This window comes from Pseudopipra pipra, chromosome W (assembly GCF_036250125.1).
Source record: "Pseudopipra pipra isolate bDixPip1 chromosome W, bDixPip1.hap1, whole genome shotgun sequence".
NCBI classification, from domain to species: Eukaryota; Metazoa; Chordata; class Aves; order Passeriformes; family Pipridae; genus Pseudopipra; species Pseudopipra pipra.
Window position 1 is genome coordinate 23,169,641 of NC_087580.1, and position 143,263 is coordinate 23,312,903.

The window sequence follows — 143,263 nt, forward strand, 5'->3', positions numbered from 1 at the left end:
CATGGACTCTGACATTCCATGGATTTTGACATTCCAGGGACTGTGGCATTCAAGGGACTGTGACATTTCATGGACTGTGACATTCCATGGATTTTGACATTCCATGGACTGTGACAACCACGGACTGTGACATTCCAGGGACTGTGACATTCCAGGGACTGTGACACCAACAGACTGTGACATTCCACAGGCTGTGACATTCCACGGACTGTGACATTCCACGGACTGTGACATTCCATGGAATGTTACATTTCAGGGACTGTGACACTCACGGACTGTGACATTCCAGGGACTGTGACATTCCACGGACTGTCAGATTCCAGGGACTGTGACATTCCAGAGACTATGACACCCACGGACTGTGACACCCACGGATTGTGACATTCCAGGGACGGTGACTTTCCACCGTCTGTGACATTGCAGGGACTGAGACATTCCACGGACTGTGACATTCCATGCATTGTGACATTCCAGTGACTGTGACATTCCACGGACTGTGACATTCCACGGATTGTGACATTCCAGTGACTGTTACACACACGGATCGTGGCACCAACGGACAGTGACATTCCATGGACAGTGACATTCCAGGGACTGTGACATTCCAGGGGCTGCGACATTCCAGGGACTGTGACATTCTAGGGATTGTGACACCCACGGACTCGTACATTCCAGGGACTGAGACATTCCACGGACTGTAACACCGACGGACTGTGTCACCCACGGACTGTGACATTCCTGGGACTGAGACATTCCACAGACTGTGACATTCCACGGACTGTGACATTCCAGAGACTGTGACATTCCAGGGACTGAGACATTACGAGGACTGTGACATTCCACGGAATGTGACATTCCAGGGACTGTGACATTCCACGGACTGTGACATTGCACGGACTGTGACATTCCAGGGATTGTGACATTCAGTGGATTGTGACTTTCCACGGACTGTGACATTCCAGGGACTGTGACATTCCACGGACTGTGACATACCAGGGATCAGACATTCCACGGACTGTGACTATTCAGGGACTGTTACATTCCACGGACTGTGATATTCCACAGACTGTGACATTCCACAGACTCTGAAAGTCCAGGGAATGTGACATTCCAGGGATTGTGACATTCCACGAACTGTGATGTTCCAGGGACTGTGACATTCCAGGGACTGTGACCTTCAATGTACTGTGACATTCCATGGACTGTGACACCCACGGACTGTGATATTCCAGGGACTGTGACATTTCACGGACTGTGACATTCCAAGGATTGTGACATTCCACAGACTGTGACATTCCACGGACTGTGACTCCCACGGGCTGTGACATTCCAGGGATTGTGACACTCCACGGACTGTGAAAGTCCAGGGATTGTGACTTTCCAGAGACTCTGACATTCCAAGGACAGTGGCATTCCACAGACTGTGACACCCACGGACTGTGACATTCCAAGGACTATGACATTCCAGGGACTTTGACATTCCACAGAGTGTGACATTCCACGAACTGTGACACCCACGGACTGTGACTTTCCACAGACTGTGACATTCCACGGATTGTGACATTCCGGGGACTGTGACATTCCTGGGACTGAGACATTCCAGCGACTGTGACATTAAACCGATGGTGATATTCCACGGACTGTGACATTCCAGGGACTATGATATTCCAGGGACTGTGACATTCCCCAGACTGTGACATTCCAGGGACTGTGATATTCCAGGGACTGTGACATTCCCGGGACTGTGACACCCATGGACTGTAACATTCCAGGAACTCTAACATTCCACGGACTGTGACATCCCAGGGACTGTGATATTCCACGGACTGTGACATTCCAGAGACTCTGACACCCACGAACTGTGACATTCCACAAATTGTGGCACCCACGGACTGTTACATTCCACGGACTGTGACATTCCAGAGACTGTCGCATTCCAGGGCCTCTGACACCAAAGGACTGTGACATTCCATGGACTGTGACGTTCCAGGAACTCTAACATTCTTCGGACTGTGACACCCACGGACCGTGACATTCCAGGGACTGTGACACCCACGGACTGTGACATTCCAAGGACTGTGACATTCCAAGGACTGTGACATTCCACAGACTGTGACATTCCACGGACTGTGACATCCCACAGACTCTGACATTCCAGGGACTGAGACATTCCACGGACTGTGACATCCCAGGGATTGTGGCACCCACGGACTGTGATATTCCAGGGACTGTGACATTCCAGGGACGGTGCCACCCAAGGAGTGTGACATTCCATGGACTGTGACATTCCACGGACTGTGACATTCCACGGACTGTGACATTCCAGGGACTGTGACATTCCACGGACTATGACATTCCTTGGACTGTGACATTCCAGGAACTCTTACATTCCACAGAGAGTGACATTCCGGGTACTGTGACACCCACGAAGTGTTACATTCCAGGAACGGAGACATTCCACCGACTGTGACATTCCATAGACTGTGACATTCCACGGACTGTGACATTCCATGGACTGTGACATCCACGGACTGTGACATTCCATGGACTGTGACATCCACGGACTGTGACATTCCATAGACTGTGACATTCCACGGACTGTGACATTCCATGGACTGTGACATCCACGGACTGTGACATTCCACGGACTATGACATTCCTTGGACTGTGACATTCCAGGAACTCTAACATTCCACAGAGAGTGACATTCCGGGGACTGTGACACCCACGGACTGTGACATTCCATGCACTGTGACATTCCACAGACTGTGACATTCCTCAGACTGTGACATTCCACGGACTGTGACACCCACGTACTGTGACTTTCCAGGGACTGTGACATTCCAGGGATTGTGACATTCCACGGACTGTGACATTTCATGGACTGTGACATTCCACGAATTGTCACACCCACATACTGTGACAATCCAGGGGCTGTGACATTCCAGGGACTGATACATTACAAGGATGGTGACATTCCAGGGACTGTTATGTTCCATAGACCGTGACATTCCACGCACTGTGACATTCCGGGGACTGTGACACCCACGGACTGTGACATTGCACGGACTGTGAATTTCTACGGACTGCGAAACCCACAGACTGTAACATTCCAGGAACTGTGACATTCCAGGGACTGTGACCTTCAATGTACTGTGACATTCCATGGACTGTGACATTCCAGGGACTGTGACATTCCAGGGACTGTGACACCAACAGACTGTGACATTCCACAGGCTGTGACATTCCACAGACTGTGACACCCACGGACTGTGACATTCCAGGAACTGAGACATTCCACGGACTGTGACATTCAACGGACTGTGACATTCCAGGGACTGAGACATTACAAGGACTGTGACATTCCACGGACTGTGACATTCCAGGGACTGTGACATTCCACAGACTGTGACATACCAGGGACTAGACATTCCACGAACTGTGACTATCCAGGGACTGTTACATTCCACGGACTGTGACATTGCGCGGACTGTGACATTCCACAGACTGAGACACCCAAGGACGATTACATTCCACGGACTGTGACATTCCAGGGACAGTAACACCCACGGACTGTTACATTCCACAGACTGTGACATTCCACGGACTGTGACACCCAAGAACTGTAACATTCCACGGACTGTGACTTTCCACGGACTGTGACATTCCAGGGATTGTGACATTCCACAGACTGTGACATTCCACGGACTCTGACATTCCAGGGATTGTGACATTCTACAGACTCTGACATTCCAGGGACTGTGACATTCCAGCGGCTGTGAGACCTACGGACTGTGACATTCCAGGGGATGTGACATTCCACGGAGTGGGACATTCCAGAGACTGTGAAATTGCAGGGAATGTGACATTCCACAGACTGTGACATTCCACAGACTCTGAAAGTCCAGGGAATGTGACATTCCAGGGATTGTGACATTCCACGAACTGTGACGTTCCAGGGACTGTGACGTTCCAGGGACTGTGACATTCCAGGGACTGTGACATTCAAGGGACTGTGACATTCCATGGACTGTGACACCCACGGACTGTGACATTCCAGGGACTGTGACTCCCACGGACTGTGACATTCCAGGAAATGTGACATTCCATGGACTGTGAAATTCCAGGTATTGTGACTTTCCAGGGACTCTGACATTCCAATGACTGTGACATTCCAGGGCCTGTGACACCAACAGGCTGTGACATTCCACAGATTGCAACATTCCAGGGAATGTGACATTCCAGGGACTTTGACATTACAGGGACTGTGACAACCATGGACATTGACATTCCACAGACTGTGACATTCCAGAGACTGTAACATTCCACGGACTGTGACACCCACGGACTGTGACATTCCACAGACTGTGACATTCCACGGATTGTGACATTCCATGGATTATGACATTCCAGAGTCCGTTACACCCACGGGCTGTGACATTCCAGGGATTGTGACACTCCACGGACTGTGAAAGTCCAGGGATTGTGACTTTCCAGAGACTCTGACATTCCAAGGACAGTGGCATTCCACAGACTGTGACACCCACGGACTGTGACATTCCAAGGACTATGACATTCCAGGGACTTTGACATTCCACAGAGTGTGACATTCCACGAACTGTGACACCCACGGACTGTGACTTTCCACAGACTGTGACATTCCACGGATTGTGACATTCCGGGGACTGTGACATTCCTGGGACTGAGACATTCCAGCGACTGTGACATTAAACCGATGGTGACATTCCACGGACTGTGACATTCCAGGGACTGTGATATTCCAGGGACTGTGACATTCCCGGGACTGTGACACCCATGGACTGTAACATTCCAGGAACTCTAACATTCCAGGACTGTGACATCCCAGGGACTGTGATATTCCACGGACTGTGACATTCCAGAGACTCTGACACCCACGAACTGTGACATTCCACAAATTGTGGCACCCACAGACTGTTACATTCCACGGACTGTGATATTCCAGAGACTGTCGCATTCCAGGGACTCTGACACCAAAGGACTGTGACATTCCATGGACTGTGACGTTCCAGGAACTCTAACATTCTTCGGACTGTGACACCCACGGACCGTGACATTCCAGGGACTGTGACACCCACGGACTGTGACATTCCAAGGACTGTGACATTCCAAGGACTGTGACATTCCACAGACTGTGACATTCCACGGACTGTGACATCCCACAGACTCTGACATTCCAGGGACTGAGACATTCCACGGACTGTGACATCCCAGGGATTGTGGCACCCACGGACTGTGATATTCCAGGGACTGTGACATTCCAGGGACGGTGACACCCAAGGAGTGTGACATTCCATGGACTGTGACATTCCACGGACTGTGACATTCCAGGGACTGTGACATTCCACGGACTATGACATTCCTTGGACTGTGACATTCCAGGAACTCTTACATTCCACAGAGAGTGACATTCCGGGTACTGTGACACCCACGAAGTGTTACATTCCAGGAACGGAGACATTCCACCGACTGTGACATTCCATAGACTGTGACATTCCACGGACTGTGACATTCCATGGACTGTGACATCCACGGACTGTGACATTCCACGGACTATGACATTCCTTGGACTGTGACATTCCAGGAACTCTAACGTTCCACAGAGAGTGACATTCCGGGGACTGTGACACCCACGGACTGTGACATTCCATGCACTGTGACATTCCACGGACTGTGACATTCCACAGACTGTGACATTCCACGGACTGTGACACCCACGTACTGTGACATTCCAGGGACTGTGACATTCCAGGGACTGTGACATTCCACGGACTGTGACATTTCATGGACTGTGACATTCCACGAATTGTCACACCCACGTACTGTGACAATCCAGGGGCTGTGACATTCCACGGACTGTGGCATTCCACGGACTGTGGCACTCATGGACTGTGACATTCCATAGACTGTGACATACCACGGACTGTGACATCCCAGGGATTGTGGCACCCACGGACTGTGATATTCCAGGGACTGTGACATTCCAGGGACTGTGACATTCCAGGGACTGTGACACCCAAGGAGTGTGACATTCCATGGACTGTGACATTCCATGGACTTTGACATTCCAGGGACTGTGATATTGCACGGACTGTAACACCCACGGACTGTGACATTCCCGGGACTGTGACACTCACTGACTGTGACATTCCACGGACTGTGACATTCCACAGACTGTGACACCCACGGACTGTGACATTCAACGGACTGTGACATTCCAGGGACTGTGACATTGCTGGGACTGTGACATTTCTGGGACTGTGACATTCCATGGACTGGGACGTTCCAGGAACTCTAACATTCCTCGGACTGTGACATTCCAGGGACAGTGACATTCCACAGACTGTGACATTCCACGGACTGTGACACCCATGGGCTTTGAGATTCAACAGACTGTGACATTCCAGGGACTGATACATTACAAGGACGGTGACATTCCAGGGACTGTTACGTTCCATAGACTGTGACATTCCACGGACTGTGACATTCCACAGACTCTGACATTCCGGGGACTGTGACACCCACGGACTGTGACATTCCAGGGACTGTGACATTCCAGGATCTGAGACATTCCACGGACTGAGACATTCAATGGACTGTGACATTCCAGGGACTGAGACATTACAAGGACTGTTACATTCCACGGATTCTGACATTGCACGGACTGTGACATTCCAGGGACTGTAACACCCACGGACTGTGACATTCCAGTGACTGTGACACCCACGGACTGTGACACCCAGGGACTGTGACACCCAGGGACTGGGACATTCAACGGAGAGCGACACCTACGGACTGTTACACCCATGGACTGTGACATTTCAGGGAATGTGACATTCCACTGACTGTGAAATACCAGAGACGAGACATTCCATGGACTGTGACATTCCACGGACTGTGACATTCCACGGACTGTGACATTCCAAGGCCTGAAACATTCCACTGACTGTTACATTCCACGGACTGTGACATCCACGGACTGTGACATTCCACGGACTGTGACATTCCAAGGCCTGAAACATTCCACAGACAGTGACATTCCGGGGACTGTGACACCCACAGACTGTGACATTCCATGCACTGTGACATTCCACGGACTGTGACATTCCATGCACTGTGACATTCCACGGACTGTGACACCCACGGACTGTGATATTCCAGGAACTGGGGCATTCCACGGACAGTGATATTCCGGGGACTGTGACACCCACGAAGTGAGACATTCCAGGGACTGAGACATTCCACGGACTGTGACATTCCAGGTGCTAGACATTCCACGGACTGTGACATTCCAGGGACTCTGACACCCACGGACTGTGACATTCCATGGACTTTGACATTCCACGAACTGTGATATTGCACGGACTGTGACACCCACGGACTGTGACATTGCAGGGACTGTGACATTCCACGGACTGTGACATTCCACAGACTCTGACATTCCGGGGACTGTGACACCCACAGACTGTGACATTCCACGGATTGTGACGACCACGGACTGTGACATTTCACGGAATGTGACATTCCAGGGGTTGTTGTGGCTGGAGAAGAGGAGGCTCAGGGGAGACCTCCTGACTCTCTGCAAGTCCCTGCCAGGAGGGTGTAGCCAGGTGAGTGTGGGGCTCTTCTGCCAGGCAGCAGCAGTAGGACAAGAGGGCTGGGTCTGGAGCTGTGCCAGGGGAGGTTTAGGTTGGATATTAGGAAGTAATTTTTTGCTGAGAGAGTAATCAGGTCTTGGAAGGGGCTGGGCAGGGAGGGGGTGGAGTCCCCGTCCCTGGAGGTGTTGAAGGTGAGAGTGGATGTGGCCTCAGTGCCATGGTCTGGGAAGCACAGCGGGGTTGGATCCAGGGTTGGACTTGATCTGGGAGGTCTTTTCCAACGTGGCTGATTCTGTGATTCTCTGATTGCCATTCCTGTGGCAGCACATGCTTGAGGCTCCATCCCCAGGGGGATAGAGATGTCTGTCCATATCTATCTGCAAGGTTAATCTGTAAATGTGTGGTGTTAGAAAAGCAGGCTGAGTTCTGGGCTGGTTGTAGAAGGAGAAAGAAGCCCCCAGCCCAGTGCAGGCAGGCAGCCCTCAGCTTGCACCTGATGTCCCCTCCCTGCAGGTTCCTGTCCTTGAGCCCAGGCCCTGAGGTGAGGCTGAGAAGTGGCGCGGAGGTGAGCCCAGAGCTGTCCCTGAGGTGAGGCTGAGAATAAGTGCAAGGCAGAGGTGCTGCTGAGGAAGGAGAGCCCCGTGGTGGGGAAGGCACAAAGCTGTGTGTGCCCATCCCCGAGCAGGTGCTGTGTCCATCCCCTGTGTGCCAGGTGAGCTGGGGCTTTGCTGCAGAGCTGCAGGCGCTGATTTGAGCGGCTGCAAGTGCTGAGATGGTGGGCACCCAGGAACACCACCTGTGCCTGGCCACGGAGCCTGCAAGGAGGAGCAGAGACAGCCCTGGCAGTGTGGGGGGCCAGGTTGTCCCTGTGCCTTCCCCTTCAGGCCCTGGCTGTCCCTGCTGGGCCCCTGTCCATAATCCCCTTAGGTCCCTGCACACCTGCTCTCCAGAGCTTGACTCACTGCAGACTTTGCAGGGAAATCTGTGCTGGCAGCTGCATCCTGAGCCCCAGGGCAGTTTGTATCCCCGAGTACTGATCCAACCTGGGGACCCAAGGGATCCTCTGCCATTCCATCCAGGCAGCAGGAGTCACCCTTCTGCCCTTGACTCCCTGCAGAGGAACAAGTGCCCTCTCTCTGTTTGGGAGAAGCCAGATGCTGCCCCTGGGCCATCAGAAGTGGTGCTGAAGCCTCTTTCAGCCCAGCCTCGGGTGCAGTTTTCTCATCCCCTCACCGAGTGCCCGCTGCCCCAGCCGGCACTGACCAAACAGGGTGTTTGGCACACTTGGATTGGTGGTTTGGAGAAACAGCCCCAGACTGGCAGGGGGCCATAGAACCTCGAGGAACAGCCCTGGAGAGTTTTAAGTGATACTGCATTAATACAGCTTTTGATTAATATATTGCAACTCAATCAAGTGCTCGTGAAGTGACCTCACTCTCCTCATCCTCCCAATTAAACCCCTTTTTTTGGGTTGAATCTTAATATTTTGTGTATTTTTTCACTTAAATTTAACTTTTTGTAGTTTGTGAGGAGGTTCATCTCGCTATTTCTAAGAGGTTTTTTACCTGAATCATGTTGATTTGGGATTTCTGGGCTGAATCTTGGTGTTTTGGAGGTTTTTATGGTCACAGGATGCCCGGTGAGTTCTAGAGATGGACTTGGGCAGGAGGAAACCCCAAGCCAACGTGCTCAGCCCTTGTTTTCTCCCCCATCAGGATTTGTCCTTCCCAAAGCTTGGGCAGATGAAGGAGGCTGTGAGGAAGAGGAAGATGCCTTGGGCCCCCCAGGCAGGTGAGGAGGCAGTCAGTGTCCCTTTGGGCGGGTGTTGTGCTGGCTCTGTCAGCCGAGCATGGCCCCGGCTGCAGGACAACCCCGCTGGCGCCGCCGTCCTGCCGGGGCCGGAGTTGGGGGGATGTCCTTGGCCTTCCCTGTGGGCCGGAGGCAAATCCCCTCCCTGTCCTTCTTGCTTCCTGCCCCAGGCCCCGAGCTGAGGACGGAGAGCCCGGAGGACAAATCCCCCCGGCAGAGCCTGGTGGGAGAGGCCGTTTTGAAGGGCTCCCCGGCGCAGGAAGGCAGCGGGGAGGAAAAGGGCCGGAGATCCCCCCGCAGGAGGGGCTCCAAAGCCAGCCCAGGGTGCTCTGAGGAGGAAAGAGCCAGCCTGTGCCAGGAAGGCAGCTGTAGCTTGAGCCAGGGCTGTGAGCTGGTGGTCCCTGAGCAGCCTCCCAGCAGGCAGAAGCCATTCCGGTGTTTGAAATGTGGGAAGAGTTTCAGGAAGAGAACCCACCTCCTCAGACATCAGCACATCCACAGTGGGGAACGGCCCTACACTTGTAGGGAATGTGGGAAGAGCTTCAGGCAGAGCTCCCACCTCCACACCCACCAGCGTGTCCACACTGGGGAACGGCCCTACACATGTAGGGAATGTGGGAAGGGCTTCAGTCACAGCTCCAACCTCCACACCCACCAGCTCATCCACACCGGGGAACGGCCCTACAAGAGTGGAGAATGTGGGAAGAGGTTTCAGACCAGCTCACATCTCCTCCTGCATGAGCAGACACACACGGATGAGAGGCCCTTCCTCTGCACCGACTGCGGGAAGGGCTTCAACCGGAACTCCACCCTTGTCAGGCACCGGCGCATCCACACCAGGGAGGGGCCCTACAAGTGTGGGGAGTGTGGGAAGAGCTTCACCCACAGCTCTAAGTTGACCAGACACCAACGGACCCACCGGTAAGGGAAGCCCTTCCAGTGCCCCGACTGCAGGAAGAGCTTCGACCGCTGCTTCCACCCCGAATGAAGCCCCTGATGGTGAGGTAACCCCTGGAGTCCAGTGACTGTCAGTCCATCCCTTTCGACCAAAAAGGGCCAGGTCCCTTTCCCAGGGGCAGATTCTTCCATCCATCTCTAATTCAGAATTATTGCTGTTGTGCCAGCTTGAGTAGAATTGCTTCAACAATTGCTTTAGTGTAGAGCACTGTCCTTTCTTCTCCTGTACTCCTGGTAGTTTTAGTGTTTCTATTGTGCAGTAAATAATTCTGTTGAAGATCTTTTGTCAAATCATTTGTAACCCTAAATAATTAATTTCTATCAATAGATCTGATTTGCCATCATTAAAACCTGGGGGACAAAAGTGGTTCAGTCACACCTCTGTAATTCCTCTAAACTGAAAGTGTTGGCATAATCCAAGGCTGAGATTGGATCCAGCAGCCCCCAGCACCCCACAGGAAGTTGGGAGCTCAGGGGGGCCAAAATCTGGTGCCCAAAGACCCCCATGGGACTGGTGGACCCTCCAGACCATCCCCCCTTTTCCACCCTTTTCCCTGTTCCTCCCACTTTTCCATTGTCCCCTCAATCCCCAGCCCACCCTGGATTACTGGGGGTCACAATCCTCATTTTCCCCACTCTCCCACCCTTCCACATCATCCCCCCACTCCCCAGCCCCTCATGCTCAGTTTGGGGGTCCCACCCTCCCCTCTCCCCACTCTTCTGACCTCTCCCACTCATTTCCCATCATCCCGAAACCTCAGTGCCCCTCCCCCTCCACTTTTGGGAGGTCCCACTCCCCTCCTACTCAGTTTGGGGCCCAACCACCCCTTTTGTCCCCTTTGACCCCCCTTTTCCCACTGACTGCCCCCTTCCCACCCCCCACTCACCCGAGAGCTCCTCACCTGCAGCCGGGGGGGCTCCCAGCACCACCAGTGCCCAGCAAAGTCCCCAAAAAAAGGGGTTGGATGGGGTCCTGGGTGGGCTTGAAGTATGTCTGGGGGTCCTTTGAGGGGCTGTGGTGAGGTTTTGGGCAAATGCCCAGCACCTTTTGGGGTGAGCTGGGTGCTTTATTGAGGGGCAGGTGCTCTCCCAAAGCCCCTCCGGAGTGGGTTGACACAAGGGGGACACAAGGGGGTCCCCATTCCCGATCCATCCCGGGGTCGGTTCTGCCCCCTCGAAACTCAGCTCCACTGCACAGAGACCCTCCAAACCCCTCCCCCACTGCCCCCAAATAACCGGGACTGGGGAGAACTGGGAAGCTTTACTGGGATCACTGGGAGCAGCTGGGTGATGTCAGAATAAACGCAGGGACAGGGGGGACACACGACCCCCCAAAATACTCATGGGGATGGGGAGGGGGTCCAGGCTGGGCCCGAGGCCCCGGGGAGGGGTTGCGGCCACCGGCGGCTCAGGAGCTCTGTGGGGAGAGAAAAGGGGGTGACACTGGGGTGGGGGGTCCCCGGGGGGGCACAGACGCTCTGGGGGGACACACGACCCCCTGGGACCCCCCTCACCTTCTGGCACAGGTAGAAGCCGAGCCCCAGCGCCAGGGAGACGAAGGCCAAGAGGAAGCCCCCGGCCCCTCCTTGGCAGCAATTGCTCAGGCTGATGGAGCCCGGCAGGGCCGGGGCCGCCGGCGGTGTCCGATCCCGGCAGGAAGCGGGGAGGGCCCGGCGGGGTCTGATAGAAATAAATCAAGGCAGATCTCTCTCTTTCTTTTCCCCCCTGGGCAGTGACCATCAAGAGCTGTCCCTGCTTCACAGCAGAAGCTGCACACACTTCAACAAAGTCTGTGGAAGAATCTGCTCTGTCAAAGTTGGCCCTGGGCTTTTATCCTTATCCAGTGATGGATGGCCAGTCACATATTCCCAGGCCAGTGAGCAGCTGATCTGTCAAACTCTGCTTCCAAAAGCAGGGTGTGTGTTGGAAGGTTGGGGAACCAGGCTGGGTTTGGCACAATTCAACACTAAACCAACCCTTTGGCACCAGCAGTAACTCACCACAGAGACCTTGCAGTGCTTGCATTCTCTGATGAGATTCTTTTCCAGGTAGAACATCCTGCTACAAGGGGTCTGTTACCACCCATCCCAGAAAGGGGGAGGTAACCAGGTTCTTATTAATAAATCCCTTGGGGTGGATTAGAGTGAAACGATACTGAATAATTGGTGTTTGAAAACATATATATGTAGGGTTTATTTTAGAACAATGTTGTTTCAAAGGTAAACAGGTATGTTGCCATTTTGGGTGTTATCATCTATATCTCTCATCTACAGTAATGTGGTATAAAGAGAACCTTTAGGGAAAATGCATAAGGGAGAGGAAGGATAAGGGTAAGGGAGTGTAAGAGAAAGCAAAGCTGAGAGTGGAAAGATGTCTATAGTCACCGCCCACGGGGTCCAGAGATGGAACTTGGGAGTTGTCAGTTGAAGTGGTGGCCTTGATCCGTTGGGGGTGGGGGAGGGAAGCCCCCACACCCAAGAAGTTATGAGTTATTATATCCATGGATGGTGTCCCGGGCCATGCCACGAACCCCCAACATCTCCTGGGCCTGCGCAGAGTTCCCGTGAGGGGCCTGGGAAAAGGGATTTTCCTGCCTTTCAGGATTGGCAGAGGGGGGGATGGGCTTTGATGGGCCATCAGGGGTCTAATGCAAAAGTCCTGCAGAAGCCTGCAAGAGTCCCTTGGCAATCCTAGAATGTATAAATCATGAACCATTTCAGTCTCTGACACCACCCCGTGATTTATGCACTCAATAATTTCTCTTCTTCGGTCATTCACTGTGAATCTTCTTTGTGGGTGGTGCCTTTCGTGTAGTGGACAGAAAGAGAGAAGAGTAAAGAAAAGGAAGAGAGAGCACAAATCTTTTCCCAATGCAATGCAATTCTCCAGAAAAACCGAAACCTTACAGTAAAATAGTAAGCATATGGGACATAATAGGATCTCAATAGCTACAATCAAATTTCCTAACATTAACAAAGTTACAAACATCAGGATTTAATACTGACACAAATCTAATTTTCATTAGCCACTGTCTCTAACTCATGAGTAGTAGTGATTCTATAATAATGAGTCTGTTAGAGGGGACAATGTGTCTTGAAATTGGACCTGAAATTACACATCAGTTCTTATGCAAATACATTGAGTTACTTGGGAGTTGGTACAAGGCTTTCTTATATTCTCTTCAGGTAACACTTTCTTTTCTTTTGTCTAGATTTAGTTTCATTTGTTAATATTTTAAGAAATTTAGCCAAATATAAAATTTGATGCCTTCCAAGGCAGAGCATCAATGCATATAATACATATTTGTATGATTCCAAAAATGCATAAATTCTTGTACCAACTCCCAGGCTAAATTTGGTGGAGTTTCTTGATTCTCAATTGATTGAGACAGAATTACACATATCTAAAAGCTTCTCCCAAGCCAATTTGTTTTTCAATAAAAAGACAAAATAGCCTTGGAAAAAATTAAACTAGCAATACATAAAATGGCTTTTCTTACACAATCTTACCAGTGAGTGGCTCATGATAAAAACACAAATAAGTCAACAATTATTAATAAACTGATCATACAAGCAATTTTGGGAGTAGAGGAGACACAAACACAATGTTTGTGGTAAACTTTTACATATTGCAAAACTACTGAGACAAAAATACACACAGACGTGCATATCACAAAGTTATTAAGATAAAAACACAAACACATGCAAACAACCAGCGCTGCAAAGAACAGTACAACTCTCCAGTCTTGTTGCTACTCCGTTTTCTCATGGGATACTTGTAAACTGAAAACAGAAGCAGTTGTGGGGGCAGTTCTCTCTTCTGCCCATTGCAGCAATTGAAAGCTTTATCTGTCTCACACAGTTTGATCTCATCTGCTGGCAGGTTCCTGCAAAAAGAGGAAATCTGGCCCACTACGGACCCATTATTAAAAAGAAGGAATGATCTATTTATCTGACTCCTTTTCTTATCTGGCATGATGCCACCAGGGCAGCAATAATGGAGAAGTCTGGAACATGTTTTCTCCAAAAAGCAAATAAACTCAGAGCCTGCTGGAGCTCCTTTTTACTCCTCAGCATCTTTATTTGCTCTAGGGTGGCCAAGGTGTCAGAGGGAATACACACTGCTACTTTTTCTGTGGGAATTTCAAGTCAATGTGTCAAACTGTGGGGTTTGTTAATTGAAACAGAGAAGCAGATATGTTTCTGAATGTTAGTTCTTTCTCTGTGTCCATTCAATCCCACACGCCTCAAGCCCTGCACTCCCACAATATATTGGGAAGGTTTTAAGATGGCTTTTAATTGAGCCAAAGGGAAAGAAAAAAATTAGTTTGAACCTTGCACCAAAGCCAAAAAGACATGTGCCCCAATTTCATTGAAATGCATCTACTCTAAGAGGCTTATATAAACTAATCCTTCAAATTATCTGTAAGAAGGTACATTCAAGAAACCTCCTTTGGGGGGGGCAAGGAGGGACAAAGCATTCACAAAAAAACCCCACCAAAACAAAGCCCAATCTAACACCCAACTTATCATCTCTTTATATATTTTATAAAAAACGTGTCACTGTAGTAAAAGCTGTAGAAACTGCATTCTTACATTTCCGAAGCTATCTTACACTATACACAGTGCACTGATCTATAAACCATATCTGAAAGGGGACCCTCCTCTGTTTATTTTCTGTTATTTACCCCGGAATATCACAGTGGGTTTTCCCTGTGCCCCCTTCCCAAACTGTGCTCCCCCCAGTCAGGTTGTTTGCTACTTCCCGTATCATTTCACCACTGTGCGATCACTGCCCTTCACTTTTCCTGCCTGGCTCAATTCCCCCCAGCCCTGCGCTGTGCAGGCAGTAAGGACAGCGAGTGGGCAGCTCCCAGGGGTGTGGGGGCTACAGGCAGAGGGTGGGGGTGGGGCAGTGACCTTGGAACAAAGCCTTGGAAATTTTTTATCCATACACGGGATGACTGGAACCATCACTTACATCAGGGTTATCTCTACCTGCTGTCTTTGTGTTGTCTGACATCTAATGCATGGTTTTTAAAACAATAGATTAAAGGGGTTGCACTTTTTAAAGGTGCAAGGAACACTCAATTCAACTCTCACAGTTAAATAACTAACACTTCAATAAAAACCCACATCAGAAAAGCATCGATTTTAAGTCCTGAAAACCAGAAAAAGGACTTTCCACATGGGTGTCCTGTCATCCAGAACTATTAGGGAAGAATTCAATAGAAGAGAAAGTCTATAAGTGTTCTGTCCAAGATCAAGGTGAGATTCTTGCTCTTCTAACATTTCACTGACCTAGGAAGCAAGAATTTCGCACAGAATTAATACCAGAGAAAAATGAGACAAGTAAAACCTCCTGAGCTCAGGAGAACCTGACTGTGCTGGGGAATCAGAGCTTTCCCCCTGGGAAATGAACTGCTCTGAAAGAGTGGGAAGAAACCAGGAACAAAGGCTGAGTTCAAATGCTCCAGAGTAAACAAGTCCTTCCTCACCAAAAGGTCTGAGCTCCCCTTAACTCATCTCTAGACATCCCTGGAAATAAAACAGCCTGACCTTGAACCCAAGGGAAACAAAGACAAATTCCACGGTTTTAGCTGGAGCAAGGTTGGGGGGGGGGATGTGTCATTCCTCTATGACATCACATGTTCCCTATGACATCACATCCTCCCTGTGACATCACACCTCCTCTGTGACATCACATTGCCCCTATGACGTCACATCCCTCATATGACATCACATCTCTCCTGTGATAGCATATCATCCCTGTGAGACCATATCGTCCCCTTGACATCACAACTCCCCTATGACATCATAGCTGACGTCACATCCATCATATGACATCACATCTCTCCTGTAATACCATATCATCCCTGTGACATTACACCTGCCCTGTGGCATCACATCCTCCATCTAACATCACATCCTTGATGTGACATCACCACTCCCCTATGATGTCACATCCATCATATTACATCAAATCTCTTCTGTGATATCATATCATCCCTGTGACATCACATCCTCCCCGTGACATCACAGCTCCCTTATGACATCACATCCTCCCTGTGAGATCACACCTCCCCATGACATCACAGCCCCCTGTGACATCACAGCTGACATCATGTCCATCATATGACATCACATCTCTTCTATGACATCACATCCATCATATGGCATCATACCTCTCACGTGATATCATATAATCCCTGTGACGTCACGTCCTGCCCTGTGACATCACATCGTCCCTGTAACATCACAGCTCTCCTATGACATCACATCCTTCATGTGACATCACACATCTCCTGTGACTTCACATCCTCCCCATGACATCACACCTCCCTATGACATTGCAGCTCCCCCATGACATCACATCCTTTCCTGTGACATCACATCTCTCCTATGACATCACATCTCTCCTCTGATATCATATCATCCCTGTGACATCACGTCCTCCTCTCTGACATCACGTCCTCTCCATGACATCACAGTTCCCTTATGACATCACATCCTCCCTGTGACATCACAATATGCCCTGTGACAACACATCCTTGTTGTGACATCAAGGCTCATCTATGACGTCACAACCATCATATCACATCACATCACATCACATCTCCCTTGTGATATCACATCCTTGTTTTGATATCAAGGCTCCTCTATGATGTCATATGACATCACATCCTTCCTGTGACATCACATCTCTTCTATGACATCACATCCATCATATGACATCAAAACTCTCCTGTAATATCATATCATTCTTCTTTCATTACGTCCTCTCCTGTGACATCACACCTCCCCTGTGACATCACAGCTGATGTCACATCCATCATAGGACATCACATGGCACGGCAGGACCTGCCTTTCCCAACCCCACACTGGCTGGGCCTGATCCCCTGGTTGTCCTGCCCGTGCCATGGGATGGCACTGAGGAGGATCTGCTGCATGGACTTCCCCGGTCCTGAGGTCAGTGGGACAGGCCAGGAGTTGCCCAGATCCTCCTTTTGGCCCTTCCTGGGGATGGGCATCCCATTTGCTTGTTGCCAGTCAGCTGAGACTTGTGCAGTTGTGCAGCACTGCTGGGCAATGAGTGAGAGTGGCTTGGCCAGCTCTTTCTCCAGCTCTCTCAGGACTCTTGGCTGCATCCCATGTGGGCCCAGGCACTTGGGGGGGTCTCACTGGCAGAGCAGGTCACTGACCATTTCCTCCTGCATTCTGGGGGCTTCACTCAGCTCCCCATCACCAACTGCCAGCCCTGGGAGCTGGGGATGCTGAGGACAACTGCTTTGGGTGTTAAAGACTGAGGCAAATAAAGCAATGAGTAACCTCATGGAACGATGGACCACTGTGACACTGCAGGGCCTTCTGGAGCCCTGGGACACTGGGCAATCTCATGGAATCAAGGCAGCACTGTCACCCTGGGAAAACTCCTGGAATTCAGGGCCCACTGTGACACTGCAGGTGTCACACATGGAACAAAAGGAACCCTGGGATGCTGCAGAAACTCCTGGAACCAAGGGACCATTGGGACGTTGAGGGGGCTGATGGAATCAGGAGTCCATTGGGACAATCCAGGGCCTCATGAAATCAAAGGAATTCTGGGACACTGTCAAACCTCCTGCAACCAAGGGTTCCTGCTGACATGTGTGTCCTCCTGGAACCAAGGGAGCCCTGAGATATTTCTGAACCTCCCAGAATCCAGAGGCCACTGTGACCCTGCAGAACCTCCTGCATTCAAGTGGTCCTTGTGAAACTGCAGGCTCTCCTGGAACCCAAGGATTCCTGGAACACTGCAGAGCTCACGGAACCAAGGGGCCACTGTCCCACTGCAGCTGCTTCTGAAGCACAAGGGACCCTGGGACAATGGGAAATCTCCTGGAATCCAAAGGGCATTTTGGGGACTGCAGGGCCTCATGGAACTACAGGAACCTTTGGAGACTCTGGAAGTTCATGGAATCCAGGGGCCATTGGGACATGTGGGGCCTCCTGGAAGCAAAGGAACCCTGAGAATTTCTGTGGGAACAAGTTAAGGCAGCAGCAGCTGCATTCAGTTAATCAGGATCAACCAGGAGTGTTTTGGCCTTGACTGGTGTTTTCCATCCAGAGAGGGCTGTTTGCCAAAGTGGAAACCACTTGGAACGCTCTGCAGGGCAGCCTGTGTTTTTCTCTGGTGGCTGAACACAGCCAGCACATGAGGGGAGGGGAATGTGTGGGATCAGGGCACTGCTTTGGGGCCATGCTGGGAATTCCAGTGGACTAAAAGACAAAGTCCAGGTGCTGTTTCCAAAGGAACCCCAATGAAAGGGGGACATTGGAAAGATGGGTGGACAAGTCCTGCAATGGAACTCTGTGTGTGCAGCCTCATTTTCTCCTTCAGCACCCACAGGAGAGGGGGCAAAAACTGGGGGTTGGGACCCCAAAACTTTTTTGAGGGGGAATTGGGGATTGAGGGGACAATGGGAAAGTGGGAGGAACAAGGAGAAGGGTGGAAAAGGGGGGTGGTCTGGCAGGTCCGACGGTCCCATGGGGGTCTTTGGGCACAGGGGGGCTGAGAAAAGGCGGTGGACCCCTGAGCTCCTAATTTCCTGTGGGGTGCTGGGGGCTGCTGGATCCAATCTCAGCCTTGAATCTTGCTAACACTTTCAGTTTAGAGGAATTACAGAGGTGTGACTGAACCACTTTTGTCCCCCAGGTCTTAATGATGGCAAATCAGATCTATTGATAGAAATTAATTATTTAGGGTTACAAATGATCAGACAAAAGATCTTCATCACAATTATTTACTGCACATTAGAAACACTAAAACTACCAGGAGTACAGGAGAAGAGAGGACAGTGCTCTACACTAAAGCAATTGTTGAAGCAATTCTACTCAAGCTGGCACAAAAGCAATAATTCTTAATTAGAGATGGATGGAACTCCCCCAGACCAACGCTCGTGGGGAGATCTCTGCTCTCAACCTCCAGCAGTGACCTTGGGGGGTCCCCAGCCAAGGCAGGAATCTCCACACACCACCCCAGGAAGGGTCCTGTTGGAAGAACCTGCCCCTGGGAAAGGGGACTGGTCCTTTGTGGTCAAAAGGGATGGACTGACAGTCACTGGACTCCAGGGGTTGCCTCCCCATCAGGGGGTTCATTCAGGGTGGAAGCAGCGGTCGAAGCTCTTCCTGCAGTCGGGGCACTCGAGGGCTTCCCTTACCAGTGGGTCCGTTGGTGTGAGGTCAAGTTAAAGCTCTGGGTGAAGCTCTTCCCACACTCCCCGGTGTGGATGCGCCGGTGCCTGACGAGGTGGGTGTTCCGCTTGAAGCTCTTCCCGCAGTCGGTGCAGCGGAAGGGCCTCTCATCTGTGTGTGTCTGCTCATGCCTGAGGAGATTCTCTCTGGTCCGAAACCTCTTCCCACAATCCAAGCACTTGTAGGGCCGTTCCCCAGTGTGGATACGATGGTGTTTGCGGAGGGTTGAGCTATGGCTGAAGCACTTCCCACATTCCCCACATTTGTAGGGTCGTTCTCCGGTGTGGGTGAGCTGGTGGGTGCAGAGGTTGGAGCTCTGGCTGAAGCTCTTCCCACATTGCCCACACGTGTAGGGACGTGCCCCAGTGTGCATGTGCTGGTGTCGGATGAGGCTGAAGCTCTTCCTGAACCTCTTCCCACACTCCAAGCACCTGAAGGGCTTCTCCCTGCTGGGAGGTTGCTCAGGCACCACCAGGTCAGAGCTCCGCCTCAAGCTCCGGCCGCCTTCCTGGCACAGGCTGGCTCTTTCCTCCTCAGAGCACCCTGGGCTGGCTTTGGAGCCCCTCCTGCGGGGGGATCTCCGGCCCTTTTCCTCCCCGCTGCCTTCCTGCGCCGGGGAGCCCTTCAAAACGGCCTCTCCCACCAGGCTCTGCCGGGGGGATTTGTCCTCCGGGCTCTCCGTCCTCAGCTCGGGGCCTGGGGCAGGAAGCAAGAAGGACAGGGAGGGGATTTGCCTCCGGCCCACAGGGAAGGCCAAGGACATCCCCCCAACTCTGGCCCCGGCAGGACGGCGGCGCCAGCGGGGTTGTCCTGCAGCCGGGGCCATGCTCGGCTGACAGAGCCAGCACAACACCCGCCCAAAGGGACACTGACTTCCTCCTCACCTGCCTGGGGGGCCCAAGGCATCTTCCTCTTCCTCGCAGCCTCCTCCTCCATCCGCCCAAGCTTTGGGAAGGACAAATCCTGATGGGGGGGAAAACAAGGGCTGAGTGTGTTGGCTTGGGGGTTCCTCCTGCCCAAGTCCATCTCTAGAACTCATCGGGCATCCTGTGTCCATAAAAACCTCCAAAACACCAAGATTCAGCCCAGAAAAACTGAAACTACTGAGAATCAGGCAAAAAAACCCCCAGAAAGAGCAAGAAGACCCCAGCCCACCCAAAGTGCAAAAAGTTGAGATTGAGCTAAAAAATACTCCAAAATACAAAATTAGCCCAAAACATCTCTCCCAGAAGTTCCCTCTCTGGTCTCTCCCCTCTGGGGTTTGGAGGGTCTCCCCTGTCTGCGATGCTGGGGGTCCCATTTAGGGATGCTGGGAGTGTTGGGGGTCCCAAGGGTCCCTTCTCCTCTGACTCTCACCTTCAGGGTGCCACATTCCCAGACATTCCCCTTCTCCAGGGTTTCCACTTTGTTGTCCCGGGGATCCCAGGGGTCACCACTGTCCTACTGTGCTGCTCTGAACTAGCAGAGTAGTTGGAGAACAGATGGTGATAAAGTGTGGTCTGTGCCAAGTGTTTTAGGGCTCTTTGGCCCAAAGAAATGTCTGTGCCCTGAGAACATTGGATCCAGCAGCCCCCAGCACTCCACAGTACGTTGGGAGCTCAGGGGGGCCACCTCCCTTTGCCAACCCCCCTGTGCCCAAAGACCCCTATGGAGCTGTTGGACCTGCCAGACCACCCCCCCTTTTTCCACCCTTTTCCCTGTTCCTTCCACTTTTCATGGTCCCCTCAATCCCCAGCCCACCCAGGATCACTTTTGGGGTCCCGACCCCCACTTTTTGCCCCCTTTCCCACCCCTTTCCACATCATCCCCCCACTCCCCAGCTCCCTCATGCTCTGTTTGGGGGTCCCACCCTCCCCTTTCCTCATTCTTCTGACCTCTCCATCCATTTTCCATTATCCCCCAAACCTCAGAGCCCCTCCCCCCTCCACTTTTGGGGGTCCCACTCCCCTCCCACTCAGTCTGGGGTCCCACCACTCCTTTATCCTCTCTGACCCCCCTTTTCTCACTGACCTCCCCCTTCCCACCCCCCACTCACCCGAGAGCTCCTCACCCGCAGCCGGGGGGGCTCCCAGCACCACCAGTGCCCAGAGAAGTCCCCCAGAAAAGGGGTTGGGTGGGGTCCTGGGTGGGTTCTGAATGTTTTTGGGGGTCCTCGGGGGGCTGTGGGTTAGGGTGTCCCGCTGCCACCTCCCCAGCCCCGCGGAGCGAGCAGTGCCACAAAATCACTCCAATTGACTGAGAAACCTCGACACAAGTTCTTTATCCCGTCACCTTCTCAGTTTATTCCTTCCCGCTCCCAGCCCTCTACGCTGGCTGACTCCCTCCTCCCTGTGCCCACCAGTCACAGCTGCAGTTCTTTCCTCCACTGCAGTCTGGGGGCCCTTCTGAGGAGGTGCTCAAGGAGTTGGTGGTGCCGATCTCCCCCTGCTGCAATTCCTTTCCCCAGGTATGGCTCAGAGTGCCTGACTTCCCTCCTGTGCCTCTGGGCCAGCCAGTTCCTTCCTCCTGGCATTGTCTTCTCTTCTCCGTCAGTGGGCAGGGAGGGGCCCTGGATGGTCCCTACGAACCCCCTGCCCTCAGTCCCTCCTGGGCTGGCACATCTCCCAGCCTGTGTCACGGCACCGGCTGCTGCCAAGGGACGGCCCTGCTGCAGTTTGCACTTAAACCCAACAAACTGGGGCGGGGGGGCAGCCCTGGAAACCAGGGCTTTGCTCCCACAGCTCTGCAGGGGCTTCCCATGGGCTCTTGGCCTCCTTTGGGCATCCCCTGGTCCGGTGTGGGCTCCTCCTGGGCTGCAGGGGGGTCTCTGCTCCATGCTGGACTCATCCACAGGTCACAGGCCCTTCAACTCAGGTTCACCCAGAGCTCCAGCCGGTTCCATGGAGCAGCAATCCCCTGGCCCCCTGCCAGTGCAGGCACCTCGCCAGAGTTCTTACTGGAGCTTATCTGGCCACCTGCCAGTCTGGGGCTGTTTCTCCAAACCACCAATCCAAGTGTGCCAAACGCCCTGGTTGGTCAGTGCTGGCTGGGGCAGCGGGCACTCGCTGAGGGGACGAGAAAACTGCACCCGGGGCTGGGCTGAAAGAGGCTTCAGCACCACTTCTGATGGCCCAGGGGCAGCATCTGGCTTCTCCCAGACAGAGAGAGGGCACTTGTTCCTCTGCAGGGAGTCAAGGGCAGGAGGGTGACTCCTGCTGCATGGATGGAATGGCAGAGGATCCCTTGGGTCCCCAGGATGGACCAGCACTCGGAGATACAAACTGCCCTGGGGCTCAGGATGCAGCTGCCAGCACAGATTTCCCTGCAAAGTCTGCAGTGAGTCAAGCTCTGCAGAGGAGATTGTGCCCCATGGATGGGATTGCAGAGGGGCCCTCATGTCTCCAGCAGGAATCAGCAACCAGGAAGACACAAAAGGGCCCCCCAAAGATTTTGGGGGGAGTGTCCTGTAGGGAGGGGACAGTGTCACCCCACCAGGGTGGGGCTGGGAAGTGGGAGGCTGCTCCAGGGCTCTGCAAGAGGCCTCGTGCTCTGCTCAGCCCCAGCACTGGCTGGTCCCAACATCCCCAGCTGCCCCCAGCCCTAGGCAGCTATGGTGGTTTGAAAAACCCTTTCTCTGAGGTAGTAATGGTTTGCCCCACTGATAATACTCTTACCGGACCAATCAATAGTCCACGTGCGCCCTACGGAAATTACATGCCCACAGAAACGGAAGAGAAGGTGGTGAAGATAGTTTAGAAGGGAGGTAGCCATGATCTGAGCCAGGAGAAAGCAGGGGGCCAGTGAGCCCCTCTGGGGGCCAGTGAGCCCCTCTGGGGCCAGTGAGCCCCTCTGGGGCCAGTGAGCCCCTCTGGGGGCCAGTGAGCCCCTCTGGGGGCCAGTGAGCCCCTCTGGGGGCCAGTGAGCCCCTCTGGGGGCCAAGGGCCCCCAGCCCCCAGTTGAGGCTACGAGAGACCCGGTGTAGTGTCAAAGCTGGACCGGGTCCCGTAATCAAGAGCTGGAAGAGTTTCCTTACTGTCAGCAGCAGCAGAAGACACTGAAAAGCAGCAGTGGAGCAGTCCTGAACAGAGACAGCGATGGTTGAAAGCCAAAAGGTAGCCAGTAGCAACGAGATAACATGAAGTCAGCTGAAAGACGCAGAGATGTTCCTGCAGGAGGGAGAGCTGGCAGCAAAACAGAGGAAAACTCAACAGAGCTGGTTTGGGGTAAGACTGTATTACTTTCCCAAAACCCAGAGACTTCCTGAAGAGGGTTGGACTTCCAAACCCTTAGGGAGTCCCGAAATGCAGCAGCAGCTAGAGAGAGAGAGGGAGAAAGGAGCTGAAAACCTGGAGTCGTCCTGAGAGTTGAGCCAGGACGGAATGCGGAGGAGGTGGCCGTGCCCTCTGCTGCTGCTGCTGCTTCTATCATGCTGGCGAGCTGAGACAGAGCAGAGGAGCTCTGGTAAGACTGAACTGAAAGCTGCCTTAAATGCTCTAACCCAAGAGAAGTGAAGGTCTCCAAGGAAAATCCCCCGAAGGCTCGGGCTCGGGGTTGGAACTTCCACAAAAGTAAGAACAAAAATCCGGACTGCCACACTTAAATCTGCTGCCTCAGGAAAACGAAGGACACTAACCAGTGCCACAAAAAACGGAAATGAAGGAACTGTGGCCTGAGGAGTGACAGAAAGACTTTTCTCTTTTCTTCTTGAATTTTATTGAAGGAAAAGAGGAATTTAATTCAATGTAAATATATATATGTGTGTGTAAATAAACCTTTGTACATATTTTCCCCTTCCCCCAATAACGAATGGTTGTGTTTTGTCTGAAAACTCTCCACATGAGGTGAAAAAAATATCAAGTCCATACCATCACTAAACCCTCTCACAGGGGCAAACTGTGGGAGGGGGACTGGAACTTAGAAATTAGGAATGGTAATCAGAGAATCATAGAATCAGCCACGTTGGAAAAGACCTCCGAGATCATCAAGTCCAACCCTGGATCCAACCCCGCCGTGCTTCCCAGACCATGGCACTGAGGCCACATCCACTCTCACCTTCAACACCTCCAGGGACGGGGACTCCACCCCCTCCCTGCCCAGCCCATTCCAAGGCCTCATTACTCTCTCAGCAAAAAATTGCTTCCTAATATCCAACCTAAACCTCCCCTGGCACAGCTCAAGACCCGGCCCTCTTGTCCTACTGCTGCTTCCTGCCAGAACAGCCCCACCCCCACCTGGCTACACCCTCCTGGCAGGGACTTGCAGAGAGTCAGGAGGTCTCCCCTGAGCCTCCTCTTCTCCAGCCTCAACACCCCCAGCTCCCTCAGCCTCTCCTCACACCACTTGTGCTCCAGTCCCTTCCCCAGCCTCGCTGCTCTTCTCTGCACCTGCTCCAGCCCCTCCAGGGCCTTCCTGAGCTGAGGGCCCAGAGCTGGACACAGCACTCCAGGGGTGGCCTCACCAGCACTCAGTCCAGCCCAACAATCACTTCCCTGCTCCTGCTGCCACACTCTTCCTCAGCCAGGCCACCATCCACTGGCCCTCTTGGCCACCTGGCCACACTCTGCCTCCTGTTCAGCTTCCTGTCCATCCACACTCCCAGCTCCCTTTCTGCCTGCCTGCTCTCCAGACACTCTGGCCCCAGCCCGGGGGGCTGCCGGGGCTTCTTGTGGCCAAAGGGCAGGACCCGGCCCTTGGCCTGCTTGACCCTCATCCCCTTGCAATCAGCCCATGGATCCAGCTGGGCCAGGTCCCTCTGCAGAGCCCTCCTGCCTTCCAGCACATCAACACACCCCCAGCTTGGTGTCAGCTGCACATTTGCTGATGAAATGCCTGGTTCTGCAGCAGCTGCAGATGCTCAAGGGGCAGCAGGACCAAGTCAGGGGCCTGGGGGGGCCTGGGGGACTTTGGGGTGAGGGAGGGTCCTGGGGGAGCTGGGGAGGGGCTTTGGGGATTGGGGGGAAAAACCAGCACAGACCAGGACAGACCAGTACAGACCAGTACCTCCTCACTGCTCTCCAGATCTCTCCTGGAGCTGGGCCACGTTGCTGTGGGACACTTGAGCCCCCCCCAGTGCCCTCCCAGTACAGCCCAGTGCCCCCAGTGCAGCCCACTGTTCTTGTCCCAGGCTCCCTCTTTTGGGGGAGGGGGTTTGAAAGGGATTTGAGGGGGGGCTGGGGGAGATTTGGGGGGATCTGGAGGGTGTTGGATAAGGATTTGGGGGGTTTTAGGTGCATTTTGGGGAGTTAAAAGGGGTTTTGGGGAGTCAAAAGGATCTGTGGGGGGAGGGGATTAAAGGGAAAACAGGGGTTAGGGGATATTTGGAGGGGTTATTAAGGCCTGAGGGGGGAGGGGAGGGGCTGCACCATGAGCAGGTGAGTCCTGAGACCCTCCTGGTGTTCCCAAGACTCTCTGGGTGTCCCCAATTTCCTCTTTGACACCCTGAGACCCCCCTGGTGTTTCCAGTGTCCCCAGGGCCTTCCCATGGCCCCAATCCCCCCCTGACACCCTGAATTCCACTGTCCCCAAACCCCATCCCTGATGTCCCCAACCCTCCATCTCACCCCAGGAGCCCCTCCTGGACCCTCTGACCACAAAAACACACCTCCATCCCCCCACACTCACAGAAAGGTCAAGGGCATCTGGGGACACGTTGGGGACAGTTGGGGGGCTTTGGGGGGCACTGGGTCATTACTGGGAGATACTGGGACACACTGGGGGGAACCAGGGGGCACTGGGAGGGACTGGGTGGGAACTGGGGCACACTGGGGGACACTGGCAGAGAACTGGGGAGTTACTGGGGGATTAACAAGACACACGGGGAGACACTGGGAGGTTACTGGGCCATACTGGGGGTTACTGGGTGCTCACTGGAGGATCACTGGCCCATACTGGGGGGCAATGGGAGGTCACTGGGACACACTGGGTGGTCGCTGAGGGGGTCACTGGGAAGTCACTGGGATATACGGGGGTCTAGGGATCCCTTTACTCAGATGTGGTACATCTCCTCCCGGATTTTGGGGGGCATCCCTAGGACCCCTCCCCTGGGGGCTGGGGGACTCCATGAACCCACTGCTGGGCTTTAGGGGACTCCACAAAATCCCCTCAAAAACCCTGAAATCCCCCCCTCGACCCGTCGAAACCTCCTCAAAGTCCCCTTAAATCCTCTCAGAGACCTCATCCCTCCCCAGCACCCCCTAAACCCTCCCAGTGACCCGCAAAACCCACCTGGGACCCCCCAAGCCCATTCAAGGTCCCCCCAGTCCCCCTCAGGGACCCGCAAAACCGTCTGGGACCCCTTAAACTCCGCTAGAGACCCCAAAACTGCCGAAAAGGTCCGCGCAAAGCCCCCCAGGAAACCCAAACCTTCTCAGAGGCCCCCAAAGCCCACCTGGGATCCCCCCAAATCTCCTCAGAAACAAAAACCCCCTCAGAGATCCCCGAACCCCTTCAGGGACCTTCAACCTCCCCCCTGAGTCCTTTCAGGGACCCCTCAAAACCTCCTCGGGAAGCCCCGAACTCCTCCGCTAAGCCTCCACGAGACCTCCAGCCCTTCCACCCACAGCCGCGCTCCCCGCAGCCCCCGAGGGGATCCCCAGAGCCCCGCTCTCACCGAAACCCCCGCCAGCTCACACAGCGAGCGCAGCGACCGCCACCCCCTCCACTGCCGCTCTCACGCGGCCAACATGGCGCCGGCTCTGCCCGCCCTCCGCCTTCAGAGACCCGCCCCGCGCGGGGTGGGGGCGTGGCAGAGGGCGGGCGGGGGCCGTGGCCGCGCGCTGATTGGCTGCAGGGCGGGTCAGTCCGGGCGGTGCGCGCGCAGAGCCAGCGCCATGTTGGGTGCCGGGACTCCGTGATGGCGGCGGGGTCTGTTTGTCGTTGTGAGTCTGGCGGGGGGGGGCGGCGAGAGCGGGGTCTGGGGATCCCCTCGGGGGCTGCGGGGAGCGCGGCTGTGGGTTGGAGAGCTCGGGAGGGTTTAACGGAGGAGTTCGGGGGTCCCGGGGACGTTTTGAGGGGTCCCTGAGGGGATTCGCTCTCCTGAGGGGACTCGGGGGGAAATTGAAGGTCCCTGAAGGGGTTTGGGGGCCTCCGAGGGGGTTTTGGTTTCTGAGGAGATTTGAGGTTTCCCAGGTGGGCTTTGAGGGTCTCTGAGGAGGTTTGAGGATCCTGAGGGGCTTTGCGGGGACCTTTTCGGCAGTTTTGGGGTCTCTGGGGAGTTTAAGGGGTCCTAGACGGTTTTGAGGGTCCTTGAGGGAGATTGGGGGATCCCTGAATGGGCCGGGGGGGTCCCAGGTGGGTTTTGCGGGTCACTGGGAGGGTTTAGGAGGTGCTGGGGAGGGATGAGGTCTCTGAGAGGATTTGAGGGGACCTTGAGGAGGTTTTGATGGATCGAGGGGGGGATTTCAGGGGTTTTGAGGGGATTTTGTGGAGTCCCCTAAAGCCCAGCAGTGGGGTTCATGGGGTCCCCAAGCCCCAAGGGGTCCTAGGGATGCCCCCCAAAATCCGGGGGGGAGATGTACCACATCTGAGTAAGGGGATCCCAGTGACCCCGGTATATCCCAATGACCTCTGAGTGACCCTCAGTATGGCCCAGTAACCCCCCAGTGACCAGCCAGTGTGTCCCAGTGACCTCCCACTGTTTTGAAGTATGGACCAGTGATCCTCCAGTGAGCACCCAGTAACCCCCAGTATGGCCCAGTAACCTCCCAGTGTCCCCCTGTGTGTCCTGGTAATGCCCCAGTAACTCCCCAGTTCTCTGCCAGTGACCCCAGTGTGCCCCAGTTCACCTCTAATCCCTCCCAGTGCCCTCCCAGCATCCCTCAGTAACCCCCCAGTCCCTCCCAGTGCCCCCTGGTTCCCCCAGTGTGTCCCAGTATCCCCCAGTAATCACCTAGTGCCCCACAAAGCCCCCCAGTGTGTCCCCAGATGCCCTTGGCCTTTCTGTGAGCGGGGGGAGGGGGTCGTTTTTGTGGTCAGAGGGTCCGGGGGGGCTCCTGGGGTGAGATGGAGGGTTGGGGACATCAGGGATGGGGTTTGGGGACAGTGGGGACAGTGGGGAGGGATTTGGGGACAGTGGAATTGGGGGTTCCAAGTGGAGAAATGGGGCTGTAGGAAGTCCCTTGGAACATTGGAGACACCAGGGGGGTCTTGGGGTGTCAAGGGCGGAACTGGGGACACCAAGTTGGTCTTGGGGACACCGGGGGGGGTCTCAGGACTCACCTGCTCGTGGTGCAGCCCCTTCTCCCCCCCAGGCCCCTTTAACCCCTCCAAGTGTCCCCTAACCCCCCTTTTCCCTTTAATCCCCTCCCTCCACTGATTCCTTTGATGCCCCAATGCCCCCAAAACCTGTTTTAACTCCGCCAAATACACCCAAAACCCCCCAAATCACCTTCCAACCCCACCCAGATCCCCTCAAATCTCCCCCAGCCCCCCCTCAAATCCCTTCCAACCCCCCCAAATAAGGATCACCCGGCACCCTGGGACAGGAGCACAGTGGGCTGTACTGGGGGCACTGGGCTGTACTGGGAGGGCACTGGGGGGAGCTCAGGTGTCCCACAACAACGTGGCCCAGCTCCAGGAGAGATCTGGGGAGCAGTGAGGAGGTACTGGTCTGTCCTGGTCTGTCCTGGTTTGTACCCCCAATCCCCAAAGTCCCTCCCCAGCTCCCCCAGGACCCTCCCTCACCCCAAAGCCCCCCAGGCCCCCCCAGGCCCCTGACTTGGTCCTGCTGCCCCTTGAGCATCTCCAGCTCCTGCAGAACCAGGCATTTCTTTCCTCCCCAGGGTTGTTCCCACACCCAGAATGGAATCTGGAGGCAGCAGGATGTGCACAGTGCTCCCATTTCCTACAGTGCAAAGGGGCTGCAGGGAATGATTCCCCTGCTCTTGCAAATCTGCCAAAACCTGCAGGGCACAGGAGGAGGAGCTTCAGGAATTTGCTGGCCTTGGGAGTGGAGCTCACAGGGTATTGAGAGGAACATATCCCTCAAATACAATCTCTGTGCATACACAAGATCTGTCTGGACAGGCAGGTAAAGCAATAATCAGATATATTCTGTATCATATCTATGGCACATATTCTATAGAATCCATCCTTAGCTATTGTATGATATATAGAATCATAGAATCATAGAATAGGCTGGGTTGGAAAAGACCTCCAAGATCATCAAGTCCAACCCCTGATCCAACTCCAGTTACTATATCATGGCACTAAGGGCCACGTCCAATCTCTTTTTAAAAACCTCCAGGGATGGTGAATCCACCACCTCTCTGGGTAGGCCGTTCCAATGCCTGATAACCCTCTCTGTAAAGAATTTCTTCCTAACATCCAACCTAAACCTCCCCTGGCAGAGCTTGAGCCCATGTCCCCTTGTCCTATTGCTGAGTGCCTGAGAGAAGAGACCAACCCCCCCCTGGCTATAACCTCCCTTCAGGTAGTTGAAGAGAGTGATGAGGTCGCCTCTAAGCCTTCTCTTCTCCAGACTAAACAACCCCAGCTCCCTCAGCCTCTCCTCATAGGACTTGTGCTCCAGTCCCTTCACCAGCCTCGTTGCTCTTCTCTGGACCCGCTCCAGCACCTCAATATCCTTTCTGAACTGAGGGGCCCAGAACTGAACACAATACTCAAGGTGTGGCCTCACCAATGCAGAGTACAGGGGAAGGATCACTTCCCTGCTCCTGCTGGCCACACCGTTCCTGATGCAGGCCAGGATGCCATTGGCCTTCTTGGCCACCTGGGCACACTGCTGGCTCATGTTCAGCCTCCTGTCGATCAGCACCCCCAGGTCCCTTTCCACCTGGCTGCTTTCCAACCACTCTGTGCCCAGCCTGTAGCGCTGCAGGGGGTTGTTGTGGCCAAAGTGCAGGACCCGGCACTTGGCCTTGTTGAACTTCATCCCATTGGAATCAGCCCATCTCTCCAGTCTATCCAGGTCCCTCTGCAGAGCCCTCCTGCCTTCCAGCAGGTCGACACTCCCTCCCAACTTGGTGTCATCTGCAAATTTGCTGATGATGGACTCAATCCCCTCATCTAAATCATCAATAAAGATGTTAAACAGGATTGGGCCCAGCACTGACCCCTGGGGAACACCACTGGTGACCAGCCGCCAGCTGGATGCAGCTCCATTCACCAGCACTCTCTGGGCCCGGCCCTCGAGCCAGTTCCTGACCCAGCACAGGGTGCCCCTGTCCAAGCCGTGGGCTGCCAGCTTTTCCAGGAGTATGCTATGGGAGACAGTGTCAAAGACCTTGCTGAAGTCCAGACAGACACAGCCACAGCCTTTCCCTCACCCACCAGGTGGGTCACTTGATTGTAAAAGGAGATCAGGTTGGTCAAACAGGATCTGCCCCTCCTAAACTCATGTTGGCTGGGTCTGCTCCCTTGTCCGTCCTGTAGCTGCCGTGTGATTTCTGCTCCATAACTCTGCCAGGCACCGAGGTCAGGCTGACAGGCCTGTAGTTATCCGGGTCAGCCTTGCAACCTTTTTTATGGATTGGGATGATATTTGCCAACTTAAATAAGATAATAATATCTATAAGATATTATAAGTAATAAGCAATAATAAGTCAAGTGTCCTCCTTAGGGACACACTTCAGAAGGGACCTTGCACTTGATCCCCCCCCTCTCTTCAACTTCGAGCCACCTGGTGCCACAGAGGGGGACAGAGCTCCTGTGGAACATTCTGTTCCACTGACACAGAGCAAGGAATAAACCCAAACTATTGCCTGGGTTTGTTCCCTGGGGGTCTCTGCAGCAGCAAGCACAGCCCCACACTGACTGCTCTGGGCTGTGCAGGCATTTGTGGTTCTGCCTGTCTCACACACACAAAACAGTCTGGTGTAGTGCTGCCATCAGGAAACCCCCCAATATTAAATTCACTCCCCATCACGTAGTCGTGAAAGAAGTTGTCAGTGAATTTTCCAGAAAGCATGAAAAATAGAAGAGCACACAGTTATACACAAATACAGGTAATTACTGGTCTGACCACACATTCCAGATTAATTTGGTGCAGTGATAATAAAAATCATAAACCCACGTAACGTTGTGCAAAAGAACACAGATTGACCAAGTGAAGTCAGACATTAACAGAGATAAATTTGAGAAGGTCAGCAGTTGTAAGGGGGTTACTTTTCAATTAGATGATCAATGGAGCATAGAGGCATGAGAACGAAATCCTATTAGGATGTGAAACCAGCTAGAGTATGGTACAATGTAACTTATGGCAGAAGCTAATTGTAAGGTCCATTGTGCTTTTTAGCAAGTCAGCTTGATATCCCCTATTATCAGAGCTGAGTTCTTCCTTGGTTTTGCTACATATTGCAAGATAGATACATCTACCCTTGAAACACAATGGTAGAGGTCATACATAGGGGTGAGAAAGATGATGATGGGAGGAAGATGATGTGGGCAGGGGTCGCTGGCCCCTTGCCCTACAAGTAGGGCATGCGCAGACTGTTGCCATGAGGTGATGATCAGGCGGGGTTTGGCTGCCATTCAGGCATCACCTTATACTGGGTACTGGCCCTACGTGGTGTAATGTGGAACTGATAAAATGGGGTGTCAGAGCTGCTGAGCTGAGCGATCCTCATCCTACCACCGAGACTGTGTCGCTCCGCGGGGACGCCCGCTAAGCACGGGCACCGACCAGCTGCTGCAGATCCTGACAGCCCTGGCCTGTCTGTGTGGGTAAGCACAGGTTATTGATAGGAAGCAACTGAGAGAACAAACTTTTTAATATCCTTTTAGTGTTCCTTTAACTCCCCTTTTATGTTTATAGTATTTTTCCTTTAGTCTCCCTTTTTACTAACCAATATCGTGTTATCCATAATATTGTGTCAAGATCCTTTTTTGGTATCCCTTTTCACTAGTTAATACTATATGAAATGCTGTTCGTAGTATTTGTTTTAATGCCACCCGATAACATAGTTAGTTTGTATCCTTTTTAGTTTTTAATTCCTCTTGCTAAGTTTATTACTATTATTATTATTCTCACTGTAATAAAAGATATTTTGTGTGCTTGAGTATTTTTTGGCACTTGTCTTTATTCCGGACATGTATCCGAACGTACTGCTACATAAATTGGCGTAGTCGGCAGGATACATGGAGGAATAAGCAGTGCCCCAGGGAATTCGTTGGTGGAGTGCTCAGCTGACGTTTCTCTGTGTATTGGTGGGAGATCTTCAGGTGGAGTGCACAGCCTGGAGAGCCGCGTCCCCGTGTGTGTTGTGTAAAAGGGAGATTCTCAGGTGGGGAGCATAGCCTGGGAAGCCGCGTCCCTGTGTGTGAGGTGAACTCTGTGTGGGTGCCGTGGGTGCCAGTGTCTGGGTTCATATCTTCTGCTAGTTTTACTTTGTTTTAAACTGGTTTTTGTTGTTCTTATTGATTAAGTTACTATATGGGTGGCAGTGCTTGTGTTTTATATGCTTTGTTTGTTTTTTGCATATGGGAGGTAGTTCTGAGCAATTAATTGTGATCACACTTCTTGAGTCCTAGAATTAAGATTTGTCCTTTTTGTAGCTGTTGTTTATATGTACGACTTTGTTGTATTAATTGTAATAAATATATCCTGGGACCTAGAGGCAGCCAGGAGATAAGGCTAGATCGGACTTTAAATTTTTATTGTATTCGGTGTGGAGCAAATCAAAGCTTAAGAGATACTCAGTGGATTGGGTTTTATTGTTGTTTCACTCACAGATGTGTCTTTCTGAGGATTCATTCAGAGTTACTGTAGTGTGTGCATTTTGTGGTTAGTATATAGAGATTTTAGATTTGATGTGTATGTGTAGTTAGGCTTGTTTGTGATGTAAGAGCCATAGTTTGTGGATTGGTGTGTCTCATTTTGTTTAGCTTGAAAATTGAGAATCTGTTGTTAGTGTTTTGTTAGTGAGAACACTAGTAGATTAAGATGAAAAAGTGGTTAGGAGGGTCAGCCGCAGGCGGCAATGAACCCAAGAAAGCTCCTCCCCGTGAATTAATAGAATTGGGGCAGGAGCCATGGATTACTTTGTAGAACAAGTGGGAAGTGTGTACAAAGATTCCTTTTGAGTATTGGGGGCAGCAGACCCCGATGGAGGTATTGCAATACCGGGAGCAGTTTACCCCTACTAGTAAATCAAGCAGTCGTCTGGAACAGGCTGGACGAATGGGGGGTGCACTGCTTACTGCATACAAGTTAACTGTGGAAAAATGCACAAAACTGCAGGAGCAGCTGAATGCCGTAAGAGCCACTCAGTTGGTACAACGCCAGACTTTACTTGACCTTCAGGCTGAAAAGAACAGGGTAGAAGATAAACGTGTTACTTTAGCTGAGAAATATGCTGTGAGAACTGTTCGGCACAGACAAAGGAAAATAGACCGAAATGATCGGGGGCCACGGGTGCGAGCTATAGTCACTTCCCCTGATTGGGATCCAGAGAAGTGGGATGGTAACATATGAAGTAGTAGTGATGATTCTGATGAGGACGATTTTATAGAAAATTTAGAGAAGTTATCAACAGCAGATGAGTTGGCACACAGAGCAAGGGGCTGACTCTGTGATAATAGACAAAGTTGATGCCACGAAGTTTTTAGGGTTAACTAATGATGTATATGTACAAAATGCCCTTCGGTGTTTAAGACAAACACCGGGAGTTGATAGAACTTTAGCTTCAGTTATTGCTGAAGGTCTTAGTGACCGTTTTACTAATGATGGATCATGGCAGGATGGAAGTCCATCCTGGGTAACTCTTCATCAAGCAATCAAGATATTAAAGGGGGAAGGGATGAAAGTAGCTATTGAGCTGCAGAGCCCTGAATTTTACATGCAACAGCCTTTAATTCCAGTAATGTGAAACAAACTGTTAGAAGGCTGTCCTGTACCCTGGAAACCATACATTAGTCCACTGCTAGTGTCTAACTCGGGGGCACCCATAGAAGAGATCATAGAGAGGTTGCAGCAACTTGGTGACCTTCCAGGCCTCCCACCCACAGAACAAAACCTTAACTTGATGCAATTATACTGTTGTAACCAGGAGGGGTAATATGACACCTCAAGTAAATATTAAGTTGTTAGTATTGGGAAGGGGGGAGTTGTTTGTGTTTTGTCTCCCACAGGACCCTGCTGGCTTCCAGCATGTTTGACGAAACCTTATCATGAGTAGCAAGAATTCTGGACAGAGATCAGTGAATGCTGAGCAGCACAAGACCAGCCCGAATATCACATGGAAGAAAAACATATCCTAAATATAATTAATTGTGTCTACTAACTTTTGCTAACTGGTGTAATGACTCAGTTATCGTGTACCTGTCTCTTGTGTGTCTTGTTCACACCTGATGTTGGGATTCATGTAATGAACAATGTCCTGGCCAGAGGCTGGGGGGATATAGCTACCACAGCCATGACTACTCTTACATTAGCCTATTCAGTGCAGGTCATGTATCTTGAGTAACAAGATGGATTGGTTATTCTTTTCTGCATAGCAGGTCTCATGTCCCAATGGATGCCTGGATCTACTGTTCCAGAGATAAGAAGGTCTATATTTCTTAGATGAGTTGCACCAACAATCTGTATGCTTTGTTTTGTATTACTAGTAAGCAACAGAATTGGAATATTATTCCTGAACTGTGTGCTGCCAAGTTGTTCTTGCAGCAGTGTTAAAGGTAAAGGCTAAAGCTAAGCCCTGGCTTCAAGAAATGAAGGACATATGTGATGCTGTGTGCAGAGGGACTGCAATTGTGCTTGATTTTGTCTCCTGGGATGGGGCAGACATGCCACTAAGGGGGGAAAGAAGACAATGGAAAACTATAAAACTTGTAACATCCTGAAGCCTAATGGTCATCACTGTATAGAACGATCCATTTCTGTGCTATTCATGTCACACCAGTGATGTTTGTGAAGATCAGGCAGAATGGTGTGGTTTGGGAATTCTAAATCAGACACTGACTGTTTTGCAGTGCTCATATTTGTATGTGTTTCATCCCGGTAGTGTCACAGCAGGTGGCAAGAATTATTTGGAATCAACAAATGACAGGAACCTTTTGGCTTACGAGTCTATACAAGAATATATGTGATTGTGAAATAACCATGTGTGAGGTGCTGGGCCTCACAGAAGAAAAGCTTATGTTGAAAAGCTGGTTGGCAAGACTGCAAATGAAGGACTGATGTTTGTGGACCTCCCTATGGGCTCTGGCTCGCATCATGTTTACAATTTTCTTATGATGAACTGGTAATATTCTAGTTAAGTGCAGAAATGATTTCACACTCAATGGTGTAGTTAATGTGAAAGTGGATAAAATTCTTTTATAGCATGGAGGCAAGAGATAACCTGTACTATCACTCCATGAGGTGAAGAGGGATTGACTGCAGTCAGGGGTAAACTGGGGCAGGACGGTTTGCTCCCGATGAGGCCTGGAATCTGTACAGAGAGTGCAAGCTTTCTGTGGGAGCGGTTGGTGAAATCAGGATGTTGTCTGGTGTTGCACCAAACTCCAGATATACATTGCCTGTGATGACTCCTAACAGGCCTATAAATGTGTGACTGGCAGTCAACCACTTCATACTATAAAAGATGAATCCAGACTATAAAATTCTGAAATGAGAAGTTCTGTTGTACTAGACTTTATATTTTGCAGAAATTCCTGAGCCCATATGATTGGACACACCTGTCCAAACTTGGAAACTAGGTCTGCCAACCAGGAAAAGATTATCTCAAGTACTGTTGACTCCAAGTAAATGACCACTGTAATCCACTTAGATCTCCTCACTGGGGATGGACATGATTATATTATTGTCTGTATTTTCGCTGTTACTCAGTTGTTGTTCACGTTTTTAGAAATGACACTTCATCAATGTGCTGTTCGAGTCATTCACCAGTGTCATGGTCCAACCATGGACCACGCGGTGGGATGGAATCCAACAGCCCCCAGGAACTGGTCTCTCCTCTGAGGATGCAGAGCAGCAGGGCCTCTTCCAGACCCAACTGTACCTTCCAGAAAGATATCAGCTGTACTTTGCTTCTTTGCTAACTTCTGTTTTAAATGTCAATGTGTGGACCACCCTGGCCAACGTGACGAAGACGGACGTGATATGTGTGTCCATGGTAACTCCCACGAGTCCTTTTCGCACCTGTCCGGTTGGAGTACCTATTGATAACTACCGGTGGGGAACTCTGTATGATGAGACCATGTTAGCAAACTGCAACTCGATGCTTCTACCTAAACTATACGTCAAGTACCAAAGTTAATGAAGGAAGAGTTGACATTTTTCCTAGAGATATATACCAGAACGCATCAGCTGGGTGCAATGAGACTCTGCAAAAATGATTTATTCCTAGATCTGATGCGATAAGTCTCCCAAATGATCTGTTTCTCATTTGTGGACAAAGAGCATGGAAAAGTATTCCAAGAAAAGCTGTAGTAAGCCCTTGTACCTTTGGACAATTAACCTTTTTCCATCCTCGCAGCGTAACCTTGCCTAAACTAAGAAGACGCAGACGTGGCACACGGCGATTTACTCCGGACTGTAACTCTGATGTAGAGTTTTGGAATAAGGCTGAAAGAATAACTGCTAGTATAATATCTCAGATAAGGACTGCTCATGCTTTGGCTTCTTTAAATAGACTAGGGTGCTGGTTGGCTAAAGAAGCTAATGCTACTTCTGCTGCTTTGAGTGCATTGCTCACAGATGTAGACTCTGTTAGACATGCAAGTTTACAAAATAGAGCTGCTATTGATTTTTTGTTGTTAGCCCAGGGACATGGCTGCCAAGATTTTGAGGGCATGTGCTGCATGAATTTAAGTGATCATTCTGAATCTGTTCATGCTAGCATTCAGAAATTAAAAGCCCTTACTCAACAATAACATGTTCGTGATGAATGGAACCTCTTTGGTGATTGGCAATGGGGATGGCCCTGGTTACGAAAAGCGTTAATAGGCTTGTCAATAGTTGGAGGTATAATAACATGCATATTGTGTATGATTCCCTGTATACTAACATGTGTACGTTGAATGATAGACACCAGGCTAAATGCATTACAATCCCGAGTAGGTCGTTATCATCCTCTTGCTACCATTGATCACGCGGTGGTATGTAAGGGGGGTACTTTTGAATTAGATGATCAATGGAGCATAGAGGCGTGAGAACAGAATCATATTAGGATGTGAAACCAGCTAGAGTATGGTACAATGTAACTTCATGGCACAAGCGAATTGTAAGGTCCATTGTGCTTTTTAGCAAGTCAGCCTGATATCCCCTATTATCAGAGCTGAGTTCTTCCTTGGTTTTGCTACATATTGCAAGATAGATACATCTACCCTTGAAACGCAATGGTAGAGGTCATCCATAGGGGTGAGAAAGATGATGATGGGAGGAAGATGATGTGGGCAGGGGTCGCTGGCCCCTTGCCCTACAAGTGGGGCAGGCACAGACTGTTGCCATGAGGTGATGATCAGGGGGGGTTTGGCTGCCATTCAGGCATCACCTTATACTGTGCCCTGGCCCTACGTGGTGTAATGTGGAACTGATAAAATGGGGTGTCAGAGCTGCTGAGCTGAGCGATCCTCATCCTACCACCGAGACTGTGTTGCTCCGCGGGGACGCCCGCTAAGCACGGGCACCGACCAGCTGCTGCAGATCCTGACAGCCCTGGCCTGTCTGTGTGGGTAAGCACAGTTTTTTGATAGGAAGCAACTGAGAGAACAAACTTTTTAATATCCTTTTAGTGTTCCTTTAACTCCCCTTTTATGTTTATAGTATTTTTCCTTTAGTCTCCCTTTTTACTAACCAATATCGTGTTATCCATAATATTGTGTTAAGATCCTTTTTTGGTATCCCTTTTCACTAGTTAATACTGTATTAAATGCTGTTTGTAGTATTTGTTTTAATGCCACCCGATAACATAGTTAGTTTGTATCCTTTTTAGTTTTTAATTCCTCTTGCTAAGTTTATTACTATTATTATTATTCTCACTGTAATAAAAGATATTTTGTGTGCTTGAGTATTTTTTGGCACTTGTCTTTATTCCGGACGTGTATCCGAACGTACTGCTACAGCAGTGCACTGTTTTACTCCTGCTAACACTTGTGGACAGTCTGACTGACTTCATGTACAGGATGGACGTACCTGTGCCCCTGGGGCTGCCAGTGCCATGGTGGGCAGCAGGAACCACAGAGGATGGTGCCAGTGAGACCAAGAGCCACAGCCAGATATTGGCTTCTGTGTCTGGGCCAGCAGAATGGATTCTGTCTTTCCATTTGCATGGCCCGTTGCAGCTCAACAATTTCAGTGTCTGATTGCCCAGGATTCTCTCACACTGAACTTCACAGAGCAGCCTTTGACACTGGTAGGCAAAAGTAGCCTTTAATCCTTGCAAACATGGAAACTGCACATCCCAGGATATTGGCACAGCACAGCAGAGGAGTCCAGTTGTCAGAAAGGATGGCAGGGGAGAAGTGGAAGGAGAAAGCATTTGCACACCAAAGCACAGGGGTAATGATCCAGGCCTGCAGTCCAGTGAATTCATATTTATTCTCTACACTGAAACTAGGAAGAAAAATTGAGTTTTAAGTGACACTACGTGAATTCAGTTTTTGATTAATATATAGAAAATCAATCAGGTGCTCATGAAGTGACCTCACTCCCCTCATCCTCCCAATTAAACACCTTTTTATTGGCTGAATCTTCATATTCTGGAGTATATTTTGGCTGAATCTTAACATTTTGCAGTTTGGGGAGGGGTTCATCTTGCTATTTCTGAGGGGCTTTTTGCGTGAATCTTGTTAGTGGTTTGGGTTTTTCTGGGCTCAATCTTGGTGTTTTGGAGGTTTTTATGGACACAGGATGCCCGGTGAGTTCTAGAGATGGACTTGGGCAGGAGGAACCCCCAAGCCAACACACTCAGCCCTTGTTTTCCCCCCCATCAGGATTTTTCCTTCCCAAAGCTTGGGCAGATGAAGGAGACTGAGAGGAAGAGGAAGATGCCTTGGGCCCCCCAGGCAGGTGAGGAGGCAGTCAGTGTCCCTTTGGGCGGGTGTTGTGCTGGCTCTGTCAGCCGAGCATGGCCCCGGCTGCAGGACAACCCCGCTGGCGCCGCCGTCCTGCCGGGGCCGGAGTTGGGGGGATGTCCTTGGCCTTCCCTGTGGGCCAGAGGCAAATCCCCTCCCTGTCCTTCTTGCTTCCTGCCCCAGGCCCCGAGCTGAGGACGGAGAGCCCGGAGGACAAATCCCCCCGGCAGAGCCTGGTGGGAGAGGCCGTTTTGAAGGGCTCCCTGGCGCAGGAAGGCAGCGGGGAGGAAAAGGGCCGGAGATCCCCCCGCAGGAGTGACTCCAAAGCCAGCCCAGGGTGCTCTGAGGAGGAAAGAGCCAGCCTGTGCCAGGAAGGCGGCCGGAGCTTGAGGGGGAGCTCTGAGCTGGTGGTACCTGAGCAGCCTCCCAGCAGGGAGAAGCCCTTCAGGTGCTTGGAGTGTGGGAAGAGGTTCAAGGCCAGCACCAAACTCCTCATCCACCAACACATCCACACTGGGGAACGGCCCTACACATGTGGGGAGTGTGGGAAGAGCTTCAACTGCAACCCCAACCTGATCCGACATCAGCGCATCCACACTGGGGAACGGCCCTAAACGTGTGGGGAATGTGGGAAGAGCTTTAGGCAGAGCTCCGCAATGATCCTACACCAGCGCATCCACACTGGGCAGAAGCCATACAAGTGTGGGGAATGTGGGAAGAGCTTCAGGCAGAGCTCCTTCCTCCTCATCCACCAACGCATCCACACCGGGGAACGACCCTACAAGTGCTTGGAATGTGGGAAGAGATTTCAGACCAGCTCACATCTCCTCCAGCACCAGCGGACGCACACAGATGAGAGGCCCTTCCACTGCACCGACTGCGGGAAGGGCTTCAGCCAGAATTCCTCCCTTGTCACCCACCGACGCATCCACACCAGGGAAGAGCTTTGCCCAGAGCTCTACCTTGACCAAACACCAACAGACCCACCGGTAAGAGAAGCGCCTCGAGTGCCCCGACTGCAGGAAGAGCTTCGACTGCTGCTGCTGCTGCAACTCCATCAACCATTGAAGGACCCACGTTGGATACAGACCTGGTGACCCTTGTTCCAGGTGATCCATGCTGGGCACACACCTGGTGACCCCTGTGTCCAGCCCCTGTCCTGACCCCTCTGACAGTGAGGGTGACCCAGGGTCTTGTTAACTGATCCCTTGGGGAAGATTAGAGTTAGTTTATCTATCTATCTCTCTATCTATCTATCTATCTATACGTAGGGTTCAGTTTAGATCAGTTTTGTTTCCCTGTAGAGTAGGTTTGGGGCAGTTTTGGCTCCTGTCTATAGTGATCTAAAAGCATAAAAATAACACTTCCTCTCTCTGGCTCCAAGCCCAGCCTGTCCCTTCCAGGGGTGGATGTTCCCCCCCCTTCCCCGGGTGGTTCCTTTGCCCCTGGGCAGCAAAGCCCCCGCTGCTTCTGCAACGGGAGAGTGTTGGAGCCATGGACCATTAACATTCCAGTCTCTCCCAGCTCTGCACCCCAAAAGTCGAGCGGGATCAATGTGTCCCCTCAAAGTGGCTCAATCCCGTAGCAGTTCATATTCCAGGCAGAATGCCAAAGGGCATCCTGGGACTCAGAGTCCTTCTGTCTCTGTCGCACGTGCGCAGTGAAGTGCTCGGATGGGAGTGCTTGAGGAGGTCCCATGTCACCGTTTGAAGTGTCTGTATAAGCTTGTGTTGATCTTAATAAAGCTAATTGGGTTACTGCACCCCCGTGTCGACTGGGTTCGTGCAAGACAAATGCTCTAAATGGCCGCCCCAATCGGGACATTCAACAGGCGTCGGTAACCAGAGGCCAAAGGCCTTGGGACATCTTGCCATAGCATCCGTCCTGATGGAATTCCAAGGAAAAAGGAAGAGCTCTTCGACAAATTGTGTGCATCAGTCACCTCTGCAGAAACAGGACAAAAAGGGAAAAAGGACAAAAAAAGACAAAAGAAGAAAAATCCGGCTTCAGCAAACAAGAGGTGACCTATTAGGATGGGAGGGATGTATTCCCACAGGGGGAAGGTGTTCCCCAAAAACTAAAGCAAAAGCTGAAGCCGTCAGCCAATTTTTAAAAACACTGGACAAAGACGTAGCAGAAAATAAACCGTTGGTGCTCTTAAATTGGATCGTCACAAATGAACTGGGACTTCCATTGATGCCTTATGACCCTTTTAGTTTCTTATTTTTCTAATTTTATAAGCTTTATAAGTAATTATAAGTAGTAGAAGTAGATTTTAGAAGTAGCTTTATTATATCCCTCACTCTTTGGCACAATAGTTTACACATTCCCTACCCTATCACCTCATTTTATGTTCCCCATATCAATCCTACCCCTGAATTCCAGTAGAAAATGTTTAGTCTCTTGTCAAGGCAAGGTCTATGCTGTTTAGAGAGCACTCATATCTTAGCCTGAACCACAGAACACAGTCAGAATCTAGGTGTACCCTTTGTGCTTTGAAGAAGATTAAGATGATGAAGAAAAGCCCCCAGACCCAATTCCCAGGGGGTGGGCCAGGGGGTGGACCAGGGCTAAAGTTATGGGATGGACAAAACTTGGATTGGTCGGGCAGTATTATAAATTGTAACACCTGAACACGGCCTGCGCGCGTGTCCTGTGATCTTTATGCCTAGGCACTAATTAAACCCTTTTCTTATCTCATCCTCAATTAACTGCTCCGGAGTTGTTTTCCTCAGCACCCTTAGGCATCAGCTGGTGGCCCATACGGGGAAATCAGAGACCTGAGGCTACTCCAGATCGGAAACTTTCATCCTGCAGGAATTCTTCATCAGCCGGCATTTTTTAGAATTCCCGCAGTGATCTAGGGAAGCCCCAGCTCCACAGAACCAAGCACGGAGCACAGAGGTGAGTTAAGAAAAGGGTGAATAAGGGAAAAGTTTTTTTTTTTGTTAGCAGCTGCGGAAGAGTTTTTGTGTTTCCCAGGAGACAGGGAACACGGTGGTACTGGAAAGGCTTGGACTTGGGCCCAAAAGTCACGAGAGTCAATTTCCAGTAGGCAAAAAGGGTTTCGCAAGTGCAGGTCAGAGTGGATTTGTGTCAGCCTGGGGCTGGGTTTTGTTTCTGTCGGAGGGGGACACCCTTCCAGGGTGCTCTGTTGCTGCAAGGAGCTGGGGGGGCTCTGTAGTTAAGTGGTTAAAGTAACAACTTTGTAACCCTAGAGCTGCAGGTTTGAGTCCCGCAGTGAAAAGTTTTTCTGTGTCTGTTAATCAGTATGGGCAGTACGCAATCCAAGGGGAAAGTTACAGAGGACTCCCTTTAGTCCTAATTTTACACCACTGGGACAATCCAACTAAACCTGAAACACCTTTAAAGAAGCAAGAACTGTGTTGGTTAGCTATGAATGTGTGGCCTTCATACGGAAACCAAAGGAGGGTAGTGTGGCCAAAACTTGGAACGTTCGAATTAGATACTGTAATGCAACTTATTATGATGCTACATGGAGAGGAAAAATGGGAAGAAATCCGGTGTGCAGAATTGTTTCTATTTCTTTTACACAGCCCGAGTGGAAAAAGTAGTACAAGAGAGCCCCGATAGGGAAAAGGAAGCCCGAGAAAGTGTCGGGAGCGAGTCCCGCTGGCGTGGACGATAGAACAGAGGCTGTCGGTTTGGCCGGAGCGGGCACAGCAGCACAGATAAGATCTATAAGGTCGGCTTTTGTTGGAACTGCTTTCGGCGCGGCAGAGCCGGGCGGGGGTAATACAGACGCTGCAGGGCTGACTAGCTCGGAAGTAATGTCTAGTTTGATCACAACAGGGATAACAGCAGGAGCGACTCCTGGCCCCACAGGGGCAATGGAAGCGGGACCCTCCCCGCCTGTTCCAATGAGCGTGGGGAGAGCAGCCCGTTCCCTTGCAGCTGCAGGTGGCTTTGCCGGAGCAGACGGGGTTGTCATGGTAACAGCAGAGGAAAGCACAGGCATAGCAGAGCAAGTGAGAGCTGAAGTTGTGAGTTCTACCAATGACGTGACAAGAACTGTGAGGTCTAAAAAGTCAGCTTTTACTGGGGTTGCTTTTGGCGTGGTGACACCAGAAAAAGTTACTATAGATGCGGCATCTGTTGTAGAGGGAAGGGAGACTTTAGAAATCGCGGCGAGAGATGCGCCAAGACCAGCCAGTGTAGTGACGGCGACTGGCGTAGGGGTCGCTGGCTCTGACGGTGGCAGTGAAGGTGTCAGCCCCGGGGTGTTTGTGGAACCGAGCAGCCCAGCACCGCAGACAAGCACTGGAGCTGTTGATTGTCAGTGGCGATAGCGGTGTGAGAGCTGTAAAAACGGGGCTGCCCCGATTGCAAGGGGGACCCCAGAGTTGAGTGCTGCGAACACAGCAGACTGTGCTACTGTAGTAGCAAATACAAAGGCAATAAACTGGTCTAAGATGTATGAAGTTAGACAGGATACGAATGAGTCACCCACAGATTTTTCTGAATAAGCTGAAAGATGTCATAAGAAAATACACTGATATTGATATAGAGTCAGACCTGGGGAAAAAACACCTAGTGTATTTGTAGGACAGTCTACAGATGATATAAGGAAAAAACTGCAAAAGGCAGGTGGTGATAAAAAGAATATTGGTGACTTATTGGATATAGCTTGGACATTATATCAGAATAGAAAACAGAAGATGAGAATGAGCAGTGGAGCAATTTTAAGAACAGATGTTGCCGCAGGAACGGAACTCCCAGCTCTGAGCACAGGGGAGGTTTCTGGACAGTCGTTACCACAGTGACAGAGCCAGCTGGTGGGGGAAAAGAAAGTGGCTGCCTGTTCCTAGTGCTGTAGGAGTGCGCAGAACCGGACAAAACCAAGCAAAGTTTGTCCCAACTATACAAGCAAGCGAGAAGGGAGGAGAAGACCTGGAGACGGAGAGAGTGAGGCTCGAGCAGGGAGCGGTCCCAAGCCTGCTTAAGACCGTGCCGAGCACAGTGGGGCGGGGACAGGCAGAGCTGGTCCCAGTTGTTGCTTTGGCTGACAAGGAGGCTTTGGTCCCTGCTAGTGTGACCCAAGCAAAGGTGGCAGATGCAAGTGCTGTGAAAGCTCTAAGACCATTAGACGCGGTGGCACAAGGGGGTGCTGGGGCCACTGACTTTGCGGAGGTGACAGGACCCAGCCCTGCCCCTGCTGTTCTGAGGACTGCTCCAGGCATAACAAGCACAACTGTAGATCGAGTAGTATCAAAGGCACCGAAAGCTGCGAGAAAAGCAGGGACAAGGAGAATGAATAAGCGTGTAAAAGTTCCCCCGCCTGTACTAACGTGGAGAGGGCAGCCCTTTCACCTGTAGCTGCTGATCCCACACAAGCAGCTGCCACGGGTGCAAGTGTGGTGAAAATTTTGAAACCAGCTGACAACTTTACGGTTGTCATGACAATAGGAATGCCTGCTCCGATAACAAGCGGAGCAGGACCGAGGCCGAGGGCAGCCAGAGTCCAGCCTATCCCAACGTGTAGGAGAGGAAGGGGAAGATCACGTGACAGTCGCAGGCGCCGCCGCCGCTCTGTGAGCACAGGGGCAGCGCTGACCACGGCACGGCGAGAGTAAATCCAGCCGTGGGACAGTCAGAGTCTGGGTTTGGTACAGGAGCTGCTGCTGCTTCTGCAGACAGAGCGGGGACCGCAGCGAGCAAAAGAAGAAAAAATCTCCGTTTCTGAGATGAGTAGAGCAACAAAGACTATTATAAGGACTGTTAAAATAAGGTTCAAGGTTTTTTTCTCTCTTGTTTGTATCAGTAACTATGAATTGAGTTTAGAACCTAAATTTACATTTGGCTTTAACAAAATGCACCAAACATTCTTCATAAAGGTGAGTGCTGAATTTGCACTATGGCTTTGGCAACGAGTTTAAATTATATATTGGATAATTCTTAGAAATGTTTCATTAAGTTTACTTCCACAAACTTACTTAATAGTTACCAAGCTGAATCTGGATAGAGCAGCCATTAATGTTAGTGTGAAATCTGCACAATAGCTTGTTATATGATTAGTGTTAAGTATAAGTAGTAGAGATTGAACAAGTTCTTTGAGTCTTGTTTAATCTCTAAAGAGGGGACTGATGCCTTAAGACCCTTTTAGTTTCTTATTTTTCAAATTTTGTAAGCTTAATAAGTTTTATAAGTAGTAGAAGTAGATTTTAGAAGCAGCAGTCCTTATCTCTCACCCTGTAGCACAAGTAGTTTACACATTCCTCAACCCTCCTACCCCATTCCATGCTCCCTATATCAATCCTACTCCCGAATTCAGTAGAAATGTTTAGTCTTTTGTCAAGGCAAGGCCTATGCTGTTTAGAGAACACTCATATCTTGGCCTGAACAACAAAACACAGTCAAGAACTGGTGACCGTGTACCCTTTGTGCTCTGAGGATGGTGATGGTGATGAAGAGAGGGTCCCAAAAGCCCCCAGACCCAATTCCCAGGGGACAGGCCAGGGGGTGGACCAGAGCAAAAGCAATGGGGTGGAAACACTTGTGGTTGGACAGGTAGTATTATAAAATGTAACATTTCAGGCACAGCCGGTGTGTGTCCTGTAACATCTATGCCTTGGCACAAATTAAACCCTTTCCTTATCTCACACTCAATTAACTGCTTCTGAGCTTTTTTTCCTTAGCATCAGCTGCACAGGCATCAGCTGTTATGCTTGTTCCTCCAGTGACCACTGTGATTCTCACCTTGTGGTTCTTCACTAGACATCCCATGACAAGTCTTGCCCAGTCCCCAAATCCCCTTTCTGGCTGCCCATCATGAGTCTCAGAGCCCGAGGCTGAATCCCCCATCCTCAGCTGCAAGGTCACCCAGAGAGGTTCTGCCATTGACCCAGTTGCCTAAAGTTTCCTACAGATACCTTGGAACTTCCTTGGAATTAATTTGTTATCTTTTGGGCTTAGAATGGCTTCTTCAAAAACATGGTAATTCATATCCTAGGAATAGAAATTCTTTGGAGAAGGAGCTTGGGACTTTAGACTCAAAGAATCCCAGAATGGTTTGGCTTGGAAGGGAGATAAAAGGTCATCTGGTCCAAACTCGTGGACATGGAGAGTGACATCTTCACTAATTGAGGCTGCTCAAAGTTCCTGACTTTAGACAAATGCAGGGATGGGAAATCCACTTCTCTGGGAACCTGTTGGAGTTCTTGCCAGCCCCATTGGTAAATATTCCTTCATTTTATCCAATATAAAGCTCCTCTATTTCAGTTTAAAGACATTACCCCTTGTTCTGCCACTCCAGGCCTTGGTAAATTGTACCCCTCTGACTGTCTTAGACTATGAGCACAATGTTTTCATCTGCAAACACCTTGGAGAGTGCTCGGAGATGTCCTTACAAGAAGTTTGTCCCCATCTTTCTTAGAAGCCTCTGTGGTGGTGCATCCTCCCCCCATTCTCCTCAGGCCTGGTCGATGATCTCAGGAGCTCCTGACAAGCCTTGACCAAACCAGCTGAGCAATGAAGAGCCCTGGACTGGACCAGGGGTGTGGGGAAGTGTCCCTGGACTGGACCAGGTGCTCCTGGATGATACAGGTGGGAACAATCCGGAGTGGAACAGTTTGGGAACACAAGATAATCAGTCATCCCATGAAAGTCTTGGAACATTCCTTGCCTGAATCACAGCCCAAATGGAACAGTTTGGATACAATTCCCAAATAGTTTGGAAACTCCAGTCATTCCTGACACCAGGATGGAAATTCAGCAGATAACTAAAGCCAGTCCCCTTGTGAGCCCACACCCAGTGGGGCTGAGGGAGGCCCTGGCAGCTCCCCAGCACCTCCCTCTCAGTGGGACACCTCTGGCAGCCTCTCCCAGCTCGGGAACCCTCCAGTTTGCAACACTCCAAAGAGCGGCGCTGATGCCCAGGACAATTCTGATCCCCCTCCACAAACACTCCTCCAGCTGGGACCCTTGTCTGTTGGAAACACAAAGGGATTTGGGGGAGTGTTTCCCTGACAACAGGAGACTTTTGGAGAGGGACCTTTCCACACCCAGCTATGATGTGTCCACACATCTCTGCCTGGGTGTGGGTGTGAATTGACTGTGTTGTAAATGTTGTTCTTGTGAATCTCTAATTCAGTCACTGTTAAAATTGTGGCAAATGCTGTTGAACCACTTGATAATTGTTCACTTGGTCAATGATTAAGTGCTACTAATCTCTTTTGCCCCCTTGTCTTTGGATCCAAATCCTTTACACCCTGACCCTCTTACATCCCAAGGCTCTGTGTAAAGAATTCCCTTTCATCAAAAAAATATATATTTTTCTTGACTTCCACTTTAAAATCTTTCTCCTTAGCTAAACTACAAAACAACTCCAATTAGCTGTAGAAGACTTTAAGACTTGAAGACAATCAGAGGAAGGGAAATAATTTGTTTTTCAGTATTTTAAAATAATTTGTTTTTCAGTATTTTAATGGGTCCCACAGTGTGTTTGGAGCTGCATCAGCTGTCAGTCCAAGGTGGACCATGTCAGAACTGGTGAGGTTGGGGATGAGGAGCAAGGTTGATCATACGAGGTCAGTCTGGATCTCCTGAGGAGACACTCAGCATCAAGATAACTTGGAGAACACCTCTATCATCTCTCCTCTGAACAGAAAAGTATCCATCATTGAATTAAAACAAAAAAAGTACAAATTTTGTAGACTTGTTTTGAAATTGCCTTGAAGACAATTAAAGGAAGACAAAGAGATCCTGAGGGATTTCTGCATTTTAATGAGCCCCACGGTGTGTTTGCAGCCCAGCCCATGATCCTGAGGTACTGACAGAAGATTGAAGCAGCTGCTGAAGAAGTCAGAAGCCAAACTGCAAGTGCCTTGAAGCATTGCTGGGCCCCACTGAGGGCAGGCACTGCCAAAGCCTCCCCAGGGACTCCTTGGAGCAGCTCCTTGGAGGCCAGGAGTGCAGGCAGACAAAGGCTCTGGGCAGGCCCCTGCAATGCTGAGCAAAGCCTGCCTTGGTTTTGTGGAGCACAAAGGCCAAGGCCTGAGCCCCAGGCCCTGGCCCAGCAGATCCTGTCCCTCCCGGCTGGCTCAGGGCTGTTTGGGGGCACTGGGATGGGAGGGGGAGGAACAACAAAGGCCCAAAACTGGGCAACCCCTGCCAGGCTGCTGAGGGAGGGGCGAGGCAGAACCCAAGTGCAGAACCTGCCAGGAAAGTGGCTTGTGGTGGCCTGAGTGGCAGAGGCAGCTGCCAGAGGCAAGGGGACAAAGGCCTGGGTGCCTTTGGGCCTTGCAGCCCTGCCAGAGCCCTTGGCCATCTCTCCTGCAGGCTGTCCTGCCCTGGCCCTGCTGCTGCTCTGGCCTTGCAGGCTGCACACACCCCTCCTGCTTTCCCACCCCCTCCCAGCAGCATTTCCAGACCCTCCCTGATGTCTCTGCACCAGCTCTGGCTGTTGCCATGTGCACTTGGCCTTCTTACCTTGGATCCTGAGCCCCTGTGCCACAGGACATCCCTGCCAGAGCCCAGGCCCTTCTCCTGGGGGTCACTGCAGAGCTGAGCAGATCCAGGTCACCTCCCATTCCTCTGCCAACCCCCTGGGCCTGCTCTGGGCCCTCCAGGTCCTTGCCCTGCTCCCAAGGGCTGTGGGGGTGCTTAATGGTCAGGGCTTGGGGTTTAGAGCTCAGGGTGGGGATTAGGCAGAACTTTGGGAGGTTTGTTGTTCTGCTGGCAGTGTCTGGTTCATGATTAGGGGAAGAGCTTTTTGGGCTGAGTCAGGATTAAAGCTTGGCTTTTCATACTGGTAATACTGGTTTGGGAATGGGGTGGGCATTAGAGTATAAGTAAGAGTTTGGAATTCTGGGTTTGGGCTTTGCCTTCGAGGTCCAGTTGAGGTTGGGATTAGAGCAGTGGATTCCTCTCAGTGAGAGGAGCAGTGATTTTAGGTAGTATTGGGACTTGAGGTTACAAGTTCCCAGGGCCTGTCCCTGCCTGTGCTCCAAGGGCTTCCACCCCCCAGGACTGTGCTCAGAGAGCACTCAGGCCTTACAGCGAGAAAGGGGCTCAGGAGGACAGTGTGGGAGTGGCAAGAGAGCAGCTCTGCAAAGACCAAGCACTGCTGCTCCCTGGCAGTGCTGCTGGGCTGGGATTATTGTCCCCTTCCCCTTTGCAAATACACCCTGTCCTGCAGTGTGCTGTCCTTTAGGAACATCTGAGAAGAAGGGTCTTGGACAAAGAAGGCACTGCAGGGTCCTTTATTTTGTTTAAATACTTAGAGAGAACAATTCATCATTTATACATCTCTGGGTAAAATTCAATGGGTAGACACTAAATTAGAAGGCAGATGCATAATAAAATTTAATTGCAGAGAACATTATTGCAAGAAGTAGCCGATGACCTGCAAGAAAAACCTGAGCAGGAAGGCTGGGCCATTAAGGAGTCCCCTTCTGAATGCTACACACCAGAAACTGACACTTTATTGCTCCTGAAAAGCATCCAGTCATCATTTTTCTTATGGAATCCTTGAGCTCCTGGTTCCTGAGGCTGTAGATGAAGGGGTTCACTGCTTGAGGCACCACTGAGTACAGAACTGACAGGGCCAGATCCAGGGATGGGGAGGAGATGGAGGGGGGCTTCAGGTAGGAAAATGTGCCAGTGCTGACAAACAGGGAGACCACGACCAGGTGAGGGAGGCACGTGGAAAAGGCTTTGTGCCGTCCCTGCTGAGAGGGGATCCTCAGCACAGCCCTGAAGATCTGCACATAGGAGAAAACAATGAAAATGAAACAACCAAACACTAAACAGGCAGTAACCCCAATGAGCCCAGTTTCCCTGAGGTAGCCTGAGTGTGAGCAGGAGAGCTTGAGGATGGGGGGAATTTCACAGAAGAACTGGCCCAGGGCATTGCCCTGGCACAGGGGCAGGGAAAATGTATTGGCTGTGTGCAGCAGAGCAGTGAGAAAGCCAGTGGCCCAGGCAGCTGCTGCCATGTGGGCACAAGCTCTGCTGCCCAGGAGGGTCCCATAGTGCAGGGGTTTGCAGATGGCAACGTAGCGGTCGTAGCACATGATGGTGAGGAGGGAAAACTCTGCTAAGATGAAGAACAGAAAGAAAAAACCCTGTGCAGCACATCCCATGTAGGAGATGGTTGTGGTGTCCCAGAGGGAACTGTGCATGGCTTTGGGGACAGTGGTGCAGATGCAGCCCAGGTCTGTGAGGGAGAGGTTGAGCAGGAAGAAGCCCATGGGGGTGTGCAGGTGGTGGTCGCAGGCTACGGCGCTGAGGATGAGGCCGTTGGCCAGGAGGGCAGCCAGGGAGATGCCCAGGAAGAGCCAGAAGTGCAGGAGCTGCAGCTCCCGCCTGTCTGCCAATGCCAGGAGGAGGAACTGGGTGAGGGAGCTGCTGTTGCACATTTGCTGCCTCTGGGTATTTGTTTCCAACACAGGAGAAGAAGACAGTAAGAGGCCAGTTAGCGTGGACTTATCTAAACAAAGTCAAAGCCGTATCCCACAGACACTCCCCATGTCACACACAGACAGCCTTTTGATGTGCTCAGAGTTCTTCCTTCAGCTCCAGTGCTGGGTCCCTACTCAACAGCATTTTCACTGTCATAGCATCACTGTGCTTCTATACAGGGGTTTCACATCACAAGGAGATGTTAAGGGACGTTTCCATCCTGGAGCGGAATTCACAGCTTGGAAGGAAACCTCAGGGAGACAGCCAAGGGTCCTTATGATGGCATTTGATTTAAGGGGACTCAGCTCCTTCCCCAGCACCACAGGCTGTACTGGTAGGAGTCATAATTCCGTTTGCAGGTGCAAAAAGGACAGCTCAGACTAGTCCTGATGGGTCCAGCAGAGGTGATGCTGGTGCTGTCCACAGGCAGAGCAGTGGCTGAAAGCACATTAGGAAGCTCAGACAGACCTACTGAGCACTCCCAGTTCAGATGTCTCAGGGACTTGGCAAAATTAATACTTTCTTAATGATTTCTTCTTCCCATTCCTCAAGAGTAGGAAACTGGAAACAGTCTCAGGAAATTTCTTTAACCTTATAAAAATCTTTGTCTTGGAAATATTCTGGGAAGGAGCTGAAACTCTGAGCATGTCCTCCTCCTCTACACTCCAGATGCTCTCAGAGTTGCACTTACAGAATCTGTAGTTGGTGGGCAGTGCCAGTTTTACCAGATGACTCCAAAACCTGCAGTCCCATTGCCCTGCATGAACAGACTTCCTGTGCAAAGGTCTGTTAAAAATTCTCCCCCAGTGAGGTCGCAGCATCTTTCTACGTCTGACAGCCTTTAACTTCTCTCTGCCTCACTCCCCTGCCCTGGGTGCTGCAGGCAGTGCCCTCAGCCCTGCTGGGCTGTGCAGAGGAGCTGCTCCTGGGCAGAGCTGTCTCTTTGAAGCTCTTCTTGCTTGCCAGGAGCTCCCTGTGTGCCAGGAGCCCGGCCCAGCTCAGCAGCACAGCAACAGCCCCAGGCATTTCATGACCCTCGGGGGGTTTGGTCTTGTTTATGTGAGACTCAGTCCCTGAGAGGAAGTTCAAACAACTTTTCAGCAAGTCAAAGTGAGATTGAAACACTGAAGTTTCTTGTAGTGCTAATGAGTCTCACTGAGGGACACAACTGAGAACGTGTCCCCAGGTTCCAGTTAGAGAAGAAATCTGCAGACAGTGATGCCAAGGATGGACAAGCAAGGGAAAGGTGGCTCTGATGCTGAAGAAACCTTGACTTGTTTCCTTATTCCAGTAGGCCAATCCCTGACCCCCAGCCCCTGGCAAGGCAGATCCTGTCCCTGCCTCATTCCTCAGGGCTCTTCCTGGGGCACTGGGATGTGGGATGTGCAATGGCAAGGGCAGGACCATGGGGTGGCACTTGACAGGCTGCTGAGCAGCTGCCAGCTCCCTTGTCCCACAGAGTCTTCGGAAATGGAGGGATTAAGGACACAGGACAGGCTGTGGGGACCAGCTGCAGGGCATGGGCAGGGATTTGGGGTGGTTGTGACCCCAGGGCAGGACCCGGCACTTGGCCTTGTTGAACCTCCTCCAAGTGGCCTGGGTCCATGGATCCAGCCTGTCCAGATCCCTGTGCAGAGCCTTCCTGCCCTCCAGCACATCAACACTCCCCCCAGCTTGGTGTCCCCTGGGAACTGCCTGAGGCTGCACTCGATGCCCTTGTGCAGATCCTTGAGAAAGAGATTGAAGTGCCCTGAGCCCAGTGCTGAGCCCTGGGAACACCCCTGGATGGAACTCCATTGCCCACCACTCCTTGGGCCTGGCCATCCACACAGATGTTTGCCCAGTGAACAGATGCTGCAGAAGGTGTTTGATAAAGGTCCTGTAAGCCCAGAATATTGGAATGAGAGCAGATTTAGCTCTGTACAACAGACCATTTAATTAATTTTCTCTCTTTTCCTCCCTCTGTGGACGGAGGAAGGACTCACACAATCTGTGATTTACTGTGTGCAAAGGGCAAATATGGACAGAATCCGGGGCAGGGAGTGTTTGGAGGATCTTGGGATGTGTGCTTGACACAGAAGGGGTTTGCCATTGGTCTGAGACTATCTACTGTGCAAAGTGGACTTCAGTGCAGGCCATGTGGACTTAATATACAGCAGGGGAAGGATTTCTGGGTTTTTATTGAGCTGTGCCTTCCTCTGGTTTTGTTTGCTGGCAATAAATGAACATCCCTCTGTGTCTCAGGCAGCTCTTTCTCCAAGCCAAGCAGGTGGGAGTTGGTGCCAAGGAGCTGAAACCTGCAGGTCCAGCCTTGAGTGGAGGGAGCTCCGATTTGCCCAAGGCTGCTTTGAGTGCCAGGGGTTTGATGAGGGAATGGTGGGGTGGGGATAGGGATAAAGTCTGATGGATTCTCAGACATAGAGGGTGTTGATTTTCTTATCTATTCAGACAATTAAGAATTGCCCAGGATCAATATCGACTGGGGATTGCTGATATTAATGTTTAAGCAGGAAAAAAAGTAAACGGGACATAAAAAAGGAAATGTTTTCTCATTGTTTCTTTAATACAATATATTCACTTGGAATGCGCTTCTGAGATCTGTCTAATTAACCAAAAAGGAAATGAAGACTTAGAAGTAAATTATTCGCAGGGGTTTGTCTGGTTAAGATGCCATCACTGAAAAGAGAGCATGGAGGAATGAGCAGACAAGGAGACCATCCCTGGGGCTGGGGCAGCAGGAACTCAGAGTCACTGGTTCCAGGTGGCAAATGGACTGTGGGATGTTTCTGGGAGAGCCCCTAAAGGGTGTGATGATTTCAGGGGGAGTACAGTTAAATTTCTTCCCCGTGGCTGGTGCAGGTCTGTGTTTCGGCTTTGTACTGAACACAGGGTTGATAATCACAGAATGACAGAATAGGATGAGTTGGAAGGGACCCACAAGGATCATCCAGTCCAACCCTTAGCCCTGCACAGGACCATCCCCAAGGGTGACACCATGAGCCTGAGAGGATCATCCAAACACTTTTTGAGCTCTGTCAGCCTTGGTGCTGTGCCCACTGCCCTGGGGAGCCTGGTCAGTGCCCAAACACCCTCTGGGGGAAGAATCTTTGTCTAAGACCCAACCTGACCCTGCCCTGACACAACTCCAGGCCATTCCCTCAGTCCTGTCCCTGGTCCCCCCAGAGCAGAGCTCACGGCCTGCCCCTCCTCTGCCCCTCCCCAAGAAGTTGGACCTGCAGTGAGGTCTCCCCTCAGTCTCCTCTTCTCCAGCTGAACACACCAAGTGACCTCAGTGTCCTCACACACCTTCCCCCCAAGGCCCTTCCCCCTCTTCCTTGCCCTCCTTTGGACACTCTCCAATGGCTCAATCTCTCCCTTCCATTGTGTCCCCCCAAACTGCCCCAATGGTGCAGGTGAGGCCGCCCCAGGGCAGAGCAGAGCGGGACAATCCCCTCCCTGGCCCGGCCGGCCATGCTGGGCCTGATGCCCCCAGGACAGGCTTGGCCCTCCTGGCTGCCAGGGCACTGCTGACTCAGGGCCAACTGGCCACCCACCAGCACCCCCAGGGCCCTTTCCCGGCACTGCTTTCCAGCCTCTCCTTCCCAGTCTGTCCGTCCATGCGGGGTTGCCCCATCCCAGGGCAGAATCCGGCACTTCCCCCTGTTGAAGTTCTCAGGGCTCCTAAAGAGCCGGGAGGTCACGGGATGTCAAAGAGCCCCACGGAGCTAAAGGGACCCTTGGGACACTGTGGAACCTCCTGGAATCAAGGGATCTTTGTGACATGTGAGGCCTAATGGAATCAGAGGAACCCTGTGGAATATCATGGAATCAAGGGGCACCTGTGACACTGCAGGGTCTCCTGCTCCAGAAGGAACCCTGGGACACTGTAGGATCTCATGGAACCAAGGTGCCATTGTGACACAGCATGGGTGCATGGAATCAGGGCTCCATAGTAAAAGTCCACGGCCTCATGGGAAAAATGAATTCTGGGACACTGTGGAACCTCATGGAAACAAGAGGCCATTGTGGCACTACAGGGCCTCATGGAGCCAAAGGAACCCTGGGACTTTTTGGATCCTTATGGAGTCAAGGGCCAGTTGTGACACTGCAGAGCCTCATGGAACTAAAGGAATTGTGGAGAATGTCCCAGTAACCAGGGAACACTGGGACATGCAGCTCCCCGTGGAACCAAAGGAGCTCCAAGACATTCTGGAATTCATGGAACCAAGGGCTCATTGTGACACTCCAGGGCCTCATGGAAGCAAAGGAAAACTGGGACACTGTGGATACTCGTGGAACCAAGGGGCCATTTGACACACACGCCCTCATGAAAGCACAGGAACCCAGAAACATTTTGGAAGCTCAGGGAACCAAGGGGCCATTGTTACACTGTGGAACCTCAGAGAATCAAGGGCCCAGTCTGACAGTGCAGGGCCTCATGGAGCCAAAGGAATCCAGGGACACTGTGGAACCTCATGGAATGAAGGGGCCAGTGTGACACTGCAGAACCTCATGGAACAGTGGGAACAAGGAGACACTGCAGAACCTTGTGGAAACAAGGGGCCTTGGTGACACTGAGCAACCACCTGGAATCAAGTGGCCCTTGGGACAATGCAGGGCCTCATGGAACAAAAATGCCCTTGGAGACTGTGGAACCTCACGGTGTCAAGGGTCCATTGTGACATGTCAGGGCCACATGGAACTGAAGGAAACCTGGAACAGGGCAGAACCTCATGGAATCAAAGGGCCATTGTGACATGTGAGGCCTCATGGAACAAAAGGAATCCTGGGCAACTGCAGAAACACATAGAAGCAAGTGGCCACTGGGACACGTGGGGCCTCATGGAATCAAGAGGCCATTGTGACACTGCAGGGCCTCTTTGAACCAAAGGGGCTTGTGCTGGGCTGTCACAGGCCAGGGCAGGGGCAGCTGGAGAGCCCCTGGCCCAGCCATGAGTCACGGGCTGAGCCATCAGCTCCTGCTGAGAGAAGGGACCTGACAGGCAACATTGGGGCAGTTTGGGGGGACACAATGGAAGGGAGAGATTGAGCCATTAGAGAGTGTCCAAAGGAGGGCAAGGAAGATGGGGAAGGGCCTTGGGGGGAAGGTGTGTGAGGACACTGAGGGCACTTGGTGTGTTCAGCTGGAGGAGACTGAGGGGAGACCTTTGGAGGGGCAGAGGAGGGGCAGGCCCTGAGCTCTGCTCTGGGGGGACCAGGGACTGAACCTCAGGGAATGGCCTGAAGTTGTGTTAGGTTGGATTTTAGACAAAGATTCTTCCCCCAGAGGGTGGTTGGGCACTGACCAGGCTCCCCAGGGCAGTGGGCACAGCACCAAGGCTGACAGAGCTCAAGAAGTGTTTGGATGATCCTCTCAGGCTCATGCTGTGACCCTTGGGGATGGTCCTGTGCAGGGTAGGAATTGGACTGGAGGATCCTTGTGGGTTGTGGTAGTTTTGGTCTAGGCCTTTCTTGGTGACCAGTTTGTAACCAAGGAAGTGCCCAGATTTACCCAGTATTCCCTACGATTTTTACATAAGCCAGGCTATAAGAAGAAAGGAGGAGAGGCCTTTGCTCTCTTTCCTTCTGGTGGCTTTGGAGGTGCAGGTTCCCTGCTGTTGTGTCTGTCGTGCTGGGGATTGAGGCCTGGTAAGGCCTTGCTGACCTTGGGAGGTGGAGGTTGCCGGCAGTCGCTCCAGCGTGACTCTCCATTGTCCCAAGGAGAGTAGTAAGGTATTCTTTGCTAATTCTTTTAGTTGCTAGATCTTGGGCTTTTGATTGGGATATACATATTTTATTTTGGTTTTGTTCCTTTTTTCCCTACCCCTTCCCTTTCCCTTTTCCTTGTGAAATTCTATATATATATTTCAGTTGTATATAACTGTAACAGTTCATTTGTATACATGTCCGGAATAAAGACGAGGGCCAGAAATATTCAAACACACAAAATATCTTTTATTACGGTGAGAATAATAATAATAATAAACTTAACAAAGTGAATCAAGAACTAAAAAGGATACAAAATAACCATCTTATTGTGTGGCCTTAAAAACAAATACTACGAACAGCATTAATATTGTATTAACTAGTGAAAAGGAGGGATAGTAAAGGGATACCAAACAAGGGATCTTAACACAATATTATGGATAACTATTAACATGATATTAGTTAGTGAAAAGGGAAATTAAAGGGAAACACTATGACAATATTCAATAATGAAAGGGGAATTAAAGTGACACTAAAGGGATATTAAAAAGTATGATCTCTCAGTTGCTTCCTATCAATAACCTGTGCTTACCCACACAGACAGGCCAGGGCTGTCAGGATCTGCAGCAGCTGGTCGGTGCCCGTGCTTAGCGGGCGTCCCCGCGGAGCAACAGTCTCGGTGGCAGGATGAGGATCGCTCAACTCAGCAGCTCTGACACCCCATTTTATCAGTTCCACATTACACCACGTAGGGCCAGTACCCAGTATAAGGTGATGCCTGAGTGGCAGCCAAACCCCCCCGATCATCACCTCATGGCAACAGTCTGCGCATGCCCTACTTGTAGGGCAAGGGGCCAGCGACCCCTGCCCACATCATCTTCCTCCCATCATCATCTTTCTCACCCCTATGGATGACCTCTACCACTGTGTTTCAAGGGTAGATGTATCTATCTTGCAATATGTAGCAGAACCAAGGAAGAACTCAGCTCTGATAATAGGGGATATCAAGCTGACTTGCTAAAAAGCACAATGGACCTTACAATTAGCCTGTGCCATGAAGTTACATTGTACCATACTCTGGCTGGTTTTGCATCCTAATATGATCCCGTTCTCCCGCCTCTATGCTCCATTGATCATCTAATTCAAAAGTACCCCCCTTACAGCAGGGGCTGCAGGAGGGACAGGGGAAGCAGGGCCCGTTGCTGCGGTTGGATTTGCTCCCCCGTAGCGAGCATATAAGGCCATCGTTATTTCCTTCCATGCAGCCCAGTTTTTAAATGCCTCCAACGCCTCCAGAACTCACTTTTTTGATGAGTCCATTTCCAATTCCTCCTCAAGATCGTATCTGATGGGTTCCGGTTGATGGAAGTCCCGGTTCATTTGTGATGATCCAATTTAAGAGCGCCAACGGTTTATTTTCTGCTACGTCTTTGTCCAGCGTTTTTAAGAATTGGTTGACGGCTTCAGCTTCTTCTTTAATTTCTGGGGAACACCTCCCCTCGTGGGTGGGAATACATCCCTCCCATCCTAATAGGTCACCTCTTGTTTGCTGAAGCCGGATTTTTCTTCTTTTGTCTTTTTTTGTCCTTTTTCCCTTTTTGTCCTGTTTCTGCAGAGGTGACTGATGCACACAATTTGTCGAAGAGCTCTTCCTTTTTCCTTGGAATTCCATCAGGACAGATGCTATGGCAAGATGTCCCAAGGCCTTTGGCCTCTGGTTACCGACGCCTGTTGAATGTCCCGATTGGGGCGGCCATTTAGAGCATTTGTCTTGCACGAACCCAGTCGACACGGGGGTGCAGTAACCCAATTAGCTTTATTAAGATCAACACAAGCTTATACAGACACTTCAAACGGTGACATGGGACCTCCTCAAGCACTCCCATCCGAGCACTTCACTGCGCACGTGCGACAGAGACAGAAGGACTACGAGTCCCAGGATGCCCTTCGGCATTCTGCCTGGAATATGAACTGCTACGGGATTGAGTCACTTTGAGGGGACACATTGATCCCGCTCGACTTTTGGGGTGCAGAGCTGGGAGAGACTGGAATGTTAATGGTCCATGGCTCCAACACTCTCCCGTTGCAGAAGCAGCGGGGGCTTTGCTGCCCAGGGGCAAAGGAACCGCCCGGGGAAGGGGGGAGAACATCCACCCCTGGAAGGGACAGGTTGGGCTTGGAGCCAGAGAGAGGAAGTGTTATTTTTATGGTTTTAGATCACTATAGACAGGAGCCAAAACTGCCCCAAACCTACTCTACAGGGAAACAAAACTGATCTAAACTGAACCCTACATATAGATAGATAGATAGAGAGATAGATAGATAAACTAACTCTAATCTTCCCCAAGGGATCAGTTAACAAGACCCTGGGTCACCCTCACTGTCAGAGGGGTCGGGACAGGGGCTGGACACGGGTCACCAGGTGTGTGCCCAGCATGGATCACCTGGAACAAGGGTCACCAGGTCTGTATCCAATGTGGGTCCCTGTGGATCACCCAACGGGGGTCCTTCAATGGCTGATGGAGTTGCAGCAGCAGCAGCAATCGAAGCTCTTCCTGCAGTCGGGGCACTCGAGGCGCTTCTCTTACCGGTGGGTCTGTTGGTGTCTGGTCAAGGTACCACTCTGGGCAAAGCTCTTCCCACACTCCCCACACTTGTAGGGCCTCTCCCCGGTGTGGATGCGTCGGTGGGTGACAAGGGAGGAGTTCTGGCAGAAGCTCTTCCCGCAGTCGGTGCAGCGGAAGGGCCTCTCATCTGTGTGTGTCTGCTCATGCCTGAGGAGATTTGAGCTGGTCTGAAACCTCTTCCCACATTCCAAGCACTTGTGGGGCCGCTCCCCGGTGTGAATGCGCCGGTGGGTGACAAGGGTGGAGCTCTGCTTGAAGCCCTTCCCACAGTCAGTGCAGCGGAAGGGCATCTCATCCGTGTGCGTCCGCTGGTGCTGGAGGAGATTTGAGCTGGTCTGAAATCTCTTCCCACATTCCAAGCATTTGTAGGGCCGTTCTCCGGTGTGGATGCGTTGGTGGACGAGGAGGCTAGAGCTCGTCCTGAAGCTCTTCCCACACTCCTCACACGTGTAGGGCTGCTCTCTGGTGTGGATGCGCTGGTGGGTGCGGAGGGTGGAGATGTCACTGAAGCTCTTCCCACATTCCCCACATGTGTAGGGCCGTTCCCCAGTGTGGACACGACAGTGGTTGCGTAGGTTGGAGCTGCAGTTGAAGCTCTTCCCACATTCCCCACACGTGTAGGGCCGTTCCCCGGTGTGGATGTGCTGGTGGGTGAGAAGGGTGGAGCTGTCCCTGAATCTCTTCCCACATTCCCCACACGTGTAGGACCGTTCCCCAGTGTGGATGCGCTTGTGTCGGATCAGGTGGGAACTGCAGTTGAAGCTCTTCCCACATTCCCCACATGTGTAGGGCCGTTCCCCAGTGTGGATGTGTTTGTGGATGAGGAGGTGGGTGCTGGCCTTGAAGCTCTTCCCACATTCCAGGCACCTGAAGGCCTTCTCCCTGCTGGGAGGCTGCTCAGGGACCACCAGCTCAGAGCTCCCCCTCAAGCTCCGGCCGCCTTCCCGGCACAGGCTGGCTCTTTCCTCCTCAGAGCACCCTGGGCTGGCTTTGGAGCCCTTCCTGCGGGGGGATCTCCGGCCCTTTTCCTCCCCGCTGCCTTCCTGCGCCGGGGAGCCCTTCAAAACGGCCTCTCCCACCAGGCTCTCACGGGGGGATTTGTCCTCCGGGCTCTCCGTCCTCAGCTCGGGGCCTGGGGCAGGAAGCAAGAAGGACAGGCAGGGGATTTGCCTCCGGCCCACAGGGAAGGCCAAGGACATCCCCCCAACTCCGGCCCCGGCAGGACGGCGGCGCCAGCGGGGTTGTCCTGCAGCCGGGGCCATGCTCGGCTGACAGAGCCAGCACAACACCCGCCCAAAGGGACACTGACTGCCTCCTCACCTGCCTGGGGGGCCCAAGGCATCTTCCTCTTCCTCACAGCCTCCTTCATCTGCCCAAGCTTTGGGAAGGACAAATCCTGATGGGGGGGAAAACAAGGGCTGAGTGCATTGGTTTGGGGGTTCCTCCTGCCCAAGTCCATCTCTAGAACTCATCGGGCATCCTGTGTCCATAAAAACCTCCAAAACACCAGGATTCAGCCCAGAAAAACCCAAACAATCAAAATTCAGGCAAAAGCTCCTCAGAAATAGTGAGAAAACTCCTGCCTGTCCAAACTGCAAAAAGTTGAGATTCAGCTAAAAAGTACCCTAAAATATGAAGATTAGCCCAAAAATCTCTCCCAGGAGTTCCCCCTCTCTGGTCTCTCCCTTCTGGGGTTCAGAGAGTCTCCCCTGTCTGCGATGCTGGGGGTCCCATTTAGGGATGCTGGGAGTGTTGGGGGTCCCAAGGGTCCCTTCTCCTCTGACTCTCGCCTTCAGGGTGCCACGTTCCCAGACATTCCCCCTCTCCAGGTTCTCCACCTTGCTGTCCTGGGGATCCCAGGGGTCCCCACTGTCCTACTGTGCTGCTCTGAACCAGCAGAGTAGTTGGAGAACAGCTGGTGGTAAAGTGTGGTCTGTGCCAAGTGTTTTAGGGCTCTTTGGCCCAAAGAAATGTCTGTGCCCTGAGAACATTGGATCCAGCAGCCCCAGTACCCCAGAGGAAGTTGGGAGCTCAGGGGGGCCACCCCCCTTTGCCAACCCCCCTGTGCCCAAAGACTCCCATGGGACTGTCAGACTGTCCAGACCACCTCCCCTTTTCCACCCTTCTCCCTATTCCTTCCACTTTTCCATGGTCCCCTCAACTCCCAGCCCGCCCAGGATCACTTCTGGGGTCCCAACCCCCACTTTTTTCCTCCCTCTCTCACATCATTCCGCCCACTCCCCAGCCCCCTCATGCTCAGTTTGGGGGTCCCACCCTCCCCTTTTCCCCACTCTTCTGACCTCTCCCACCCATTTCCCATCATCGCCCAAACTTCAGTGCCCCTCCCCCTCCACTTTTGGTGGGTACCCTCCTCTCCCACTCAGTTTGGGGTCCCACCACCCCTTCTGTCCCCTCTGACCCCCCTTTTCCCATCAACCTCCCCCTTCCCATCCCCTGCTCACCCGAGAGCTCCTCACCCACAGCCGGGGGGGCTCCCAGCACCACCAGTGCCCAGACAAGTCTGCTGACCCATCCCTGTCCAGTTCCAGCAACTGCTCGGCTCCAAGAGGCGCTGGGAGCAGAAGGCAGCCCCCCCGTGTCCGTGCGGCTCCGCCTTCGCCGCCTCTTTGTGCCGGGAATTCCGCCGCGCTCCAGCCGCGGCAGCACCGGGCAGGGAAGGCGCAGGGGCCGGGCGGGGCCCCCGGTTCCCCCGGGCGGTCCCTCGGGCCTTTCCCTGCCCGGGAGGGCGAGCGGCCCCGCAGCCCCCGCTCCCTTGGGCCGTTCCAGCCCTCGTGGGCAGCGAGGGGCCCTGGATGGTCCCTACGAACCCCCTGCCCTCAGTCCCTCCTGGGCTGGCACATCTCCCAGCCTGTGTCACGGACCCGGCTGCTGCCAAGGGACGGCCCTGCTGCAGTTTGCACTTAAACCCAACAAACTGGGGCGGGGGGGCAGCCCTGGAAACCAGGGCTTTGCTCCCACAGCTCTGCAGGGGCTTCCCATGGGCTCTCGGCCTCCTCTGGGCGTCCCCTGGTCCGGTGTGGGCTCCTCCTGGGCTGCAGGGGGGTCTCTGCTCCATGCTGGACTCATCCACAGGTCACAGGCCCTTCAACTCAGGTTCACCCAGAGCTCCAGCTGGTTCCATGGAGCAGCAATCCCCTGGCCCCCTGCCAGTGCAGGCACCTCGCCAGAGTTGTTACTGGAGCTTATCTGGCCCCCTGCCAGCCTGGGACTCCTTCTCCAAACCACCAATCCAAGTGTGCCTAACGCCCTGGTTGGTCAGTGCCGGCTGGGGCACCAGGCACTCGCTGAGGGGACGAGAAAACTGCACCCGGGGCTGGGCTGAAAGAGGCTTCAGCACCACTTCTGATGGCCCAGGGGCAGCATCTGGCTTCTCCCAAACAGAGAGAGGGCACTTGTTCCTCTGCAGGGAGTCAAGGGCAGGAGGGTGACTCCTGCTGTATGGATGGAATGGCAGAGGATCCCTTGGGTCCCCAGGTTGGATCAGTACTCGGGGATACAAACTGCCCTGGGGCTCAGGATGCAGCTGCCAGCACAGATTTCCCTGCAAAGTCTGCAGTGAGTCAAGCTCTGGAGAGCAGGTGTGCAGGGACCTAAGGGGATTATGGACAGGGGCCCAGCAGGGACAGCCAGGGCCTGCAGGGGAAGGCACAGGGACAACCTGGCCCCCCACACTGCCAGGGCTGTCTCTGCTCCTCCTTGCAGGCTCCGTGGCCAGGCACAGTTGGTGTTCCTGGGTGCCCACCATCTCAGCACTTGCAGCCGCTCAAATCAGCGCCCGCAGCTCTGCAGCAAAGCCCCAGCTCACCTGGCACACAGGGGATGGACACAGCACCTGCTCGGGGATGGGCACACACAGCTTTGTGCCTTCCCCACCACGGGGCTCTCCTTCCTCAACAGCACCTCTGCCTTGCACTTATTCTCAGCCTCACCTCAGGGACAGCTCTGGGCTCACCTCCGCGCCACTTCTCAGCCTCACCTCAGGGCCTGGGCTCAAGGACAGGAACCTGCAGGGAGGGGACATCATGTGCAAGCTCAGGGCTGCCTGCCTGCACTGGGCTGGGGGCTTCTTTCTCCTTCTACAACCAGCCCAGAACTCAGCCTGCTTTTCTAACACCACACATGTACAGACTAACCTTGCAGATAGATATGGACAGACATCTCTATCCCCCTGGGGATGGAGCCTCAAGCATGTGCTGCCACAGGAATGGCAATCAGAGAATCACAGAATCAGCCACGTTGGAAAAGACCTCTGAGATCATCAAGTCCAACCCTGGATCCAACCCCGCCGTGCTTCCCAGACCATGGCACTGAGGCCACATCCACTCTCACCTTCAACAGCTCCAGGGACGGGGACTCCACCCCCTCCCTGCCCAGCCCATTCCAAGGCCTCATTACTCTCTCAGCAAAAAATTGCTTCCCAATATCCAACCTAAACCTCCCCTGGCACAGCTCCAGACCCAGCCCTCTTGTCCTACTGCTGCTTCCTGGCAGAACAGCCCCACCCCCACCTGGCTCCAACCTCCTGGCAGGGACTTGCAGAGAGTCAGGAGGTCTCCCCTGAGCCTCCTCTTCTCCAGCCTCAGCACCCCCAGCTCCCTCAGCCTCTCCTCACACACTTGTGCTCCAGAGCTCTCCTGCCTTACAGCACATCAACACACCCCCAGCTTGGTGTCACCTGCACATTTGCTGATGAAATGCCTGGTTCTCCAGCAGCTGCAGATGCTCAAGGGGCAGCAGGACCAAGTCAGGGGCCTGGGGGGCTTTGGGGGCTTTGGGGTCTGGGAGGGTCCTGGGGGAGCTGGGGAGGGGCTTTGGGGATTGGGGGTACAAACCAGGACAGACCAGTACAGACCAGCACAGACCAGGACAGACCAGTACCTCCTCACTGCTCCCCAGATCTCTCCTGGAGCTGGGCCACGTTGCTGGGGGACACTTGAGCCCCCCCCAGTGCCCTCCCAGTACAGCCCAGTGCCCGCAGTACAGCCCACTGTTCTTGTCCCAGGCTCCATCTTTTGGGGGGGGGTGGGGGTGTTTAAAGGGATTTGAGGGGGGGGAGATTTGGGGGGATCTGGAGGGTGTTGGATAAGGATTTGGGGGGTTTTGGGTGCATTTTGGGGAGATAAAAGGGGTTTTGGGGAGTCAAAAGGATCTGTGGGGGGAGGGGATTAAAGGGAAAACAGGAGTTAGGGACATTTGGAAGGGTTATTAAGGCCAGAGGGTGGAGGGGAGGGCAGGGGATGCACCATGAGCAGGTGAGTCCTGAGACCCCCCTCGTGTCCCCAAGACCCTTTCAGTGTCCCCAATTTCCCCTTTGACACCCCTGAGACCCCCCTGGTGTTTCCAGTGTCCCCAGGGCCTCCCCATGGCCCCAATCTCCCCCTGACACCCCCAATTCCACTGTCCACAAAGCCCTCCCCACTGTCCTCACACCCCATCCCTGATGTCCCCAACCCTCCATCTCCCCCAAGGAGCACTGCCTGGACCCTCTGACTGCAAAAACACACCCCCCCCCACGCTCACAGAAAGGCCAAGGGCATCTGGGGACACACTGGGGACAGTTGGGGAGCTTTGTGGGGCACTGGGGGATTACTGGGGGATACTGGGACACACTGGGGGGAAGCAGGGGGCACTGGGAGGGAAGCAGGGGGGTTACTGAGGGACACTGGGAGGGCACTGGGAGGGACTGGAGAGTTACTGGGGGATTACCAGGACACACGGGGGGACAATGGCAGGTTACTGAGCCATACTGGGGGTTACCGGGTGCACACTGGAGCATTACTGGGCCATACTGGGGCGCAGTGGGAGGTCACTGGGACACACTGGGTGGTCACTGAGGGAGTTACTGGGCTGTACTGAGGATCACTGGGAGGTCACTGGGATATACTGGGGGCATTGGGATCCCCTTACCCGGGTGTGCTACATCTCCCCCCCGCACTTTGGGAGGCACCCCCAGGACCCCTCCTCTCGGGGCTGGGAGATCCCCTGAACCCCACTACTGAGCTTTAGGGGGCCCCCGGACCCCCCTCCCTGTGGGGTCTCTGTGTGCTGAGTGTTGGGGGTCTCTGGGGTTCGGGGGGGTCACTGGGATCCCCTTTCCCTGGGGTCGGTTCGCCAGCCCGGCCGGAGCGCTGTGGCGGGAAAAGTAATGGCGGACCGCGCAGAGCCTCATGGGAGTTGCAGTTCCCTCTTGAGGACTCTGCCGGCGCGCCTGCGCAGTGCAGCCAGGGCGTTGGCAGAGCCCCCCCTCGCGCGGGTTCCAGGCCCCGCGCTCTGCCCCTCGGGAACCCCCGAACCCCTCGGCTAAACCGTCCCGAGCCCTCCAGCCTTTCCACCCACAGCCGCGCTCCCCGCAGCCCCCGAGGGGATCCCCAGAGCCCCGCTCTCCCGCAGGCCCCGCCAGCTCACAGTGCAGCACGGAGCCAGCGCCATCTTTGCTTCCCGGAAGCAACCACGGCGCTCTGCGCGCGCACCGCCTTCACAGAGCACCCCCCCCTTTTCCGCCGCGGCCCCGCCCTCCGCCCGCCCGCCCTCAGGAGTGTTCGCACGGGCGGGGCCGCAGCGCCCTCAGCCCGAACGGAACCTGCTTTTACCTCATGGAATCTTTGATCTCTGTTAGCCAAGCCCCTCTTTCCTTCCCCAGTTGTCTTGTCCCTTTGGGGAGGGGGGATCATAGCGGCCCTTTGCACTTGAGCGAACTGAGGTTTCTACCACAAAGGGCCAGTCCCCTTTCCCAGGGGCAGCTTCTTCCAACAGAACCCTTCCTGGGGGGTGTGTGGAGATTCCTGCCTTGGCTGGGGACCCCCCAAGGTCCCTCCTGGAGGTTGAGAGCAGAGATCTCCCCACCAGCGTTGGTCTGGGGGAGTTCCATCCATCTCTAATTAAGAATTCTTGCTTTTGTGCCAGCTTGAGTAGAATTACTTCAACAATTGCTTTAGTGTAGAGCACTGTCCTATCTTATCCTGTACTCCTGGTAGTTTTAGTGTTTGTATTGTGCAGTAAATAATTCTGATGAAGATATTTTGTCTGATTATTTATGTCCCTAAATGACTCATTTGTATCAATAGATCTGATTTGCCATCATTAAAACCTGAGAGACAAAAGTGGTTCAGTCACAGCTCTGTAATTCCTCTAAACTGAAACTGTTGGCAGGATCCAAGGCTGAGATTGGATCCAGCAGCCCCCAGCACCCCACAGGAAGTTGGAAGCTCAGGGGGCCACCCCCCTTTCCCAGCCCCCCCTGTGCCCAAAGACCCCCATGGGACCATCTGACCCACCAGACCACCCTCCCTTTTCCACGCTTCTCCCTGTTCCTCCCACTTTTCCATGGTCCTCTCAATCCCCACCCCACCTCCAGATTACTCTGGGGGTCCCAACCCCCATTTTTCCCTCCTCTCACATCTTCCACATCATCCCCCCAATCCCCAGCTCCCTCCAACTCAGTTTGAGGTCCCAGCACCCCAAAAAAAAGGGGTTAGGTGGGATCCTGGGTGGGCTCTGACTATGTTTGGGGGGTTCTCCAGGGCCTGTGGGGAGATTTAGGGGGGTCCCAGCACCTTTTGGGGTGAGCTGAGTGCCTTTTAAGGGGCAGGTGCCCCACCAAGACCCTCCCAGAGGGGTTGACACAGGGGGAACAAAGGGAGGTCCCCATTCCCGATCCATCCTGGGGCCGATTCTGCCCCCCCAAACTCAGCTCCACTCCTTGGGATCCCCCCAAGCCCCTCCCCCACTGCCCCCCAAATAACCAGGACTGGAGAGAACTGGGAAGCTGTACTGGGATCACTGGGAGCAGCCGGGCGGAGGCAGAGTGACAGCAGGGGAGGGGGGACACACGACCCCCCCAAAATCCTCACGGGGACGGGGGGGGGGTCCAGGCTGGGCCCGAGGCCCCGGGGAGGGGCTGCAGCCGCCGGCGGCTCAGGAGCTCTGTGGGGAGAGAAAAGGGGGTGACACCGGGGTGGGGGGACAGGGGGGACACCGGGATACACCGAGACCCCAACTGGATCCAGTGGGACCAGAACTGGGGCAACGGGGATCATACTGGGAGCACCTGGCAGCATGTTGGAGGCAACTGGGATATACTGGGAGTGACTGGAACCATGGTAGGGGTGAATGGGAGCAACTGGAATCACACTGGGGGCAACTGGGATCCTACTGGGAGCAGCTGGGCTCTTGCTGGGGTCATGCTGGGATCATACTGGGAGTGACTGCAATAATCCTGGGAGTGTGTGAGAGGGACTGCAGCCATACTGGGGATGAGTGGGATCAAACTGGCTTTGTACTGGAAGGGTCTGGAAGTCACTGGGATCATACTGGTGGCAACTGTGATTGTACTGGGATCATACTGGATCAGACTAGGATCATACTGGGAGCAACTGGTTCTATGCTGGGGACAACTGGGAGCTACTAGGATCCCACTGAGAGGAACTGGGAGCAACTGGGATCATGCTGGGCACAACTGGGATCATATTGGGAGCAACTGGGCCCACAGTGAAGGTGGCTGGAGTCATACTGGGAGTGACTGGGAGCATTCTGAGGGCAGTTGGGACCATGCTGGCACAACCCATCACTGGTTGCCAAAGTCATCCCATACCTAAAATAAACCTGAAACTCTGCTTTTCAGTTAACCTGCTGCCTTGCAGTCAAATTTTCAGACAATGCAATTACAAACAACAAGAAGAGGATCAAACTGCATTCAGCAGGTGTTTTTTGGAAAAAATCCTAAAATTTCCTGGTGTTGCCCATCAAAACAGCTGTTTAAATGACACTTTTATGAATCTCAAAAATCCAGTGGGATTGAACAAGCTCTTGGGAGAAGACAACCTGCGGGCATATCTAAATTGTCTTTGGATTTGCTGCAACATTAGAAAACAGACATTAACATGGAACTGGCAAAATCAGCATGAAAAATCCAATAGACTAATATGGGAGTTGGTTGTTTTGAGGAGAACAAAGTTTCTCGGTCTTCAGCTGATATTGCCAAAATGACAAATTTAAGTATCAACAACAGTATCTCAGATGTATTTTGGAGCTCAAGCCACCCATCAAAGTGTTTACTGGCAACAAAGGGAATGCTAATCCTGATTTTCAATCAGAGAGTTTATTCATTGTTCTAACTAAACATACTTGGAGTTATGATTGGGCTTAATACTGCTAAAAAGCAATACAGATCCTCTGCCAGTAAAATAAGGGACTGGGAAAAACACTGTGACCACTTCTCTCCCCACAGCACCCAGTGGCAAACACAAGAGACCCATGTGTGGGCTTTGTAGGTTGCACTGACAAATATTAATTAGGTATTTTACTCAGAGAGTCTCTTCACTGGGTAGCAAAATAAATCTTCTGGGAGGAAAATTGTGATTTTCCACAGAAATTATTGTTGTCAGGTTCCAGTGACAATGCCTAATTAACATCCATTTATATCCCAACCATTACTGACCTTTCACTGGACTTTGTTAACTATTGAGACAAATACTCAAGACCTTTGTGTTCTTTTTTCACCTTTTAAAATTAGTTTACAACAGAAGGAGCTGCAAAAACATCCTACAGTTTTCTTCAAAAACTTTAAAGTCAAAAAAACCCTATGAAATTACAAGACAAAAATCTTAAAACTTTTTCTTCATCCTCTTTTCAGGCAGGCCAAGATCACAACAGTTGTAAAGTGTTCTGTCGTGTGCTCCCTCATCATTTCTTACTTGGTCATCTTGACCTTGTTTCTCTGTCCATCTGCACACACCTTTGGCAGCAACCCTGCAGCAACCCCACAGCCCAAGAGACAGAACACTCTTCATCAGCAGAATCCATCCCCAGAGGGAATTGCCCTCCCACCCTCCCACCTTCTGTATTGGACACAGAGACTGGTTTTCTTGCTCCTGCCCCTGCCTTGCCACAACTTGGCACGGCAGGAGTTAGCTGGTGAAATCAGAGCAGGGAAGTCCTCAGATGGCAACACTGAAACTGCCCAGGAGGATGTCAGCAGAGCCTGCCTTACATGACATTGTGTGCAACCACTTATGGGATGAGCTTCTACACACGGAAACAACCACAGGAGTCATGGTAGGAGTGACTGGGAGCAACTGGAACCACGCTGGGGAAGTGAGATCATACTGGGAACAGGTGGGCCTGTGCTGGGGTCATCCTGGGATCATACTGGGGGTGACTGAACTCATCCTGGGATCATACTGGGAGCAACTGGGAGCATAAAGGGTGCAACTGGGAGTGACTGGAAGTGAAATGGGGCAACTGGGATTGACTGGGACCATGCTGGGGGAAGACTGGGATCATACTTGGATTGACAGGGTCTATGCTGGAGGCAACTGGGAGCAACTGGGACCATGCAGGGGGAACTGTGATCATACTGGGATCATACTGGGATCCCCACAGCCCCCCAAGCATGCCCTAAACCCACTCAAAGCCCACCCAGGACCCCACCCAACCCCTTTTCTGGGGGACTTCTCTGGGCACTGGTGGTGCTGGGAGCCCCCCCGGCTGCGGGCGAGGAGCTCTCGGGTGAGTGGGGGGTGGGAAGGGGGAGGTCGGTGGGAAAAGGGGGGTCAGAGGGGATAAAGGGGTGGTGGGACCCCAGACTGAGTGGGAGGGGAGTGGGACTCCCCAAAAGTGGAGGGGGAGGGATCTGAGGTTTGGGAGATGATGGGAAAGGGGTGGGAGAGGTCAGAAGAGTGGGGAGAAACGAGGGTGGGACCCCCAAACTGAGCATGAGGGGGCTGGGGAGTGGGGGATGATGGGGAAGGGGTGGGAGAGTGTGGGACCAAGTGGAGTCACTTTGCACCTGCACTGAGTTAATGGGAATCCAAAGGGAGGATCTAGAGTTGTTCTGGTTCCCAAAGCTTTTACACTTCCTCACAATAATGATTTAATGGGATCGACTCCCAAAGCAGAAATTAAAACTGTATCCTTGACTGTCTTTGGTGTTGTTCTTCCGGCCCTCAGTGACTCCTGTCTGTGCCAGTGTGCCAACCTGCCAGGGGGGAAGATGCTGCGCTCCAACGCAGAGGGAGCGTCCCTGAAAGGCTGCAACTCTGAGGACCCCTCAGGCCTTCAAGCTAATCTGGAAGGTGAGAAGCTTTTGCCTTGTCAATCTGTGCCAACTGAAGCCTGTGTTTGTCCATTTCCATGGCCCAGAAAAGGTCCAGCTGTGGTTTGTCCAACCCTGAGAAGGGCCCACAAGGGCTGCACTGAGTCTGTGACCATCTCAGCCCCAAATCCCCTTGTCCTCCTCCAATTCACACAGCTCTGAGGCAGCACCAGTGTGGAGCTGCTGTGTTTCTGTTTTTCCTCACAGAACTCCTTTCTGTGTGTGTTCCAGGTGCCAACCTGAAAGGAGTGGCCATGGAGGGCAGTCAGATGACAGGAATTAACCTCCGAGTTGCAACGCTGAGAAACACCAAACTAAAGAACTGTAACCTCAGGGGAGCAACGTTGGCAGGAACTGATTTGGAAGTGAGTTGGGATTCATTTTCCATCCTATTCCTTTCTCTCCTATAGTCAGCTGGGAATTTGGGGGATTGGTGGCTTTTGATTGATCTCTCCAGCTTCAGAGTACAATGGAGTTCAGGTAAATGGACTTCCAGTAAAGCTTTGAACAGAGTTCTGGGTGCATTCCATTGACACTTCTTTTTCTTTTCCCCTTCCAAATTGTGACCTATCAGGTTGTGACCTCCAGGAAGCCAATTTGAGGGGCTCTGATGTGAAAGGAGCCATCTTTGAAGAGATGCTGACCCCCTTGCACACGTCCCAGAGCATCAGATAGGGAAGAGAACACGTCAAAGAGGAAGGAATCCAAACATTTGTTGTGACTTTCTTCACCTCCTCCCCTTCCTGAGTTAGAAGGAATGCTTATTAGACAACTTCCATTTGCAGTAGTGCCTAAGTAGACTCTTTCTGATCACTTTTGGGGAGGGAATTTTTGTTTCAGAGGTGGAGAGAGAGAGTTTCTCCCTTTGTGAAGAGAGTGAGGAAGTGGGCTGGTTCTGAAACCAGAAAGTGGGGCTGGTTTGGGGGGGAGAGTTTAAGACTTTCATTGTTTAGCATTGCCTGACTTTGGAATGCATTTTAATGTCTAAAGCACAATATATGCAATTCTATTTGTTAAGTCTGTAGCTGCAATATGAATAGAAAATGTTATTGCTGTATAGTAGCAAACAAAGTGGAGGTTTCCAGGTAGACAAGTGTCTTTACAGTCAGTGTCTTCATCCCTGCAGGGTGTTAATGCCAGGGGTGGTCACACAGTGCCCACAGGATGTGTTCAGGTCTCTGCTGGGGTGGAAACAGTGGGGAACTGTCCTCAGAGGTCCTAAATTGCTGTGGAGTGGTTGGAGTGCAGGGTTAGAGCAGCTTTATCCCCTCAAATGTGCAGAGGAAGCTGCTGCCCCTGCAGGGACCTGCCCAGAGCCCGGATTGAGTTCCCCCTGGAAGATCCCTGGGCAGAAATGGGCTGTCTTAGTTAATGCTCTCCAAAGGAGTGTGAAATTGCACTCTCAATCCCAGCTGGGAAGAAAAATTCCCCTGCTTCCACATGTCCTGGCCACTCCAGACTGGAGTTCCTGTAGCTTTTTGATTCTTTGTTGGGAATTCAATGGACAGAGGAAAACACAGAAGTGTCCCCAAAGCAGAGAGAAGCTCTGGGGCCACAGCACCTGCTCCCCCTCTTCTCATCCCTTGAAGAAATGGCCCTCAATGTTTCCCCTCAATGTACTGTGGAAATCCTCCTTGAAAGCATGGGCATAATCCCATTTCCCAGCCAGATCCACTTTGGGCTGGTCAAAGTGGCTGTAAAAGCATCTTGCCTGGGGCCAGGTGCCCCTTCCACGCTTGCTTTACCTGTGGAAAAAAGCAGGAAAAGCTGTTTTTTTGTGTGAGCACCTTTGTATCTCAGTGTTTGTGATCCTGGGAACCCTCCTGGACCTGGAACAATGGCAGATTATCTGTTGTTGTAAGACATGTACGTGGAGATTGTTTTGATATGTGTTTACATCTTCCTTGAAAATACAACTGATAGAAAACAATGTAAAAAAAAAAAGGAAAAGGAAAAAACATGGAAAAAAAGAAAAAAGAAAAAAAGGAAGAAAAAAGAGAAAAAAAGACAGAAAAACTAAGAAAAATGAGACAAATAATAAAAAAGAAAGAAAAAAGGAAAAAAGGAAAAAAGAAAAAGAGACAGAAAAAAGAAAAAAGGGAAAAAATAAAGCAAAAAGAAAAAAGAACAAAAATGAAGGAATAAAGAACAAAAGCCTTATTATCCTCCCTCCGCACGTGCAAATGGCCGCTGTGACCCGCCGCAAGGACTACAACTCCCGTGGTGCCCCGCGCAGAGCGCAGGCGCGGCGGTGGTCGTGCGGGGGCGTGGCCGCGCGCTGATTGGCTGCGGCGGTGTTCTCTAAGCGCGGTGCGCGCGCAGAGCGCCGTGTCGACTTCCGGGAATCGTTGATGGCGGCGGGGCCCGCATTGTGCTGTGAGAGCTGGGGGGGTGCGGGAGAGCGGGGTCTGGGGATCCCCTCGGGGGCTGCGGGGAGGCGCGGCTGTGGGTGGAAAGGCTGGAGGGCTCGGGAGGGTTTGGCGGGGGGGCTCGGGGGTTCCCGAGGGTCAGAGCGCGGTGCCTTGGAACCCTCTCGGGGGCTGCGGGGCCCGGGGGCCTCCCAAGAACCCGGATGTTCGATTCGATTCCGAGAAAGTCCCTCGGGAAAAAAAAATCAAAACCAGCCCAACAAAAAAATAACCCTAAAAAAGGGGAAAAGTGAGAGAAAGGTGAAGGAAAAAACTGCAAGGGCCAGGATGATTTTATTGCTTTGCTTCAGTTTTTCCTTGGTCTCCTCCTTCTCAGATTCTTTGCTCCCTTCCTTTACAGAAAGCTCTTCTGCTGTTGTGTGGTTTTGGGGTCCCTTAGGGGCTTTTAGGGGTCGCTGAGGAGGTTTTGGGGGGTCTGTGAGGGGGTTTGTTGTCCTGAGGGGACTTAGGGTGGAGGTTGAAGGTCCCTGAAGGGGTTTGGGAATCCCTGAGGGAGTTTTGGAGTCTCCAAGGGAATTGGGAGGTCCTGGGGGTCTTTGAAGCAGTTTTCAGAGTTTCTAGGGGGATTTCGGAAGTCCAAGAGGGTTTTGAGGGCCCTTGAAGAGGTTTATGGGGTCCCTGAAAGGGCTTGGGGGGTCCCAGGTGGGTTTTGCAGGTCACTGAGAGGGTTTGGGGGTCCGGGGGGGGAAGTTGATGTCTCTGAGGAGATTTGGGGTGTCCTTGATGAGGTTTTGATGAGTTCAGGGATGGATTTCTGAGGGGCTTTCAGGAGTTTTGAGTCTCAGGACTCACCTGTTTGTGGTGCTGCCTCTCCTCTTTCCCCCCAGACATCATTAACCCCCTCAAATGTCTCCTAACCCCCCTTTTCCCTTTAATCCCCTTCCCTCACAGATCTCTTTTAACCCCCCAAGACCTCTTTTAACTCCCCTAAATGTAACCAAAGCCCCCCCAAAACCCCCAAATCCCCATCCAACCCCCCCAGATCTCCCCAAATCTCCCCCAGCCCTCCCTCAAATCCCTTCCAATGCCCCCAAAGAGGGATCCCCCACACCCTGGGACAGGAACACAGTGGGCTGTACTGGGGGCACTGGGCTGTACTGGGAGGGCACTGGGGGGGGCTCAGGTGTCCCCCAACAACGTGGCCCAGCTCCAGGAGAGATCTGGGGAGCAGTGAGGGGGTACTGGACTGTCCAGGTCTGTCCTGGTCTGTCCTGGTCTGTCCTGGTTTGTACCCCCAATCCCCAAAGCCCCTCCCCAGCTCCCCCAGGACCCTCCCAGACCCCAAAGCCCCCCAGGCCCCTGACTTGGTCCTGCTGCCCCTTGAGCATCTGCAGCTGCTGGAGAACCAGGCATTTCATCAGCAAATGTGCAGGTGACACCAAGCTGGGGGTGTGTTGATGTGCTGGAAGGCAGGAGGGCTCTGGAGCACAAGTGCTGTGAGGAGAGGCTGAGGGAGCTGGGGGTGTTGAGGCTGGAGAAGAGGAGGCTCAGGGGAGACCTCCTGACTCTCTGCAAGTCCCTGCCAGGAGGGTGTAGCCAGGTGGGGGTGGGGCTGTTCTGCCAGGCAGGAGCAGTAGGACAAGAGGGCTGGGTCTGGATCTGTGCCAGGGGAGGTTTAGGTTGGATATTGGGAAGCAATTTTTTGCTGAGAGAGTAATGAGGCCTTGGAATGGGCTGGGCAGGGAGGGGGTGGAGTCCCCGTCCCTGGAGCTGTTGAAGGTGAGAGTGGATGTGGCCTCAGTGCCATGGTCTGGGAAGCACGGCGGGGTTGGATCCAGGGTTGGACTTGATGATCTCAGAGGTCTTTTCCAACGTGGCTGATTCTGTGATTCTCTGATTGCCATTCCTGTGGCAGCACATGCTTGAGGCTCCATCCCCAGGGGGATAGAGATGTCTGTCCATATCTATCTGCAAGGTTAGTCTGTACATGTGTGGTGTTAGAAAAGCAGGCTGAGTTCTGGGCTGGTTGTAGAAGGAGAAAGAAGCCCCCAGCCCAGTGCAGGCAGGCAGCCCTCAGCTTGCACCTGATGTCCCCTCCCTGCAGGTTCCTGTCCTTGAGCCCAGGCCCTGAGGTGAGGCTGAGAAGTGGCGCGGAGGTGAGCCCAGAGCTGTCCCTGAGGTGAGGCTGAGAATAAGTGCAAGGCAGAGGTGCTGCTGAGGAAGGAGAGCCCTGTGGTGGGGAAGGCACAAAGCTGTGTGTGCCCATCCCCGAGCAGGTGCTGTGTCCATCCCCTGTGTGCCAGGTGAGCTGGGGCTTTGCTGCAGAGCTGCGGGCGCTGATTTGAGCGGCTGCAAGTGCTGAGATGGTGGGCACCCAGGAACACCAACTGTACCTGGCCACGGAGCCTGCAAGGAGGAGCAGAGACAGCCCTGGCAGTGTGGGGGGCCAGGTTGTCCCTGTGCCTTCCCCTGCAGGCCCTGGCTGTCCCTGCTGGGCCCCTGTCCATCCCCATCAGGTCCCTGCCCGTCCCCCCGGGCTGAGCTCCCCCCAGGAAGTGCCGTGGAGCTGAAGCTGCTGCCATCCCCCCCCTGCAGCCGCTGCCCCAGGCAAGGGAGCAGCAAAGGCAGGGCCAGGAGCAGAGGCAGCAGCAGGGGAGCCCTGGGGGGGCCGGGAAGCTCTTGTGTGGGGCAGGAAAGAGGCGCTGGGCACGAGGCCGGGGCTGTGCTGAGCAGGCCCAGCCCTCACATCCCCCCAGCCAACACCGGCTGCCCGGGGGGCTTGGGAGGGACCCCCAACCCGTGTGCCCCACACTGAGCTGGCAGAGAGAGAGCCAAGGGACAGGGATGTGGGCAGGGCCCCGGGTGAGGGACAGGCAGGGCCATTGCAGGGCCACGGTGAGGGCACAGCCTGTGGCAGCAGAGCTGCCCAGGGCCGGGGGCAGCCGGGGGTGTTGGGACCAGCCAGTGCTGGGGCCGAGCAGAGCACGAGGCCTCTTGCAGAGCCCTGGAGCAGCCTCCCACTTGCCAGCCCTGCCCTGGTGGGGTGACACTGTCCCCTCCCTACAGGACACTGCCCTAGAAATCTTTGTGGTGACCTTTTGTGTATATTCCTGTTTTCTGATCCAGCCTGGGGACCCAAGGGATCCTCTGCCATTCCATCCATGCAGCAGGAGTCACCCTCCTGCCCTTGACTCCCTGCAGAGGAACAAGTGCCATCTCTCTGTTTGGGAGAAGCCAGATGCTGCCCCTGGGCCATCAGAAGTGGTGCTGAAGCCTCTTTCAGCCCAGCCCCGGGTGCAGTTTTCTCATCCCCTCAGCGAGTGCCCGCTGCCCCAGCCAGCACTGACCAACCAGGGCGTTTGGCACACTTGGATTGGTGGTTTGGAGAAACAGCCCTGGACTGGCAGGTGGCCAGATAAGCTCCAGTAACAGCCCTGGTGAGTTTTAAATGAAACTACATTAATACAGCTTTTGATTAATATACAGCAACTCAATCAAGTGCTCATGAAATGATCTCATTCCCCTCATTCTCCTAATTAAACACTTTTCTTTGGGCTGAATAGTCATATTCTGGAGTACTTTTTGGCTGAATCCTAACTTTTTGCAGTTTGGGAGGGTTCATCTTGCTATTTCTGAAGGGTTTTTTGCCTGAGTATCGATGGTTTGGGATTTCTGGGCTGAATCTTGGTGTTTTAGAGGTTTTTATGGTCACAAGATGCCCGATGTGTTCTAGAGATGGACTTGGGCAGGAGGAACCCCCAAGCCAACACGCTCAGCCCTTGTTTTCCCCCCCATCAGGATTTCTCCTTCCCAAAGCTTGGCCAGATGAAGGAGGCTGCGAGGAAGAGGAAGATGCCTTGGGCCCCCCAGGCAGGTGAGGAGGCAGTCAGTGTCCCTTTGGGCGGGTGTTGTGCTGGCTCTGTCAGCCGAGCATGGCCCCGGCTGCAGGACAACCCCGCTGGCGCCGCCGTCCTGCCGGGGCCGGAGTTGGGGGGATGTCCTTGGCCTTCCCTGTGGGCCGGAGGCAAATCCCCTCCCTGTCCTTCTTGCTTCCTGCCCCAGGCCCCGAGCTGAGGACGGAGAGCCCGGAGGACAGATCCCCCCGTGAGAGCCTGGTGGGAGAGGCCGTTTTGAAGGGCTCCCCGGCGCAGGAAGGCAGCGGGGAGGAAAAGGGCCGGAGATCCCCCCGCAGGAGGGGCTCCAAAGCCATCCCAGGGTGCTCTGAGGAGGAAAGAGCCAGCCTGTGCCGGGAAGGCAGCCGGAGCTTGAGGGGGAGCTCTGAGCTGGTGGTCCTTGAGCAGCCTCCCAGCAGGGAGAAGCCCTTCAGGTGCTTGGAGTGTGGGAAGAGCTTCAGCCTGAGCTCCAGCCTCTTCACTCACCAGCACATCCACACTGGTGTAGGGCCCTACACATGTGGGGAATGTGGGAAGAGCTTCAACTGCAACTCCATCCTGATCCAACATCAGCGCATCCACACTGGGGAACGGCCCTACACGTGTGGGGAATGTGGGAAGAGATTCAGGCACAGCTCACATCTCCTCAGGCATGAGCAGACACAGCACTCACCTTTCGTCAGCAGAAATGGCTCTAGGTTCTCATTCAGGCTCTCCTCATTATCCAGCACAAATTTGAGGATTGATGCCAGCTCAACCTGTGTCAGAGGAGCCATGGGGTCAGCAGCTCTGCTGCAGCTCACAGGAAGCAACCACAGCAGACTTGGGGCAGCAGGCAGCTCCCTTGCCTACCCATGCTGGTGCCCACACTTGCTGCCACAAGCCTTTGAAAGACCAAAAACACCGGTGAGCACTGCAGTACCCACTCCACACTGTCTTTTAAGGGGACCCAGAATAGGAGGGCAGGTCTCAGAGCACCCCCTGAAAGCCACCGCTGCTCCTGCTGCACCCCAAGGGAGGGAACCCCAGAGGGATTACCTGGGTCTTGTAGTCAAACTCATTCCAGTCACCAGGGCTCTTGCAGCTCACAGAGGTGTGATACAGGAGCAGCACAGCCACCTGAGCAAGGCAGGGAAAGTGTCACTGACCCCACGCCAGTCATCAGCACCTTGGTGCCAGCCAGGACTAAAGCATGGCACACAGTAACCTTGGCCAGAGCCAAATCCTCTCCATCCACCAGCTTCTGTGCAGAGACCAGGTTCTCTGCAGCCAATTTGTGCCTGCAGTGCTCTGCAACAAGAAGCAGGATTCCCTCTGCACCGAGTGCGGGAAGAGCTTCATCCAGAACTCCTACCTCATCAGGCAGGAAGAGCTTCGGCCGCTGCTTCCACCCCAAATGAACCCCCTGATGGGGAGGCAACCCCTGGAGTCCAGTGACTGTCAGTCCATCCCTTTTGACCACAAAGGGCCAGTCCCCTTTCCCAGGGGCAGGTTCTTCCAACAGAACCCTTCCTGGGGGGTGTGTGGAGATTCCTGCCTTGGCTGGGGACCCCCCAAGGTCACTGCTGGAGGTTGAGAGCAGAGATCTCCCCACGAGCGTTGGTCTGGGGGAGTTCCATCCATCTCTAATTAAGAATTATTGCTTTGGTGCCAGCTTGAGTAGAATTGCTTCAACAATTGCTTTAGTGTAGAGCACTGTCCTCTCTTCTCCTGTACTCCTGGTAGTTTTAGTGTTTCTATTGTGCAGTAATTAATTGTGATGAAGATCTTTTGTCTGATCATTTGTAACCCTAAATAATTAATTTCTATCAACTGATCTGATCTACCATCCTTTAAACGTGGGGGACAGAAGTGTTTCAGTCACAGCTCTGTAATTCCCGTAAACTGAAAGTGTTGGCAGGATCCAAGGCTGAGATTGGATCCAGCAGCCCCCAGCACCCCACAGGAAGTTGGGAGCTCCGGGGGGCCACCCCCCTTTGCGAACCCCACTGTGTCCAAAGACCCCCATGGGACTGTTTGACCTGCCAGACCACCCCCCCTTTTCCACCCTTCTCCCTGTTCTTCCCAATTTCCCACTGTCCCCTCAATCCCCAATATCCCCCCCAATCAGTTTTGGGGTCCCAACCCCCAGTTTTTACCCCCTCTCCTGTGGGTGCTGAAGGAGAAAATGAGGCTGCACACACAGAGTTCCATTGCAGGACTTGTCCACCCATCTTTCCAATGTCCCCCTTTCATTGGGGTTCCTTTGGAAACAGCACCTGGACTTTGTCTTTTAGTCCACTGGAATTCCCAGCATGGCCCCAAAGCAGTGCCCTGATCCCACACATTCCCCTCCCCTCATGTGCTGGCTGTGTTCAACCACCAGAGAAAAACCCAGGCTGCCCTGCAGAGCGTTCCAAGTGGTTTCCACTTTGGCAAACAGCCCTCTCTGGATGGAAAACACCAGTCAAGGCCAAAACACTCCTGGTTGATCCTGATTAACTGAATGCAGCTGCTGCTGCCTTAACTTGTTCCCATAGAAATTCTCAGGGTTCCTTTGCTTCCAGGAGGCCCCACATGTCCCAATGGCCCCTGGATTCCATGAACTTCCACAGTTTCCAAAGGTTCCTTTAGTTCCATGAGGCACTGCAGTCCCCAAATGCCCTTTGGATTCCAGGAGATTTCCCATTGTCCCAGGGTCCCTTGTGCTTCAGAAGCAGCTGCAGTGGGACAGTGGCCCCTTGGTTCCGTGAGCTCTGCAGTGTTCCAGGAATCCTTGGGTTCCAGGAGAGCCTGCAGTTTCACAAGGAACCACTTGAATGCAGGAGGTTCTGCAGGGTCCCAATGGCCCCTGGATTCTGGGAGGTTCAGAAATATCTCAGGGCTCCCTTGGTTCCAGGAGGACACACATGTCAGCAGGAATCCTTGGTTGCAGGAGGTTTGACAGTGTCCCAGAATTCCTTTGATTTCATGAGGCCCTGGATTGTCCCAATGGACTCCTGATTCCATCAGCCCCCTCAATGTCACAATGCTCCCTTGGTTCCAGGAGTTTCTGCAGCATCCCAGGGTTCCTTTTGTTCCATGTGTGACACCTGCAGTGTCACAATGGGCCCTGAATTCCAGGAGTTTTCCCAGGGTGACAGTGCTGCCTTGATTCCATGAGATTGCCCAGTGTCCCAGGGCTCCAGAAGGCCCTGCAGTGTCACAGTGGTCCATCGTTCCATGAGGTTACTCATTGCTTTATTTACCTCAGTCTTTAACACCCAAAGCAGTTGTCCTCAGCATCCCCAGCTCCCAGGGCTGGCAGTTGGTGGTGGGGAGCTGAGTGAAGCCCCCAGAATGCAGGAGGAAATGGTCAGTGACCTGCTCTGCCAGTGAGACCCCCCCAAGTGCCTGGGCCCACATGGGATGCAGCCAAGAGTCCTGAGGGAGCTGGAGAAAGAACTGGCCAAACCACTCTCACTCATTGCCCAGCAGTGCTGCTCAACTGCACAAGTCCCAGCTGACTGGCAACAAGCACATGGGATGCCCATCCCCAGGAAGGGCCAAAAGGAGCATCTGGGCAACTCCTGGCCTGTTCCATTGACCTCAGGACCGGGGAAGTCCATGCAGCAGATCCTCCTCAGTGCCATCCCATGGCACGGGCAGGACAACCAGGGGATCAGGCCCAGCCAGCGTGGGGTTGGGAAAGGCAGGTCCTGCCTGACCAACCTCATCTGCTTCTCTGACAAAGGACCCGCTCAGCAGCTGAGGGAAAGGCTGGGATGTGTCTCTCTGGAATTCCAGAAAGCCTTTGGCACCATCTCCCCCAGCATCTCCTGCACAAACTGGCTGCTCATGGCTTGCCCAGGGACCTGTTTGCTGGGTGACAAAGTGTCTGATGGGCCAGGGAGTGGTGGGGAATGGAAGGAAATCCAGGTGGGGCCGGTCACTAGTGGGGTTCCCAAGGGCTCAGGGCTGGGGCTGCTCCAGTTTAACATCGTTCTTGATGATCTGGGCCAGGGGATTGAGAGCCCCCTCAGTAAAGTCGTGGACAACACCAGGTTGGGTGTGAGTGTGGATGTGCTGGAGGGCAGGAAGGCTCTGCAGAGGGATCTGGACAGGCTGAATCAATAAGGCCAAGTGTCAGGGCCTGCCCTTGGCTCCCAACAACCCCCTGGAACATTCTAGGCTGGGGGCAGAGGGGCTGGAGAGCTGCTCAGCAGGAAGGGACTTGGGGGTGCTGCTTGACAGAGACTGGATATGAGGCAGAGTGTGCCCAGGGGGGCAAGAAGGCCAAGGGCATCGTGGCCTTTGTGGAGAAGAGTGTGGCCAGCAGGAGCAGAGAACTGATTGCCCCTCTGTGCTGGGCACTGGGGAGGCCCCACCTGGAGTGCTGTGTCCAGTTCTGGCCCCTCAGTGCCAAAAGGCCCTTGAGGGGCTGGAGCGTGTCCAGAGAAGGGAACGGAGCTGGGGAAGGCTCTGGAAAACATGTCTGCTGAGGGACGGCTGAGGGAACTGGGCTGGTTGAGTCTGGATAAGGGGAGGCTCAGGGGGGACCTCATTGCTCTCTGCAATGACCTGAAAGGAGGTTTTAGTGGGATTGGGTTGGTCTCTTCTGCAAAGTCTTTAGTGAAAGGAAGAGAGGAAATGGCCTTCAGTTGCATCAAGTGAGGCTCAGACTAGATGTTAAAAAAACCCCTTTTTCCACTGAGAGAGGGTTCAGGCATTGGAACAAGTAGCCCAGGGAGGTGGTGGAGTCTCTGGAAGTGTTCAGGTGTGTGGTGGGTTGACCTTGGCTGGACACCAGGTGCCCTCCCAGCCGCTCTATCACTCCCCTTCCCAGCAGGACAGGGGAGAGAGCAAGGTGGAAAAAAATATAGTGGATTGAGATAAGGCAGTTTTTTTAAAGCAAAAAGCAAAGCAAAGCTTGTGCACACAGAAGCCAAAGACAGCAGGGTTTGTTCTCTACTCCCCATGAGCAGCCATGGTCGGCCACTCCCGAGGAGCAGGGCTTGGGTACCTGTGAGGGTTCCTCAGCAGGCAGCCATTAGACAATGAATGCCCCCCTCCTGCTCCGGGCCTCAGCTTTAGAGCTGGGCTGACCTCCCATGGTCTGCAATGTCCCTTGGGTCAGTTGGGCTCAGCTGGCCTACTTGGGTCCCCTGCCAGGCTCTTGCCCTCAGCTAAGGAAGGAATGTCCCAGTGTTGGTGCTGTGCTCAGCAGTGGCCAAAACACTGGGGTGTTCTCAACCCCCTTCCAGCTGCCATGCCAAGCCCAGCCCTGGGAGGGCTGCTGTGGGGAACTGAACTGCAGCTCAGCCAGACCCAACCCAAATATCTCTGGCACATATTCTACAGAATCCATCCTTAGCTGTTGTGTGATAGATCTATAAGATATTACAAATAATAAGCAATAATAAGGCAAGTGTCCTCCTTAGGGACACCCCCCCAAACTCCTGCCTGGGTTTGTTCCCTGGGGGTCTCTGCAGCAGCAAGCACAGCCCCACACTGACTGCTCTGGGCTGTGCAGGCATTTGTGGTTCTGCATATCTCACACACCCCCAACCTTGGGATGGATCTGGATGTCACTGGATGTGATGTCACAGGGGAGATGTGATGTCATATGATGGATGTGACGTCATAGAGGAGCCTTGATGTCCCAACAAGGATGTGATATCACAAGGGAGATGTGATGTCACAGGGAGAATGTGATGTCACAGGCAAGCCCAGGATGTCACAGGGATATGATATCACAAGAGAGATGTGATGTCATATGATGGATGTGGCATCATAGGGGAGATGTGATGTCACAGGAAGGATGTGATGTCACGGTGGAGGATGTGATGCTGCGGGGAGGACATGATGTCACAAGGGAGATGTGATGTCACAAGAGAGATGTGATGTCACATGATGGATGTGACATCATAGGGGAGATGTGATGACGCAATGAAGATGTGATGTCATAGGGGAGATGTGATGTCACAGGAAGCATACGATGTCACAAGGGAGGTGTGATGTCAGAGGGGAGGATGTGATGTCATAGGTGAGCACGGGATGTCACAGGCATGATATGATATCACAGGAGAAATGTGATGTCACAGAAAGGATGTGATGTCATAGGGATTATATGATATCACAGGAGAGGTGTGATGTCACGGGGGATGATGGATGTGATGTCATCGAGCAGCCTTGATGTCATGACAAGGATGTAATGTCATAGGGGACCTGTGATGTCATAGGGGAGCTGTGATGTCATGTGGTGGTGGGATGTCGTAGGGGAGATGTGATGTCACAGGGCAGGTGTGATGTCACAGGGGAGCTGTCATGTTATGAGGTGGTGTGATGTCATAGGGGAAATGTCATGTCACAGGAAGGATGTGGTGTCATAGACGAGATGTGATGTCCTGGGGACATTGGGATGTCCCGGGGAGGACATGACGTCACAGGGATGATATGATATCACAGGAGAGGTGTGATGTCATATGATAAATGTGACATCATAGGGGAGATGTGATGTCATGGAGGATGTGATGTCACAGGGACTATATGATATCACAGGAGAGATGTGAAGTCATATGATGGATGTGACATCAGATGTGATGTCACAGGGGAGAACGTGACCTCACAGGGATTATATGGCATCATTGGAGAGATGTGATGTCATATGATGATGTCATAGGGAGATGTGATGTCACAAGGGGAGGTGTGATGTCACAGGAAGGATGTGATGTCATGAGGAACACGTGATGTCAGAGAGGACTGGCACATCCCCCCCCAGCCTTGCTCCAGCTAAAGCCATGGAATTTGTCTTTGTTTCCCTTGGGTTCAAGGTCAGGCTGTTTTATTTCCAGGGATGTCTAGAGATGAGTTAAGGGGAGCTCAGACCTTTTGGTGAGGAACGAGTTGTTTACTCTGGAGCATTTGAACTCAGCCTTTGTTCCTGGTTTCTTCCCCCTGTGTCAGAGCAGTTCATTTCCCAGGGGGAAAGCTCTGATTCCCCAGCACAGTCAGGTTCTCCTGAGCTCAGGAGGTTTCACTGGTCTCAGTTTTCTCCAGTATTAATTCTGTGCCAAATTCTTGCTTCCTAGGTCAGTGAAATATTAGAAGAGAGAGAATCTCACCTTGATCTTGGACAGAACACTTATAGTTTTCTTTATTGTCGCGACGGAAAGCTCTAGACACCTCAATGTGAGAATCCAGGAACTTCGTTTATTGTAGATTGATAACAGCTTAATATACACTCTATAATAGGTTCATGAATATTACAGAAATTAGGCTCATTATTGGTGCTCAGTTAGGTGGTGATATCATCTTAACTGTCTTTCATTGTTTACACAGGTGGCTCGTTAAGTGTCTCTGTTTTGGTAATGCCTAGCTCCTGTTCTTCAGCTCAATTTAGAATACCCAAGGACGCTGCTGCTTTCTCATGGCCCTGCTATCTCAGATTTTCTCATGGGCCTAGTCAGACTGCGTCTTATACTTTAGCAGCTCATCTATAGCCTTAGCCATGTTCATATGTCCTCGCATTTCTAACCAATCCTCTACAATTTCCCCCGTTTTTATTTTGTGCCAACAATGCTTTCTTTGTCGTAGTATTTACACGTCTAGTAATACAAGAAAAGGCAACACGAGCTATTACTAAGATTACAATAACTGTCAATATCTATCGTAGGCCTTCCTTAATATAACTTAGAGCCCATTCAGAATAAGGAATCACTATGGTTCAACAGAATCACGTTACACATCTCTAAAATCTTGACACCGGCAGAAAGTATTTTTAAGTTTACACATTCACACATTCATGTAGCTTTTTTCTTTCACACAACATTCAGGTGGCCACCTCAGACACGCTCCTCAATCACACACACATTTTCAAGTGGTCATTGGCTGTGCACTTCTTGTCAGTTTCATAATTCAAAGGAAATTTATGGCATAACTGCCATCAGCAATCTGCAAATCCTGCATAACTCTCCATGTAAAAGACAAATACAGCAAGAAAGAACAGAATATTATCTTGGAAATCTTCAACCCTTCTTATAGAGCAATGCTATTTTATCATAAAGGCAATAAAGCTACTTTTGCAGGGGGCAAGACTATATCCCCTTCTGTCTCATCGTTCCGTCTCCAAATCTTCTACCTGCACCCTGCCCCTGGGGAAAACAGCCAAATTTCATGTAAGAGAAGCAAAATGGCAAACTATAGGAAATTCTTAACAACCTTCTGCAATATGCAAAAGCTAAGCACGGATGTCGCGTTATTTCTAATCTTACTTCAAAGGATTTTTCGTCAGTCTCCCCTTCTGTTTTTGAAGAAAACATTTGAGAATGCCATGAGCACACTGCATGCTTAACACCTATTGCTGTAAAAACAATGCAATCTTATTTGATTTATAAGTTGGGATATTGTTAATTTTAAGTTGTTTTTTCTCTTTTCCCTTTTTTCCGTGTTTTACCGTCTTTGCCTCCCCCCACGCTCCTCATTGCCGAAGGAAGAAGGAGGGGAAGGAGCGACTGGGCTCACCCAGAGAGATCAGCAGAAGGAACTTAATCACAGGGTCTGCGTAAGAAAAGACAAAAACATAGGAGAGGGAGAGAACAGCTGCAAACAGGTACGTTTCAGAGAAGGGGTGATTGGTGTAACGGGGAAAAAGAGAAACAGCTTTCCCCCTCCCCCGACTGCACCCCCCAATGTTTTTGCTACCGTCATTAACTCTAGGAAGAGGAGCAGCACCAGGGAAAAACCACTCGCTGCAAAGAAGGGAAGGGGAACGCACACCCCCTGGGACCATGGCTGTCAGCAGTGCGGGGGAAACAGAGCCCCCCCGCCGCCCGCCGCGCCCGGGGCCGCCGGCGTGCACGCACGCGGGCGCACCACTCCGAGCCGGGGCCACGCAGGCGGCGCGACCACCGCCACTGCCCCGCTGCTCGGCGCCGCCCCGTAGGCACCCGGCACAGGCGCACAGACCCGGCGCCGGCACGGGTTCACTCAACACGGCGGCATAAGCACACAGCGCCGTGAACACAGCCACAAATGCGCAGCGCAGTCCCGCTGCACAGTTCAGATGAAAAGCTGGAAATGTCTTAAGGTGGAACTCAGTCATAGTGTTCGTAAAGTTTATCTCTGGTCTATCAGCAGTACTTTCACACTGCAGCCGTCGTCTCCGATCGTCCTGGATACGCACTGCCGAGGTGCTAGCACCGCGTTCATGTTGGTAGGGCCTCTCGGTTGTCCCCGGCCCCGCTCCGCGATCTCTGGTCCCGCTCCGGCTCCCTTCAACTCCGCTTGACTCCCTTTTTACACGATTTCTCCGTATGATGGTATCCAGTAGCATCCTAATGTCCTCAGACTGTGCTTTAATGCCTTTTACTGTTCCAGATAACAATCGCCAAATTGTAAGGAGGGAAGCAGCAACTTTTTCTCCCTTATAGGCAGCAGTAAAGAGTTTATCACTAAGTTCTTTCCAAGTAGAGATAGTAAAGGCAGTTACAGTGTTCGCTTCATATCCCTGGCCCTTACATGAAAGCAGCATCTGCCGCAAAGCCAGTTCGTCTTAACTCCCCGCTTTCCCAGAAAGCATTGGAGCAATGATAGTGCCGTCTGTCCCTCAATTACCTAAAAAACGTGTTACCACGCTTTGTGCAGCCCTTTCCACGAGACTTTGCGGCTTTGTCGGCGGGCCTCCTTCTTCAGGAGTCGTCCCGGGCGCCGGGCCCTGGAAGCACGGAACTTAACTCTTTCGCCGTCCGAAATCCCCGGAAGGGAGGCGTCCGGCGGCGGCAAGTTGAGCTCTTTTTCATCCAGCCCTTTCGCCTTCTTGTGCTGCACGGCAAGACCGACCGAAACTCCTACGTCCGACCACGGCTGCGAGAACCCGACTTGGCTCTCGGGAGTCCGACTTGACTCCGAGTCTGACTTGACTCCGACCCAGGAGATCCGACTTGATCCCCTAGGGACCCCCCACTGGTCCCTGTTCGGGCGCCAATTTGTCGCGACGGAAAGCTCTAGACACCTCAATGTGAGAATCCAGGAACTTCGTTTATTGTAGATTGACAACAGCTTAATATACACTCTATAATAGGTTCATGAATATTACAGAAATTAGGCTCATTATTGGTGCTCAGTTAGGTGGTGATATCATCTTAACTGTCTTTCATTGTTTACACAGGTGGCTCGTTAAGTGTCTCTGTTTTGGTAATGCCTAGCTCCTGTTCTTCAGCTCAATTTAGAATACCCAAGGACGCTGCTGCTTTCTCATGGCCCTGCTATCTCAGATTTTCTCATGGGCCTAGTCAGACTGCGTCTTATACTTTAGCAGCTCATCCATAGCCTTAGCCATGTTCATATGTCCTCGCATTTCTAACCAATCCTCTGCACTTTATGAAATTGAATTCTTCCCTAATAGTTCTGGATGACAGGACACCCATGTGGAAAGTCCCTTTTCTGGTTTTCAGGACTTAAAAGAGATGCTTTTCTGATGTGGGTATTTATTGGAGTGTTATTGATTCAACTGTGAGGGTTGAATTTGGTGTTCCTTGCACCTTTAAAAAGTGCAACCCCTTTAATCTATTGTTTTAAAACCCACGCATTGGATGTCAGATGACACAAAGACAGCAGGTAGAGATAACCCTGATGTAAGTGATGGTTCCAGTCATCCCGTGGATGGATCAAAGATTTCCAAGGCTTTGTTCCAAGGCCGCTGCCCCGCCCCCACCCTCTGCCCCTGGCGCCTGATTGGCCGCCGCCCCACCAATGGGCCGTCCCGGGGGATGCAAATGTCCCACCCTGCTGCATATTCATGAGCTCGGGGCGGGGCTTTGAGCCCTCGATCAGGGCCCGGGCGAGCTTTTGGTCCCCGCCCGTGCCGAGTGTGCGGGGTCGGCCACGGGAACTTTGCTGTTCCCCGCGGGGCGCACGGAGGGTTTGTCGCCGGGCGCACATGGACTGGGGAGAACTCTGCCCGCCGGAGCCGCTCTCAGTGGATGTTTAGGATTGTGCGGAGGCAGCGTTGATGGAAGCGTTCCAGGAGTCGCAGGAGGTGGCGGTAGATGACCCATGATTCAGACCCATATAAGAGAGTAGACAGCACTATGGCTCTGTAAACACGGATCTTTGTACTTTTCTTCAGGTGTTTATTTCGCCAAACTCTTTTGTGGAGTTTTCCAAAAGCTCTCTATGCCTTTGCTAACCTGTTGTCTGTCTCTCTGTCAATCTTACCGTTCAAGGAGATGATGCTTCCCAGATAATTAAACTGCTGGACTGATTTGAGCTCTGATTGGCCAATGGTGATGTGGGGATGATGGAAGACTTCCTGAAGTGCAGGTTGATAGAAAACTTCAGTCTTCTTTAAGCTGACTTCCAGTCCAAAGAGCTCCATCTGTCCCTGCACATGTTGGGTCCAATTCTCATCCCCCACTTAGGGACAAAGTCAGGCTACAGTGGGTGTTTAGCTTTGCATTTGCTTCACTCTTTTGTGCTTCCAACACACACACCCCCCCCAGTCTGGGCAGAGTCTGGCCCCCCAAAGAACACAAGACCTGACTATTTGTGGCTCCCGCTGCAGTGACTGGAACTTGGGCCACAATCTGTGCCAGGAGCAGAGAGGTCCCTCCCCACAGAGACTTCTTGGCAATGGAGTTCTTAAGAAAACGGGACAGGCTGTGGGGATCACTGGCAGGGCACAGCCAGGGACGTGTCTTGACCAGCCTCCTGTTTAACATGACCAGCTTTTTCAGCCTCTTTGCTCTCTCTTTTCTCATGCTTGTTCCTCCAGTGACCACTGTGATCCTACCCTTGCTTTGGTTCTTTCCTAGACATCCCATGACAAGTCTTGCCCAGTGCCCAAATCCCCTTTCTGGCTGCCCATCATGAGTCTCAGACCCTGAGGCCGATTCCCCCATCCTCAGTTGCAAGGTCACCCTGAGAGGTTCTGCCACTGACCCACTTGCTTCAAGTTTCCTACAGATACCTTGGAACTTCCCTGGAATTGATTCTTTACCTTTCGGGCTTAGAAGGGTTTCTCCATAAACATGGCAATTCATGTCCTCAACATGGAAATTCTTTGGAGAAGGAGTTTGGGACTTCAGACTCAAAAGAATCTCAGAATGATTTGGCTTGCAAGAGAGCTAAAAGGTCATCTGGTCCAAGTCCCTGGACATAGACAGTGACATCTTTTATTAATTGAGGTTACTCACAGTCCTTGACTTTGGACAAATGCAGGGATGGGACATCCACTTCTCTGGAAACCTCTTCCAGTTCTTGCCACTCTGGTTGTTAAATCTTTCCTCCTATTATCCAATAAAAAACTTTTTCAGTTCAAAGCACTGCCAGGTGTTCTGTCACTACAGGCCTTGGTTAAAAGTATTCTCTGTGATTTACTTAGACTATGAGCACGACATTTTCATCTGCAAAAACATCTGTGAGTGCCCAGAGATCTCCCAAGATGGGCTTGAAAGGTCTCAAGCACATGAGCACTAGAGAGGGGCTAAGGAGCTGTGGCCTCACTGGTGTGGAGACTGAGGACAGGACAGGACAGTCCTCAGGGGGCTTGAAGGGAGGATTTAGAGCTGGTGGATCCTTTTGTCAGAGCAGAAAAGAACATGAGAAAGAAAGAAATAATGCCAAGTGCAGCTGGGGAGGTCCAGCACGGACATGAGGAAAAAGGAATTTCACTCAATGGAAAACGCTGTTCTGGAACACATCAGCCAGGAGGAGTCTGGATGAGGCCAAGGCTTTGTGTGTGCAGGAAGAGCCAGGGAGGACGCAGAGATGTCAGTGCAGGAAGGTGCCAGCCAGGTGGGGCAGCCGGGGGGATGACGACAGCCTGCAGGGAAAGGGGCAGGGCATGGACACCGTAGGACAGCCTGGGCTGGAGAAGAGACAGGGAGGGGGAGAAGCTGAAAGGCCCTGCCAGAGCCACCTTCTGCAGGCCTTTGGCCATGGCTGCTGTCTGTGCCCCTGAGGCCAGGAGGAGGGGAGTGCCCCTTGCAGCCCTGGGGCCTCATGGCCTCCTTGTCCCTGCTCAGCAGCCTGGCAGGTGCCACCCCATGGACCTGCCCTTGGCACTGCACATCCCACATCCCAGTGCCCCAGGAAGAGCCCTGAGGAATGAGGCAGGACAGGATCTGCCTTCCCAGGGGCTGAGGGTCAGGGCTTGGCCTGTTGGAATAAGGAAACAAGTCAAGGTTTGTTCAGCATCAGAGCCACCTTTCCCTTGCTTGTCCATCCTTGTCATCACTGTCTGCAGATTTCTGCTCTAACTGGAACCTGAGGACATGTTCTCAGTTGTGTCCCTCAGTGAGACTCATTAGCACTACAAGAAACTTTCGTGTTCCAATCTCACTTTGACTTCTTGAAAAGTTGTTTGAACTTCCTCTCAGGGACTGAGTTTCATGTAAACAACCCCAAACCCCCCGAGGTTCATGAAATGCCTGGGGCTGTTGCTGTGCTGCTGAGCTGGGCCGGGCTCCTGGCACACGGGGAGCTCCTGGCAAGCAAGAAGAGCTTCAAATAGACAGCTGTGCCCAGGAGCAGCTCCTCTGCACAGCCCAGCAGGGCTGAGGGCACTGCCTGCAGCACCCAGGGCACAGGAGAGAAGGCAGAGAGATGAGAGGCAGCCTGGGCTGGGAGGTGACTGAGCTCTCACCACAGGAGAGACCTCCCCAGGATTTGAAGGAAGAATTCTCTGGCTGTAGGAAAGTTTAACTTGCCTTCCTGGAGGCACCTCCTCAAGCTGGCACATCCCACAGCTTCCAGGATCTTTCAGCAGGACTCTCCCAGTTGCTGCAGTGCAGGGGAAGTGGCCATATGGCAGAGCAGGGCAGGAGCTGCAGGCAGCAAGGGCAGAGAGGAGAAGGGAGCAGGAGGTTCCAGGGATCCTGGGGTGGGAGGACAGGGCAGAGCTGCTCAGGGCAGGAACCTTGCCAGCCCTTTGCCATGGTCAGGCTGTGGCTGCAGAGCAGTGCAGGTGAGTTCCTGCAAGTGCCTCTGCCAGCTGCCAAATGGCAGCAGTGGCAGGAGCTGTCAGGATGGCTCTGCTGGATTTGCTGGGGTGCAGCAGGAGAAGCTGCTGCAGAGCAGGACTTGCTGCTGCCCCCTCAGAGGCCCAGGGCAAGAAGGTTCCCTGTGCCAGGGCTGGCTGTGGGGTAGGAAGGTGGGGGTGCATCCAGGGGTGCCCAGGGCTGTGGTGCAGAGCAGGGTCCTGCCCCCAGGGCTCTGTGTGCTGGGGCAGGGACTCTGCTGCCTGCCAGGGGCAGCTCTCAGCCCGGCCAAGGAGCTGCCACGGCCCTGCAGGGAGAAGAGGTGGGGGGAAGGAGTGACCCCTCAGGGCAGGGCAGGGCTGGGCAGGGCCCTTCAGCTGCAGGCTCAGGGCTCCTCACAGCTTCAGCTCCACCTCCTCCATTTCCAGGGGCCCTTCTCAGGAAGCACATCCCCCCAGAACACCTCCCCCTTCCCAGCCACCGCAGGGGGTCTGGGATCTGCTCTGCAGCCCCTGCCCAGGCAGAGCTGCCCCTGGGCACTGGGCTGGGGATGGCTCTGGCAGCACTGGCAGGGAGCTGAGCTGGGCACAGGCAGGGGCTGCTGGCAGGAACAGCTCCTCACCCAGAGACAGGCAGGCAGGGAGAGGCAGCTGCTGCCACAAATGCTGGGCAGGGGGATGGGGGCCCCTCCCTGCTGTCCCTGTGGCACAGACCCCTTCCCTGAGCAGCTCCTGCCTGGGCTCCTTTCCCAGCCTAAGCAGAGCCTGTGCCCTCAGGCCCACGGGGGCTGGGCTGTGCATTGCCCTGCAGCAGCCAGAGCCCAGGCAAGGACAGGGCCCTGATTTCCAGCTGTCTCTCTGTGTCCCTCCTCCCTTGGCAGCAGCACTGTGGCATTTCACTGCCATCCCCTGCTGCCTGGGCTCTCCTTGTTTTTACCAGTGGGTTTTCTGAGCCAGTGTGGGGTTTGGGGGGGCAGATTCCTGTGCAGACACAAACCCTTTGGGTGCTGCTGTGGGGATGTGTCTGGGGGAGCCAAGTGCCCAAGTGCCCTCCAGGCACCCTCCGGGGATTCAGCTGTTTGCCTGGGTGTCCTGCAGGGCTGCAGGTGCCCTCCAGAAGGGCACAGCTCTGCCATAGGATCTCTGTGCTGCACAGGATCCCCATGGAGAAAACTCCTCAGTGCTAAATCCATGGAAATGCTCTGGGCAGCTGCAAGGAGCATTTTGTGTCTCACTCTGGGAGGGGAGAGATGAAAAGGTGAGGAGTGTGTCAGTCTGATCTTTGGACATGCATTCCTGGATCTCTGGGCAGTTTCTCTGGAGGGGAACAGTTGAGTGTGATGCTCCTCCAGCTCCAAGCTGCCAGCACAGGGCAGTTGAGCCCAGGACTGATGGGCAGAGCAGCTCTTCTCTCTGCACTGAGGGACTGTCCCTGTGCCCCTCAGAACCCACAAGACTTGACCTGCAGTGCAATAGGAATGTCAGGGACTTCAAAATTCCACAACCACTCCTAAGTGTGGCAGGTGCAAGTGGGTGAACAAATCCAAAGAATTCCCTCAGCTCAGTCCTTCATTTGGGCAAATTGCAAACAGCAAAGCTGAGAAGCTCTTTGATGTATCAGGAGTACATTTAATTTGAGATCACCCTGCATTCCAAGGTCCCTCTCCCAGCAAAGAAAGGAGGCCTTTGGAGCCCATCAGAGAGTTCCTGCTTCCAATGGTCCCCTCAGGCAGCAAAAGCCAGAACTCAGGGGAGGGAGCTGCAGGGAGGTCTGAGTGAGGAGAGAGAGCCTGAGAGTGGGGTGGCTGAGACGGGTAATGTTTGGCTGCAGAAGCCTGGTCTAACTCAGCAGTGACTTTTCCTCCTCAACAGATCAAAATACTCTGAGGAAGGAGCAAATGTCCAACAGCAGCTCCATGGCCCAGTTCCTCCTCCTGGCATTCTCAGACAGGCGGGAGCTGCAGCTCCTGCACTTCTGGCTCTTCCTGGCCATCTCCCTGGCTGCCCTCCTGGCCAACGGCCTCATCCTCAGCGCCGTAGCCTGTGACCACCACCTGCACACCCCCATGGGCTTCTTCCTGCTCCACCTCTCCCTCACAGACCTGGGCTGCATCTGCACCACTGTCCCCAAAGCCATGCACAATTCCCTCCATAACACCACAACCATCTCCTACACGGGATGTGCTGCACAGGCCTTTTTCTTTCTATTCTTCATCTCATCAGAGTATTTCCTCCTCACCATCATGTGCTACGACCGCTACGTTGCCATCTGCAAACCCCTGCACTACGGGACCCTCCTGGGCAGCAGAGCTTGTGCCCACATGGCAGCAGCTGCCTGGGCCACTGGCTTTCTCAATTCTCTGCTGCACACAGCCAATACATTTTCCCTGCCCCTGTGCCAGGGCAATGCCCTGGGCCAGTTCTTCTGTGAAATTCCCCCCATCCTCAAGCTCTCCTGCTCACACTCAGGCTACCTCAGGGAAATTGGGCTCCTTGGGGTTGGTGCCTGTTTCGTGTTCGGTTGTTTCATTTTCATTGTTTTCTCCTATGTGCAGATCTTCAGGGCTGTGCTGAGGATCCCCTCTCAGCAGGGACGGCACAAAGCCTTTTCCACGTGCCTCCCTCACCTGGCCGTGGTCTCCCTGTTACTCAGCACTGGTGTATTTTCCGACCTGAAACCCCCCTCCATCTCCTCCCCATCCTTAGATCTGATTGTGTCTCTTCTGTACTCAGTGGTGCCTCCAGCACTGAACCCCCTCATCTACAGCCTGAGGAACCAGGAGCTCAAGGATGCCATAAGGAAAATGATGACTGGATGCTTTTCAGGAGCAAGAACCTGCCTTATTCCTTCTGCAGAACACTCGTTGTGTAACCCTTTAATGGCCCAGCCTGCCTTCTAAATCTTTTGAGAGTGGTAGTGATTTCCTGCATTTTTTCGTCTTTTAATGTTGTTAACACTGAAATTTATTCTTCATCTCACACCTAATTCATTCTCAACCTCTTTATTTTGACCCACAATTGTGTAAATGAGGAATCATTCTCTGTGTGCATTTAAACAAAATAAAAGTTCCTGCAGCAACTTCTTTCTCAAACATCCTGGCTTTGTTATTCTGTACATGAGGAAACACAGTCTCTGTGTAGAATAAAGGATTTGAATTCTTTTTTCCAAATTCCCCTTTGAAGAACTTCCCTGAAGCTGGAGGGCAGTGCCTGTGTGCAGAGGAGAAGGGGTAAAGAGTCCTGGTACAGGAGCACTGCCAGGGAGCAGCAGCTCTTGGGCTTTTCAGAGATGCTCTTTTTCCACTGCCTCCCTCTCCTTTCTGCTCCTTGCCCAAGGCCTGAGTGCTCTGGCAGCTCAGTCACTGCTGTGTCAGTCCTGTGACCATGGGCAGGGACAGGCCCTGGGCACTGCTGGCACAGAGCTGGGCTCCCTAACATCATTTCCATCAGGAAAGGGGATCCCCCTGGGCAGTTCCCGAAGACTTTGTTCTTTTTGAAAGGTTGGTGTAAAGAACAAGGCCAAGGAACAGACTCTGCAAAGTCTCATTGCTTTGCTTGTTTCCCCATTCAGTCCCTGCAGTGAGAGAAGTGACTCACTGGGGTACTTGAGGGCCTGAGGGCTGGTTCAGATGTTCTGTGCTGGTGGCCAGAACACCAGGGCAAATGCTCTCCAGGTCACCTGCCTGGGGCTCTGCAGCTTGTAAGGGCTCTGATGGAGGTGAGGACTTGTCTGTAGGAACTCAGGAAGTGCAGGAGAGCACAGAGGATCTGCAGGGACAGCCCGTCCCATCCAGTCAGCAGGGAATGGAACCCTGGAGCAGAATCCTGCCCAGGGTGGAGTTACCAGAGATCAAGTACTAAATGTCCCTGTGAACTGGTAAAGGAGAGTTCTGCAAGCCCAGGGGACACAGCAGGAACAGAGAAAGGACTCTGGCCAGTGACTCATCTGACCCACAGTGAACTCCCCTTGTGCCTCCCCAGTTCAGGGAGGGCTGTACCAGAGCCAGGGCTGGGCTTTCCAGGAGGGTGTCCTGAAGAACTCTCCAGCCCACAGGCTGCATGGAGTGGAGCCCTGCCCTGCCCTCTGTGCCATTGGAAACAGCCCATGGTCCTGCCCAGCCTTGTTCTTGGCTACTGAGCCTTCCAGGACTATGGCAGAGGGTGGAGAGGAGTGATCCCCATCCTGCTGGGTCTGCTCCCCACCCTGACCAGCATGGCCAGTGCAGGCTCAGCCCAGGGTGCCACAGCCCCTCCCTGTGCAGAGCAGCACCTCCAGCTCAGGGCCCTGCAGGGATCCCAGGCTGGGATCTGCAACTGGCCAAGGCAGCCTGGACACACTGACCTGGGCAAAGGGATGTCCCTGCAGAAGAGCAAGGCAGCATTTCTGGGCCTGCAGAGAGGAATCCCTGACACAGAGACACCTCTCTCTGCAGCCCTCCCTGGGGACAGGCTGCTCTGTCCCTGGGCCAGGACTCTGGGCTGGGCTGGGCAGAGGGGTTGGCACTGAGGGGCACAGTCAGGCTGTGCTGGGCATCTCCTGGAGGTGACAGCAGGGCTCCTGCAGTTTCCCTGCCCTCCATTTCCTCCTGCCACGCTGAGTGTCCAGCCCCTGAGCTGATGGGGATGCTGAGACTCCTCTCTGTGCCCCAGGAGCTGCTGTGCCCTTCAGAGGGGCTGGGGCTGTGGGGGGAGTGCCCAGAGCTCTGCAGCACCCTGGGCTGGGCACTGCTGTGGGGCCAGACCAGACTGGGCTGCTCCCCCAGTTGACCTCTATAATGAAATCACTTCTAATTTTCTCCTGAAGAACCATGAGAATATGTGTTGTGTCCCGAGCACTAAACTGGAACTGTGGGATAACAGAAAAGGCTTTTGGTGTCAGGGATATTGGGAAGGCTGGGCAGTGTCACTGGGAGACCTCTCCCAAACCCTTGGAAAGGCCAGAGCCAGCCCAGAGCTTCCTGGGGCCTTGGCAAAGGCAGACATGGAACCAGTCTGCAAACAGGGCAGCAAGGAGGGTTGGAGAGTTCCAGACTGCTCAGGCTCAGCAGGGAAGGGGATGGGGCAAGTCCTCCTGCAGCCATTGCCAAGCATGGGAAGGACAAGGTAGGGATTGCAGAACCCCTGTGGGGGGGAATAGAGGGGAATGTTGTGTGCTCAGACTTCAGCAAGGCCTTTGACATGGTCTCCTGTGGCCTCCTTAGGGCCAGACTGGTGAGAGCTGGACTGGACAAGTGAAATGTGGTGGGTGGGAAGTTGAATGACTGATGAGGCTCAAAAGTCATGGCACAAATTCCACTTGGCAGCAACTCCCAGGTGACATCCATCAGGGACCAGCCCTTGACTATTCCTATGGAACATCTCTATTATGTCTCTGGATGATGGGAGGAAATGCACTTTCCACCCCTTTGTGGATGAGGCCAAGTTGCAGCGAGTCTGTGAGAAACCTCGTCTAGTTAATGGTGACTTGTACCAAAAATGTGGTCAAGATGACTGAGTTGGATAAACTTGTCTTGCCATCAGGTGCCCACCAAGGTCCAAGACAATGAAGAAAAAACTCATGAAACTTCAGAGGAAGGGCAATTCAAAAGGGGAGAAAAAGGCCAAACACAACCAAACCAAACCCAACCAAACACAGAATGACAGAATATGCTGAGCTGGAAGGGACCCACAAGGATCATCCAGTCCAACCCAACTCTTCCATTGCCATCTCCCCCACCCCACCAGGCTCTGGAGCAAAGCACGGCTGAGGTCCAGCCCAGCTCTGCTCTGACAGAAAGAACCTGCAGTCAGGGAGAGGGAGAGGACAAAGTCATGTTTAACCAGCCTGAGGAATAATGGGCTCAATGACCTCCTGTATTCCTGGGCACTTGAATGACCCTGTGGATCAGGTTTGGTAGCAGTGAGGGGGCTGCAGGTTTCCCTTATGGAAGAGGAGATCAAGAGTTGACTCTGTGTCAGAGAGAGCCAGTTTCAGGTGGTTCTAAAATGGACCAGCCAGTGCCCAAAGCTGAGCCAAAAAGCAGTTCCAGAGACACCTCTGTGATAACCCTTTGGAGAAAGGATAAAATCCAGGGTGCTGGAACCCAGAGAGGAGTGAGAGAAATGTAGGAGAAACAACTCTGCAGGCATGAAGGTGGGCAGAGAAGGAGGAGGAGTGAGAGAGAGCTTTGGTGGGCACCTGGCAGCCAAAAGCCAACCCCCAGCCCTGAGAGCCACAGCTGAGCCCAGCACAAAAGCTCCTCTAGGTCTGGAGGTTCTTTGCAGCAGCTTTTTAGCAGAGCTGCCAGATGGGCCATCAAAGGGGATGCTCAGCTGGGTCTGAAACCTGTGTCAGCCTTGTCAGCCTTGGCTCTGTAGGAAAGAACTATAGAATCCTAAATAGTTTGAGTCAGATGGGATCTTTATAGGTCATGTAGTCCAACCCCCTGCAATGAACAGGGACACGTTCAACTAGATCAGGTTGCTCACAGCATTTCTAACCTGGTCTTGAATGTTTCCAAGGCTGGGGCATCTATGACCTCTCTGGGCAACCTGTGCCAGTGTTTCATCACCTTCAGTGTAAACAATTTCTTCCTTATATCTAGTTCCAATCTGCTCTTTTTCAGTTGAAAACCATTATCACTTGTCTTATTACAACTAAGTCTGTCCCCATTCTTCTTCTGAGTATGATCTCAGGAGCTCCTGACAAGCCTTGACCAAACCAGCTGAGCAATGAAGAGCCCCTGGACTGGACCAGGGGTATGGGGAAGTGTCCCTGGACTGGACCAGGTGCTCCTGGATGATACAGGTGGGAACAATCTGGAGTGGAAGACATGGGGAACACAGGATAATCAGTCATCCCATGAAAGCCTTGGAACATTCCCTGCCTGAATTGTGACCCGAACGGAACAGTTTGGATACAATTCCCAAATAGTTTGGAAACTCCAGTCATTCCTGACACCAGGATGGAAATTCAGCAGATAACTAAAGCCAGTCCCCTTGGGAGCCCACACCCAGCGGGGCTGAGGGAGGCCCTGACAGCTCCCCAGCACCTCCCTCTCAGTGGGACACCTCTGGCAGCCTCTCCCAGCTCGGGAACCCTCCAGTTTGCAGCACTCCAAAGAGCGGCCCTGATGGCCAGGACAATTCTGATCCCCCTCCATAAACACTCCTCCAGCTGGGACCCTTGTCTGGTGGCAAACACAAAGGGATTGGTGGGAGTGTTTCCCTGACAACAGGAGAATTTGGGAGAGGGACCTTTACCAACCCAGCTATTGATGTGTGCACACATCTCTGCCTGGGTGTGGGTGTGAATTGACTGTGGTGGGAATGTTGTTCTTGGGAATCTATAATTCAGTCACTGTTAAAATTGCAGCAAATGCTATTGAATCACTTGATAATTGTTCAATTGGTCAATGATTAAGGGCTACTAATGTCTTTTGTCCCCTTGTCTTTGCATCCAAATCCTTTGCACCTTGACCCTCTTGCATCCTAAGGCTCTGTGTAAATCATTGTCTTTCATCAAAAAATATATATTTTTCGTGATGTCTACTTTAAAATCTTCCTCCTTAGCTAAACTACAAAACAACTCCAATTAACTGTAGAAGTCTTGAAGACTTGCATTCATATAAAGGAAGGGAAATATTTGTTTTTCAGTGTTTTAATGGGTCCCACAGTGTGTTTGGAGCTGCATCAGCTGTCAGTCCAAGATGGGCCATGTCAGAACTGGTGAGGCTGGGGGGTGAGGAGCAAGGTTGATCATCCAGGGTCAGTGTGCATCTCCTGAGGAGACACTCAGCATCAAGATCACGTGGAGGACACCTCTGTCACCTCTCTCTGAAAACTAAAATATATCCATTCTTGAATTTAAAAAAAAAAAAAAAGTACAAATTTTGAAGACTTGTTTTGAAATTGCCTTGAAGACAATTAAAGGAAGATAAAGAGATCCTGAGGGATTTCTGGTTTTAATGAGCCCCACGGTGTGTTTTCCTGACAACAAGGAGAATTTTGGAGAGGGACCTTTCCACACCCAGCTCTTGATGTGTCCACACATCTCTGCCTGGGTGTGGGTGTGACTTGACTGTGGGGTGAATGTTCTTGTCAATCTATAATTGTCACTGTTAAAAATGTAGCAAATGCTATTGAATCTCTTGATAACTGTTCAAATGGTCAGTAATTAAATGCCACTAATCTCTTTTGCCCCCTTATCTTTGTGTCCAAATCCTTTGCACTCTGACGCTCCTGCATCCCAAGGCTCTGTTTAAATCATTCCCTTTCATCAAAAATATATTTTTCATGACTTCCACTTTAAAATCTTCCTCCTTAGCTAAACTACAAAACAACTCTAATTAGTTGTTGATGTCTTGAAGACATGAAGACAATTAAAGGAAGACAAAGAAATTGTTTTTCAGTGTTTTAATGAGCCCCACGGTGTGTTTGCAGCCCAGCCCATGATCCTGAGGTACTGACAGAAGATTGAAGCAGCTGCTGAAGAAGTCAGAAGCCAAACTGCAAGTGCCTTGAAGCATTGCTGGGCCCCACTGAGGGCAGGCACTGCCAAAGCCTCCCCAGGGACTCCTTGGAGCAGCTCCTTGGAGGCCAGGAGTGCAGGCAGACAAAGGCTCTGGGCAGGCCCCTGCAATGCTGAGCAAAGCCTGCCTTGGTTTTGTGGAGCACAAAGGCCAAGGCCTGAGCCCCAGGCCCTGGCCCAGCAGATCCTGTCCCTCCCGGCTGGCTCAGGGCTGTTTGGGGGCACTGGGATGGGAGGGGGAGGAACAACAAAGGCCCAAAACTGGGCAACCCCTGCCAGGCTGCTGAGGGAGGGGCGAGGCAGAACCCAAGTGCAGAACCTGCCAGGAAAGTGGCTTGTGGTGGCCTGAGTGGCAGAGGCAGCTGCCAGAGGCAAGGGGACAAAGGCCTGGGTGCCTTTGGGCCTTGCAGCCCTGCCAGAGCCCTTGGCCATCTCTCCTGCAGGCTGTCCTGCCCTGGCCCTGCTGCTGCTCTGGCCTTGCAGGCTGCACACACCCCTCCTGCTTTCCCACCCCCTCCCAGCAGCATTTCTAGACCCTCCCTGATGGCTCTGCACCAGCTCTGGCTGTTGCCATGTGCACTTGGCCTTCTTACCTTGGATCCTGAGCCCCTGTGCCACAGGACATCCCTGCCAGAGCCCAGGCCCTTCTCCTGGGGGTCACTGCAGAGCTGAGCAGATCCAGGTCACCTCCCATTCCTCTGCCAACCCCCTGGGCCTGCTCTGGGCCCTCCAGGTCCTTGCCCTGCTCCCAAGGTCTGTGGGGGTGCTTAATGGTCAGGGCTTGGGGTTTAGAGCTCATGGTGGGCATTAGGCAGAACTTTGGGAGGTTTGTTGTTCTGTTGGCAGTGTCTGGTTCATGATTAGGGGAAGAGCTTTTTGGGCTGAGTCAGGATTAAAGCTTGGCTTTTCATACTGGTAATACAGGTTTGGGATTGGGGTGGGCACTAGAGGACAAATAAGAGTCTGGAGTTCTGGGTTTGGGCTTTTTCTGGCTTGGAATTAGAGCAGTGGATTCCTTTCCATGGGAAGGGCAGCACTTTTGGGTAGTGTTGAGGTTTCAAGTTACAAAGAGGGTAAAGGTCTATCAAGAATGTTTTCACAGTCAGTGTTTCAGCACCCTCAGCATTACCCGAAACTCTTTTCACCTCATCAAAATCCTTCCTCTCTGTTGGCCAAGCCCCTCTTTCCTTCCCTAAATATCCAATCCTTTTTGTTCCAGTTCCTCCTAATCTCCCCTAGACTTTCATCTGGGTGGGCTCAGCTTTGTGATGACACTGTGCAACCTCATGGAATCAAGGGGCCATTGTGGCACTGCAGGGCCTCATGGAAACCAAGGAACACAGGGACACTGTGAAACCTTGTGGAACCAGGGGACCATTTAACATCTGGGGCCTTGTGGAAATAAAAGAACCCTGAAACCTTTTGGAACCTCATGGAACCAGGGGGCCATTTTGTCACTGTGGAGCCTCATGGAAACAAGGAAACCCTGGGACACACTGCAAATCCAGGAGGCATTGTGACACTGAAGGCCCTATGGACCCGAGGACACTGTGGAAACTCACGGAATGCAGGGGCCATTTTGGCACTACAGGGCCCTCTGGAGCCAAGGGAACCCATGGACAAATTGGATCCTCATGGAATCAAGGTGCCACTGTGACACTACAGGGCCTTATGGATGCAAAGGAGCACTGGGACTCTGTGGAATCTTGTGGGATGAAGGGGCCATTATGACACTGAGGAATCCCATGGAATCAAGAGGCCATTGTGACCAGGCATTATGGAGCCAAAGGGACCCTGGGACACTGCAGAACCTCTTGGAAACAAACACCCAGACACTGTGAAACCTTGTGGTACCAAGGGGCCATTTGGACACAGTGCAAGCTCATTAAATGAAGGGGGCTTGGTGACACCGAAGGGCCTCCTGGAGCCAAGGGGACCCTGTGACAAGATGTAACCTTGAGGAATGAAGTGACCATTGTCACACTGTAAAACCTCTTGGAATCAAGGGCCATGGTGACACTGAAGAGTCTCCTGGCACCCCCTGTGCCTCCCCAGAACTCCATGGGATCAAGCAGAGCCGCTGCCTCCCCCCCGCCGCCGCACGGACCGGAGTCGCCGGCTCTGCCCCGCTTGGACACCTCTGGAGTCAGCGTGTTCTTGGGCAGCATAACTCATCTCAGATCAGAGAGTTTCCCAGATTTTGCTTTGCCCCCTCTTTCCCCTGGTTTTCTTTTTGTTCTTTGTCCCCTAGGATGCAAAAGGGGAAGGGAAAGACGTGTTAATCACCATTTTTATCTGTTTACGAAGTGGCGTTCAGGATGCGGGGAGAGACAAAGTGATTTCTCTCTGTGTTGTTGGTGTGAACAGTTCTGTTGGTATTGTTGTTTTTGCTGCTATATTGTCAGTAAACTGTTATTTTTTCACTTATACCTCCTTGTATTTTGTCTCACTCTATTAGTGGGGAATAAAAGGGGAATGAATTCATTGTATGGGAGTTTCTGCCCCAATATTTGTCTTGAAATCAAGATGGGTTGCTCAAGGGCTCCCTATAATTTGGCATCATTCACAAAGGACTTGAAAATACATTTTGTCCCAGTGTACAGAGAGATAATAAAGATGTTCTATAGTGGTGTTCAAGGGCTGGTCACTGAGGGATTTCACCAGGAAGTTGCTGCCAAAAGGACTTTGTACCATGGATTTTATTGGACACTCTTCATTCAGCCAACTTCCCACCCACCACATCTTCCACTTCTTCAGTCCAGCTCTCACCAGTCTGGCCATAAGGAGACCACAGGAGACCATGTCAAGGGCCTTGATAAAGTCTGGGCACAAAACATCCACTTCTTTTCCTTCCCACAGGGGTTCTGCCATCCCTGCCTTGTCCTTCCCATGCCTGGCAATGGCTGCAGCAGGACTTGCCCCATCCCCTTCCCTGCTGAGCCTGAGCAGTCTGGAACTCTGCCAACCCTCCTTGCTGCCCTGTTTGCAGACTGGTTCCATGTCTGCCTTTGCCAAGGCCCCAGGAAGCTCTGGGCTGGCTCTGGCCTTTCCAAGGGTTTGGGAGAGGTCTCCCAGTGACACTGCTCAGCCTCCTCAATATCTCTGACACCAAAACCTTTTCTATTACCCTACAGTTCCAGAGGAGTGCCCAGGACACAACACAGGTTGTCCTGGTGGTTGTGGAGAATGAGAAGGGATTTCTTGCTCGAGGCCAACCCCTCCAATTGGATTGGAGTGCAGCTGAAAGGTTTCCTCAGCATTTTCCCCAGTGCCTCCCTGTCCTGAAGGTTTGTGGCCATCAGGCTGGAGCTGAGGGGGTTGGGCAGGTGCCTGAGGAGGGGGGAGAACAAGGGCTGTGTCCAACTGTGCCAGGAGGGCTGTGCTGGGCAAGGAGGAGGAGGCTGCAGAAAACAGTGGCACTGGGGAGGGGAGAGGAGCAGCTGGAGAGACCTTGTGCCTGCCCACGCTGGGCAGGAGCTGCCCCAGGATGGCAGCTCTGAAGCACTCACAGGATGTCCCTGGGAACAGGAGGGGAAGACTGGATCTGAAAATGGAACCTGGAAAGCAGAGAGCAGCAGTGTCATGGTGACACTGCAGGAGAGTCCCAGCCCTGGAGCAAGGTGACAGAAGAAGTGACCCAGTACTTGCAGTGCCCTCAGAAGATCCCACAGCATCCTGAAGATGCTGGAAGGGAGCCCAGCTCTGCTTCACAAGTTCTCAGGGTCTGTCCCTGCCTGTGCTCCAAGGGCTTCCACCCCCCAGGACTGTGCTCAGAGAGCACTCAGGCCTTACAGCAAGAAAGGGGCTCAGGAGGACAGTGTGGAAGTGGCAAGAGAGCAGCTCTGCAAAGACCAAGCACTGCTGCTCCCTGGCAGTGCTGCTGGGCTGGGATTATTGTCCCCTTCCCCTTTGCAAAGACCCCCTGTCCTGCAGTGTGCTGTCCTTTAGGAACATTTGAGAAGAAGGGTCTTGGACAAAGAAGGCACTGCAGGGTCCTTTATTTTGTTTAAATACTCTGTGAGCACAATACATCATTTATACTTCTCTGGGTCAAATTCAGTGGGTTGACACTAAATTAGAAGGCAGATGCATAATAATATTTCATTGCAGAAAAAATTCCTGCAAGAAGAATTAGATGACCTCCACGAAAAATGTGAACAGGAAGGCTGGGCCATTGAGGAGTCCCATTCTGAATGCTACACACCAGAACACAGGCACTTTATTTCTCCTGAAAAGCATCCAGTCATCATTTTCCTCAAGGCATCCTTGAGCTCCTGGTTCCTGAGGCTGTAGATGAGGGGGTTCAGTGCTGGAGGCACCACCGAGTACAGAACTGACAGGGCCAGATCCAGGGATGGGGAGGAGATGGAGGGGGGCTTCAGGTAGGAAAATGTGCCAGTGCTGACAAAGAGGGAGACCACGGCCAGGTGAGGGAGGCACGTGGAAAAGGCTTTGTGCCGTCCCTGCTGAGAGGGGATCCTCAGCACAGCCCCGAAGATCTGCACATAGGAGAACACAATGAAAATGAAACAACCAAGTGCTAAACAGCCACTAACCCCAAGGAGCCCAATTTCCCTGAGGTAGCCTGAGTGTGAGCAGGAGAGCTTGAGGATGTGTGGGAGTTCACAGAAGAACTGGCCCAGGGCATTGCCCTGGCACAGGGGCAGGGAAAATATATTGGCTGTGTGCAGCAGAGAATAGAGAAAGCCAGTGGCCCAGGCAGCTGCTGCCATGTGGGCACAAGCTCTGCTGCCCAGGAGGGTCCCGTAGTGCAGGGGTTTGCAGATGGCAACGTAGCGGTCGTAGCACATGATGGTGAGGAGGAAATACTCTGATGAGATGAAGAACAGAAAGAAAAAGAGCTGTGCAGCACATCCCGTGTAGGAGATGGTTGTGGTGTTATGGAGGGAATTGTGCATGGCTTTGGGGACAGTGGTGCAGATGCAGCCCAGGTCTGTGAGGGAGAGGTTGAGCAGGAGGAAATACATGGGGCTGTGCAGGTGGTGGTCGCAGGCTACGGCGCTGAGGATGAGGCCGTTGGCCAGGAGGGCAGCCAGGGAGATGGCCAGGAAGAGCCAGAAGTGCAGGAGCTGCAGCTCCCGCCTGTCTGCCAATGCCAGGAGGAGGAACTGGGCCATGGAGCTGCTGTTGCACATTTGCTGCTTCTTAGCACAGGGTCTGTTCAGAAAAGGAAGCCACAGCGTAGAATTACAACAGACACCTCTGACAATATCACTCCAGGTTTCAATACAATTAATTTCTTGAATAAATCAAATTTTTCTTTCTAATATGTGCTGGCAAGAGGGTTGTGTGTGGCAGGAGCTCTTGCCATGTGCTGCCAAGGAGTTCAATGTGTCCTTCCAGGCCAGCACTGTAGTTGTGCAGGACAGAGCAGGACAGGAGCCCTCTCGTAGAGATACCAAGGGCTGGGACATGAGAGAGCCCACCCCCAAGGGAAGGCTCAGCACTGCCCAGGATCCTGCCCAGGCAGAGCTGGGCCTTGCTGGGGGCAGTTCCAATACCAGCAGCACAGGCCCAGCAGAGAGGGGCGGGTCCCACAGAGGAGAACTTCTCCAGGCAAAGGCAGCTCCTTGCCCAGCACACAGTGCCCAGCAGAGCTGCCAGGAAGGGCCCCCAGAGCTGCCTGAACGCCCCCTCCCCCAGGCCTTGGGGGCACTTGCCTCCCACTCCCTGCCCAGGGCTCTGCTGCCTGGAGCTGTCCCTGCCAGCAGCTGCTTCCCTGGGCCCAGAGCTGGGCCCTGCCAGTGCTGCCAGAGCCCATCCCAGCCCTGGGGGCTCAACTCTGCCCTGCAGAGCCCTCCCAGCAGCACAGGGCAGTGCCCAGGGGCATCTCTGGCTGGACAGGCTCTGATGGCAATGTCAGAGCAATCCTGAGAAGGCTGGAAAAGTGACACTTCTGCTATCTTATAGACAGTTTTGATGTCTGTGAACTCTCAGGTTCAATCCCTTCTAATCTATTAGAGTTTAAGTTTCAGTGTCTCCTGTGCTCTGAGATTGATTTCCCTGTCTCAATCAGCACCCAGACAAACCAGAGTATAACACTGAAAGAACTGGTTCATTCTCTTTAAGGTACCCCCTGTCTGTCTGTGCCTCTTGCAAATACCTTCTGGGAAATTTCCTGCTTTGATCTGGAGCTGTGACCAGCCCTCGTCCCTGCAGCCCACTGTGGAGATCAGAAGAACTCTGCCCTGCTCTGCTCTCCCAGGAGTTGTTCCTTCCCCACAGCCCTTCTCCCCCAGCCCCGTGGCAGCTCCTTGGCCGGGCTGAGAGCTGCCCCTGGCAGGCAGCAGAGTCCCTGCCCCAGCACACAGAGCCCTGGGGGCAGGACCCTGCTCTGCACCACAGCCCTGGGCACCCCTGGCTGCACCCCCACCTTCCCACCCCACAGCCAGCCCTGCCACAGGGAACCTTCTGGCCCTGGGCCTCTGAGGGGGCAGCAGCAAGTCCTGCTCTGCAGCAGCTTCTCCTGCTGCACCCCAGCAAATCCAGCAGAGCCATCCTGACAGCTCCTGCCACTGCTGCCATTTGGCAGCTGGCAGAGGCACTTGCAGGAACTCACCTGCACTGCTCTGCAGCCACAGCCTGACCCTGGCAAAGGGCTGGCAAGGTTCCTGCCCTGAGCAGCTCTGCCCTGTCCTCCCACCCCAGGATCCCTTGAACCTCCTGCTCCCTTGTCCTGTCTGCCCTTGCTGCCTGCAGCTCCTGCCCTGCTCTGCCCTATGGCCACTTCCCCTGCACTGCAGCAACTGGGAGAGTCCTGCTGAAAGATCCTGGAAGCTGTGGGATGTGCCAGCTTGAGGAGGTGCCTCCAGGAAGGCAAGTTGAACTTTCCTACAGCCAGAGAATTCTTCCTTCAAATCCTGGGAAGGTTTTTCACGTAGTGAGATCTCAGTCACCTTCCAGCCCAGGCTGCCTCTCATCTCTGTCCCTTCTCTCCTGTGCCCTGGGTGCTGCAGGCAGTGCCCTCAGCCCTGCTGGGCTGTGCAGAGGAGCTGCTCACCAGTAGAGCTGTCTCTTTGAAGCTCTTCTTGCTTGCCAGGAGCTCCCCATGTGCCAGGAGCCCGACCCAGCTCAGCAGCACAGCAACAGCCCCAGGCAGCCCTTTCTCTGCCCCTCTGGGCTCTCTCCAGCTGTCCCTGGGGCTCCAGGGGAACCTGAAGCACACAGCTGAAGGAAATAATGATGGTCCTTCTCTCAGCTGGGTACAGACACTTCTTTCAGCACTGTCATTTCTCCAAACAGACACAGAGTTAAGTTCAAGAGGCCCATTTTCATGTCCCATCATTAGACAGGAAAACCAGACAGTGCCCAGGAGGGATCTCCTTCACCTGCACTGAGGGAAGGGACTCAGCTGATGTCACAGAGGAGGATGTGATGTCACAGAGGAGGATGTGATGTCACAGTGGAATTGTGATGTCACAGAGGAGGATGTGATGTCACAGAGGGAGATGTGATGTCACAGAAGAGGATATGATGTCATAGGGGAAGATGTGATGTCACAGCGGAGGATGTAATGTCACAGAGGAGGATGTGATGTCATAGGAGACATGTGATGTCATAGGAGACATGTGATGTCTGAGACAAGGATGTGATGTCATAGGAGACATGCGATGTCACAGAGGGGGATGTGATGTCACAGAGGAGGATGTGATGTCACAGAGGAGGATGTGACTTCATAAGAGAGGACGTGATGTATTAGGAGACATGCGATGGCACAGGGGGGATGTGATGTCACGGAGGATGATGTGATGTCACAGTAGAAGAGTGATGTCACAGAGGAGGATGTGATGTCACAGGAAAGCTGTGATGTCACAGAGTAGGGTGTAATGTCACAGAGGAGGATGTGACGTCATAGGAGACATGTGATGTCACAGAGGGGGATGTGATGTCACAGAGGAGGATGTGATGTCACAGAGAAGGATGTGAAGTCATAGGAGACATGTGATGTCACAGACATGGATGTCATAGGAGACATGCGATGTCACAGAGCAGGATGTGATGTCACAGAGGAGGATGTGATGTTACAGGGAACTACAACATCACAGAGTTGGATGTGAAGTCACAGAGAGGTGCGATGTCATAGGATACATGCGACGTCACAGAGGAGGATGTGATGTCACAGAGGAGGATGTGATGTCACAGAGGAGGATGTGATGTCATAGGAGACATGTGATGTCTGAGACAAGGATGTGATGTCATAGGTGACATGCGATGTCACAGAAGGGGATATGATGTCACAGACGAGGATTTGATGTCATAGTGAGCTGCGATGTTGCAGGCAGGATGTGATGTTACCGAGGAAGATGGGATGTCACAGAAAGGATGTGATGTCACAGTAGAGCTGTGATGTCACAGGAGAGCTGTTATGTCACAGAGGAGGATGTGAGGTCACAGTGGAGCTGTGATGTCACAGAGGAGAGTGTGATGTCACAGAGGAAGATGTGATGTCATAGGAGGCATGCGATGTCACAGAGGAGGATGTGATGTCACAGAGGAGGATATGATGTCACAGAGGAGATTGGGATGTCACAGACAAGGATATGATGTCACAGTGGAGCTGTGATGTCACAGAGGAGTATGTGATGTCACAGAGGAGGATGTGATGTCACAGAGGAGGATGTTATGTCACGGAGAGCTGTGATGTCACAGAGGAGAATGTGATGTCACAGGAAGGATGTGATGTCACAGAGGGGGTTATGATGTCACAGAGGAGGTTGGGATGTCGCAGAGGAGGATGTTATGTCACAGAGAGCTGTGATGTCACAGAGTTGGATGTGATGTCACCGAGGAAGATGCGATGTCACAGAAAGGTGCTGATATCACAGAGAGCTGTGATGTCACAGAGGTGGATGTGATGTCATAGGAGACATGCGATGTCACAGAGGGGGTTATGATGTCACAGAGGAGGTTGGGATGTCGCAGAGGAGGATGTTATGTCACAGAGAGCTGCGATGTCACAGAGTTGGATGTGATGTCACCGAGGAAGATGTGATATCACAGAAAGGATGTGATGTCACAGAGAGCTGTGATGTCACAGAGGTGGATGTGATGTCATAGGAGACATGCGATGTCACAGAGGGGGATGAGATGTCAGAGAGGAGGATGTGATGTCGTAGAGAGATGTGATATCACAGGAGAGGATGTGATGTCACAGAGGAGGATGTGATGTCATAGGAGACATGCGATTTCACAGAGGAGGATGTGATGTGCCAGAGAAGCTGTAATGTCACAGAGGAGGATGTGATATCATAGGAGACATGCGATGTCACAGGGAGGATGTGATGTCACAGGGGAGCTCTGATGTCACAGTCAAGCGTGTGATGTCACAGAGGAGGATGTGATGTCACAGGAGAGATGCGATGTCACAAGGAGGATGTGATGACATAGGAGAGCTGTGATGTCTCAGATGAGGTTGGGATGTCACAGAGGAGGATGTGATGTCACAGTGGAGCTGTGATGTCACAGAGGAGGATGTGATGTCATAGGAGACATGCGATGTCACAGAGGAGGATATGATGTCAGAGAGGAGGTTGGGATGTCACAGAGGAGGATGTGATGTCTTAGTGGAGCTGTGATGTCGCAGAGGAGGATGTGATGTCATAGGCAGGCAGGATGTGATGTCACAGAGGGGGATGCTATGTCACAGAGGGGGATATGATGTCACAGCGGAGGTTGTGATGTCACAGAGGAGGATGTGACGTCAAAGGAGACACATGAGGTCTGAGACAAGGATGTGAAGTCATAGGAGACATACGATGTCACAGAGGAGTATGTGATGTCACAGAGGAGGATGTGATGTCACAGAGGAGGATGTGATGTCACAGAGAGCTGTGATGTCACAGAGGAGAATGTGATGTCATAGGAGACATGCGATGCCACAGAGGGGGATGTGATGTCACAGGGGATCTGTGATGTCACAGAGGAGGATGTGACGTCATAGGAGACATGCGATGTCACAGAGGGGGTTATGATGTCACAGAGGGGTATGTGATGTCACAGAGGAGGTGGTGACGTAGAGAGGTATATGTGAAGTCGCAGGCAGGATGCGATGTCATAGGAGACGTGATGTCACAGAGGGGGATGTGATGTCACAGAGAAGGATGTGATGTCACAGGAGAACTGTAATGTCACAGAGGCATGCGATGTCACAGAGGAGGATGTGATGTCACAGGAAACATGTGATGTCACAGAGGAGGATGTGATGTCACAGGGGATCTGTGATGTCACAGAGGAGGATGCGATGTCATAGGAGACATGCGATGTCACAGGGGGGGTTATGATGTCACAGAGGAGGTTGTGATGCCCAGAGGTGGATGTGAAGTCACGGGGAGGATGTGATGTCATAGGAGACATGCGATGTCACAGAGAAGCATTTGATGTCATAGAGGAGGATATGATGCCAGAGGAGAGGATGTGACGTCATGGAGAGTTGTCGTGTTGCAGGCAGGATGTGATCTCACAGAGGAGGATGTGATGTGACAGACAGGATGTGAGGTCACAGTAGAACTGTGGTGTCATAGGAGAGCTGTGATGTCAGAGAGGAGGATGTGATGTCACCGGAGAGCTGTGATGTCACAGAGGAGGGTGTGTTGTCACAGAGGAGGATGTGATGTCTAAGAAAGGATGTGATGTCACAGAGAGCTGTGATGTCACAGAGGAGAATGTGATGTCATAGGAGACATGCGATGCCACAGAGGGGGATATGATGTCACAGGGGATCTGTGATGTCACAGAGGAGGATGTGACGTCATAGGAGACATGCGATGTCGCAGAGGGGGTTATGATGTCACAGAGGGGGATGTGATGTCACAGAGGAGGTGGAGAGGTAGAGAAGTATATTTGAAGTCGCAGGCAGGATGCGATGTCATAGGAGACGTGATGTCACAGAGGGGGATGTGATGTCACAGAGAAGGATGAGATGTCACATGGAGCTGCAATGTCACAGAGAAGGATGTGATGTCACAGGAGAACTGTAATGTCACAGAGGCATGCGATGTCACAGAGAAGGATGTGATGTCACTGGGGATCTGTGATGTCACAGAGGAGGATGTGATGTCACAGGAAACATGTGATGTCACAGAGGAGGATGTGATGTCACAGGGGATCTGTGATGTCACAGAGGAGGATGTGATGTTACAGGGAGCTGCAATGTCACGAAAGAGGATGTGAAGTCACAGGGAGGATGTGATGCCATAGGAGACATGCGATGACACAAAAGGGGATATGATGTCACAGAAAAGGATGTGATGTCATAGAGAGCTGTGATGTTACAGAGGAGGATGTGATGTCTCAGAGGAAGATGTGATGTCACAGTAGAGATGTGATGTCGTAGGAGTGCTGTGATGTCACAGAGGAGGATGTGATGTCACAGGAGAGCTGTGGTGTCACAGAGGAGGATGTGATTTCACAGAGGAGGATGTGATCTTACAGGAGAGCTGTGGTGTCACAGAGGAGGATGTGATGTCACAGGAAAGGATGCGATGTCATAGGAGACGTGATGTCACAAGGAGGATGTGATTACATAGGAGAGCTGTGATGTCACAGAGGAGAATGTGATGTCACAGAGGAAGATGTGATGTCACAGAAAGGATGTGATGTCACAGTAAAACTGTGATGTCACAGGAGAGCTTTGATGCCACAGAGGAGGATGTGACGTCATAGGAGAACTGTCATGTCACAGAGGCGGATGTGATGTCACAGAAGGATGTGATGTCATAGGAGACATGAAATTTCACAGGGCAGGATGTGATGTCACAGAGGAGGATGTGATGTCACAGAGGAGGATGTGATGTCACAGAGGCGGATGTGATGTCACAGAGAATGATGTGATGTCACAGGGAGCTGTGATGTCACTGAGGAAGATTTGATGTCACTGAGGAAGATGTGATGTCACAGAGGGGATGTGATGTCACAGGAGAGCTGTGATGTCACAGAGGAGGATGTGATGTCACAGAGAAGGATGTGACGTCACAGGAGACGTGACGTCACAGACAAGGATGTGATGTCATAGGAGACATGCGACATCACAGAGGGGGATGTGATGTCACAGAGGAGGATGTGATTTCACAGAGAAGGATGTGATGTCATAGGAGACATGCGATGTCACAGAGGAGGATATGATGTCAGAGAGGAGGTTGGGATGTCACAGAGGAGGATGTGATGTCTTAGTGGAGCTGTGATGTCGCAGAGGAGGATGTGATGTCATAGGCAGGCAGGATGTGATGTCACAGAGGGGGATGCTATGTCACAGAGGGGGATATGATGTCACAGAGGAGGATGTGATGTCACAGAGGAGGATGTGACGTCAAAGGAGACACATGAGGTCTGAGACAAGGATGTGAAGTCATAGGAGACATACGAAGTCACAGAGGAGGATGTGATGTCACAGAGGAGGATGTGATGTCTAAGAAAGGATGTGATGTCACAGAGAGCTGTGATGTCACAGAGGTGAATGTGATGTCATAGGAGACATGCGATGCCACAGAGGGGGATGTGATGTCACAGGGGATCTGTGATGTCACAGAGGAGGATGTGACGTCATAGGAGACATGCGATGTCACAGAGGGGGTTATGATGTCGCAGAGGAGGATGTGATGTCACAGGAAACATGTGATGTCACAGAGGAGGATGTGACGTCATGAAGAGTTGTCGTGTTGCAGGCAGGATGTGATGTCACAAAGAAGGATGTGATGTCACAGAAAGGATGTGAGGTCACAGTAGAGCTGTGGTGTCATAGGAGAGCTGTGATGTCAGAGAGGAGGATGTGATGTCACCGGAGAGCTGTGATGTCACAGAGGAGGGTGTGTTGTCACAGAGGAGGATGTGATGTCATAGGAGACATGCGATGTCACAAGGAGGATGTGATGACATAGGAGGGTTGTGATGCCACAGAGGAGGATGTGATGTCACAGAGGAGGTTGGGATGTCACAGAGGAGGATGTGATGTCACAGGGGAAGATGTGATGTCACAGAGGAGGATGTGACATCATAGGAGACATGTGATGTCTGAGACAAGGATGTGATGTCATAGGAGACATGTGATGTCACAGAGGGAGGATGTGATGTCACAGAGGAGGATTTTATGTCACAGAGAGCTGTGATGTCACAGAGGTGAATGTGATGTCATAGGAGACATGCGATGTCACAGAGGGGGATGAGATGTCAGAGAGGAGGATGTGATGTCGTAGAGAGATGTGATATCACAGGAGAGGATGTGATGTCACAGAGGAGGATGTGATGTCACAGGAGAGGACGTGATGTATTAGGAGACATGCGATGGCACAGGGGGGATGTGATGTCACGGAGGATGATGTGATGTCACAGTAGAAGAGTGATGTCACAGAGGAGGATGTGATGTCACAGGAGACATGTGATGTCACAGAGGGGGATGTGATGTCACAGAGGAGGATGTGATGCCACGGAAGAGGATGTGACGTCATAGGAGACATGTGATGTCACAGAGGGGGATGTGATGTCACAGAGGAGGATGTGATGTCACAGAGGAGGTTGGGATGTGGCAGAGGAGGATGTTATGTCACAGAGAGCTGCGATGTCACAGAGTTGGATGTGATGTCACCGAGGAAGATGTGATGTCACAGAAAGGATGTGATGTCACAGAGAGCTGTGATGTCTCAGAGTTGGATGTGATGTCATAGGAGACATGCGATGTCACAGAGGGGGTTATGATGTCACAGAGGAGGTTGGGATGTCGCAGAGGAGGATGTTATGTCACAGAGAGCTGCGATGTCACAGAGTTGGATGAGATGTCACCGAGGAAGATGTGATGTCACAGAAAGGATGTGATGTCACAGAGAGCTGTGATGTCACAGAGGTGGATGTGATGTCATAGGAGACATGCGACGTCACAGAGGAGGATATGATGTCAGAGAGGAGGTTGGGATGTCACAGAGGAGGATGTGATGTCTTAGTGGAGCTGTGATGTCGCAGAGGAGGATGTGATGTCATAGACAGGCAGGATGTGATGTCACAGAGGGGGATGCTATGTCACAGAGGGGGATATGATGTCACAGCGGAGGATGTGATGTCACAGAGGAGGATGTGATGTCACAGGAGAGCTGTGGTGTCACAGAGGAGGATGTGATTTCACAGAGGAGGATGTGATCTCACAGGAGAGCTGTGGTGTCACAGAGGAGGATGTGATGTCACAGAAAAGGATGTGATGTCATAGGAGACATGTGATGTCACAAGGAGGATGTGATTACATAGGAGAGCTTTGATGTCACAGAGGAGAATGTGATGTCACAGAGGAAGATGTGATGTCACAGAAAGGATGTGATGTCACAGTAAAGCTGTGATGTCACAGGAGAGCTTTGATGCCACAGAGGAGGATGTGACGTCATAGGAGAGCTGTCATGTCACAGAGGCGGATGTGATGTCACAGAAGGATGTGATGTCATAGGAGACATGAAATTTCACAGGGCAGGATGTGATGTCACAGAGGAGGATGTGATGTCACAGAGGCGGATGTGATGTCACAGAGAATGATGTGATGTCACAGGGAGCTGTGATGTCACTGAGGAAGATTTGATGTCACTGAGGAAGATGTGATGTCACAGAGGGGATGTGATGTCACAGGAGAGCTGTGATGTCACAGAGGAGGATGTGATGTCACAGAGAAGGATGTGACGTCACAGGAGACGTGACGTCACAGACAAGGATGTGATGTCATAGGAGACATGCGACATCACAGAGGGGGATGTGATGTCACAGAGGAGGATGTGATGTCACAGAGAAGGATGTGATGTCATAGGAGACATGCGATGTCACAGAGGAGGATATGATGTCAGAGAGGAGGTTGGGATGTCACAGAGGAGGATGTGATGTCTTAGTGGAGCTGTGATGTCGCAGAGGAGGATGTGATGTCATAGACAGGCAGGATGTGATGTCACAGAGGGGGATGCTATGTCACAGAGGGGGATATGATGTCACAGCGGAGGATGTGATGTCACAGAGGAGGATGTGACGTCAAAGGAGACACATGAGGTCTGAGACAAGGATGTGAAGTCATAGGAGACATACGATGTCACAGAGGAGGATGTGATGTCACAGAGGAGGATGTGATGTCTAAGAAAGGATGTGATGTCACAGAGAGCTGTGATGTCACAGAGGTGAATGTGATGTCATAGGAGACATGCGATGCCACAGAGGGGGATGTGATGTCACAGGGGATCTGTGATGTCGCAGAGGAGGATGTGATGTCACAGGAAACATGTGATGTCACAGAGGAGGATGTGACGTCATGAAGAGTTGTCGTGTTGCAGGCAGGATGTGATGTCACAGAGGAGGATGTGATGTGACAGAAAGGATGTGAGGTCACAGTAGAGCTGTGGTGTCATAGGAGAGCTGTGATGTCAGAGAGGAGGATGTGATGTCACCGGAGAGCTGTGATGTCACAGAGGAGGGTGTGTTGTCACAGAGGAGGATGTGATGTCATAGGAGACATGCGATGTCACAAGGAGGATGTGATGACATAGGAGAGTTGTGATGCCACAGAGGAGGATGTGATGTCACAGAGGAGGTTGGGATGTCACAGAGGAGGATGTGATGTCACAGGGGAAGATGTGATGTCACAGAGGAGGATGTGACATCATAGGAGACATGTGATGTCTGAGACAAGGATGTGATGTCATAGGAGACATGTGATGTCACAGAGGGAGGATGTGATGTCACAGAGGAGGTTTTTTGTCACAGAGAGCTGTGATGTCACAGAGGTGAATGTGATGTCATAGGAGACATGCGATGTCACAGAGGGGGATAAGATGTCAGAGAGGAGGATGTGATGTCGTAGAGAGATGTGATATCACAGGAGAGGATGTGATGTCACAGAGGAGGATGTGATGTCATAGGAGACATGCGATTTCACAGAGGAGGATGTGATGTGCCAGAGAAGCTGTAATGTCACAGAGGAGGATGTGATTTCATAGGAAACATGCGACGTAAGAGAAGAGGATGTGATGTCCAGAGGAGGATGTGATATCATAGGAGACATGCGATGTCACAGGGAGGATGTGATGTCACAGGGGAGCTCTGATGTCACAGTCAAGCGTGTGATGTCACAGAGGAGGATGTGATGACATAGGAGAGCTGTGATGTCACAGATGAGGTTGGGATGTCACAGAGGAGGATGTGATGTCACAGTGGAGCTGTGATGTCACCGAGGAGGATGTGACGTCATAGGGGACATGTGATGTCACAGACAAGGATGTGATGTCATAGTAGACATGCGATGCCACAGAGGAGGATGTGATGTCACAGAGGAGGATATGATGTCACAGAGGAGATTGGGATGTCACAGACAAGGATATGATGTCACAGTGGAGCTGTGATGTCACAGAGGAGTATGTGATGTCACAAGGAGGATGTGATTACATAGGAGAGCTGTGATGTCACAGAGGAGAATGTGATGTCACAGAGGAAGATGTGATGTCACAGAAAGGATGTGATGTCACAGTAAAGCTGTGATGTCACAGGAGAGCTGTGATGCCACAGAGGAGGATGTGACGTCATAGGAGAGCTGTCATGTCACAGAGGAGGATATGATGTCACAGAAGGATGTGATGTCATAGGAGACATGAAATTTCACAGGGCAGGATGTGATGTCACAGAGTTGGATGTGATGTCACAGAGGAGGATGTGATGTCACCAAGAGAGATGTGATGTCACAGAAAGGATGTGATGTCACAGAGAGCTGTGATGTCATAGAGGTAAATGTGATGTCATAGGAGACATGCGATGTCACAGAGGGGGACGTGATGTCACAGGGGATCTGTGATGTCACAGAGGAGGATGTGATTTCATAGGAGACATGCGATGTCACAGAGATGGTTATGATGTCACAAAGGAGGTTGGGATGCCCAGAGTTGGATGTGATGTCACAGGGAGGATGTGATGTCATAGGAGACGTGCGATGTCACAGAGGAGGATGTGATGTCACAGAGGAGGATGTGACGTCAAAGGAGACACATGATGTCTGAGACAAGGATGTGAAGTCATAGGAGACATACGATGTCACAGAGGAGTATGTGATGTCACAGAGGAGGATGTGATGTCAGAGTGGAGTTGTGATGTCACAGAGGAGGATGTGATGTCATAGGCAGGCAGGATGTGATGTCACAGAGGGGGATGAGATGTCACAGAGGAGGATGTGATGTCACAGAGCAGGATGAGATGTCACATGGAGCTGCAATGTCACAGAGAAGGATGTGATGTCACAGGAGAACTGATGTCATAGGAGACATGCGACATCGCAGAGAGGGGGGGTGATGTCACAGAGGAGGATGTGATGTCACAGAGGAGGTTGTGATGTAACAGAGGAGGATATGATGTCACAAAGAGGATGTGAAGTCATAGGAGACATACGATGTCACAGAGGAGTATGTGATGTCACAGAGGAGGATGTGATGTCTAAGAAAGGATGTGATGTCACAGAGAGCTGTGATGTCACAGAGGTGAATGTGATGTCATAGGAGACATGCGATGCCACAGAGGGGGATGTGATGTCACAGGGGATCGGTGATGTCACAGAGGAGGATGTGACGTCATAGGAGACATGCGATGTCACAGAGGGGGTTATGATGTCACAGAGGGGGATGTGATGTCACAGAGGAGGTGGTGACGTAGAGTGGTATATGTGAAGTCGCAGGCAGGATGCGATGTCATAGGAGACGTGATGTCACAGAGGGGGATGTGATGTCACAGAGAAGGATGTGATGTCACAGGAGAACTGTAATGTCACAGAGGCATGCGATGTCACAGAGGAGGATGTGATGTGACAGGGGATCTGTGATGTCACAGAGGAGGATGTGATGTCATAGAAGACATACGATGTCACAGGGGGGTTATGATGTCACAGAGGAGGTTGTGATGCCCAGAGGTGGATGTGAAGTCACGGGGAGGATGTGATGTCATAGGAGACATGCGATGTCACAGAGAAGCATTTGATGTCATAGAGGAGGATATGATGCCAGAGGAGAGGATGTGACGTCATGAAGAGTTGTCGTGTTGCAGGCAGGATGTGATGTCACAGAGGAGGATGTGATGTCACAGAAAGGATGTGAGGTCACAGTAGAGCTGTGGTGTCATAGGAGAGCTGTGATGTCAGAGAGGTGGATGTGATGTCACCGGAGAGCTGTGATGTCACAGAGGAGGGTGTGTTGTCACAGAGGAGGATGTGATGTCATAGGAGACATGCGATGTCACAAGGAGGATGTGATGACATAGGAGAGTTGTGATGCCACAGAGGAGGATGTGATGTCACAGAGGAGGTTGGGATGTCACAGAGGAGGATGTGATGTCACAGGGGAAGATGTGATGTCACAGAGGAGGATGTGACATCATAGGAGACATGTGATGTCTGAGACAAGGATGTGATGTCATAGGAGACATGTGATGTCACAGAGGGAGGATGTGATGTCACAGAGGAGGTTTTTTGTCACAGAGAGCTGTGATGTCACAGAGGTGAATGTGATGTCATAGGAGACATGCGATGTCACAGAGGGGGATAAGATGTCAGAGAGGAGGATGTGATGTCGTAGAGAGATGTGATATCACAGGAGAGGATGTGATGTCACAGAGGAGGATGTGATGTCATAGGAGACATGCGATTTCACAGAGGAGGATGTGATGTGCCAGAGAAGCTGTAATGTCACAGAGGAGGATGTGATATCATAGGAGACATGCGATGTCACAGGGAGGATGTGATGTCACAGGGGAGCTCTGATGTCACAGTCAAGCGTGTGATGTCACAGAGGAGGATGTGATGACATAGGAGAGCTGTGATGTCACAGATGAGGTTGGGATGTCACAGAGGAGGATGTGATGTCACAGTGGAGCTGTGATGTCACCGAGGAGGATGTGACGTCATAGGGGACATGTGATGTCACAGACAAGGATGTGATGTCATAGTAGACATGCGATGCCACAGAGGAGGATGTGATGTCACAGAGGAGGATATGATGTCACAGAGGAGATTGGGATGTCACAGACAAGGATATGATGTCACAGTGGAGCTGTGATGTCACAGAGGAGTATGTGATGTCACAAGGAGGATGTGATTACATAGGAGAGCTGTGATGTCACAGAGGAGAATGTGATGTCACAGAGGAAGATGTGATGTCACAGAAAGGATGTGATGTCACAGTAAAGCTGTGATGTCACAGGAGAGCTGTGATGCCACAGAGGAGGATGTGACGTCATAGGAGAGCTGTCATGTCACAGAGGAGGATATGATGTCACAGAAGGATGTGATGTCATAGGAGACATGAAATTTCACAGGGCAGGATGTGATGTCACAGAGGAGGATGTGATGTCACAGAGCAGGATGTGATGTCCCAGAGGAGGATGTGGTGTCACAAGAAAGCTGTGATGTCATAGGAGAGGTGTGATGTCACAGAGAAGGATGTGATGTCACAGGGAGCTGTGATGTCACTGAGGAAGATTTGATGTCACTGATGAAGATGTGATGTCACAGAAGGGGATGTGATGTCACCAGGGAGCTGTGATGTCACAGAGAAGGGTGTGATGTCACAGGGGATCTGTGATGTCCCAGAGGAGGATGTGACATCATAGGAGACGTGATATCACAGACAAGGATGTGATGTCATAGGAGACATGCGACATCGCAGAGAGGGGGGGTGATGTCACAGAGGAGGATGTGATGTCCAGAGGTGGATGTGAAGTCACAGAGGAGGGTGTGATGTCACAGGGAGGATGTGATGTCATAGGAGAGGTGCGATGTCACAGAGGAGGATGTGATGTCACAGTGGAGCTGTGATGTCACAGAGGAGGATGTGATGTCATAGGAGACATGTGATGTCTGAGACACGGATGTGATGTCATAGGAGACATGCGATGTCACAGAGGGGGATGCGATGTCACAGAGGAGGATGTGATGGCATAGAAAGGATGTGATGTCACAGTAGAGCTGTGATGTCATAGGAGAGCTGTGATGTCACAGAGGAGGATGTGATGTCACAGTGGAGCTGTGATGTCACAGAGGAGGAGGATGTGATGTCATAGGAGACATGCGATGTCACAGAGGGGGATAAGATGTCAGAGAGGAGGATGTGATGTCATAGAGAACTGTGATGTTTCAGGGAGGATGTGACGTCACAGAGGAGGATGTGATGTCATAGGAGACATGTGATGTCACAGAGGGGGATGTGATGTCACAGATGAGGATATGATGTCACAGGGGAAGATGTGATGTCACAGAGGACGATGTGATGTCACAGAGGAGGATGTGATGTCACAGGCGGGGATGTGATGTCATAGGAGACATGTGATGTCTGAGAGAAGGATGTGATGTCATAGGAGACATGTGATGTCACAGAGGAGGATGTGATGTAACAGGGAGCTGCAATGTCACAGAGTTGGATGTGATGTCACAGAGGAGGATGTTATGTCACAGAGAGCTGCGATGTCACAGAGGAGGATGTGATGTCACCAAGAGAGATGTGATGTCACAGAAAGGATGTGATGTCACAGAGAGCTGTGATGTCATAGAGGTAAATGTGATGTCATAGGAGACATGCGATGTCACAGAGGGGGACGTGATGTCACAGGGGATCTGTGATGTCACAGAGGAGGATGTGATTTCATAGGAGACATGCGATGTCACAGAGATGGTTATGATGTCACAAAGGAGGTTGGGATGCCCAGAGTTGGATGTGATGTCACAGGGAGGATGTGATGTCATAGGAGACGTGCGATGTCACAGAGGAGGATGTGATGTCACAGAGGAGGATGTGACGTCAAAGGAGACACATGATGTCTGAGACAAGGATGTGAAGTCATAGGAGACATACGATGTCACAGAGGAGTATGTGATGTCACAGAGGAGGATGTGATGTCAGAGTGGAGTTGTGATGTCACAGAGGAGGATGTGATGTCATAGGCAGGCAGGATGTGATGTCACAGAGGGGGATGTGATGTCACAGAGGAGGATGTGATGTCACAGAGCAGGATGAGATGTCACATGGAGCTGCAATGTCACAGAGAAGGATGTGATGTCACAGGAGAACTGATGTCATAGGAGACATGCGACATCGCAGAGAGGGGGGGTGATGTCACAGAGGAGGATGTGATGTCACAGAGGAGGTTGTGATGTAACAGAGGAGGATATGATGTCACAAAGAGGATGTGAAGTCATAGGAGACATACGATGTCACAGAGGCGTATGTGATGTCACAGAGGAGGATGTGATGTCTAAGAAAGGATGTGATGTCACAGAGAGCTGTGATGTCACAGAGGTGAATGTGATGTCATAGGAGACATGCGATGCCACAGAGGGGGATGTGATGTCACAGGGGATCGGTGATGTCACAGAGGAGGATGTGACGTCATAGGAGACATGCGATGTCACAGAGGGGGTTATGATGTCACAGAGGGGGATGTGATGTCACAGAGGAGGTGGTGACGTAGAGAGGTATATGTGAAGTCGCAGGCAGGATGCGATGTCATAGGAGACGTGATGTCACAGAGGGGGATGTGATGTCACAGAGAAGGATGTGATGTCACAGGAGAACTGTAATGTCACAGAGGCATGCGATGTCACAGAGGAGGATGTGATGTGACAGGGGATCTGTGATGTCACAGAGGAGGATGTGATGTCATAGAAGACATACGATGTCACAGGGGGGTTATGATGTCACAGAGGAGGTTGTGATGCCCAGAGGTGGATGTGAAGTCACGGGGAGGATGTGATGTCATAGGAGACATGCGATGTCACAGAGAAGCATTTGATGTCATAGAGGAGGATATGATGCCAGAGGAGAGGATGTGACGTCATGAAGAGTTGTCGTGTTGCAGGCAGGATGTGATGTCACAGAGGAGGATGTGATGTCACAGAAAGGATGTGAGGTCACAGTAGAGCTGTGGTGTCATAGGAGAGCTGTGATGTCAGAGAGGAGGATGTGATGTCACCGGAGAGCTGTGATGTCACAGAGGAGGGTGTGTTGTCACAGAGGAGGATGTGATGTCATAGGAGACATGCGATGTCACAAGGAGGATGTGATGACATAGGAGAGTTGTGATGCCACAGAGGAGGATGTGATGTCACAGAGGAGGTTGGGATGTCACAGAGGAGGATGTGATGTCACAGGGGAAGATGTGATGTCACAGAGGAGGATGTGACATCATAGGAGACATGTGATGTCTGAGACAAGGATGTGATGTCATAGGAGACATGTGATGTCACAGAGGGAGGATGTGATGTCACAGAGGAGGTTTTTTGTCACAGAGAGCTGTGATGTCACAGAGGTGAATGTGATGTCATAGGAGACATGCGATGTCACAGAGGGGGATGAGATGTCAGAGAGGAGGATGTGATGTCGTAGAGAGATGTGATATCACAGGAGAGGATGTGATGTCACAGAGGAGGATGTGATGTCATAGGAGACATGCGATTTCACAGAGGAGGATGTGATGTGCCAGAGAAGCTGTAATGTCACAGAGGAGGATGTGATTTCATAGGAAACATGCGACGTAAGAGAAGAGGATGTGATGTCCAGAGGAGGATGTGATATCATAGGAGACATGCGATGTCACAGGGAGGATGTGATGTCACAGGGGAGCTCTGATGTCACAGTCAAGCGTGTGATGTCACAGAGGAGGATGTGATGACATAGGAGAGCTGTGATGTCACAGATGAGGTTGGGATGTCACAGAGGAGGATGTGATGTCACAGTGGAGCTGTGATGTCACCGAGGAGGATGTGACGTCATAGGGGACATGTGATGTCACAGACAAGGATGTGATGTCATAGTAGACATGCGATGCCACAGAGGAGGATGTGATGTCACAGAGGAGGATATGATGTCACAGAGGAGATTGGGATGTCACAGACAAGGATATGATGTCACAGTGGAGCTGTGATGTCACAGAGGAGTATGTGATGTCACAAGGAGGATGTGATTACATAGGAGAGCTGTGATGTCACAGAGGAGAATGTGATGTCACAGAGGAAGATGTGATGTCACAGAAAGGATGTGATGTCACAGTAAAGCTGTGATGTCACAGGAGAGCTGTGATGCCACAGAGGAGGATGTGACGTCATAGGAGAGCTGTCATGTCACAGAGGAGGATATGATGTCACAGAAGGATGTGATGTCATAGGAGACATGAAATTTCACAGGGCAGGATGTGATGTCACAGAGGAGGATGTGATGTCACAGAGGAGGATGTGATGTCCCAGAGGAGGATGTGGTGTCACAAGAAAGCTGTGATGTCATAGGAGAGGTGTGATGTCACAGAGAAGGATGTGATGTCACAGGGAGCTGTGATGTCACTGAGGAAGATTTGATGTCACTGATGAAGATGTGATGTCACAGAAGGGGATGTGATGTCACCAGGGAGCTGTGATGTCACAGAGAAGGGTGTGATGTCACAGGGGATCTGTGATGTCCCAGAGGAGGATGTGACATCATAGGAGACGTGATATCACAGACAAGGATGTGATGTCATAGGAGACATGCGACATCGCAGAGAGGGGGGGTGATGTCACAGAGGAGGATGTGATGTCCAGAGGTGGATGTGAAGTCACAGAGGAGGGTGTGATGTCACAGGGAGGATGTGATGTCATAGGAGAGGTGCGATGTCACAGAGGAGGATGTGATGTCACAGTGGAGCTGTGATGTCACAGAGGAGGATGTGATGTCATAGGAGACATGTGATGTCTGAGACACGGATGTGATGTCATAGGAGACATGCGATGTCACAGAGGAGACATGCGATGTCACAGAGGAGGATGTGATGGCATAGAAAGGATGTGATGTCACAGTAGAGCTGTGATGTCATAGGAGAGCTGTGATGTCACAGAGGAGGATGTGATGTCACAGTGGAGCTGTGATGTCACAGAGGAGGAGGATGTGATGTCATAGGAGACATGCGATGTCACAGAGGGGGATGAGATGTCAGAGAGGAGGATGTGATGTCATAGAGAACTGTGATGTTTCAGGGAGGATGTGACGTCACAGAGGAGGATGTGATGTCATAGGAGACATGTGATGTCACAGAGGGGGATGTGATGTCACAGATGAGGATATGATGTCACAGGGGAAGATGTGATGTCACAGAGGACGATGTGATGTCACAGAGGAGGATGTGATGTCACAGGCGGGGATGTGATGTCATTGGAGACATGTGATGTCTGAGAGAAGGATGTGATGTCATAGGAGACATGTGATGTCACAGAGGAGGATGTGATGTAACAGGGAGCTGCAATGTCACAGAGTTGGATGTGATGTCACAGAGGAGGATGTTATGTCACAGAGAGCTGCGATGTCACAGAGGAGGATGTGATGTCACCAAGAGAGATGTGATGTCACAGAAAGGATGTGATGTCACAGAGAGCTGTGATGTCATAGAGGTAAATGTGATGTCATAGGAGACATGCGATGTCACAGAGGGGGACGTGATGTCACAGGGGATCTGTGATGTCACAGAGGAGGATGTGATTTCATAGGAGACATGCGATGTCACAGAGATGGTTATGATGTCACAAAGGAGGTTGGGATGCCCAGAGTTGGATGTGATGTCACAGGGAGGATGTGATGTCATAGGAGACGTGCGATGTCACAGAGGAGGATGTGATGTCACAGAGGAGGATGTGACGTCAAAGGAGACACATGATGTCTGAGACAAGGATGTGAAGTCATAGGAGACATACGATGTCACAGAGGAGTATGTGATGTCACAGAGGAGGATGTGATGTCAGAGTGGAGTTGTGATGTCACAGAGGAGGATGTGATGTCATAGGCAGGCAGGATGTGATGTCACAGAGGGGGATGTGATGTCACAGAGGAGGATGTGATGTCACAGAGCAGGATGAGATGTCACATGGAGCTGCAATGTCACAGAGAAGGATGTGATGTCACAGGAGAACTGATGTCATAGGAGACATGCGACATCGCAGAGAGGGGGGGTGATGTCACAGAGGAGGATGTGATGTCACAGAGGAGGTTGTGATGTAACAGAGGAGGATATGATGTCACAAAGAGGATGTGAAGTCATAGGAGACATACGATGTCACAGAGGAGTATGTGATGTCACAGAGGAGGATGTGATGTCTAAGAAAGGATGTGATGTCACAGAGAGCTGTGATGTCACAGAGGTGAATGTGATGTCATAGGAGACATGCGATGCCACAGAGGGGGATGTGATGTCACAGGGGATCGGTGATGTCACAGAGGAGGATGTGACGTCATAGGAGACATGCGATGTCACAGAGGGGGTTATGATGTCACAGAGGGGGATGTGATGTCACAGAGGAGGTGGTGACGTAGAGAGGTATATGTGAAGTCGCAGGCAGGATGCGATGTCATAGGAGACGTGATGTCACAGAGGGGGATGTGATGTCACAGAGAAGGATGTGATGTCACAGGAGAACTGTAATGTCACAGAGGCATGCGATGTCACAGAGGAGGATGTGATGTGACAGGGGATCTGTGATGTCACAGAGGAGGATGTGATGTCATAGAAGACATACGATGTCACAGGGGGGTTATGATGTCACAGAGGAGGTTGTGATGCCCAGAGGTGGATGTGAAGTCACGGGGAGGATGTGATGTCATAGGAGACATGCGATGTCACAGAGAAGCATTTGATGTCATAGAGGAGGATATGATGCCAGAGGAGAGGATGTGACGTCATGAAGAGTTGTCGTGTTGCAGGCAGGATGTGATGTCACAGAGGAGGATGTGATGTCACAGAAAGGATGTGAGGTCACAGTAGAGCTGTGGTGTCATAGGAGAGCTGTGATGTCACAGAGGAGGGTGTGTTGTCACAGAGGAGGATGTGATGTCATAGGAGACATGCGATGTCACAAGGAGGATGTGATGACATAGGAGAGTTGTGATGCCACAGAGGAGGATGTGATGTCACAGAGGAGGTTGGGATGTCACAGAGGAGGATGTGATGTCACAGGGGAAGATGTGATGTCACAGAGGAGGATGTGACATCATAGGAGACATGTGATGTCTGAGACAAGGATGTGATGTCATAGGAGACATGTGATGTCACAGAGGGAGGATGTGATGTCACAGAGGAGGTTTTTTGTCACAGAGAGCTGTGATGTCACAGAGGTGAATGTGATGTCATAGGAGACATGCGATGTCACAGAGGGGGATAAGATGTCAGAGAGGAGGATGTGATGTCGTAGAGAGATGTGATATCACAGGAGAGGATGTGATGTCACAGAGGAGGATGTGATGTCATAGGAGACATGCGATTTCACAGAGGAGGATGTGATGTGCCAGAGAAGCTGTAATGTCACAGAGGAGGATGTGATATCATAGGAGACATGCGATGTCACAGGGAGGATGTGATGTCACAGGGGAGCTCTGATGTCACAGTCAAGCGTGTGATGTCACAGAGGAGGATGTGATGACATAGGAGAGCTGTGATGTCACAGATGAGGTTGGGATGTCACAGAGGAGGATGTGATGTCACAGTGGAGCTGTGATGTCACCGAGGAGGATGTGATGTCATAGGGGACATGTGATGTCACAGACAAGGATGTGATGTCATAGTAGACATGCGATGCCACAGAGGAGGATGTGATGTCACAGAGGAGGATATGATGTCACAGAGGAGATTGGGATGTCACAGACAAGGATATGATGTCACAGTGGAGCTGTGATGTCACAGAGGAGTATGTGATGTCACAAGGAGGATGTGATTACATAGGAGAGCTGTGATGTCACAGAGGAGAATGTGATGTCACAGAGGAAGATGTGATGTCACAGAAAGGATGTGATGTCACAGTAAAGCTGTGATGTCACAGGAGAGCTGTGATGCCACAGAGGAGGATGTGACGTCATAGGAGAGCTGTCATGTCACAGAGGAGGATATGATGTCACAGAAGGATGTGATGTCATAGGAGACATGAAATTTCACAGGGCAGGATGTGATGTCACAGAGAAGGATGTGATGTCACAGAGGAGGATGTGATGTCCCAGAGGAGGATGTGGTGTCACAAGAAAGCTGTGATGTCATAGGAGAGGTGTGATGTCACAGAGAAGGATGTGATGTCACAGAGAGCTGTGATGTCACTGAGGAAGATTTGATGTCACTGATGAAGATGTGATGTCACAGAAGGGGATGTGATGTCACCAGGGAGCTGTGATGTCACAGAGAAGGGTGTGATGTCACAGGGGATCTGTGATGTCCCAGAGGAGGATGTGACATCATAGGAGATGTGATGTCACAGACAAGGATGTGATGTCATAGGAGACATGCGACATCGCAGAGAGGGGGGGTGATGTCACAGAGGAGGATGTGATGTCCAGAGGTGGATGTGAAGTCACAGAGGGGGATGTGATGTCGCAGAGGAGGATGTGATGGCATAGAAAGGATGTGATGTCACAGTAGAGCTGTGATGTCATAGGAGAGCTGTGATGTCACAGAGGAGGATGTGATGTCACAGTGGAGCTGTGATGTCACAGAGGAGGAGGATGTGATGTCATAGGAGACATGCGATGTCACAGTGGGGGATGAGATGTCAGAGAGGAGGATGTGATGTCATAGAGAACTGTGATGTTTCAGGGAGGATGTGACGTCACAGAGGAGGATGTGATGTCATAGGAGACATGTGATGTCACAGAGGGGGATGTGATGTCACAGATGAGGATATGATGTCACAGGGGAAGATGTGATGTCACAGAGGACGATGTGATGTCACAGAGGAGGATGTGATGTCACAGGCGGGGATGTGATGTCATAGGAGACATGTGATGTCACAGAGGAGGATGTGATGTAACAGGGAGCTGCAATGTCACAGAGTTGGATGTGATGTCACAGAGGAGGATGTTATGTCACAGAGAGCTGCGATGTCACAAAGGAGGATGTGATGTCACCAAGAGAGATGTGATGTCACAGAAAGGATGTGATGTCACAGAGAGCTGTGATGTCATAGAGGTAAATGTGATGTCATAGGAGACATGCGATGTCACAGAGGGGGACGTGATGTCACAGGGGATCTGTGATGTCACAGAGGAGGATGTGATTTCATAGGAGACATGCGATGTCACAGAGATGGTTATGATGTCACAAAGGAGGTTGGGATGCCCAGAGTTGGATGTGATGTCACAGGGAGGATGTGATGTCATAGGAGACGTGCGATGTCACAGAGGAGGATGTGATGTCACAGAGGAGGATGTGACGTCAAAGGAGACACATGATGTCTGAGACAAGGATGTGAAGTCATAGGAGACATACGATGTCACAGAGGAGTATGTGATGTCACAGAGGAGGATGTGATGTCAGAGTGGAGTTGTGATGTCACAGAGGAGGATGTGATGTCATAGGCAGGCAGGATGTGATGTCACAGAGGGGGATGTGATGTCACAGAGGAGGATGTGATGTCACAGAGCAGGATGAGATGTCACATGGAGCTGCAATGTCACAGAGAAGGATGTGATGTCACAGGAGAACTGATGTCATAGGAGACATGCGACATCGCAGAGAGGGGGGGTGATGTCACAGAGGAGGATGTGATGTCACAGAGGAGGTTGTGATGTAACAGAGGAGGATATGATGTCACAAAGAGGATGTGAAGTCATAGGAGACATACGATGTCACAGAGGAGTATGTGATGTCACAGAGGAGGATGTGATGTCTAAGAAAGGATGTGATGTCACAGAGAGCTGTGATGTCACAGAGGTGAATGTGATGTCATAGGAGACATGCGATGCCACAGAGGGGGATGTGATGTCACAGGGGATCGGTGATGTCACAGAGGAGGATGTGACGTCATAGGAGACATGCGATGTCACAGAGGGGGTTATGATGTCACAGAGGGGGATGTGATGTCACAGAGGAGGTGGTGACGTAGAGAGGTATATGTGAAGTCGCAGGCAGGATGCGATGTCATAGGAGACGTGATGTCACAGAGGGGGATGTGATGTCACAGAGAAGGATGTGATGTCACAGGAGAACTGTAATGTCACAGAGGCATGCGATGTCACAGAGGAGGATGTGATGTGACAGGGGATCTGTGATGTCACAGAGGAGGATGTGATGTCATAGAAGACATGCGATGTCACAGGGGGGTTATGATGTCACAGAGGAGGTTGTGATGCCCAGAGGTGGATGTGAAGTCACGGGGAGGATGTGATGTCATAGGAGACATGCGATGTCACAGAGAAGCATTTGATGTCATAGAGGAGGATATGATGCCAGAGGAGAGGATGTGACGTCATGAAGAGTTGTCGTGTTGCAGGCAGGATGTGATGTCACAGAGGAGGATGTGATGTCACAGAAAGGATGTGAGGTCACAGTAGAGCTGTGGTGTCATAGGAGAGCTGTGATGTCAGAGAGGAGGATGTGATGTCACCGGAGAGCTGTGATGTCACAGAGGAGGGTGTGTTGTCACAGAGGAGGATGTGATGTCATAGGAGACATGCGATGTCACAAGGAGGATGTGATGACATAGGAGAGTTGTGATGCCACAGAGGAGGATGTGATGTCACAGAGGAGGTTGGGATGTCACAGAGGAGGATGTGATGTCACAGGGGAAGATGTGATGTCACAGAGGAGGATGTGACATCATAGGAGACATGTGATGTCTGAGACAAGGATGTGATGTCATAGGAGACATGTGATGTCACAGAGGGAGGATGTGATGTCACAGAGGAGGTTTTTTGTCACAGAGAGCTGTGATGTCACAGAGGTGAATGTGATGTCATAGGAGACATGCGATGTCACAGAGGGGGATGAGATGTCAGAGAGGAGGATGTGATGTCGTAGAGAGATGTGATATCACAGGAGAGGATGTGATGTCACAGAGGAGGATGTGATGTCATAGGAGACATGCGATTTCACAGAGGAGGATGTGATGTGCCAGAGAAGCTGTAATGTCACAGAGGAGGATGTGATTTCATAGGAAACATGCGACGTAAGAGAAGAGGATGTGATGTCCAGAGGAGGATGTGATATCATAGGAGACATGCGATGTCACAGGGAGGATGTGATGTCACAGGGGACTCTGATGTCACAGTCAAGCGTGTGATGTCACAGAGGAGGATGTGATGTCACAGGAGAGATGCGATGTCACAAGGACGATGTGATGACATAGGAGAGCTGTGATGTCACAGATGAGGTTGGGATGTCACAGAGGAGGATGTGATGTCACAGTGGAGCTGTGATGTCACAGAGGAGGATGTGACGTCATAGGGGACATGTGATGTCACAGACAAGGATGTGATGTCATAGTAGACATGCGATGCCACAGAGGAGAATGTGATGTCACAGAGGAGGATATGATGTCACAGAGGAGATTGGGATGTCACAGACAAGGATATGATGTCACAGTGGAGCTGTGATGTCACAGAGGAGTATGTGATGTCACAAGGAGGATGTGATTACATAGGAGAGCTGTGATGTCACAGAAAGGATGTGATGTCACAGTAAAGCTGTGATGTCACAGGAGAGCTGTGATGCCACAGAGGAGGATGTGACGTAATAGGAGAGTTGTCATGTCACAGAGGAGGATATGATGTCACAGAAGGATGTGATGTCATAGGAGACATGAAATTTCACAGGGCAGGATGTGATGTCACAGAGGAGGATGTGATGTCACAGAGGAGGATGTGATGTCCCAGAGGAGGATGTGGTGTCACAAGAAAGCTGTGATGTCATAGGAGAGGTGTGATGTCACAGAGAAGGATGTGATGTCACAGGGAGCTGTGAAGTCACTGAGGAAGATTTGATGTCACTGATGAAGATGTGATGTCACAGAAGGGGATGTGATGTCACCAGGGAGCTGTGATGTCACAGAGAAGGGTGTGATGTCACAGGGGATCTGTGATGTCCCAGAGGAGGATGTGACATCATAGGAGACGTGATATCACAGACAAGGATGTGATGTCATAGGAGACATGCGACATCGCAGAGAGGGGGGGTGATGTCACAGAGGAGGATGTGATGTCCAGAGGTGGATGTGAAGTCACAGAGGAGGGTGTGATGTCACAGGGAGGATGTGATGTCATAGGAGAGGTGCGTTGTCACAGAGGAGGATGTGATGTCACAGTGGAGCTGTGATGTCAGAGAGGAGGATGTGATGTCATAGGAGACATGTGATGTCTGAGACACGGATGTGATGTCATAGGAGACATGCGATGTCACAGAGGGGGATGTGATGTCACAGAGGAGGATGTGATGGCATAGAAAGGATGTGATGTCACAGTAGAACTGTGATGTCATAGGGGAGCTGTGATGTCACAGAGGAGGATGTGATGTCACAGTGGAGCTGTGATGTCACAGAGGAGGAGGATGTGATGTCATAGGAGACATGCGATGTCACAGTGGGGGATGAGATGTCAGAGAGGAGGATGTGATGTCATAGAGAACTGTGATGTTTCAGGGAGGATGTGACGTCACAGAGGAGGATGTGATGTCATCGGAGACATGTGATGTCACAGAGGGGGATGTGATGTCACAGATGAGGATATGATGTCACAGGGGAAGATGTGATGTCACAGAGGATGATGTGATGTCACAGAGGAGGATGTGATGTCACAGGTGGGGATGTGATGTCATAGGAGACATGTGATGTCACAGAGGAGGATGTGATGTAACAGGGAGCTGCAATGTCACAGAGTTGGATGTGATGTCACAGAGGAGGATGTTATGTCACAGAGAGCTGCGATGTCACAGAGGAGGATGTGATGTCACCAAGAGAGATGTGATGTCACAGAAAGGATGTGATGTCACAGAGAGCTGTGATGTCATAGAGGTAAATGTGATGTCATAGGAGACATGCGATGTCACAGAGGGGGACGTGATGTCACAGGGGATCTGTGATGTCACAGAGGAGGATGTGATTTCATAGGAGACATGCGATGTCACAGAGATGGTTATGATGTCACAAAGGAGGTTGGGATGCCCAGAGTTGGATGTGATGTCACAGGGAGGATGTGATGTCATAGGAGACGTGCGATGTCACAGAGGAGGATGTGATGTCACAGAGGAGGATGTGACGTCAAAGGAGACACATGATGTCTGAGACAAGGATGTGAAGTCATAGGAGACATACGATGTCACAGAGGAGTATGTGATGTAACAGAGGAGGATGTGATGTCACAAAGAGGATGTGATGTCATAGGAGACATGCGATGTCACAGAAGAGGATATGATGTCAGACAGGAGGATGTGATGTCATAGGAGACATGCGATGCCACAGAGGAGGATGTGATGTCACCGAGGAGGATGCCATGTCACATGGAGCTGCGATGTCACAGAGAAGGATGTGATGTCACAGGAGAGCTGTATTGTCACAGAGGAGGGTGTGATGTCGCAAGGATGATGTGATGTCATAAGAGACAAGCGATGTCACAGAAGGGGATATGATGTCACAGAGGAGGATGTGATGTCACAGAGGAGGATGTGACATCAAAGGAGACATGTGATGTCTGAGACAAGGATGTGATGTCATAGGTGACATGCGATGTCACAGAAGGGGATATGATGTCACAGACGAGGATTTGATGTCATAGTGAGCTGCGATGTTGCAGGCAGGATGTGATGTTACCGAGGAAGATGGGATGTCACAGAAAGGATGTGATGTCACAGTAGAGCTGTGATGTCACAGGAGAGCTGTTATGTCACAGAGGAGGATGTGAGGTCACAGTGGAGCTGTGATGTCACAGAGGAGAGTGTGATGTCACAGAGGAAGATGTGATGTCATAGGAGACATGCGATGTCACAGAGGAGGATGTGATGTCACAGAGGAGGATATGATGTCACAGAGGAGATTGGGATGTCACAGACAAGGATATGATGTCACAGTGGAGCTGTGATGTCACAGAGGAGTATGTGATGTCACAGAGGAGGATGTGATGTCACAGAGGAGGATGTTATGTCACGGTGAGCTGTGATGTCACAGAGGAGAATGTGATGTCACAGGAAGGATGTGATGTCACAGAGGGGGTTATGATGTCACAGAGGAGGTTGGGATGTCGCAGAGGAGGATGTTATGTCACAGAGAGCTGCGATGTCACAGAGTTGGATGAGATGTCACCGAGGAAGATGTGATGTCACAGAAAGGATGTGATGTCACAGAGAGCTGTGATGTCACAGAGGTGGATGTGATGTCATAGGAGACATGCGATGTCACAGAGGGGGTTATGATGTCACAGAGGAGGTTGGGATGTCGCAGAGGAGGATGTGACGTCAAAGGAGACACATGAGGTCTGAGACAAGGATGTGAAGTCATAGGAGACATACGATGTCACAGAGGAGTATGTGATGTCACAGAGGAGGATGTGATGTCTAAGAAAGGATGTGATGTCACAGAGAGCTGTGATGTCACAGAGGTGAATGTGATGTCATAGGAGACATGCGATGCCACAGAGGGGGATGTGATGTCACAGGGGATCTGTGATGTCACAGAGGAGGATGTGACGTCATAGGAGACATGCGATGTCACAGAGGGGGTTATGATGTCACAGAGGGGGATGTGATGTCACAGAGGAGGTGGTGACGTAGAGAGGTATATGTGAAGTCGCAGGCAGGATGCGATGTCATAGGAGACGTGATGTCACAGAGGGGGATGTGATGTCACAGAGAAGGATGTGATGTCACAGGAGAACTGTAATGTCACAGAGGCATGCGATGTCACAGAGGAGGATGTGATGTCACAGGAAACATGTGATGTCACAGAGGAGGATGTGATGTCACAGGGGATCTGTGATGTCACAGAGGAGGATGCGATGTCATAGAAGACATGCGATGTCGCAGGGGGGGTTATGATGTCACAGAGGCGGTTGTGATGCCCAGAGGTGGATGTGAAGTCACGGGGAGGATGTGATGTCATAGGAGACATGCGATGTCACAGAGAAGCATTTGATGTCATAGAGGAGGATATGATGCCAGAGGAGAGGATGGGACGTCATGAAGAGTTGTCGTGTTGCAGGCAGGATGTGATGTCACAGAGGAGGATGTGATGTCACAGAAAGGATGTGAGGTCACAGTAGAGCTGTGGTGTCATAGGAGAGCTGTGATGTCAGAGAGGAGGATGTGATGTCACCGGAGAGCTGTGATGTCACAGAGGAGGGTGTGTTGTCACAGAGGAGGATGTGATGTCATAGGAGACATGCGATGTCACAAGGAGGATGTGATGACATAGGAGGGTTGTGATGCCACAGAGGAGGATGTGATGTCACAGAGGAGGTTGGGATGTCACAGAGGAGGATGTGATGTCACAGGGGAAGATGTGATGTCACAGAGGAGGATGTGACATCATAGGAGACATGTGATGTCTGAGACAAGGATGTGATGTCATAGGAGACATGTGATGTCACAGAGGGAGGATGTGATGTCACAGAGGAGGATTTTATGTCACAGAGAGCTGTGATGTCACAGAGGTGAATGTGATGTCATAGGAGACATGCGATGTCACAGAGGGGGATGAGATGTCAGAGAGGAGGATGTGATGTCGTAGAGAGATGTGATATCACAGGAGAGGATGTGATGTCACAGAGGAGGATGTGATGTCATAGGAGACATGCGATTTCACAGAGGAGGATGTGATGTGCCAGAGAAGCTGTAATGTCACAGAGGAGGATGTGATTTCATAGGAAACATGCGACGTAAGAGAAGAGGATGTGATGTCCAGAGGAGGATGTGATATCATAGGAGACATGCGATGTCACAGAGGAGGATGTGATGTCACAGTGGAGCTGTGATGTCACAGAGGAGGATGTGATGTCACAGAGGAGGATGTGGTGTCACAGGAAGGATGTGATGTCACAGAGGAGGATGTTATGTCACGGAGAGCTGTGATGTCACAGAGGAGAATGTGATGTCACAGGAAGGATGTGATGTAACAGAGGGGGTTATGATGCCACAGAGGAGGTTGGGATGTCGCAGAGGAGGATGTTATGTCACAGAGAGCTGCGATGTCACAGAGTTGGATGTGATGTCACCGAGGAAGATGTGATGTCACAGAGAGCTGTGATGTAACATAGTTGGATGTGATGTCATAGGAGACATGCGATGTCACAGAGGAGGATATGATGTCAGAGAGGAGGTTGGGATGTCAGAGAGGAGGATGTGATGTCTTAGTGGAGCTGTGATGTCGCAGAGGAGGATGTGATGTCATAGGCAGGCAGGATGTGATGTCACAGAGGGGGATGCTATGTCACAGAGGGGGATATGATGTCACAGCGGAGGATGTGATGTCACAGAGGAGGATGTGACGTCAAAGGAGACACATGAGGTCTGAGACACGGATGTGAAGTCATAGGAGACATACGATGTCACAGAGGAGTATGTGATGTCACAGAGGAGGATGTGATGTCTAAGAAAGGATGTGATGTCACAGAGGACGATGTGATGTCACAGGCGGGGATGTGATGTCATAGGAGACATGTGATGTCTGAGAGAAGGATGTGATGTCATAGGAGACATGTGATGTCACAGAAGAGGATGTGATGTAACAGGGAGCTGCAATGTCACAGAGTTGGATGTGATGTCACAGAGGAGGATGTGATGTCATAGGAGACATGCGATGTCACAGAGGAGGATGTGATGTAACAGGGAGCTGCAATGTCACAGAGTTGGATGTGATGTCACAGAGGAGGATGTTATGTCACAGAGAGCTGCGATGTCACAGAGGAGGATGTGATGTCACCAAGAGAGATGTGATGTCACAGAAAGGATGTGATGTCACAGAGGAGGATGTGATGTCATAGAGGAGGATGTGATATCATAGGAGACATGCGATGTCACAGAGGGGGACGTGATGTCACAGGGGATCTGTGATGTCACAGAGGAGGATGTGATTTCATAGGAGACATGCGATGTCACAGAGAGGGTTATGATGTCACAAAGGAGGTTGGGATGCCCAGAGTTGGATGTGATGTCACAGGGAGGATGTGATGTCATAGGAGACGTGCGATGTCACAGAGGAGGATGTGATGTCACAGAGGAGGATGTGACGTCAAAGGAGACACATGATGTCTGAGACAAGGATGTGAAGTCATAGGAGACATACGATGTCACAGAGGAGTATGTGATGTAACAGAGGAGGATGTGATGTCACAAAGAGGATGTGATGTCATAGGAGACATGCGATGTCACAGAAGAGGATATGATGTCAGACAGGAGGATGTGATGTCATAGGAGACATGCGATGCCACAGAGGAGGATGTGATGTCACCGAGGAGGATGCCATGTCACATGGAGCTGCGATGTCACAGAGAAGGATGTGATGTCACAGGAGAGCTGTATTGTCACAGAGGAGGATGTGATGTCGCAAGGATGATGTGATGTCATAAGAGACAAGCGATGTCACAGAAGGGGATATGATGTCACAGAGGAGGATGTGATGTCACAGAGGAGGATGTGACATCAAAGGAGACATGTGATGTCTGAGACAAGGATGTGATGTCATAGGTGACATGCGATGTCACAGAAGGGGATATGATGTCACAGACGAGGATTTGATGTCATAGTGAGCTGCGATGTTGCAGGCAGGATGTGATGTTACCGAGGAAGATGGGATGTCACAGAAAGGATGTGATGTCACAGTAGAGCTGTGATGTCACAGAAGAGCTGTTATGTCACAGAGGAGGATGTGAGGTCACAGTGGAGCTGTGATGTCACAGAGGAGAGTGTGATGTCACAGAGGAAGATGTGATGTCATAGGAGACATGCGATGTCACAGAGGAGGATGTGATGTCACAGAGGAGGATATGATGTCACAGAGGAGATTGGGATGTCACAGACAAGGATATGATGTCACAGTGGAGCTGTGATGTCACAGAGGAGTATGTGATGTCACAGGAAGGATGTGATGTCACAGAGGGGGTTATGATGTCACAGAGGAGGTTGGGATGTCGCAGAGGAGGATGTTATGTCACAGAGAGCTGCGATGTCACAGAGTTGGATGTGATGTCACCGAGGAAGATGTGATGTCACAGAAAGGATGTGATGTCACAGAGAGCTGTGATGTCACAGAGTTGGATGTGATGTCATAGGAGACATGCGATGTCACAGAGGGGGTTATGATGTCACAGAGGAGGTTGGGATGTCGCAGAGGAGGATGTTATGTCACAGAGAGCTGCGATGTCACAGAGGGGGATGAGATGTCACCGAGGAAGATGTGATGTCACAGAAAGGATGTGATGTCACAGAGAGCTGTGATGTCACAGAGTTGGATGTGATGTCATAGGAGACATGCGATGTCACAGAGGGGGATGTGATGTCACAGAGGAGGATGTGATGTCTAAGAAAGGATCTGATGTCACAGAGAGCTGTGATGTCACAGAGGTGAATGTGATGTCATAGGAGACATGTGATGCCACAGAGGGGGATGTGATGTCACAGGGGATCTGTGATGTCACAGAGGAGGATGTGACGTCATAGGAGACATGCGATGTCACAGAGGGGGTTATGATGTCACAGAGGGGGATGTGATGTCACAGAGGAGGTGGTGACGTAGAGAGGTATATGTGAAGTCGCAGGCAGGATGCGATGTCATAGGAGACGTGATGTCACAGAGGGGGATGTGATGTCACAGAGAAGGATGTGATGTCACAGGAGAACTGTAATGTCACAGAGGCATGCGATGTCACAGAGGAGGATGTGATGTCACAGAGGAGGTTGTGATGCCCAGAGGTGGATGTGGTGTCACAAGAAAGCTGTGATGTCATAGGAGAGGTGTGATGTCACAGAGAAGGATGTGATATCACCAGGGAGCTGTGATGTCACAGAGAAGGGTGTGATGTCACAGGGGATCTGTGATGTCCCAGAGGAGGATGTGACATCATAGGAGACGTGATGTCACAGACAAGGATGTGATGTCATAGGAGACATGCGACATCGCAGAGAGGGGGGGTGATGTCACAGAGGAGGATGTGATGTCCAGAGGTGGATGTGAAGTCACAGAGGAGGGTGTGATGTCACAGGGAGGATGTGATGTCATAGGAGAGGTGCGATGTCACAGAGGAGGATGTGATGTCACAGTGGAGCTGTGATGTCACAGAGGAGGATGTGATGTCATAGGAGACATGTGATGTCTGAGACACGGATGTGATGTCATAGGAGACATGCAATGTCACAGAGGGGGATGTGATGTCACAGAGGAGGATGTGATGGCATAGAAAGGATGTGATGTCACAGTAGAGCTGTGATGTCATAGGAGAGCTGTGATGTCACAGAGGAGGATGTGATGTCACAGTGGAGCTGTGATGTCACAGAGGAGGAGGATGTGATGTCATAGGAGACATGCGATGTCACAGAGGACGATGTGATGTCACAGAGGAGGATGTGATGTCACAGGCGGGGATGTGATGTCATAGGAGACATGTGATGTCACAGAGGAGGATGTGATGTCATAGGAGACATGTGATGTCACAGAGGAGGATGTGATGTAACAGGGAGCTGCAATGTCACAGAGTTGGATGTGATGTCACAGAGGAGGATGTTATGTCACAGAGAGCTGCGATGTCACAGAGGAGGATGTGATGTCACCAAGAGAGATGTGATGTCACAGAAAGGATGTGATGTCACAGAGAGCTGTGATGTCAGAGAGGTAAATGTGATGTCATAGGAGACATGCGATGTCACAGAGGGGGACGTGATGTCACAGGGGATCTGTGATGTCACAGAGGAGGATGTGATTTCATAGGAGACATGCGATGTCACAGAGATGGTTATGATGTCACAAAGGAGGTTGGGATGCCCAGAGTTGGATGTGATGTCACAGGGAGGATGTGATGTCATAGGAGACGTGCGATGTCACAGAGGAGGATGTGATGTCACAGAGGAGGATGTGACGTCAAAGGAGACACATGATGTCTGAGACAAGGATGTGAAGTCATAGGAGACATACGATGTCACAGAGGAGTATGTGATGTCACAGAGGAGGATGTGATGTCAGAGTGGAGTTGTGATGTCACAGAGGAGGATGTGATGTCATAGGCAGGCAGGATGTGATGTCACAGAGGGGGATGTGATGTCACAGAGGAGGATATGATTTCACAGGAGAGGATGTGATGTCACAGCGGAGGATGTAATGTCACAGAGGAGGATGTGATGTCATCGGAGACATGTGATGTCACAGAGGGGGATGTGATGTCACAGAGGAGGTTGTGATGTAACAGAGGAGGATGTGATGTCACAAAGAGGATGTGATGTCATAGGAGACATGCGATGTCACAGAAGAGGATATGATGTCAGACAGGAGGATGTGATGTCATAGGAGACATGCGATGCCACAGAGGAGGATGTGATGTCACCGAGGAGGATGCCATGTCACATGGAGCTGCGATGTCACAGAGAAGGATGTGATGTCACAGGAGAGCTGTATTGTCACAGAGGAGGATGTGATGTCGCAAGGATGATGTGATGTCATAAGAGACAAGCGATGTCACAGAAGGGGATATGATGTCACAGAGGAGGATGTGATGTCACAGAGGAGGATGTGACATCAAAGGAGACATGTGATGTCTGAGACAAGGATGTGATGTCACAGGAGAGATGCGATGTCACAAGGAGGATGTGATGACATAGGAGAGCTGTGATGTCACAGATGAGGTTGGGATGTCACAGAGGAGGATGTCATGTCACAGTGGAGCTGTGATGTCACAGAGGAGGATGTGACGTCATAGGGGACATGTGATGTCACAGACAAGGATGTGATGTCATAGTAGACATGCGATGCCACAGAGGAGGATGTGATGTCACAGAGGAGGATATGATGTCACAGAGGAGATTGGGATGTCACAGAGGAGGATATGATGTCACAGTGGAGCTGTGATGTCACAGAGGAGTATGTGATGCCACAGAGGAGGATGTGACGTCATAGGAGAGCTGTCATGTCACAGAGGAGGATATGATGTCACAGAAGGATGTGATGTCATAGGAGACATGAAATTTCACAGGGCAGGATGTGATGTCACAGAGGAGGATGTGATGTCACAGAGGAGGATGTGATGTCCCAGAGGAGGATGTGGTGTCACAAGAAAGCTGTGATGTCATAGGAGAGGTGTGATGTCACAGAGAAGGATGTGATGTCACCAGGGAGCTGTGATGTCACAGAGAAGGGTGTGATGTCACAGGGGATCTGTGATGTCCCAGAGGAGGATGTGACATCATAGGAGACGTGATGTCACAGACAAGGATGTGATGTCATAGGAGACATGCGACATCGCAGAGAGGGGGGGTGATGTCACAGAGGAGGATGTGATGTCCAGAGGTGGATGTGAAGTCACAGAGGAGGGTGTGATGTCACAGGGAGGATGTGATGTCATAGGAGAGGTGCGATGTCACAGAGGAGGATGTGATGTCACAGTGGAGCTGTGATGTCACAGAGGAGGATGTGATGTCATAGGAGACATGTGATGTCTGAGCCACGGATGTGATGTCATAGGAGACATGCGATGTCACAGAGGGGGATGTGATGTCACAGAGGAGGATGTGATGGCATAGAAAGGATGTGATGTCACAGTAGAGCTGTGATGTCATAGGAGAGCTGTGATGTCACAGAGGAGGATGTGATGTCACAGTGGAGCTGTGATGTCACAGAGGAGGAGGATGTGATGTCATAGGAGACATGCGATGTCACAGAGGGGGATGAGATGTCAGAGAGGAGGATGTGATGTCATAGAGAACTGTGATGTTTCAGGGAGGATGTGACGTCACAGAGGAGGATGTGATGTCATAGGAGACATGTGATGTCACAGAGGGGGATGTGATGTCACAGATGAGGATATGATGTCACAGGGGAAGATGTGATGTCACAGAGGACGATGTGATGTCACAGAGGAGGATGTGATGTCACAGGCGGGGATGTGATGTCATAGGAGACATGTGACGTCTGAGAGAAGGATGTGATGTCATAGGAGACATGTGATGTCACAGAGGAGGATGTGATGTAACAGGGAGCTGCAATGTCACAGAGTTGGATGTGATGTCACAGAGGAGGATGTTATGTCACAGAGAGCTGCGATGTCACAGAGGAGGATGTGATGTCACCAAGAGAGATGTGATGTCACAGAAAGGATGTGATGTCACAGAGAGCTGTGATGTCATAGAGGTAAATGTGATGTCATAGGAGACATGCGATGTCACAGAGGGGGACGTGATGTCACAGGGGATCTGTGATGTCACAGAGGAGGATGTGATTTCATAGGAGACATGCGATGTCACAGAGAGGGTTATGATGTCACAAAGGAGGTTGGGATGCCCAGAGTTGGATGTGATGTCACAGGGAGGATGTGATGTCATAGGAGACGTGCGATGTCACAGAGGAGGATGTGATGTCACAGAGGAGGATGTGACGTCAAAGGAGACACATGATGTCTGAGACAAGGATGTGAAGTCATAGGAGACATACGATGTCACAGAGGAGTATGTGATGTCACAGAGGAGGATGTGATGTCAGAGTGGAGTTGTGATGTCACAGAGGAGGATGTGATGTCATAGGCAGGCAGGATGTGATGTCACAGAGGGGGATGTGATGTCACAGAGGAGGATATGATTTCACAGGAGAGGATGTGATGTCACAGCGGAGGATGTAATGTCACAGAGGAGGATGTGATGTCATCGGAGACATGTGATGTCACAGAGGGGGATGTGATGTCACAGAGGAGGTTGTGATGTAACAGAGGAGGATGTGATGTCACAAAGAGGATGTGATGTCATAGGAGACATGCGATGTCACAGAAGAGGATATGATGTCAGACAGGAGGATGTGATGTCATAGGAGACATGCGATGCCACAGAGGAGGATGTGATGTCACCGAGGAGGATGCCATGTCACATGGAGCTGCGATGTCACAGAGAAGGTTGTGATGTCACAGGAGAGCTGTATTGTCACAGAGGAGGGTGTGATGTCGCAAGGATGATGTGATGTCATAAGAGACAAGCGATGTCACAGAAGGGGATATGATGTCACAGAGGAGGATGTGATGTCACAGAGGAGGATGTGACATCAAAGGAGACATGTGATGTCTGAGACAAGGATGTGATGTCATAGGTGACATGCGATGTCACAGAAGGGGATATGATGTCACAGACGAGGATTTGATGTCATAGTGAGCTGCGATGTTGCAGGCAGGATGTGATGTTACCGAGGAAGATGGGATGTCACAGAAAGGATGTGATGTCACAGTAGAGCTGTGATGTCACAGGAGAGCTGTTATGTCACAGAGGAGGATGTGAGGTCACAGTGGAGCTGTGATGTCACAGAGGAGAGTGTGATGTCACAGAGGAAGATGTGATGTCATAGGAGACATGCGATGTCACAGAGGAGAATATGATGTCACAGAGGAGATTGGGATGTCACAGACAAGGATATGATGTCACAGTGGAGCTGTGATGTCACAGAGGAGTATGTGATGTCACAGAAAGGATGTGATGTCACAGAGAGCTGTGATGTCACAGAGGTGGATGTGATGTCATAGGAGACATGCGATGTCACAGAGGAGGATATGCTGTCAGAGAGGAGGTTGGGATGTCACAGAGGAGGATGTGACGTCATAGGGGACATGTGATGTCACAGACAAGGATGTGATGTCATAGGAGACATGTGATGTCTGAGACACGGATGTGATGTCATAGGAGACATGCGATGTCACAGAGGGGGCTGTGATGTCACAGAGGAGGATGTGATGGCATAGAAAGGATGTGATGTCACAGTAGAGCTGTGATGTCATAGGAGAGCTGTGATGTCACAGAGGAGGATGTGATGTCACAGTGGAGCTGTGATGTCACAGAGGAGGAGGATGTGTTGTCATAGGAGACATGCGATGTCACAGAGGGGGATGTGATGTCACGGATGAGGATATGATGTCACAGGGGAAGATGTGATGTCACAGAGGATGATGTGATGTCACAGAGGAGGATGTGATGTCACAGGTGGGGATGTGATGTCATAGGAGACATGTGATGTCACAGAGGAGGATGTGATGTAACAGGGAGCTGCAATGTCACAGAGTTGGATGTGATGTCACAGAGGAGGATGTTATGTCACAGAGAGCTGCGATGTCACAGAGGAGGATGTGATGTCACCAAGAGAGATGTGATGTCACAGAAAGGATGTGATGTCACAGAGAGCTGTGATGTCATAGAGGTAAATGTGATGTCATAGGAGACATGCGATGTCACAGAGGGGGACGTGATGTCACAGGGGATCTGTGATGTCACAGAGGAGGATGTGATTTCATAGGAGACATGCGATGTCACAGAGAGGGTTATGATGTCACAAAGGAGGTTGGGATGCCCAGAGTTGGATGTGATGTCACAGGGAGGATGTGATGTCATAGGAGACGTGCAATGTCACAGAGGAGAATGTGATGTCACAGAGGAGGATGTGACGTCAAAGGAGACACATGATGCCTGAGACAAGGATGTGAAGTCATAGGTGACATGCGATGTCACAGAAGGGGATATGATGTCACAGACGAGGATTTGATGTCATAGTGAGCTGCGATGTTGCAGGCAGGATGTGATGTTACCGAGGAAGATGGGATGTCACAGAAAGGATGTGATGTCACAGTAGAGCTGTGATGTCACAGGAGAGCTGTTATGTCACAGAGGAGGATGTGAGGTCACAGTGGAGCTGTGATGTCACAGAGGAGAGTGTGATGTCACAGAGGAAGATGTGATGTCATAGGAGGCATGCGATGTCACAGAGGAGGATGTGATGTCACAGAGGAGAATATGATGTCACAGAGGAGATTGGGATGTCACAGACAAGGATATGATGTCACAGTGGAGCTGTGATGTCACAGAGGAGTATGTGATGTCACAGAAAGGATGTGATGTCACAGAGAGCTGTGATGTCACAGAGTTGGATGTGATGTCATAGGAGACATGCGATGTCACAGAGGGGGATGTGATGTCACAGAGGAGGATGTGATGTCTAAGAAAGGATCTGATGTCACAGAGAGCTGTGATGTCACAGAGGTGAATGTGATGTCATAGGAGACATGTGATGCCACAGAGGGGGATGTGATGTCACAGGGGATCTGTGATGTCACAGAGGAGGATGTGACGTCATAGGAGACATGCGATGTCACAGAGGGGGTTATGATGTCACAGAGGGGGATGTGATGT

General features: G+C 51.7%; 6 protein-coding genes across 8 annotated transcripts; 3 read left to right on the forward strand and 3 right to left on the reverse strand.

Annotated features, from left to right (window-relative positions):
- Nucleotides 1–19,209: 19,209 nt before the first annotated feature.
- Nucleotides 19,210–27,299, reverse strand: LOC135405512 (zinc finger protein with KRAB and SCAN domains 1-like). Its single transcript, XM_064640216.1, has 2 exons — nt 27,225–27,299; nt 19,210–20,599 (listed from the first exon to the last, which is right to left on the reverse strand). The coding sequence occupies exon 2, from the start codon at nt 20,460–20,462 to the stop codon at nt 19,599–19,601; it is 864 nt and encodes a 287-aa protein (XP_064496286.1). The 5' UTR covers nt 20,463–20,599; nt 27,225–27,299; the 3' UTR covers nt 19,210–19,598.
- A 153-nt stretch (nt 27,300–27,452) lies between these two features.
- LOC135405355 (zinc finger protein 629-like) lies at nt 27,453–78,026 on the forward strand. 3 transcript variants are annotated; one of them, XM_064640039.1, is made up of 4 exons: nt 72,785–72,832; nt 74,930–75,128; nt 76,624–76,699; nt 76,888–78,026. In XM_064640039.1, the coding sequence occupies exons 3-4, from the start codon at nt 76,651–76,653 to the stop codon at nt 77,922–77,924; spliced, it is 1,086 nt and encodes a 361-aa protein (XP_064496109.1). In that variant the 5' UTR covers nt 72,785–72,832; nt 74,930–75,128; nt 76,624–76,650; the 3' UTR covers nt 77,925–78,026. The 3 variants fall into 3 exon arrangements, with proteins under 3 accessions (XP_064496111.1, XP_064496110.1, XP_064496109.1); XM_064640041.1 differs by lacking the exons at nt 72,785–72,832; nt 74,930–75,128 and adding an exon at nt 27,453–27,492; XM_064640040.1 differs by lacking the exon at nt 74,930–75,128 and having other exon boundaries at nt 72,784–72,832.
- LOC135405551 (olfactory receptor 14J1-like) lies at nt 49,809–50,664 on the reverse strand. Its single transcript, XM_064640259.1, has one exon. The coding sequence runs from the start codon at nt 50,620–50,622 to the stop codon at nt 49,987–49,989; it is 636 nt and encodes a 211-aa protein (XP_064496329.1). The 5' UTR covers nt 50,623–50,664; the 3' UTR covers nt 49,809–49,986.
- Nucleotides 57,827–60,620, reverse strand: LOC135405296 (zinc finger protein 664-like). The gene has a single exon (XM_064639965.1). The coding sequence runs from the start codon at nt 60,603–60,605 to the stop codon at nt 59,301–59,303; it is 1,305 nt and encodes a 434-aa protein (XP_064496035.1). The 5' UTR covers nt 60,606–60,620; the 3' UTR covers nt 57,827–59,300.
- Nucleotides 70,279–71,549, forward strand: LOC135405588 (BTB/POZ domain-containing protein KCTD9-like). Its single transcript, XM_064640295.1, has 3 exons — nt 70,279–70,436; nt 70,688–70,821; nt 71,031–71,549. The coding sequence occupies exons 1-3, from the start codon at nt 70,355–70,357 to the stop codon at nt 71,055–71,057; spliced, it is 243 nt and encodes an 80-aa protein (XP_064496365.1). The 5' UTR covers nt 70,279–70,354; the 3' UTR covers nt 71,058–71,549.
- A 14,382-nt stretch (nt 78,027–92,408) lies between the features above and the next one.
- On the forward strand, nt 92,409–93,660 carry LOC135405376 (olfactory receptor 14J1-like). The gene has a single exon (XM_064640069.1). It carries the CDS (start codon nt 92,553–92,555, stop codon nt 93,552–93,554), a length of 1,002 nt encoding a protein of 333 aa, XP_064496139.1. The 5' UTR covers nt 92,409–92,552; the 3' UTR covers nt 93,555–93,660.
- Nucleotides 93,661–143,263: the final 49,603 nt, after the last annotated feature.

What these genes read in the sequence shown, in the direction of transcription:
- LOC135405512 (XM_064640216.1), bottom strand. Translation starts at nt 20,462, where the DNA reads ATGGCCCCGGCTGCAGGACAACCCCGCTGGCGCCGCCGTCCTGCCGGG.
- LOC135405551 (XM_064640259.1), bottom strand. Translation starts at nt 50,622, where the DNA reads ATGTGCTACGACCGCTACGTTGCCATCTGCAAACCCCTGCACTATGGG.
- LOC135405296 (XM_064639965.1), bottom strand. Translation starts at nt 60,605, where the DNA reads ATGGCCCCGGCTGCAGGACAACCCCGCTGGCGCCGCCGTCCTGCCGGG.
- LOC135405588 (XM_064640295.1), top strand. Translation starts at nt 70,355, where the DNA reads ATGCTGCGCTCCAACGCAGAGGGAGCGTCCCTGAAAGGCTGCAACTCT. An exon ending in CCTTCAAGCTAATCTGGAAG is followed by an intron (nt 70,437 to 70,687) that starts GTGAGAAGCTTT and finishes TGTGTGTTCCAG; the next exon opens with GTGCCAACCTGAAAGGAGTG. An exon ending in TGGCAGGAACTGATTTGGAA is followed by an intron (nt 70,822 to 71,030) that starts GTGAGTTGGGAT and finishes GTGACCTATCAG; the next exon opens with GTTGTGACCTCCAGGAAGCC.
- LOC135405355 (XM_064640041.1), top strand. Translation starts at nt 76,651, where the DNA reads ATGAAGGAGGCTGCGAGGAAGAGGAAGATGCCTTGGGCCCCCCAGGCA. An exon ending in GCCTTGGGCCCCCCAGGCAG is followed by an intron (nt 76,700 to 76,887) that starts GTGAGGAGGCAG and finishes TTCCTGCCCCAG; the next exon opens with GCCCCGAGCTGAGGACGGAG.
- LOC135405376 (XM_064640069.1), top strand. Translation starts at nt 92,553, where the DNA reads ATGTCCAACAGCAGCTCCATGGCCCAGTTCCTCCTCCTGGCATTCTCA.